The following is a 131,729-nucleotide window of genomic DNA, read 5'->3' as shown; positions in this document are numbered from 1 at the left end:
CTATGGAAGCTACTCTAATAAGGAGAACCCGATCGGTTTAGCGGTTAGCGAGATCCTTCGGAACAAACAGACATACAAACACACATCCTGTTACTTATTATAAGGACTAGCGGCTACTCTCCAAGTGGCCTCTGGGGTACTTGATAAGTTCAGTGGTTAGCAAGATCCTTTCCTAAAGATAAAAAATATTTCTACTTTATAAAATAGTTACCCTCTAAAAATAGTAATAGTAATACATATCAGTAGCTTCACTGTAAAGAAGACCAATATCTGTTCAGTGTTTAGCAAGATCCTTCGCAAAAGATAAAATGTATGTGATAGGATGATAGTATAAAGCCTTATTATGATAAAAATCTGTTTATTACAAATAAAACTATCAATTAGAAATTTTCCCTAAAACTTTTGTTGTGCACTGCGGTTAGCTGACGCAGAATAATTATATTTATTATAATATTTCTGGTAGCATAGCTACTTTACAAGTCATAGCTACCTTTCAAGTCTAATCTGTCGACAATATATGTTGATGATATGCAAATTAATCTTTTTTAGGGGGGGGGTGATCACTCCTTTACCCCCTCCCCTAATGTACGTCCATGCTAATATGAACCTCATTTATCGTTCATCCAGTAGGAGGGGAGTGGATGGGGTAAATAAGGAGGTTGGGGAATATTGTTATTTTAGCCAGCTGAAAATATCACTTTCCAAGCAAGTAATTATATATTAATAGGTGCTTTTATGGGTTTTAGCAGCTTTGCTCTTACCTAATATTTATTGATAATAATTATGCCCTAATATTTAATGTATTACAATTCATTGTAGTTTGGGTTTCTCTCAATCTTTGCAAAAGTCACGAATTCACTTGTTCTTGCTTTTATTATTATATTTGCGTCATTTGTTGTCATGTTTTAATTTTTTGTGACGCAAAGTATTCTTTTAACTTTGATAAAACTTTTTGTACGTTGATTATAATTATATGATTTATAAGAATAGTTATTTTTAGCATCGTTTTATAGACAGCTCTCCGCGGATATCGAAATAAAAAAATAAAGATTAAAATCAGTTTTGTTAGCTAAGAGGGCGGAATTTCCAGTCTAACAGACGTGGCTTTAATTTCATGATTTCTATTATAATCTTCGTGGAACATTGTCTATAATGCGATGCTATTCATGATTTTTCATTATGGCTCAGAACTGGTTCTATTCCAGCGAATATTAATCAGTTTCGAAGGCATACTGGAAACATCTTTCTATATGGATATAAAACCTAACCCTTTCAAGTTTAAGATAATTTTGTCACTTTCTGACATTGAAACTAAACTTAATGGTTTTATTTTAAACAATAGCTGAATGTTTACAAAAAAAACTTATAGTGTGTCTGTATTTTACATCACTATGTCGATAACTTTGTTACTTTGAAACTATTTAACCACTAAATTCAAAAGACCTAATCCTACAAAAGAATCCCAAAAATACCTAATCTTACAAAAGATCTAATCCTACAAAAGACCTTATCCTATAAAAGACCTAATCCTACGAAAGACCTAATCCTACACGAGATCTATCTACAAAATACCTAATTCTAAAAAAGACCTAAATGACATAAGACCTAATCCTACAAAAGGACGAACCCCAAACTGCCCCACTTTGAGAAAGACTATTCCAGTGACGTCATATACGTTTCGGGAAAGAAAAAGGGAAAGGGGGAAGAAAATTCCTTAAAAGAGATGGGAGAAAAGGGATTTTCTTCCCCCCTTCCCTAAACGTATATGACGTCACTGGAATCGTCTTTCCCAAAGTGGGACAGTTTGTGGTTCGTCCTACAAAAGACTTAATCCTATGAAGCCTTACCCTGAAAATTTTTAAAATAATTTAAATATACATGAATCCTAAACTAATTTAGGCAATTCTTAGAATTAGGTCTTTTCTGTTTTTAGATCTTTTGCAGGATAAGTCTTTTGTAGTTAGTTTTTTTTCTCTAACCGCTGAACTGTTATGTTTCTCTTTTAAAGGGCAGCCTCTCATAGGTCACGGGAAGCTAGTAATCTTAATAAAATACCTTGCAGAATTTATTCATAAAAAAGTATGAAGAAATGGAGGGGGGGGGGTGGACTAATAGGTCTACTTACAATATAAGGGGATATGTCCTAGCTGTCAAAATGCATCTGATTTCCAATAAACATGAGGCTTTATACTTTACCAACTTGCAATAGACAAGACAATTATTATAAAAAGTAGCGCAGTAATATTTACCATAAGATTCAAGATTTCTAACTTATCAAGTTATCTATAACATTATTTGGAATAAGAATCAGTCTGTATACCTTACAAAATTTGTAAAATAACAAGAACAATTAAGTTCCCATGAAGCGCAGTAGAATAAGAATTAAATTTTATACTAAACTTGCAAGCGATATAAATTACCAAATAATATGCACAAAAAATAAGTAAAAAAAGAGAGAAAAAGAGAGAGAAAGTAGCGGAGAAACAAAAGAAAAAGGGCAATAATAACTTTGATAGATCACTTTGGAGAGTTTGTAAGTATTATAGATCTAATGAACTAAAGAGAGGCTTCGTTTTCGCTAAACCAGAAATTGCAATGAGAAGCGGAATTCATTGTATTGCTAAATTCTTCTACATACATATAGATAAATGATTGAAAAAATAAAATAATAAATTTAGTTGGTGAGAAGGTAGTTGGTTCGACTCTTAACCCAAATTATTGGTATTTATTAAGATACCCAATGGGGGGGGGGGGGGGTAGATGGTTATTTTTAGGGGCGATTTCTCTTGGAATAGTTACCCTAACCCAAAATAGTTATAGACCTTCCAAGAACCGTTAAAAGATAAATTGTAAAGAACTGCTATATTGGTTCAGTGGTTAGGACTCACAGACTACCTGTTGCTTTTCGATAGATAGGTTTCGTGTTTTTTAAAAATACACCAAAATGAATAAAAATCAATAAATAATACAAGAATTTATTTACAATTTATAAATTAAATAGAGAAAAAGTATAAACAAATGAAACAACAAAATCAAATTGACTATTCACAAATTGTAATCATATCTTTTACAGTATTTATCAGAAACCAATTAATATCCGCTGGATTAGAATCGGCTCTTAACCATACTGAAAAATCTTGTTTCGTGTCGAATTGTAGGCAACTTACAATGCAATAAATGACTATTCTTATTCAAAATTGGCCAATGGTTTACCAACTGGAATCCCAATTATTGGTTTATTTATTGACCCCCAACCAAAATTATTTGAAGCCGACGGATATAGTCTAGTATCCTCAATACCCCAACCAAAATTAGGTATTTTACCATCTTCAGTTTGGTTCTCGCCCGTCACACTAGAACCTAAAATAATTTCATTAACATAAATAGAGTTATTATTTATATTTATTATTATAGTTAATCAGACCAGTGGTATGCACAGCGATTCATCAGTGGTGTGTGAAACACTTAAAGGGTGAAAAAAGGAGAAGGCAAACCTTACCAGTTTCAATTTGACACCTCTGTACAGCAAGCCCCTGGATCAGAAACAATAATCCATAAAGGGAACTTCTAGCAGACAAAGATATTTAGTAATAAATGATCCAATCCCATATTACGATCCGCGACATTTTAGGACAATATATTTTTTCGAAGCAAAGCCTTATCCCTATGAAATTAAATTATTTATAAATGACTCATAAAAAAGATAACTTTCTAACCAATATAGTTGTCAAATTGTTCTTATACTTTGTTTCTATTTGTCAAATATTATATAAAATGTTTGTTTTTCAACTTAAACCCTGTCAATAAGAAGAAGTACTAATGATAAAGAGGATGAATAAAGGTTATATCTAAATAGCTTAAGCCTATCTCTGGACAAAAGACGTACTGATAGATCACAGTTTATTAGTAGCTGCATAAGTAGAAATTAAACTAAAACGACAATGTTAATATTGCTTGATTTTCTGCTATAAAATGAATTGTAAATGATTGCTAAAATTTAAAAAAAATAATCTTCATGTCTGAGAATAGTGTATTTTTATTAAAAATAGCTAGAAAAAAACATTTTCATGTTAAATAAATTATACTTACCCCGCATTCCCGGTTCTTCAACTGCATGGTCAGGTGCGTTCACAGGAATTGAGAACACTAGATTTATCATGCAAAGTGTTAGGATGAGTTTTATAAACATCTTCATTGATTATTAATCGCATACTAGTTTCTTTGGCTGGAATTTTTTTTTATTTATACATATTTAACTTATATTGTATTATGTTTTAAAAAAGTGATGTTTGGATTAGAGCATTCTCCCCTTTCATATTTTTTAAAAGATTTCTTTTATCCATCCACCCCTCCTATATGTGACATTTCTAAAGGTTATTTAAATATTTTTAAAAAAGGGGCGTCTTAAAAAAGGAGATTTAATCTGAATTATATTTATCATGTATTTACTTTTATTAGAATAACAAGGATGCCAACATAAAAATAAGCTAAAGGGATCCGGACAAACTATACAGCAATCATATAGTGAATGAATTCAGAGATGTAACGCTGATCATCCTAGGAGCTGTTATTTTAAAATTTACTGTAACTGAAAATGTGATTCGTAAAAATATGTATTAAAATATCTAAAAGATGGACATACAGTCTTTTTAGGAAGTGTTAAAAAGTTGCTACGCTGCCTAAATTGTACTTAACTGATCATAAATCATTATGCCAAGTTTAAATTGATGGAACAGCTCTAAAATGCATTATTTTGTTCCGTTGCTAATGGACATAATTGTCAATGTTGTATAAAGTTTGTATTTATATTTTGTAAGTATTTTGCAATTCTAAATAGACTTGAGACTAGAGTATTAGGTATGGCATATTTTATATCCAGGGTTTATATCAGGAATATAGGAATAGATATAATTCTAAATAGACTTGAGACTAGAGTATTAGGTATGACAAATTTGTTATCCAGGGTTTATATCAGGAATATAGGAATAGATATAATTCTAAATAGACTTGAGACTAGAGTATTAGGTATGACAAATTTTTTATCCAGGGTTTATACTAGGGATATAATAATAGATATATATTCTATTTCCTATTAAATAAAGTAATATAAAGTTTCTGCGGCTTAAGATTTCAATAACTACTGAACCGCCCTTCCCTTTCACAACCCTTATCTTATAATAAAAAATGTAGATACTAAATAAATTTTAGAATATACAGTTAGATAGATTTTTATAATATTTGCTTTGTCGGATCATGGAAAGAAAACAAAGTCATTCCTTAATTAGGACAGAAGTCACCTTCCTAGGAAGGACATAAGTAGCTTTCCTTATGTGAGAATTTGTTAGATGAAGGGCATAACTTGCCTCCCTTAACAAAGATTTTGCAAGATGGAGGACATAAGTAGCCTCCCTTCACCACACAAAACCTAGCTTTTTGGTCCTTCACATAGCAAAATCTTGCATAAAATAGTTTATCTGTCCTTCACATAGCAAATTCTTGCAAAACATAGCATTTATGTCCTTCACATAGCAAATTCTTGCAAAACATAGCAAATTCTTGCAAAACATAGCATTTATGTCCTTCACATAGCAAATTCTTGCAAAACATAGCAAATTCTTGCAAAACATAGCAAATTCTTGCAAAACATAGCATTTCTGTCCTTCACATAGCAAATTCTTGCAAAACATAGCAAATTCTTGGAAAACTTAGCATTTCTGTCCTTAACATATCATTTTGGTCCTTCACATAGCAAAATCTCACGAAACATAGGTTTTTCTGACCTTTTTCTATCAGGAGATCAGATCTAAATCAGAACACACATAACAAGAGTTTTTACATAATACATTAAGATTATCAATTATGCATTTAACTCTGCATAAATTATGATAATTTTTTATTATTACCCCTCCCCCCCCCATTTAAAATTTACCCCTGCATAAATTATGATAATTTATGCTGAGTTAAATGTACTGTTTGAACTTCTATCTAACAGGATATGAGAACTTAATCAGAACATACAAAAGAGGCCAACTATGGTGCCATGTAGGAAAAGTGGCATTGCATTCTTGGGCCTAAAAGGCGTCATAGCTGGCCCCTTTTCAGTCCATCATATGACATGGGAAGGAGGTTGAGGAGCATTTTATGCAGCCTAAATTCCACTATGCTATGCCACTTTTCCTAAAAGGCGTCATAGCTGGCCTCTTTTGTGTCCATGTCATGACATGGGAGGTGGTGCCATGTAGGAAAAGTGGCATTGCATTCTTGGGAATTTAGACTGCATAAAATGCTCCTCAACCTCCTTCCCATGTCATATGATGGACTGAAAAGGGGCCAGCTATGACGCCTTTTAGGCCCAAGAATGCAATGCCACTTTTCCTACATGGCACCATAGTTGGCCTCTTTTGTATGTTCTGATTAAGTTCTCATATCCTGTTAGATAGAAGTTCAAACAGTACATTTAACTCAGCATAAATTATCATAATTTATGCAGGGGTAAATTTTAAATGGGGGGGAAGGGGTAATAATAAAAAATTATCATAATTTATGCAGAGTTAAATGCATAATTGATAATCTTAATGTATTATGTAAAAACTCTTGTTATGTGTGTTCTGATTTAGTTCTGATCTCCTGATAGAAAAAGGTCAGAAAAACCTATGTTTTGTGAGATTTTGCTATGTGAAGGACCAAAATGCTATGTTAAGGACAGAAATGCTAAGTTTTCCAAGAATGACTTTGTTTTCTTTCCATGATCCGCTTTGTCTTCTTTAAAAAGATAGGGAACTAAAGGGATAAAACAATCTTTGCTGAATTTGTATACACCCTTTACCACCTTCTATAGATTAAAATAGTTTTGATGGATAATTTGTGACATTGGCAGTTTGTACGAACCACTCAAGATTTGATTAAATGTCCCAATAGATTTTAAGCAAATTAACTAGAAAATATGTGTTATTTTTTATACCAATTTACTGACACCTCAACGCCTGAGAATTTGTTTGGTCTAAGCAAGACATCAAAACATGAATTTCTCCAAGAAAATATTTTCTCGTATTCATTCGAATCCGGTGGATAGGAACCGGTTCTTATCCACACGAAAAAACTATGTCTAGCATCGTATTATATCCAGCTTTCTACGAATACAAAATTATCTTAATATTAAAACCATTTTTTTTTAGCCCGTGCTTTCGGCACCTCGGGGCTAAAAAAAAACTGGTTTTAATCTTATAATTGTACATTCTATATCCGCGGAAAGCTGTTTATAATACGTTGCGAGAAATAACGTACTATTCTACACATAATTTAACAAACTTATCTTATTTTTGTAATATAAGAAACGCATCAATGAATATTTAAAATAGATGATTATATTGTTTAAACTGTTTTTAACCTATTTTTAAAACGTATATAAAAAATATGCTATGACACCAGTAGAATGAGACTGCAGAGCCTAAATTTAAATTAAGTCCCCAATAAACTTTTTTGGGGGGATTTAAATGTTAATTTTTACTGTTGCCGTGATCATTTTGATCCAAACAAAAGGTCTTTTTTTTTATTTGGGTAAAATTCGTAGCTTTTAGAGTGTTTTGCTTCATAAATATTGTATTCTGGTATAGAGTAAAATTAGGCCTTATGATTTTACTATAAGAATTCACTAAAAAGTTAATTCTTTATTATATATCAACGAATTAACATTAACATGTTTGTGTTCTCTCACTTATTTTAAAAACATAAAAAATGGCTGTAAAGGGTTAAATGACAACAAATGTTTATGCAATACAACAAATTTATTTTTGTCACATATACAAATGTGTTATTAAATAAGATTATTAAAACTTATCTTTTAAAATAATTTTAAAAAGTATGTATCTGTTATGTACGGTTTTCATTCTTTTCATTTTATTTAAATAAAAAATATTTAACTACATTGGAAATAAGTCACTTTGTGAAAACACTCTTTTTTTGAATTGTAAAGAATTATATAAAACAAGGCTTCTTATTGGTTAGATTTCAGAATTATTTGTTTTATTGTAAATGTTAGATTTTTCAATGAAATTAATTGTTTTGGGAAAAAAAATTATTTCCAATGAACAGAGTAATGTTTTTTTATTGTATCAATATAAAGTGAATTATATAAAAATGTTCTGTAAGCCACAATATTACCTGAAGTAAAAAAAAAGCTTTTGCTTCGGTCAAAATGATTACAGCAACGCTAAAAATTAATTTTTAAATTCCCCCACAAAAGTTTACTGGGGACTTAATTCAAATTTGGGCTCTGCAGTCTGATTCTATAGGTGCCCTAGTATATTTTTGACCCCCCATTCAAAAATAGGTTAAAAACAGTTTAATATGACCTTAATCATCTAGTGTTGAATTGTAGCTTGATGTTTTTCGTATTAATTCCTCACACTCTGAAAGAGTTATTGTTCGTTTGTCTTTCCTTTTGGTTGTAGAGCTTCACTTTTATGGATGTTATTATCCTTGTTTATTTTGATCATGCAAAGTTATACGGAAATAAATAAATAAAAAGTATTGTGTAAAAGTTTTGATTCCTAACGTGAAGGCTTTATTAAACGAAGCATAGCAACTATATAATTTGATAATCTAATAACCTGAAGAAAAAAAAAACAGTAACTTTAGTGGTCATTTACAGTTAATTCTTGTTGAGTTTTACCTTTTTTTCTGCACAATTTTTAACATTATTGACCTTGTTATTGTTACAACTCCCTGAATTCCTTTGGTTGCTTTTTATTGCTGCGCTTCCTATGGAAATTTCCAGCCTTTCAGTACATATTATTTCCTATAACTTTGTATATTGTAATGGATTTATAATTACTTGGATCTTACACCAAATTATTATTTCTCTAACAAAGTGTAACTTGTAGCTGGCTAGAATAACGATAATCTAACCCTGTACCACAACCTCTCCCCTTCTACTGGATGAACGAACTGACCAATAAGTGATGTCCATGTTAGCAACCTAAATTGACGAAAATTTTTCTCCTGTAATAATATCCACGTATATTCTATTTCCGTTTATATATTGTCCACAGTTGTTTGTGTACGACTCATTGGTTTTTATGAATTGTACATTGTATATGTAAGCAAATGTTTCTTACTTTTTGTAGAAAAAGGGGAAAACAAGTATTAATATCATGTCATAATTAGTTTTCTCGTATTCATTTGAATCCGGTGGATAGGAACCGGTTCTCATAAATACGAAAAACTATGTCTAGCATCGTATTATATCCAGTTTTCTACGAATATAGAAATATAGAATTATAGAAAATAGAAATATAGAATTTAGCCGGTGCCTTCGGCACCACGGGGCTAAAAAAACTAGTTTTAATCTTATAATTGTACATTCTATATCCGCGGAAAGCAGTTTATAATACGATACGAGAAATAACTATTCTCGTATTCATTAGAATCCGGTGGATAGGAACCGGTTCTCATCCATACGAAAAAACTATGTCTAGCACCGTATTATATCCAGCTTTCTACGAATATAAAAATGTACAATCATAAGATTTAAACCAGTTTTTTTAGCCGGTGCCTGGTTTTAATCTTATAATTGTACATTCTATATCCGCGGAAAGCCGTTTATAATACGATGCGAGAAATAACTATTCCAGTATGGCTTCGAAACCGATTAATATCCGCAATATTAGAACCGGTTAGCCCAGGACTTCGGCCTGTCCGGCTAACAAAAAACTATTTTAATCTTATAGTTTTTCATTTTGATATCCGCGGAATAAGAATAAGATCAACAGAATATTTAAATTCCTTTAAAATATCAGGATGTATGTCTGTGTGAAGCTTAAGATCTCGTTTACCACTTAAATGATACGGTTTTCCTTAAGAGTGAGCTTCTTCTAGGTTTAAAACTAGGGGCAGCTAGTAGAGAAAGAGAGAGAGAAAGAGAGAGAGAGAGAGAGAGAGAGAGAGAGAGAGAGAGAGAGAGAGAGAGAGAGAGAGAGAGAGAGAGAGAGAGAAAGAGAGAGAGAGAGAGAAATAGAGAGAAGGGAGAGTGAAAGAGAGAAAAGAAGAGAGAGAAATAGATAGATAGAGAAAGAGAGAGAAAGTGAGGCGTAGACCGGAAATTGAATGAAAATGATTTTAAGCAAAGAATAGATTTCCCTAAAGTCAACAACGAATTTTCAGTTTAGATCATTTTTTTTTTTTGGGGGGGGGGGGGGGGGTTGACAAATAAATACCCTACCCCCACACCTTACATGTAAAAAATATATGTGGAAAATGGGGGGGGGGGTGATTGGAGGGGTTAATTATAACGAGGCAATTTAAATGGAAATTGGAATTTACGATCCTATTTGCTCTGTATTATACTTTACTGTCATCCATTTTGCCTGATTTTGTTTTATATCCATTGTTATTTACTTGCGGTTTTGACCCTAAAGTTTTCTAGGGGATAATTTTAAGAGAATTGGAGGTTGACCTACCATAGATTAAAAAAAAAGATATTGTGATTGGTGGGGGGAACTTTTTTTGCTATGGAGAATAATCATGGGAGGGTGGTGGTATCCAATCCAAAAATATCTAAAAACCATCCTATGACCTTAGGGAAATTAACATAACTAGGATGACAACATCCATAAAAGCGAAGAACTGAAACGGTAGGACAAACGGACATTAACACTTGTATAGTGTCAGATCTGAACAATCAGAATATAAATGAATATGAGTCAAAGCAAACTTCTTGATACAGGATAGTGTTTATGAATATACTTGCATTTTTAGGACTTGATTATAGAGTTGCTTTGCTTATAATATTGTACTTTGTTGTCCCAAAAATGAGAACAATTGGATAATTAGTTCGCATAAAAAATAGTTGTTTAAAAAGTAAAAAATCCAACCTGGTTAAACTGGACGTACGGACATTCTGGTAGTGATAATAGAGTTGCTACGCTTTCTAAATCGTACCTAACTACTACAGGAATCACCATGCAAAGTTTGAAATCGATAGGAAAATTCTAACATGCCAAATTACCGACCGTAAATATAGAAAATCTTCGCTTTTAAAAACCATATATTTGGTACAGACAAGCATCCTTTCACTATGATTGAAAACAAAATATCTACATGTATGCTCTTTTCTAGGGATCTAAAGGGATAAGACAATGGCCGATAAATTGATGTACAATGATGATACAAAAGTTACCCCTTATGTAGATTAAAATTATTGGTCAAAACGTTGGAATATTTAGTTTAATGAATCAAACAATCAAAAGTCCCCAAAGTTGTTAGCTAACGAATAAGAAAACTTTGGGGACTAATGTAATGAACAGCTTATTGTCCCGTCCCTCCTCTCTCTTTTCTGTAAATCTATTATGTGTTTGGTAAGATTTATTGAAACCTATATTTTAATTCTCAATATTTCACATACATATAAAAACCCAAGAATGTTTTTATTTCTTTTTTTCCTCAGGAAACTGGGATGTAGCAACTTAAGGAAAATTATTATACCCCAGTGAAAAAGAGTAATTACCAGAGAGAGAGGGGACAATGGGCTGTATATTACATTAATCCCAAAAATCTTATAATAATGTTTTCCTATTCGTTGGCTTAACAACTTTGGGGAATTTTGATTAGTTGGTTTAATAATTTGAGTGTTCAAACGTTTCAACCACTAATTTTACGCTACAGAGGTAATTTTGTGGATCATCATTGTACATTAATTTATCGGCCGTTGTCTTATCCCTTTAGATCCCTGGCAATTACGTTCAAACTGATTTATTTCATTTGTTGATAAACTTTTCAGCATGCAATTAAAAAACGAGAACCAGATTTTTTTTTATTATAAACTAAGAATATAGAACCAACTTAAAAAGCAATTGGTCAACCAGCTTCTGAAAATTTGCTCCAGACAAAAAATCCTTACTAATTTATATTAAGAATACCATCATTTACTCCCATATTATCCAGAAATGAGAAGCTGCGAGGCAGTACAATAGCCTAAAATCATTCTGGAACTAATGTGAAGTTTCCTTAAAATGGAGACCTCAGATCTTAACTGTCAAACAAAAGCCTACAATTTTATGTAATACTACTATATAATACCTGAAACCATTCCAACTTAATAAGTTTTCTTGAAAATACAACCCATTCGGAACAGCGATTTCTGAGATCTTTAGCTTCAGACACAAAAAGCCATACTACTTCATACTATAGGATTTTTGAATAAGACATGTCTATACCCTTATATTCTTGAAGTCGATATCTGTAGAAAAATCAAATATATATTTTCAAATTTTCTACAGAGTCATATTCAATCAAGGAGGGAAAGGTCAATTGCAGTTAAATAAATTTCTTCTCTATGATATAAAACACTTATTATCAAAAATCAAGAAAATTAACTGGGAAGATTGATTTATCCTCCACAGTCCTATCCCTAAATCCTTGGAGATTCCAACAGTTTTTGAAGATTTCGAGATTACATTTTGTTTGGTTTGTAACTTTCAACAATTTTGAAATTTATATTTCATTTCCTGATTTATTTTTTAAAGCGGTGACTTCGTAGAAAAATCCGAAAATACGCAATGACGCAAATGAGTATAAAATTTACGCAAATTATGATCTCAATTTTCACGTTTTCTTTTAAAGATGCAACATATAATAATAGCTATTAAAACAATTTTCAAGCATAACTTTTATATTATTAGGATAACAATTAAATAAGAATTAAATATTTTTACCATATGCAGCAATTCGTGATCAAACACCTAATCGAAAAAAAATGCAAGACATAGCTTTTATTTTAAGATAGACTAGGGGCAACACCCTTTAGAAGCCTCTAGGTGTTCTTAAGGTGGGAGGGGGATAAGTCAACCACCCTTCTACTGTTTTAATTTTAGTTTTAATAAGAAATATTTAAAAAAAAAATTGGGAGGGTAGAGATACGCTGTCCTAAAATAGATTTTCAGAATTGTCTAGTTCATGGGGAAAGAAAAAAGAGAGTGGGTAGAACAGGTTTGAAGAATAATGAAATATTTAATATCTCCAACTTCTGTCACCTTTAAAGCATGGAATTGGACAGTCATGTGGCGTTGCTACAAAAGACCTACTCTACAAACGACCTACCCCTAATGCTTGTATTATCAATTACATAAATTAAATGTGCATTACTTGAATAAATTTGCTGTTTATATAACAATATAGTTGTATCAATAAATCTTTATAGGTGTAGGTCTTTTGTAGGTATAGATCTTTTTTAGGGGTAGGTCTTTTGTAGAGTAGACCTTTTGTAGGTCTAGGTCTTTTGTAGGGGTAGGTCTTTTGTAGGTGTAGATCTTTTGTAGGTGTAGGCCTTTTGTAGGGGTAGGACTTTTGTAGAGTATACCTTTTGTATGTGTGGGTCTTTTGTAGAGTAGGTCTTTTGTAGGGGTAGGTCTTTTGTAGAGTAGGTCTTTTGTAGGGGTAGGTCTTTTGTAGAGTAGGTCTTTTGTAGGGGTAGGTCTTTTGTAGGGGTAGGTCTTTTGTAGACTAGACCTTTTGTATGTGTGGGTCATTTGTAGAGTAAATCTTTTGTAGGTGTAGATCTTTTGTAGGGGTAGGTCTTTTGTAGAGTATACCTTCTGAATGTGTGGGTCATTTGTATGGGTTGGTCTTTTGTAGAGTATATCTTTTGTAGGAGTAGGTCTTTTGTTAAGTAGGTCTTTTGTAGGGTTAGGTCTTTAGTAGAGTATAACTTTTGTAGGGGTAGGTCTTTTGTAGAGTAGACCTTTTGTAGGGGTAGGTCTTTTGTATGGGTAGGTCTTTTGTAGAGTAGACCTTCTGAATGTGTGGGTCTTTTGTAGGGGTAGGTCTTTGATAGGGGTAGGTTTTTTGTAGGGGTAGGTTTTTTGTAGAGTAAGTCTTTTGTAGGGGTAGGTCTTTTGTAGAGTAGACCTTCTGAATGTGTGGGTATTTTGTAGGGGTAGGTCTTTTGTAGAGTAGACCTTCTGAATGTGTGGGTCTTTTGTAGGGGTAGGTCTTTTATAGGGGTAGGTCTTTTATAGGGGTAGGTTTTTGTAGGGGTAGGTTTTTTGTAGAGAAAGTCTTTTTTAGGGGTAGGTCTATTGTAGAGTAGATCTTTTGTAGGGGTAGGTCTTTTATAGGGGTAGGTTTTTTGTATGGGTTGGTTTTTTGTAGAGTGGGTCTTTTGTAGGGGTAGGTTTTTAGTAGAGTAAGTGTTTTGTATGGGTGATCTTTTGTAGAGTAGGTCTTTTGTAGGTTAGGTCTTTTGAAGAGTAAGTCTTTTGTATGGGTAGGTCTTTTGTAGAGTAGGTCTTTTGTAGGAATAGGTCTTTTGTAGAGTAGACCTTTTGTAGCAACGCCAATCATTATTAAGAAGCGCAGCAACAACAAGCTGACAAACTGACAATTAAACAGAGAAATGAGATTGTTGAGACACACTCTGAGGAAACGACATGATAATTATTAAATTTACCCCTTTAAGCCTTGACGTTGAATCCCCGACGAAAGATAAAACGGGGTAGGCCTAAAACAACCTAAAGGAGAATGCTTCTATATAAAAGTTGCAAAAGTAGAAAATCTAATCTCTCATGAGAAAGCAATTTGCTAGCTGACAAAAAGGGTTTCCAACCCTATGGGTCAGTTAGCTTTCTGGATTAAACATCTATACTTCAACTTTGTTTACCACATCATCAAAATTCAAATTAACATACGGACTTTCCAAAATCTTTTTAAAGTTCAAAATTATGAAACATTACAAAATCAATGTAACATATTTTTTTATGGGGTATTTTTTTTAATGATAACGTACAGCGAAGCCTCGAAAGTCGTGGCAATATTGGAGAACCATTGTGTGTGGCCTACGCTCTACAAAGATTAGTTAATTGGCAATGATCATCTATCATCTAAGTGACTCTGACGCTCCACAGACTTACAGACAAGCCATGCTATAAAATTACCTAACCTAGCTTTAATTATTGTTGCACTACTCGTAAACATAATTGTTCTTGTGTATACAGGGCAAAGTACTTTAGATATTGAGTAAGAATGAAAATAGTTTGGCCCAATTTTTCGCATTCTTACCCTTGTATGCTAAATTAGGGTGGGGATTTCAAACAACATTATACCGGCATTGATAAATAGGTATTCACCTATCCTATTATAGAAAGTAGTAAGGTTTTTGTGTGAAGCGTAAGATCTCAACAACTACTGATCAAATTGGGTAAGCTGTGAAGGTTTTAGGCTAATTTATTTTCATATTTAGTCTTGGTATGGTTTTATGCTTTATTACTAGCCCCTCTCTGACCCTTCGAATATGATACCCTATATGCTATGGGGGAAACTGCTAGTATTTTAGATAGAATCATACCTACTGATGCTAAATCAGACGCTTGACAGCATAGTGGGAGTAAAAGAAAGCCTTGGCCAATAAACAGGCGAGAACCATTAAGAGACAGTTTTTACATCAACAAAGTAAGTAATCTACTAGCGGCTCCATCTTCTAGGGGCTCTGATTTCGAAGAGAGGAGCTAAAAACAGATTAAAATTGTCATAAAAGTTAAATCTTTTAATAAAATGGCCTAAAACCATTACAGGATTTATTTTAAGCTTACCTAAAAAAGAGAACTCAATTGGTTCAGTAGTTGTTTGAGATCTTAAGCTTCAGACAAAAAAACCTTAACACTTTAATTAATAGGACAGATTTATCATTCGTCTTAATTAGAAATCTTAATTACCCCTAATTCTAAATTTCATATCAATTGCTTTGTTGACGTCAATGTGTTTGTGGATATGTATAAATATATGTTGTATAATGGCCACGCCGTATATTTAAGCGATAATTAACTAACTAGACGACCTTAAGTTAATTCTTCTTGCTGATAACAATTTTCAACGTTTATCTTATGTTTTTATTTCAATACTTGATTTCGCAGTAGTAGCAGTAGTATACGATACAAAATAAGCATAAGTATATTAATAATTGCATAATTTCAAATTTTGTTATGCCTTTGTAATTACATTGGATGCAAGACGTCGCGTGAGCTATCTAGCTATTGATCAAGGGTGGAGTATCAACCCCCCCCCCCCCCCGACCCTCAAATCCCATATTTTGTGGGATTCAAGAAAAATTGGAATGGCTAATTGGCTAAAGGGTTAAAGGAGGAAGTCGGCCCCCCCCCCACCCCGAGAAAAGAAAGAAATACATAAATATATTCCATTAAAAACACGAAACAAAAGGTTCTGCAAGAAAAATATACCTACAACTTATCTTTTCAAAATTCAAAATAACTTTTAAAATGTGAGACAAATGGTTTCTGTTAGAAAATACAACAAATTCAGTATATTTTATTTATAGCTTACTTGTTTGTGACTTGAATAGAAAAATAAAATGATTTAAAGAATAAAATATGTATATTATGTAACCAAAAGAAAATATATTCATAAATTTATAAATATTTCTGAAATAAAAATCACCCAACCTTTAGAAAATATAAATTTTAATTGGCAAGTAACTATACTAAACCTCTAAAACTCCGTAACTAAACGAATAAACTTTTGTTATTGATGTACTTATAAGACCTCCCCCCCCCCCCATATCTAGTGGCTACGCCCCTAGAGGCCTCTAGGTGTCCTTGAGGTGAGGAGGGAAAGTAGAAGTTGTCTCCTTCACTTTAAATTGAAGTTTTGAAAAGAAAAAAAATCGACATCGTTGTGCAAAGAGAAGTCCAGTAAGCCATACAGTGGCGTCGCCTAGCGGCACCATAAAATATTTATGGTTTTTGTTTTCTAGGATCGATTTCTCTTGGGAGAGTGGGGGTACCTTTCAAAAATGTATGAGAAGCCACTAGGAACAGAAAGACGCATATCACTATCCCTGAATACAACAGAAAGTGACATATTTAAAATTTATGAAATTCAGGCAGACATAATTTTACCTTAGGGAGTTGATTTAATAGTTTTATATGCACTCTGTTAGATTTTGTGCTCCTATTATATCAACATAATAAAAGAGTATACAGGTTTCATAGAAGAATTGAAGATACATGTTTAAAGAGTAATTCTTATTGTTGTACATAATGTCCATAAAGATTTCTATATACTATTGCACTTAAAGTCAATGTAAATATGAGCTATTTGTGCTTTTATCACACTAATGCAAGTCTTTTAGAATACCAGTAAATGGTATAGATAGAGATTTTGAAATCATGATTATGTTGGAAGTTTTGTAAACATCAATATCAGAAAAATTAGTGTTTCTTACAAGCTTTTTTAAACTTTATTGGCGTGCAAAGAGTTTTGCTAGACGAAGTGCACCAAAATGAAACTCCCCTTAAACCAAAATTAATGGATAGTTTCTTTATAAAACATATTTATTAAGCCATTTAAAAGCTTATTTTTGTACATATATTTTTCGATCTCTGACAAAAATTTAGTTTCTATCCTTCAAAACAATATTTTGTCCTTTTTTTACCTGACTATACTGCTGATTGATAATATGTAAGCCTTTTAGTCGATATTGTATGTCAACAATATGCTTCAAGGGTTAACTGAGATTATAATATTCATTCTAAACTAGTATTTGCATAGATATATTTAGAAATGTTTTCCATGAAAGTTATTTTAAATTTTTTTTTTTGACAACCACCTTAGATTTAAGGCAATTTGATACCACTATCAAAAATTCCATTTTTTTAAAAAACATGCTATTGTTTATTAAAATGATAGTTTGTTCGTTTGTTTTGTTTAGCTTCGCTTTTATGGATGTTATCATACTTTGTTTATAAAATCATCAATTTCATTAAGCAAGATTTTTATGTTTTCAAAAGCTTTTCTTCTTTCCACTCTCAGAATTTTTTCAAACAAAACATTTAAAATTTAATTAACTTAAGATTTAAACAAAATCGAGAATATAATCAATATTTAAAAATCAGAAACAGCATATGGTGTCCAATTAAAAATGACGTCATACAATACAAATGACCAATCATAGGATAGTATTAATTGCAATGGTGAATTGTATACTGGCCTCTCATTGGTCTATGTATTATATGACGTCATCTTTTATTGGACATAATACGCTGTTTCTACAAATCAGGATGTTTCAAATATATACAAAAAAATAGGTTCATGATTAACATTTACAACACTTCAAAATTATGCCAATTTTTACAGGAATCATCAGGCAATATTTGAAATCTATAAGACGATTCTATCATTCCAAATTAAACGATATTAGTAAACAAGCAAACGGACGTCTAAACCATCCCAAATAATAAGAATAAAATAAACTTTGCTTTTAATAATTTTCTATCGTTCATTAATTTTAAGTTCTTTCATTGAAAATTATTTGAGAGTAAAGAGAGCGAAAGAAAATTTTTATAATCAGGAATAAAGTTATTTATTTTCATTAAAACACCTGAGGTGGGTTCTTAAAAAAATTTTACCCCACTAAAATCAGTTTGGAACATTATAACCAGTGGGGAAAATACAAAATTTGGTAATATTGATTTTTAAAAAACTTTTACTCCACTTATTATAATGTTCCAAAATGATTTTTTGAGTGGGGATAAAATAACCTCATTGGAACATTATTTTGAAATTTGGAAGTGTTTTTAGATTTGACGTTTGTTTGAAATTGAGCGTGGCATTTGCTCTTATCAATTAAATAATTAAATTATTGCATTACATGAAATTACACATTAAATTTCGGGATTCACATTTTATGTGGAAATGAAAAAAAAAACGCACGGTTTCAAATGAATTATGTGCACATATTAACAATCTATCTATATTGTCTTAATAGTTCCGCAACGAATAACAACTTTTATCCCCTCCCCAAAAGAGAAAGGAACGGCAGGGCGGTCGAATTTGATCCACTGACAAGAGTTTTAGGATTTATTGTAACTGGTTTCTACCCCATCCCTTATCCTCTACCCCACTTTTGCTTTCATTACAAAATTCTTCCATCCAAACTTAACAATGCTACTCAATAATGTAGCTCACCAAATTTACACATAAACTGACATTAAAATGCGAAATACATATCATTCATTATGAAAATGATATATCCAAGTGCGTCTGTCGATAAAAAGAGAAAGACGCAATCACTCATTTAGCTCTTTATTTTTAATTTTTTTAGTTTAAAACTATTGTACTCAGCTAATCCTTGGCTGATTTAGGCTTTTAATTATATCCTTGCTGAGACAAATTTAGATCCGTTGACTAATCAAAAATCGGTTCAGTTAGAGGGATACCCAACGTCTCATTTTATTGCTACCCAAGTCTTATAACTACGTTGTAATAATATGTAACCCCCTAAATTAAGTTTAGATAAATGTGTACTATATATATTTAAAATCACGCCCCTACCGCGTGGGTTAGTTTGGCAATCCTTTGTCAACAACCGGCAGGGCGCGATTACTATCTATCTATTACGTGTCAAAAGTACCTTGCTATCTACCTATCGCTAATTTAGTTTCTCTCTCTCTCTCCACTGCTCTGTGGTTCTTAGCGCGCGCTGCATGTGTGTGTGTGTAATAATTGATAGGGGAGGGAGAGAGGGTGGAATTTGTTCCACTGGCAAGAAATTTTGGTTTTTTGATAACTTGTTTACCCCATCCCTTATCCTCCTTCCCCACTTTTGCTTTCATTACAAAATTCTTCCATCCAATCTTAACAACGCTACTTAATAATATAGCTCACCAAATTTAAACATGAGCTGACGTTAAAATCGGAAATACATATAATTCATTATGAAAATAATATATCCAAGTGCGTCTGTCGATAAAAAGAGAAAGACGCAGTCACTCATTTAGCTCTATATTTTAAATTTCAAGTATAAAAATATCGTTTTCGGCTATTCCTTGTCCGATTTAGGCTTTTAATTATATCCTGTCCGAGACAAATTTAGATCCGTTGACTAATCAAAAATCGTTTCAGTTAGAGGTGTACCCAACGTCTCATTTTATTACTACCCAAAGTCTTATAACTACGTTGCAATTATATAAGAAACCCTAAATTAAGTTTAACAAAAGGAGTATACTACACATTTAAATCACGCCCCCACCGCGTGGTTTAGTTTGGCACTAGTTTGTTAGCAACCGGGAGAGAGAGTGTATTAAAGGGGGAGGAGTATGGGTCAAAAAGAAGTAGTAAAATAATATAGAATGTATAAAGAGGAAAGGAAGTTATGGGGAGAAATTGGTTTAATTAAAGTACAATAATCACAATTTTGAATGCATTCACATACAGTACATTTTTTAGGGTTACAACAATAAATGTAAAGTGGGGAGAAAGATTCTAATAGACAATAGCCCAGGTTCTACGAAATACCACAAAATTTCACCCTTTTTACCGGAAAAGTGGTAAAGCTGGTCAAGCTGGTAAAATTTACCAGTTTCGTGGTAAATTTTACCAGCAAAAATTTTAGCCAAAAAATTAGTAAAATTTTACCATTTTTTTTGTAAAATTTGACGAAACAAAAAACCCCGTTTTTTGTGTTTTAAATTAAAAACAGCTCTTCATAATCAGTTGTAGTACTTTAAAATAATGACTTCTATACAATGAAGCCTAAATTTAAATTTTTTTTTTTTTTTTAAATTTTACCACATTTGGAAGTTTTACCAAAAATGTGGTCAATTTTACAACTCTATTTTTCAGGTTAAGTCCGAATTTTCGGACTTAGACAAAAAAACGCAATTTGGTCAATTTTTACCAAAAAGTTGGTCAAATTTGACAAGGTATTTTTTTAGGCTAAGTCCAGATTTTTGGACTCTGACAAAAAAAATGAACTTGGTAAAATTTGACCAACTTTTTGGTAAAAATTGACAAGGTAAATTTTTAGGCTAAGTCCAGATTTTTGGACTTCGACAAAAAAAAACACTTGGTAAAATTTGACCAACTTTTTGGTAAAAATTGACAAGGTAAATTTTTAGGCTAAGTCCAGATTTTTGGACTTTGACAAAAAAAAAACTTGGTAAAATTTGACCAACTTTTTGGTAAAAATTTTTACTTTTTATTGAATTTTTTCGCATAAAAGAAGCTAACTTTTTTTTAAAACCTTGAAAATTATTTCATAATTTCTTTTAAATCATCCTCCCGCATCGTCAAAAATATATCAAATTTAATATTTACTTATTAGAGCTAGCTTCATACGAATTAAAATTAAAAGAAAAAAAATCCAGGTGTGTGTGTACGCAGATGTGCCGTGTGCATTTGAATTTATCGATTTTTCATCTTTAATATAAATATAAGCTTTCGTATATTCCCCTGAATGTTTCTAAAAGAAAAACAGAGATTTCGAATTATAGAGTAATTTCGCTACAAAACTTATATTTTTAAGTTTTGAAATTTATGGCACCTCTGTGCGCGCATGCGCACTATTGATAAGCTTATGATTATTTGAATATAGAGTGCCAAAAATAATTATTAGTTTTGATTCAATTTAATCAAATATTTTGAATCAAGAAGTAAATTACTACTCAATTTTCTCTAAATATTTAAATTTGTAGAATTTACAATTTGTTTGGAAGATTTTTTTAAGCAAGATGTTTAAAAATGTGGCAAAATTGTGGAACAACAATGTTTCATGATTTCTATATTTATGTTGTCTTTGCCAACCGGAAATACCACCGAGATGGGTTTTTAAAAGATGAATGCCACATTTTTTCGGCGTTTTTTAGACATTGATTGATTGAACGTTGACGATAGAATTTCAAACAGAGTATATAACATAAAAATACTGAATTTTAAATTATTTTTTTAGCAATTTTTCTAATGTCTAACACAGCTCTAAAAAGATGCATTAATTAATATGCAGCAAAAATGGATTGAAGATAATCTTTTTTTTTCTATGAAGGCCGTACCATCAAAAGCGAAATAATTAAATAAATCATTGTATACTCTTTTAGATTTCGCGAATGTCGCGCTTGTTATTCATAGCGTAAAAAATGTCGAAAAAACGCGGCATTATCTTTTAAGAACCCGGCCGGAAATAGATTCATATATGGTTAACAACTATATATATTTAAATATTTTTTTTTAATATTGAATGCACTATATTTTTTTATATTCTATCGAATATATTTTATATGTCATTACAAAACTATATTACATTCAATATTAACATTAAAAAAAAAAAACATCAATTTAAACTTTCGTAACCCTGTAATTGGTTATTGGCTTCAGAAGTTCAGTTCTACATAAACCACGGTCCACGCTTGAGCTAGCATCACCAGCATGGCTCTGCCTAGGCTTATAATTAGAAAGGCCAGGGTATTATTATTGGTTGAAAAGTTTGTACATTATTATTACAGGTATTGTGTCTTTAAAGGGACTGTGAACGTAAATTTTTCTCATCTTAATATCAAATCTTAACATTATCTCATTCATAATATCTCACAGATAGAGCAAAACGCGCTTTTGTTTGCTTAAAAAACGGCTTTTTCCGACGATTTTTATAAGGTACAGGGAAAGGAAGAAATTTTCCGTATTATATAAAATGTCCATTAAATTGATTTTTTGGTATTATCCTCTTAGAAATTTTTTTTCAATATTGAAAATTTGAGTACCCCCCCCCCCCCCCCCCCCGACAGCGAACTATGAACTCTGGCCGCAGCGCTCGGCTCCCTAGCCTGCCTAGCCGCAGCGCTCAGCCCCCTTGCCTGCCTAGCCGCAGCGCTCGGCCCACTTGCCTGCCTAGCCGCAGCGCTCGGCTCCCTAGCCTAAAACCTAACCTAACCTAAAATAGTTGTTCGTCGGTAGTCGGGGGGGGGGGGGGGGGGGTACAAAATTGAAAAAAATTGAAAAAAAAATTTCTAAGAGGATAACGCCGATTTTTTCTCCCATTATAGCTAAAATTAAACTTTTTCACATAGTTCTAGATTTTTCCTAACAGTTAAGCTGACTTTTAACATAATCCTTGCTTTAAACCAATGTATAGTTACTTAGAAATTGATAAAATAAGCAATAAGTCTGATAAAAGTGTAAACTAATTCTCCAAAGTGGGTTATTTATTGTCCAACACAATAAAAAAGGATATTATTATTTTAATTAACCTATGAGATTCAACCCTTTGTAGACAGTGAGGTATTTTTTTTTGTCAATAATACGAATTTAAAATATGTCTTTATTACCTAACTACTACGTTATAAAAAAACTAATTGGCAATTTTATAGCATAAAATAAATCCTTAACAGTAAGTAAATTGTTTCAACTATATATGACAAGTTAAATATCCCTACAAACATTATAAGAATCAAAAACGTTCAGATTTTCCCTGTTTTTTCCTTTTTCCCTCTCAAAATACCATAAAATCAAGGCATTATTTCTGGATATTTTTGTTAATAGGACGTTTTTGGTTGATCAGTGTAGTGAAATGTGCTTAGTAAATGTTAAGATTTGATAATCAGATGAGAAATTTTTACGTTCACACTCCCTTTAATGGCTTTTCACATGTCTTATTTTATAAAGTAGGAAGGCTTTTTTTTGTCTGAAGCTTAAGATCTCGGAATTTCACCTTGCATAGAGCATTCGTAAAATGTACTGGGGTGCCCTTTCTTTACTGTTTAGTTTTAATAAGAATTAAAAAAAAACAATATTAGGGTTACTTTTCCTAGGAGTGAGAATATATATATATAGTTATAAACATTCCCTGATCTTATGAGAAGCTAATTGAATAGGAGAACCATACAGATCGATCCAGCGGTTTGTAAGCTCAGCATTGTTAATTTTTAAAACATGCATTTTTAAACTCTCTTTACAAACTAGAATGGAAGAAAATAAAACCAAACAAATCAAATACATATAAGACCGATCTTTATTTATCCATCTTTCTTTATTACTTTAAATATATAATATTTATTTCCATATTTTTATTCTGTTCTTTACTTAGGAATGATAACTTTTTAACCTAACCAAAATATTCAGGGTCTGCTGTATTCCGGGCTGTTCCTGTACCACCTGGCGTCGTATGAGAGCGGCGGCGAGGCGCTGGTGTCCTGCGGCATGTTGGAGTCACTCCTTAAGGTCATACAGTTGGCCAGCAGTGAATTGGAACACATTACTTTTGTTACTAGGTATGTTTTTCATGGTTTGATATACAAGTATTACACTGAAAGCTAGGTAAAAAAACAAGGTTGACATCATCCATAATGTATATCATAGAAATAAAGAAAAATATGCACAATTTATAAAAATAAGTTTCTTTGTCTTTTAAAGCATGACCGACGGACGTAGTAAATTATATACTGGTTTCTCGCCGTCTGTCTTGAAAAGGATCGCATGTTAAAGATTGCATCACATATTGATTTTAATCTTATATTGTATAACACAAACTTTGCTTAAATAAAAATAAAATCCTATAACGTAGCCCTATACTATTGAAAATAGTTAAATATAACAAAACATATTATTAATATCAATCTATCTGATTATTTAGGACGTACCCAAGCCTGGTTTGACCTGCCTACCCACGCGGGCTGCCTTGCTAAAATCTTCTAACAACCTATCTCTATTTAGGATGTACCCAAGCCTGGTTTGACCTGCCTACCCAAGCGGGCTGCCTTGCTAAAATCTATGCTCAACTTCTTAAAGAAGGCTATTCAGGAATGGGTTATTAAATGATTTAAGACGAAGTAAAATATTGTTTAAGTTTAAAAAAAGATTGTACTAAAATAATTTACGTTTCTGTAGACACAACGGGAAACATGGTTCTTATGGGATAGGACAAAAGACGAAGTATTGAAATTAAATCAAGATTTACCTAATAAAAATTAGGTACTCAAAGTTTTTGAGTTGACGAATAAGTAAACTTGTTTCTGAAACTTTGGATACCATTATGATATTTACACCATATTTTACCCTCCCTGCCTGGGGTTTAGGTCTAAATTTATCTAATATTAGTACTTGTTGTTTTAGAGAATTTGTGATGAATTGAATTCTATTTTTTTATTGCATACTAGTCTATATCTATTTTGTCTAATGTCTAATTTTTATTAAAAAAATCGTTTTTTTTACTAAAATAATCAGAAAAACGTGTATGTTACAATAAAAGTAAAAGTAAATTTTTAAGTATTTTAAAGCATTTTTGTACTCAAACCGGTTTTTTCGTCAATAAAGGGTTATAAAAGAGGTAAAAAACAAACAAGAAGTCAGTAAGATTCTGTACTCCTCCAGAGAAGGTTTGAAACGTGTTATTTTTTAGTCAAAAGAACATTTTTTAGTGCTTGAATAGCAGTAAAGTTATAGTTATTTTTTGTTGATCAATATTTTGTAGATATTTTCATGTTTTCTTTAATTACTAATTGACGGTCTGCTCAGTCTGTCTTGTAATTGAGGAAAATATGAGGTTGTTGAAGGAGTATTGACCAATAATTTGTAAATTTTATTTTACTGTTATTCTTTTTTGTTATGATCTTACTCAAATAGCAGTAAAAGTTGTGGTTATTTTTTATTTGTCAATGTTTTGTAAATATTTTCATGTTTTCTTTTATTACTGTTTTGTAATTGGAGATGTTATGAAATTGTTGAAGGAACATTGACCAATAGTTTGTAACTTTTATTTTACTGCTATTTTTTTGTTATAATTTTTGATAATCTAGGCCTATTGAGATAATTCTTAGTGATGGCATATAAATTTGGCAGTGATCCACAGTGGAGTAAATATTTAGATCAAAACCCTGATTTTTCAACAAATTGGTAAGTTTTTCTTATAAATTCTTATACATTTTCCTAAAGAGTTCTTTTTATTATTTCATTGATTTTTTTTTGAGTTTCTAGTTTGTTTAATATTTCTTAAGTGTTCTATAAACCTTATATAATACAAGTCTAAGAAAATATTAAAATCAAAATAGATAGTTATTAGTTAAAAGCTATCAGTAAAAAAATCAATCTAATATTATTGAATCTATGAAGGTATTTTAAAAAAGTGTATTTTTTTAGTTCAACACTGTTGACAGAGATAAATCAGAGAATTTTCTTATTACCTACCAATACCTACCTCAATCTACCTATATTTTGATATATTTCTTAAATATTTTGTTTAAATCTGTTTAACTAATGTTAATTGTCAATAAATTAATTCTTTAGAAGATATTGTTTTTATTTTGTTTAAATTCATGTATATGTTCAAAGGTGATAACATCGGCTAATTAGGGTTTTTATCCAAAACATTGAACAATTTGAAATTATAGAGCAGTAATTCTGTTTATACTATTTTTTTAAAGCTATGTTGTAAGTTCAAATAGATTTACTTAATTACTGCAAATGAATTAGCCAAGTTGAAAACCTTATGACATAAATAGATTGAATTTAAATAAAATTGACTAAAATGGCACAAGCCAGATTAGATATATCTTCAATTATTCTAAATCCAGCAGGATTGGATAATTCTAAAGAATTATTAAACTATACAGGTGTTTGTGAAATAGATTTTGAGTTTTTACAGAAGAAATATGATGAAAATAGTGAAAATTTTTATAAGTATTTGAATTTTTCTATCAAAAGATTTCAGGCCAAACGTGAAAGGTTGAACCTGAAAGAGAATGAAATTTTGGATAAGAAAACTTTGTTTGTAAGAAAAGGTGAGTTAATGATGTTGATTGATAATATTGCAACACAGCAAAGATTTGTAGGACTGCTAGAAGGATTAGCCAATGATGAAGAACAGAACAATATTCTTAGATTAGAAGAAGAGTACCATGCTTTGAAAGGTTTATATTTGATTACTTTGAATGGATATGATGAGTTGGTGAAAAAGATGGCTGAGGAAGCTCAGGAAGCTATAGATGAAGAAGATACCGACAATGGAACCAAGAAGGAAGAATACAACTTGGAGAATCTTCTTCCAATGGGCACTCCCAACTTTGCAAAGCAATCAGATAGAAATAACAGTGAAACCTACAGTCAAAGCTTTGTACCAAGATTAGAAGACCAAAAGGAATTGGATCTTAGTAATCAAGCATCAACGCCATTAAGGAATGGCAATACGGTAAGATTTTCAGATGTAGTAGCCAGTAAAGTGTTGTCTGATTATTCTACTACAATTGAAGATGAAGAAACTTGGCGATTTGTAGAACCTCAAACTAATATGATTGAGGAGATATCTCTTGTTGAAGATCTTCAAGCAATACATTTAATTGTATCTAAGAAGATTAGTGAGGATTTAGCTGACGTGGAGTTGACTGCTTTAGAAAAAAGAGATTGTGCTAGGCTGAAAGAGCTTAAAGCTGACTTAGAACGGAAGAGTGAAAAACTTCCAATCATCTGTAATGATAGTCTAAAGTTAGAAGCAGTAAAAGCTTTTCGTTCTGCTACAAAGTGGATTAAGAAAGTTGAAAATCTAGTGTGTGAACGAGGTTTGCATTTGCAAAGCGAACAAAAGTACAGCAAACCTCTTGAATTAAGCAGTTTCAAAGGACATACTGAGCAAAGCACCAACATTTATGAATTTTTTTCAAACTATGAAGTAATTTCTCGTGGTTTTAATACTGAAGATAAAGCACTTTATCTATTCTCCAATTACTTGGATGTTAGTATCAAAGCAGAAGTTCGCCATATTCGCACTAATTATGCACTTATGAAAGAAGCGCTCATAAGAAAGCATGGTAATGTTAATATCCTACATATGCACAAGCGTAACCAGATCAAGAAGCTTAAAAGTGTCAATATAAGATCTTCAAGGAATGATAAAATTAAGTATGTTAAATCTTATGTTGAAGTTCTTGAACAGCTGAAGAGCTTAGTTGAAATGAATGTGAAAGATTATCCTGAGATTAAGCTTGAAGCTTTTAGTTATTCCAATATAACTGATCTTGCAAAATTGCTGCCAGATTTTATGTTTCGTTCCTTTTCACAAAAATATGTGAAAGAAGCAGCTAGAAGAAATCAAGAAGCTCTGTCTGGACAAAATACATTCGAAATACTTATGGATATGATGAAAACAACTTTGAAGGATTTAGAATTTACCAATGAGTTATATCTAGAAGAGGATACTGAAAAGGAAATTAAACAACCATTGGTGAAAACTAAAGTTATGAATGTTGATGCAACCATCAATGAATCAAACAGAGAAAAGAGTAGAACTTTTGCAACAGAGAAGTATTTTGGGGCTCCGTGTATTGCTCATGATACTGTAAAGAGAAAAGTCAAAGACTGTTTAAGTGGCCGCTGTAAATCTTTCTTAGAAATGAAACCAATAGAAAGAGAAAAAATGGCATTAGCAAAGAAGGTTTGCAAAGTTTGTTTATTGTATATTTGTAAAGTAAAGCAAAACAATGAATCTTGCTTACTTTTGAATGCTTTGCCTTCAGGTATAATTTGTCCAACCTGTAAAAACAATCATGTGCTTAAAAATATCTTATTATGTTCAGAGCACAATAATGCTTCCAATACTAATATCAAAAGTGCTATATCTGAGTTCTTACCTGGATTTAGGAAAGATACTAATATTGATCTACTATTTGTTGGTAAAATTTTCAAACTGGGTTTTCCAGAAAATCCTAAACCAACAAGGAAGAATGAAAATGCTTTTGACATTAATACAGGTAAAACTGTCGCAAAATCAGATGTCTACTTCAAAACAAGACAAGATTCAGCTAGTCTCTCTGTTTATCCAACACAGGTAGTTAATCTGAATGGAACTCCTGTTCAGATATTATTTGATTCTGGTGCTCTTGGAGAGATGATAAAGAAAGACATAGCTGAGAGATTAAGTTTAACCATATTGGATGAACAAAGTCAAAGTTTTACTGTTGCAGGTGGTCAAACTGTTCATACTAATTGTCCATTGTATGAGTTGACCCTTGGTCCAAACGACAGAGGAGAATTCTTTTCATTTCCATTACTAGGTGTTGAGAGGATTTCAAGTGAATTACCTGAAGTAGATCTTGCAGATGTTATTGATCATGTCAAAAGAACATTAGTTTCTTTCAATGATTCTAAGAGTGATTTCCCTAAGAAGATTGGGGGACAAGAAATCCACATGATAATTGGAATAAAACAGTCTCATATCTTTCCTACCCGTGAGTATGTCTTTGAAGATGGTCTACAAGTATGGAGAAGTCCATTGCAGGATATATATGGTTCTAATATTATTTTTGCCGGACCTATTGAAGTTGTGAAGAAAGCATACAATTTCCTAGGTCAGTTGCCTGCTTTCTTTCAAGAAACATGCAGAATAGTAGAGCAATTTGAATCTAAATCATTAGGGTTTAAAGGTATATCTGTTCCTGAAGTTGAGTCTGAAGATGAAAGTGTTGACGATTGTGTTAACAAATTTTTCAATTCTTTATACAATGATCCCCATGTAACTGATATTACACAAACAGAAGCTGATTTGTTAAATGTTGACCCCAAAGTTAATGTTGATTGTATTAACTGTGTTATTTGTGATAACTGTAAAGAAAGAATTTTTAAATTCAAACCAGTTTCCAGAGTTTTAGAAAAGAAACATCAACAGCAAGAAGATGCAGGTTGTGTTGTAGATTACAGATGTCCTGAATGTGCAATATGCAAAAAATGTAAAGAGAGCGACAAGATGAGAGCCACATCAATCAAAGAAATTGCTGAAGATGTATTGATTTCTAACTCTGTTCAAGTTGATCCTGAGAATAAGATTACTACCTGCCAGTATCCTTTTACTGAGGAACCTATTAGTTATCTCAGCAAGCAATGGGGTGATAAGAACGACAACATAGATATGGCTATCTCTATTCTCAAAACACAAAGAAATAAACCTCCTGAAACTAGAGCTTCTGTTGTAAGGTTTAACCAAGAAGTCTATAACAAAGGATTTGTAGCTCCTTTGTCAGAACTACCTGAGCAAGTAAGAAATGAAATTCTGGATTCAGAGTTTCGACACTACTTTTGCTGGAGAAGTGTGGCTAAACCGGATTCGGTTTCTACGCCACATCGTTTAGTAGTTGATCCGACTTGTTCAGGATTCAACAACATAATTGCAAAAGGTTCAAATTGTTTGACTAATTTGTACAAGATTCTGATAAGTTGGAGATGTTACAAATACATCTTTGTCTCAGACATCACAAAGATGTTTAACACTCTAAAACTTACTCCAGATATGTACAAGTTTAGTCTCTATTTATTTAGTGAGTCTTTAGATCCTCAAGAAGATTTTCAAATATGGTGTCAACTAACTCTTATGTATGGAGTTAAGAGTGCTAGTGCTCAAGCAACATATGGATTGAGGAAAACTGCTGATCTAAAGAAATTAGTTTATCCACTTGCTCACAAAATAATTATGAAATGGACGTACATGGATGACTCCAAGGGTGGAGCTAATACTAAGGAGATGAGAGATGAAATGATCAGGCAGTTGCTTGAAATGGTTGATTATGGAGGATTCAAGATCAAAGTAGTGACTAAGAATCAAGAAAATCCTTCTGATAAATGTTCTGATGATGGCATTTGTACCTCCTATGGGGGGTATAGATGGTTGCCCATGTCTGATGTTATGGGTTACAAATGCCAAGAGATCAATTTTAATGTTAAACGTCGTGGTCAAAAGAAGCCAAATCCTTTTCAGTTATGTTGCGAAGAAGACATTGATTTACTTGTAAAGGATATCCAATTTACTAAGGGGAACTTGTTAGGACGAGTTCTCGAATGCTTTGATATTGTAGGTATATTGGAGCCTTTGAAAGTTAATTACAAGATTGCCCTTCACAAGTTACCCGTTACTGACCTAGATGATGAAGTTACTGGTGAATTCAGAAGAAAATGGATACAAAATCTGAAGCTGATGTTTAGATCAATGAGTTTATTGATTCCAAGAAGTGTGATTCCAGAAGATGCCATTGATCCGGAGAAAATAGAATTGATTGTTGCAGTTGATGCTGCTTCAACTATGGCTGGCTGTTGTATCTATGCAAGAACAAAGTCTCCAAATGGTAGCTACTATGTCAGACTTCTAACATCTAGGAGTAAGTCATCTTACTTCAATACTCCTAGAAATGAACTTATAAGTTGTTTGTTAGGAGCTGAAACTGCATTTACGGTGTGTAATGCATTAGAGGGTAGAGTATCCTCTGTTATATTCCTGACTGACTCCAGCATATCTCTCTGCTGGATAAGCAATACAAAAGCAAAGCTTAAGCAGTTTGTTCACTCCAGAGTGACACAGATTCATCGTCTTATTGGAGCAGATAGTTTTTTCTTGATAAGTTCTCATGATAACCCTGCTGACTTGCTGACTAGGGGTACAGCTACTTTTGATGATGTTAAAGAAGGATCTGAATGGCAAGAAGGTAGAGCCTGGATGAAACTACCTTTTGAAAGAATGCCAATAAGATCTTATCAAGAAGTATGTGCTTCAATGACTCCTGAACATATTGCTGATGTGGAGAAAGAAGTACATACTGAGTTTCCTGCTACAAAAGTAGATGAACATACAGAACCTATTGCTATGAATTGTTTCTGTGTAGATGATCTTGCTGATGTAGAATCTTGTGATTCATCTATTGAAGTTTCTTTGTCCAAAGATATCCCTGCAATTTTTGCTATGAACCCAAATATACAGATACAAACTAAAACTAAAGATGATGTTAACCCAAATATACAGTTGCATACTAAAGCTAAAGATGATGTGAACTCAGCTGTTGAAGGAGTTAATGAAATTTATGCAGTTGATTTTATTAAACATGGATTCAAGAAAGGATTCTTACAGTTAGCTTTTATTTTCAGGTTTGTATCAAGACTAAGACACAAAGTTCATATCAATCAGCACAAGATTGAATTTTGTTTAAACTGTCCAATCTGCAAGGTTCAGACTAAGCTTAAAGCATCAGGTTTCAACAAACTAACTTCAAAAAAATCTGATCAACAATCAAAATTTGTAGTTTCACCACTTGATTTTTTCTTAGCTTGGACAGCTATATGCAAGATTGGAACTAAGGAAGTAAAAACCATTACTCATCACACTAAATTGAAAGAATACACAGAGAAAGATGACATTTTGTATGGTGGTGGTCGATTGTCTCTTCCTGCTATCAGAGTTGAAACCTCAACCCCTATTCATGAAATTGATTTTAATCAACCAGTGTTCCTTGTATCAGATGTAGTTACATATGCTATTGTAATGTATGTTCATTGGGAGCTTTGTCCACACAGTGGAATAGACAGGACAGTTTCTTTTGTTTCAAAGATCATTCATGTTGAAAGGATTAGAAAATTGGTTAAATTCATTCGGAATACTTGTCCACGTTGCAGATATTTGATGAAGAAACATTATCTTCCTCTTACTGGAAATCAATCTGCATACTCTTTGATGAAAGCTATTCCTTTTTTCTCCACCATGATTGACATTGCAGGAGTGTATAAAGCTCATGATAGTATCAAGCAAAGAGTAACTAAGCCTGCTTACTTCTTGATACAGGTATGTCTTATTTCAGGATGTACGTCAATAGGTGCATTAGAAGACATGACTGTAAATTCAATCCTGCTAGCATTAACCAGATCAGCAAACAGATATGGATGGCCAAAGTATTTAGTGCTTGATTCACAATCTAGTTTCAAGTCACTGGAACATGCAAAGATATCTTTTACTGATCTAGCTGGGAATTTATGGTCTAAGCAGAACATTATCCTTGATTATAGCACTCCTCTAGGACATAATGAAAGGGGACGAGCAGAATCAAAGATTAAAATCTTGAAGGAATTTTTGGAGAAAGCAGCTGAACTTGGTGTGAAACATAGTTACCTACAATGGGAAACTATAGGATTGAATATTGCTACCATGATTAACAGTTTGCCTATTACTTCAAATCAGGATGATCAAGCTCACACAATGGGAGAGTTGGGTTTAATCACTCCTAACTTATTTATTTTAGGTAGAAACAATGCAAGAAGTCCTGAGAAGTTTGTTACTGTTGATTTCAATCCAGCCAAAGCTATCAAGGAAGTTGCTGCTACTAATGACAAGCTTATTGAACTTTTAGGTGACTTTATTCCTAGATTTATTCCTGGCAAACGTTTCACTGAAGCAAGACCTCCTGAGGTGAATGATGTTGTTCTTTTTGTCGTTCAAGAATCAAATAGAACAAGGAACATAAAATACAAATATGGTAAGATTGTTGAAACGAACGTTGATGGTCGTATTAACAAAGTTGTTGTTGAATATCGTAATTATGAAGAAGTTGTCAAGAGGAGAGTTGAGAGAAGTATCAAAGATCTGGTCCTGATACTAGCTTCTGATGAGATTGATTTCAATTCTAAGGAACATCAACTTGCTTCTTATATTCAACAGAAGTATCTTTAATTATATGAGCTTGAGCTTAATTAATATTATCAAAAAGCAATTTGGAAAATGTTATCCATTTAGTTAAGCTCAAAGTAGAATCTTGTATGTTTTTTTAGTATACCAGGTATATAGTACTGTACAGAAAATTGGATCAATGCTTGACTTATATCTCGTCAAAGCTTGTCTAATAGTAATGTTTATTTATTGTACAGAATAATTAGTTAATGCTGGACTTATAACTTGTCAAGGCTTATCTAATATTTATTCATTGTACAAAGTGATTATATCAATGCTGGACTTATATCTCGTCTAAGCTTGTCTAATATTTGTTTATTGTGTGAAGTAATTAGAACAATGCTGGACTTATATCTCGTCATAGCTTGTCTATTACTTGTTTATTGTACAAACTTAGATCAATGCTTGACTTATATTTCGTCAAAGCTTGTCTATTGTTTGATATCATCAAGAATATTAGATCTTAAACACTTTGATTTCAATATCCAATAGTTCAATCAAATGCTGTGCTTAAATCGCTATGGCTTTGATAATCTATAAGTGTTGATGTATATTTTCAAAATGTTCTTGATGAAATAAATGATGATATTGTATTAATGTTGATCTTATATTTTGATTACCTTGATACTATATGGTTTGCTTATTTTTTGAAATCTTAGCATATAATGTATTTATTATTATAAGATTGTATGAATATTTATATTTACAATATTGAGTCTTAAATAAATGAATAATTTTTATTTCCAAGTCTTATTTTGGTTAGAAGTTAAAAGAGTGCAATTTTTTTTTTTCGTTTTTTTGGCTTTCCTTTTTAAGCTCTTACTCATTTTTTTTTTCTTTTTAGTGAATTCAAAGCGTTGGAGAGAGGCCTTACCTTCAGAAGACAGAAGTCTAGATATGAAAAAGATATAAGCCATGAAAACTTTCATAAATATGAAAATATTCCACTAGACAATTTATTACTCAAGGATCCAGACACCATTGTATCAGCAGTAAAAGATCAGAAAATTGCTGTGTATGATCTAAAGAGACTAGCAACTCCTGAGAAATATCTAAATGAAGTTATAATTTTTTGTGTTATCAATACTTTTGCTAGTTTACCTGACCATAAGTTTGTTGTAAGTCAATATTTGTCTAATGATTTGAAAGAAGGTAAATCTGTATTACAGAGGTATAAAGCTGAATATAGGATGTATTTTGATGGGCATGACTTGATTATTGTACCTTTATGTTTAGGAGCCCATTGGACACTTGCAATAATATATCCAAAATCAAAAGAAATAGAGTTTTATGATTCATTTCATTACAAACAGAAACCTAATTCACTTTTTGAATCATGCAAGGATTATATGGAAGAAATTCTAGAAACTAAACTCTCTGTGAGTATCAGGAAAGATTTGCCACACCAACAGAATTACACTGATTGTGGCATGTATGTTTGTAAATTTGCAGAGCATGCCATTAGTGGAATCGGTCTCAATTTTAGTGATAATGATATGAATGGATTCAGACTTGACTATGCTAATAAAGTCAGAGAATTAAAGACTGATTTGCCAAAGTTCCTTGAGCCTAGGAAAATTGATGAGAGAAGTTATGATGATATTGATGAGAAGACTGATGATATTGATGAGAAGACTGATGATATTGATGAGAATGAGAAGACTGATAGTAATGAGGCTGTGTATAAAACCGAGATGAAAACTGAAGTACACCAAAGTCTGTGCAGATTTCTTTATAGATCAAGCTTAAACCATAGTAACAATTTTGGAATTTTACTTTTTGAAGAGAGCATTGTTTTAGCTGCAAACACTGATAGGCCTTTCCTAGGAAAAGATAAAAATGGTAAAATTATAACTTATAATACAAAAGGAGATTGGACAAAAATGTTATCTTTTGTTGAAATTTTGAACCATTTTGAACAAACAGATCATGATAAGGCATTTGTGTTAGTAACAAATGAGATACTCCAAAATCATAGCATTATTCATGATTGGTGTGCTAATTCAAGAAACCCAGGTGAAGAAATTTCACATTTTCAATTTCATTGGGGACTTACTAATAATTTCAACAAACTTAAAAAAATCATGAAATCTCAAGGTGTAATTTTACAAGACAAGATGAAAAGAGATAAGAACTTTTTGAAAAAGCAGAAAAAATTGAAGAAGAAAGGTTAGTACTTTAAGAATTCAATTCATCAAATTGGTCCTGGCCAGTGTTTTAGAGAATTTGTGATGAATTGAATTCTATTTTTTTATTGCATACTAGTCTATATCTATTTTGTCTAATGTCTAATTTTTATTAAAAAAATCGTTTTTTTTACTAAAATAATCAGAAAAACGTGTATGTTACAATAAAAGTAAAAGTAAATTTTTAAGTATTTTAAAGCATTTTTGTACTCAAACCGGTTTTTTCGTCAATAAAGGGTTATAAAAGAGGTAAAAAACAAACAAGAAGTCAGTAAGATTCTGTACTCCTCCAGAGAAGGTTTGAAACGTGTTATTTTTTAGTCAAAAGAACATTTTTTAGTGCTTGAATAGCAGTAAAGTTATAGTTATTTTTGTTGATCAATATTTTGTAGATATTTTCATGTTTTCTTTAATTACTAATTGACGGTCTGCTCAGTCTGTCTTGTAATTGAGGAAAATATGAGGTTGTTGAAGGAGTATTGACCAATAATTTGTAAATTTTATTTTACTGTTATTCTTTTTTGTTATGATCTTACTCAAATAGCAGTAAAAGTTGTGGTTATTTTTTATTTGTCAATGTTTTGTAAATATTTTCATGTTTTCTTTTATTACTGTTTTGTAATTGGAGATGTTATGAAATTGTTGAAGGAACATTGACCAATAGTTTGTAACTTTTATTTTACTGCTATTTTTTTGTTATAATTTTTGATAATCTAGGCCTATTGAGATAATTCTTAGTGATGGCATATAAATTTGGCAGTGATCCACAGTGGAGTAAATATTTAGATCAAAACCCTGATTTTTCAACAAATTGGTAAGTTTTTCTTATAAATTCTTATACATTTTCCTAAAGAGTTCTTTTTATTATTTCATTGATTTTTTTTTGAGTTTCTAGTTTGTTTAATATTTCTTAAGTGTTCTATAAACCTTATATAATACAAGTCTAAGAAAATATTAAAATCAAAATAGATAGTTATTAGTTAAAAGCTATCAGTAAAAAAATCAATCTAATATTATTGAATCTATGAAGGTATTTTAAAAAAGTGTATTTTTTTAGTTCAACACTGTTGACAGAGATAAATCAGAGAATTTTCTTATTACCTACCAATACCTACCTCAATCTACCTATATTTTGATATATTTCTTAAATATTTTGTTTAAATCTGTTTAACTAATGTTAATTGTCAATAAATTAATTCTTTAGAAGATATTGTTTTTATTTTGTTTAAATTCATGTATATGTTCAAAGGTGATAACATCGGCTAATTAGGGTTTTTATCCAAAACACTTGTTTGGGACAGGGATCTAAAGGGACAAGACAATGGCGGATAAATTGATGTACATCAGCAATGATGATACACAAAATTACCCCTTCTGTGGAGTATAATTAGTTGTTGAAAGCTTTAGACACTTAACTTGATTAATCAACCATTCAAAATTCAATAAAAGTCCCTAGAGTTGTTAAAGCAACGAAGAAGAAAATAAAGCTTTGGGGACTAGTGTAATAAACAGTCCACTTCCTTCCTTCATTTAATCCTCCATAACTTAGGACCCCGCGTTCAGCGACTGCATACGCCACGTGTTGGAGGGAAGTTTGCCCAACAGTTTGAAGCATATATTCAGTAAAGCCGAGTACTATGGCCCCAGCCTGTTCTTGTTAGCCACGGATGTTGTTACTGCTTATGTTTTCCAGGTAAGCTTTCCCTTTATTTTTTCTCGTTCTGCGTTTTCAAAGATGTTTAGTTAGATAAGTTTGCTGATTTTTTTGCCACGTGTCAAGATGCCTGTAGGAAATGAATGAGGGGGGAGAGGGGGAGTCGAACCTACACACTTTTATTTTTGCTTTCAAAAGAAAATTTTAGGTGTGAGAGTAAGGGGGGGGGGAAGTTCTGACACATTTGCGTAAAGAGCGAGTATAGGCTTTATCTTTGGGACGGACGGACAGACAGACAGACATCGTTCTACTTTGTATTATAGATTAGATATTTAGTAGGGAGGGATGGGACATTGGGCTGTAAATTACACTAGCCCCCAAAGTTTTAAAATAACATTTTCTTATTCTTTGGCCTAACAACCTTGGGTACTTTTATTGATTTTTTATTGGTTGGTTCATTAAGTTGAGTGTCCTAACATTTCAATCACTTATTGTAATCTACAGAATGGGTAACGATGTGTATCATCATTAGAGATGAACATCAATTTATCAGCCATTGTCTTATCCCTTTATATCCCTGTAATTATCTAATTAACTAATGAGCAATTTTATTCCAGGTTGAATATCATGGTTATACGAGGGAATGGGGCCGGTGCCCAGCAATTCCAGGAGGTTGCGCAACAGTTTTCGGCCAGAGCAGTAGAATCAAGAACACTTGTGTGTTTGGCGGCGCACCCAAGGGTCCTCAGCTGCGCGACATTGAGAACGGCTGCTGATTTATTAGAATTATTATTTTATGTTCAAGTTAAATAAATATAAAAATACAACAAAAAATTTTATAATTTTTTCTATTTTTAAAAACGAAGCTTCTCTATAATTAGGGTCAGTCGTTTTTTACTACTTTCTCACGATTTTTACCACCCGATTTTACCACAATTTTTGGTCAATTTTTACCAATTTGATTTGATTTCCGGTAAAATTTTACCAATTTAGGACAAAAATATTACCAGGTGTTGAACAGTTTTACCACTTTTTCGGTAAAATCTTACAGAAATTTGCGGTAAGATTTTACCAAAAAAGTGGTAAAAATTGGTCAAAATCTGGTATAAATTTGCGTCCTAAAATGGTAATATTTTACCGGAAATCTGGTAAAATTTTACCAATAATTGTGGTAAAAATCGCTGGTAAAAAGCGTGAGAAAATACCACAAAAAGTGTTTTTACCGTAAAAGTGGTAAAAACTAGGTTTTTTTATGGTATTAATTAAGTCCTGGGAGAATAAGGATACAGTAGATAAGATTGTAATGATAAAAAAGATTAATTAGTCTTTATACGTTTCTGATACGCGTAGAATAATATGATAATTTCTCGGTAAAAATAATAACAGGGGTGCAAATTTTATTTGAATTTTAATGCTTTTTTGTCTTTGTTGGTTATTTATTTAAATAATCAAATTCATTTTAATAAATTAATTTAAATATTTGAAAATTTGAAAAATCTCTGAATTAAAAAACAAAAATATTCTAAATTTAATTGTGACTACCCCACTCGGTCTTTTGGAACATTTTTTTGGTACACTATTTTATTCAATTAAATTTTTTTTAAGAATGACATTTGCATTTCCCCCATTTGATGTTCCAAAAAAATGGGAAAACAAGGGAGAAATTGAGTGTTCCAAACGAGTGTTCCAAAGTTCAGTGGGGTAAGGTTTTTTAAGAACCCACCTCTGTATAATAGCTTAAATGATTGTAGTACATCAGTTTCTATCTATAAAAACAACAACAGAAAAACTGAAGGTAATAGATACAGGGTTTAACATTAATAGGACAATTTTAATTGATTTTTTTTTTCAAAATATCAAAACAATATTACTAAATGGGACAACAGAAAGTGTCAGGAGTAACGTCATAAAAATACGTCTAAAAAAAGAAGGATGAGAGGAGAAGTAGAAAAGAAAACTCCTAAAAAATATTTGTATGACGTAACAGATCTGACACTTTCAGCTGTCCCTTATAAAATTATTCCGTCAAATGCTTTACTAATATCAAACTAACAATAATAGGTCAATATTCTAAGTAGCCAAAATTATTGCGAAATTGCTTAAATACAGGATACTGTTTAAGCACATACTTACAATTCTAGGACTTGACTATAGAGATGCTTCGCTTTTAATATTGTACTTTGTTGTCCTTGAAATTATTATTCAAAAAATCAAAAGAATAGCCAGGATAGATGTAAATCAGCATGTTTTGAATGGACGTACATAATTAAATTAATGAGTGGACGGACGGAACGACCTTAATTATAGAAAAGCTTCGCTTTAAAAAAGAATAAATCTTACATTGCACATTGGGGCAAATCAACCAAAAAGGGGATTTAATTATTTAGTAGCCTTAAAATTCATCTCTTTTATGTTTTTTTCTGTCATTTGAAAGGAACATGGAGATATAGGTCATTTAATGAAGGTAGAAAGAAAATTACCGGAATAACACCCCACGAAAATAGCCCCCCTTTACCCTATCCATCTATCTATCCGTCTATCTATTCATCTATCTATCCATCTATCAATCCATCTATCTATCCATCTATCTATCCATCTATCTATCCATCTATCTATCCATCTATCTATCCATCTGTCTATCCATCTATCTATCCATCTATCTATCCATCTATCTATCCATCTATCTATCCTTCTATCTATCCATCTTTCTATCCATCTGTCTATCTATCTATCTATCCATCTATCGATCCATCTTTCTATCCATCAACTATTTATCTATCTATCCATCAACTATCCATCTATCCATCCATCTATCTATCCATCTATCTATCCATCTATCTATCCATCTATCTATCCATCTGTCTATCCATCTATCTATCCATCTGTCTATCCATTTACTCATCCATCTATCTATCCATCTATCTATCCATCTATCTATTCATCTGTCTATCCATCTATCTATCCATCTATCTATCTATCTATCTATTCATCTATCTATCCATCTATCTATCCATCTATCTATCCATCTATCTATCCATCTATCTATCTATACATCTTTCTATCCATCTGTCTATATATCTATCTATCCATCTATTGATCCATCTATCTATCCATCAACTATTTATCTATCTATCCATCAACTATTCATCTATCCATCCATCTATCTATCCATCTATCTATCCATCTATCTATCCATCTATCTATACATCTTTCTATCCATCTGTCTATATATCTATCTATCCATCTATTGATCCATCTATCTATCCATCAACTATTTATCTATCTATCCATCAACTATTCATCTATCCATCCATCTATCTATCTATCTATCTATCTATCCATCTATCTATCCATCTGTCTATCCATCTATCTATCCATCTGTCTATCCATTTACTCATCCATCTATCTATCCATCTATCTATCCATCTATCTATCCATCTGTCTATCCATCTATCTATCCATCTATCTATCCATCTATCTATCCATCTGTCTATCCATCTATCTATCCATCTATCTATCCATCTATCTATCCATCTATCTATCCATCTATCTATCCATCTATCTATCCATCTATCTATCTATCCATCTTTCTATCCATCTGTCTATCTATCTATCTATCCATCTATCGATCCATCTATCTATCCATTAACTATTTATCTATCTATCCATCAACTATCCATCTATCCATCCATCTATCTATCCATCTATCTATCCATCTATCTATCCATCTGTCTATCCATTTACTCATCCATCTATCTATCAATATATCTATTCATCTACCTATCCATCTAACTATCCATCAAAGTGTTCAAAGTGTCAAATTTGGGGTCATAGAATTCATTTCAGTAGAAGGGGAGAGGATGGTGTAAAGGGGGTGGATGGGGATTCTTATTTTAACAAGCTACAAGTTTCACTTAATAATAAATCCATTATAAATGTGGGCATTATTGACATACATTTTTATTAGCTAATATCTATATTTATAATGATATTATGATTCTTGTTTACTGTTTATATGTATACTAGCGGCTTCGCCCCTAGCCTCTATGGGCTTTGCTCCAAGAGGTAATTAAACAAGGATGACAACATCCATAGGAGCGAATCTCTGAAATGGAAGGACAAAGAACATTAACACTTGTGAAGTGTAAGAACTGAATATTAATGCATGTCTATAAAAGATTGTAATTAAAACTGATTAAATACATGTTACTGTTTAAGGACATACTGACGTTTTTAGGGCTTGATTATAGAGATGCTTCGCTTATAACACTATACCTTAATGTACTAAGAATAAGTACTGAGTATTCAGATGAATATCAGATGAATAGGATATTTTTAACATTCAAAACCATTATTTGTTGTCATAAAAGTAAAAAATCAGCTAGTTATAAGGGACCAGTAGATATATTCCCTGAAGAGTAGAATCTAATCGGTTTTGTTGTTACCGAGATCTATTGGTACGGACGGACAGACAAACATACATCAAGCTACTTTGTATTATAGATTAACATCCAGGGATCTAAGGAACAAAACAATAACCGATTAATGTATGTACTTGTACATCCCCAATATAGATACATTAAATAATAAATTATTTTACAAAATTGATTGTCTGTAGATGACAATTAGTGGTTGAAAAGTTTTGATACTCATCTTAATGAACCAACCAATAAAAAATCAATCAAATTTCCTAAAGTTGTTATGCCAACGAATACAAAAACGTTATTATAAAACTTTGAAGTTTGGAGACTAGTGTAATGTCCCCTCCCTTTCTAAATAAAACTGAAGACGCTAAACATGAAGACCATGTAACTACAAAACTTAAAAACAAAGCATTACCAATAGACAGACAGATAGACTTCTTGCTAATTCATATTTAAAATGATTATAAGAACACTACGTTATTTGAATGTTAGCTTTACCTTTCCGCAGTGAGGGAGGGGACATTGGGCTGTTTATAACACTAGTCCCCAAAGTTGTACAGTTGTGTGTTCAAACATTTTAACTACTAACTTTGATCTACACAAGGGGTAATTTTGTGTATTATCATTGGGGATGTACATCAATTTATTGACCTTTGTCTTCTCCCTTTAGATCCCTGATATTTGTAATAATCCATAGAAACGCTTATTTAGTTACATTAAAACATCAAACATAAAGAGGTTTATATTTAGGTTTAGCACCCCCCCTTCCCTCCCCTCCCCATCATTTAGTCAATAGAACTTGAAAATATTCATTATCAACTTTAATTCAAAGTCTGATCAAATAAACATTTCTCATAACTATGTTTTTGCGTCTTTTATTTATATGTATTACATCTTACATTTGACTTTAAAAGCGCATTTAAAAGCTTTTTCTTACAATCTTTTCTTGCACCCACCTTTAGAAAACGGGCTAAAAACCCCTACGGGGGCGCGGGGGGGTAAATGAAACCAGTACAGGCGATTATAATATGTCTTTGGGCAATCAAATATCGTTTTTTTAGCCGGTGGCACCCAGTGAAAACATGTTTCCTGATACTGTCTACTTAAATGTTGATTTTAAAACAAACAAAAATAAACTAAAATCTTGACTTCAACTAGAATTATTTAGGACTAATTTCTTCAATTTGTGTTTTTTTCTTTTATACTGTCAAAATATATGTAATGCATGACTCATCAAAAGTTATTTTGTCTAATTACGTTAATTCTAAGAGATTTTATAATACTTTTAAAATTGTTGGTGAAACACAAAAAGTATGCCTTTTTCTGTAAGAAAATTTTTGCATTTCTTGACTTCCATGCATTAGAATGCTTGCTTGAAAAGCGTATTTTTACGATTCCTTTGAAATCTGATGTACATTGGGTATGATAATTCTCATATAATGTTTAAAACTTGATTTGGGGGTGGTGAATTGATGCCCCTTGTTGCCCCTATGTGCATTGAAATACTTTCTACTCCTCATTTCTTACGTTGGTAGCGGGACAAAGTATCTAAAAAATCAGCCATGTGACGTCAAAAAAAATGTGGGAGGTTAGAGGATAAGTGCGAAAGAAAACCCCTAAAAAAGAGATGGATAATCCCTCATTTTTATGACGTCACGTAGCTGATTTTTGAGACACTTTGTCCCGCTACTTACGTTGATATAATAAAGGCAAAATTAAAAATCCCTTTATTCCATATTTTTATTTATAATCCAATAATAGCAGCGTAGAGAGTCGAGTTTATATCAAGCAGAGGGAAAGGGAAATTTAAATTGGACAATTTTTAAAAATGAAACTTTCTACAGTTAGAGTTGGTCCGTCCGTATGTCTGTAATGGTGTGTCGTTATTGTTTAGGTATGAAATAATTGGCATGATGATTCCTATAACATTTAGGTACTGTTTAGAAAACGTAGGATCTCTATAATCGTTAACAGAAAGTCCGTATGTCCATTTGTACAAGATGAATTTTTGTAAGTTATAATATCCTACTTTTAAAATATTAATTCCTAAAAAGTAATTTACAAAGTTGTAAGCGATCCATCACTATAAACAAGTTTAAAGAATGTATGAACTTATTAAGCATTAAACTATTGAAATGAACTCAAATATTAATGGAGGGGCTGAATTGAGAATACAATAACCAAAAATGCCATAGTCCTTAGAATATAAATTTTCAGGATTAATAAAAAGTTACCATAAAAATTTATAGTTTTCTAGTAGTCTAGAAATATGAACCGACAGACAAACAAAAAAAACATTTTTTTATTGAATCATTTACTTATCCATTTCTTCATGGTATTGAGTGAGTCAATTAATCTTTTCAAAATTGATGGACAAAGAAATTCTTTTCATTAAACACCTCCCCCCCTCCCCAACTCTTCTCTAACAAGCTTTTTTCGCCTTAATTTGGGTGAGCAACTACTCTATAATTTGAACCCTTAGGACAAAGGCATAAAAAATTATTTTTTTTCCTAAAATGAACTAGCGGCTGTGCCTCTAGCATCTAGAGAAGGAAGACCAGTAAATTAGTTTCATCAACCTAAAGCACGAATATAAAAATAACACACCCTGAAATATTTACAGTTCCTACGAGAAATTTTCCTAAAATAGAAATCTCAATCGGTCCAGTGGTTTTTGACTCTAGGGGCGTGGTGACGCTTCGGGCACCAGTCCTCTCCACGTCACCTTTGAACATACTCTGAATTTTGAATTACAATGTAACGCGCTCAATCGCCTATTGTATCAACACCCATCAGACAAATAACCCTTTGAAAGCATGACCTTTGTCAGAGAAGTCCTAACTGTACATTGTAATGAGTTGCGCTTGTTTAGGGCCAATGCATTCCCCCTACTCTAACTATCTGCATAGCAGCAGTAGGAACCATTTTAACATCTTTAGTTACTACGCTGTGTCGGACCGAGATTCGAACTAAACATTATTACATATTATTTCTTAATAATAAAGTAATACATTATATCTATTAAAATATCAACTTAGCTGCACTACTTTGGATATTTTAATCTTAATTATTTTTCTATTGTTCTAGCATAAAAGAACCTTTTCAAATATTTTTAAAAAGGATCTTTTATGTAAAGTTTTCTTTTAAATCTTTTCAGTTTAATCAAAGTTTATTATATCTCCTTCTCTCTACCTCCCTATTATATTTTATAATCATAATTATATTTAATAGTTTATCAATTATATTATTTAAAGCAAAGCTTTTCTCAACTATGAGAAGTTCGTCTGTCTTAATAGGAGAGAAGGATAGCTCTTATTATTTCAATTATAACCTTTTATAAAGTTTTACAAAAAGGTATAATCTTGCTTTTAAAAGAACATTATTATTTTCTGCTAGAATGTCATTAAGTAAACGTAGTAGCCGTTTTAACAGATATAAAATCTTTCTGCTTTAGATTTTATATCTAAGATTGATTCATATGACAATAAGGTAGATGTTATTAGCTTATCATTGCTATTACTCAAAAGAAGTCTTTTATTTGAATATTCTTGCTATTAAAGCAATTTTACAACGATTTATGAGTTGATTCTAGGGCGATTTCTCTTGGGAGGGTGGAGGTAACCTTCAAAATAGCTAAAAGACCTCCCATTAATCTATGAGAACCTTCATTATAAAAAAGAACCATTTCAGTTTGGCAGTTGGAGAGATCCTTTGTAAACAAATACACTCAGACATCCTGTTAGTATTGTGTCGAGATATGTGGACCTATATTAGTAGATATTAGACATACCCTAGAGTTAGAGTAGCTTCGCTACTAAAATATCCTTGGGAGTAAACATTTTTCTTAATTGTGTAACAATTTTAAAAATTTCTCACTTGCCAATTAAGAATAGAAATTAAGGTAGGAAATATGTAAATTTATGTTCATTTATTTTCTTAAACGCAGTAGAGTAATGTTTAATAGATTTTTAGAATGAGTTTAAATGTGAGAATTTTTAAAGAAAAACATAAACTAATTTTTGTTATACTAAATTATGATTAAAAATAGTGGCTGCGCCGCTAGCTCTTGTATAATAAAGGTGGAGAAAAATAGCTTAAGAACATCCTACGACCCATATAAAGCTTTACTAAGATTGTTAACTCAATCGATTCAGCGGTCAGCAAGATCTTAAAGGACAAAAATCTTTCTAATTTTTATAGAGATTTAAAGACTGTTTAGTGATTGAGTTTCTAATATAATTGCAAAGCTATTGTTTGTTTAACTAGTATCTTTTTTCACCCTGGGAGCTTTGGAAAGCCTTCCTAAAATTCGTAAAAGCCTTCCTAATGCGGTATGATTATGGTTATGAAGTACTAGAGTTGGCTCGATATAATTATCTCCCTATTGGCTAGTTTTCTATATGCATATCTATTTCTCAATAAATCTATTTTCCTCACCCGGCATTACTATCTAAAAGAAAGTAAATATTTAATAATTTAAATGATTTTAAAAAGATTTTTTAAATTATATTTTTTCCTTTACATTACCATCACCAAAGGGTTAATGATGATGATTACAATTTTAGTTTAATATTTGAACACACAAAGTGTCGCCACAATCGAATTCTTTTAAAACAGAGTTTTCTTAAATTTATTATATTATAAATTTAAATTTTCTTTTTTATGATAAGAAATTAAATACATTAATATAAGGTAAATAGCAACATGAAATTAAAAAAAGGAATTTATTTTTAATAAAGTAAAATAATGGGTCTTATCGTTCTGGGCAATGAGAGTTTATTATGGATTATTGGAGCACTATAAGTTTTAAACAAATATTCCTTGGAAAACTTGAGCTCGTTTATAGACATTTATTTCCTATATAGATCTGACATGGATCTTGAAGCAATTAAGCAGGCCGTTTTGTACATGTTAAAAATTGGAAGATTTCATTAAATAAAAGTTATCGCTAATATACTTAGTAAATGAACCGCAATAAAAAAGGTATAGCCGACCAAATTTATTATTTATAATTTTATATTAATATCAGGGTTCGTCAGTCGCAGCAATAGTTTTGCAGCTGCCGATGTCTTCTACTTAGCCACGCGAATACGGCAGTAATTTAATTCAAAGGGGACTATTCTAAGCACCTTCTAGCATTAGTCCATAGTATTTTTTTTAGTGAATATAATATATTTTTGTTTAATATTTGGTTTATCGACTAAAAAGTTAGGTTTCACTTTAGTTTTATACGAAAAAAACTTTGAAATGTTAGGTAAGCATTTTTTGATGCAATATCATTAAATGTTTTGATGAGTTTAAACTGTTGTTAAAAGATTAATGCAAAAGTATATTATTTTGATACGCTGGAATTGTAAGGGATAAGACAATATACGATAAATTGATAGATATCCCTAGTAATGATAACAAAACAACTCTTTCTGTTTTTTTTTAATTATTGGTTGTAAAGTTTAGACACTGCTAAGATGGAACCAACTAATCTAAATTTGATAAAAGTACCAAAAGGTTTTGAGCAAACTTGTAAGTTATATATTGTTATGAAAGTTTTTGTACTAGTTTAATTTAAAGTTCAATGTCCCCTTTCTAATTTTTTTAGGCTTCAATCGGCTGAATATCGAAATTAAGAGCACTTTTGTATAAGCTTCTGTGAATACCTGCAAAATCCTCGCCGCTGAGAGCATAAACTACATTACCTAAGAACAGCTGCGGCTGCCGAGCACTGCCGAGCATATATATTTATTGTCTTACTTACGACCATATAAACAAATTATAGTGTCTGTACAATAATGTTAAAACAAATTATTTTTTCTCTCTATCTCATATTTTTCTCAAAAATCCAAAACCTAATTAAAACCTATGGAGATGGTTAATAATGGTCAAGTAGAACCAGTTTATAGTTCCAAAAGTACTAATTGTTTATTGCACGACCTTTGTCTGAACTATTAATTGTTGTTAATTGCGTCTATTTTTTTTTATCAATACACCTCCTCTCCCTACAATTATGCATCTGACATAGCAGTAGTAGTTCCAAAGGTTAGGACAGTAGAGAGATTTGTCTATTGTTGGGACGCAGCTTATACTAACAAATAAATTAATTCGGAAAAAATCACGAAAACTATACGTGATTGTGAGCTGTCATGTCGTTGGGGGTCAACACATAGCAGAATTGACGAACCTTACATCTGGATCTGCCCCCCAAATATTATTTTAGATTTATTTCGCTTGTTGATTCCTGGTTAGGACGTCGTTTTGTTGAGAATCGAACCCACTACAGTCGCGGATAGATTATTAGGTATTGGAAAAACACTGAATCATGTGTATTTCATGTTTTGAGATTTAATCATGCAAAGGTCAAAAACGCATCTTGATATCAAAATGAAGACATGAAGAAAATTCTATAAATAGCTCAGACAAATATTAGAATAGTTATTTATTGCACTGTATTATAAACAGCTTTCCGCAGAAATAAAAATGTACAATTATAAGTTGTTAAACCAGTTTTGGTAGCACCGAGTTGCCGAAGGCATGGGCTACGGGCTAAAGTAAAACATTAGGGTGGGGGGAGGTTAAATAACTTTAACTTAAATAACTCAACCCGTGGACACTGTGCTTACTTTGAATTTTTTAAAATCACCCAACAGCGTCAAAAGTCGCCACAAAAGAAAAAAAAACAATAATTCCTAGCAGACAAAAAAGGTCTCCAATACTGGGTACGGGTAGTTATCTAGATTTTATATCTATACTTATACATTTATTGTTAAAAGTATAAATTAAACTTAATTGGTTAGATGAGAATGAAAACAGACTTACTTCAGATTTTCATATGTTCTTTAATTACTACCAAAATATTAATCTTTATTTTTTTGAGGTAAAAGTTTATAAGTTGGATGAAATTTATTTTTAAGATTACCTTGACCAAAGAGCATCCAATCTAAAACTCTTTTTGTCCGTCCGTTTGTTTTGCTGTCCTTAATATTAACACAAATTGATATTTAGTTTTTGTTACTTGACACTAATTTATATTATTGTTTGAAAATATTTCATGAAAGACAAAACAACTTTCTTTATTATAAAAATTTCTAAGTATAACCTTACAAATACATGAGATAATTATTTATCGCATCGTATTATAGACAGCTCTCCGCTATATTAAAATAAAAGTAATAAGATTAAGACCAGTTTTGTTAGCCCAAGGGACCAAAGGCCCGTTCTTACAAAAAAACTGGTATTAATCTTATGAATTTTAGTATTATTGAAAACTGTTTTTAATACGATGCTATACATAATTTCTCAATGTGGCTGATAATCGGTTCTAATCCAGCGGATTTTGAAGCCATACTGATAAATAATTTCTAATTGTATGAATGTGAGATTATTTTTGTGCAGCTTCGCAGAAATACCTTATCTTCTTATACTTTCCTTGAATTGATTGTATGAGTAGATTTTAGGTATTTAATGAATTTCTGTGTAAAAATACTAGAATCCATTAGATTAGAATAATGTAGGGAGAAAGGGATTTGTTAATAGATTTCGTTAATTCCAGGTTAATTCTTACGTTTTAAAATTGTCCAATCTATTTCAAACTTTGTATAATGATTCCTATAACAGTTATATAAGATATAGAAATATATATAACCGTTACCTTGAAAGTCCTATTTTCAAGTCAATTTAAATCTATTATATCTACTTTTTTTGACAAGTTTTTGTATGATATAATAATCCTATTATTTGATTTTTGTAATAATGATTCCTAGGACAACAAGGTCCAACATTATAAGCGAAGCATAATTTAATCCTAAAAATGAAAGAATGTCCTTGTACTTAATCCTGTATTTGCCCAATTTTGCAACAAATTTATTTACAATTTTGTTTAGACTTACAAATTAATAATCTGCTTATTAGTTGTGAAGCTCTACAAGAATTATTGTTTGTTTGTCCTTCCTTATTGTTTTAGAGCTTCGCTTTTTTGGATATTGTCATACTTGTTATGTTCTATCCTTCAAAGCAATATAAACTACAGACACAATACAATCTGTCCCGATTTTGTATTACTTTTGCGGAACATTTTTCCAGTTACGTCATATTTTTCTTTCCCGAAAAAGGGAAGGGGGAAAGAAAAAAAGGGAAGGGGGGAAGAAAAAAGAGATGGGAGAAAAGGGGGTTTTCCCCATCCCTTTTGAAGAGATTTTCTTCCCCCCTTCCCTTTTTCGGGAAAGAAAAATATGACGTAAATGGAAAAATGTTCCGCAAAAGTAATACAAAATCGGGACAGATTGTATAGTGTCTAAACTACATCTTAAAATCTTTGCATAGTTTGACTATTTTCAGTTATTGATTTGAAAAGAAAAATAATTCTATTTACCTATAACTGTATTCATGATTTTGGCATAAGACAGATAAAATAGATAGAAGGGTAGGGTTACAGGGAGGGAGAGGACAATGAACTTTAAAATACACTGGTACCCAAAGTTTTATGAACCATCTCTATCATTTGTTAGTTCAAAATCTTTAGTTCTTCTTTTTTTTTTTTTATAAAATCTTGATTTGTTCTTTGAAATTTTCATTTGAAGACTTTTAAATTGATAAATTTAATGTAGAGAAGGATGTATTTTTGTTAATCATGATTGGGGATGTACATCAATTTACTTTCCATTGTCTTATCCCCGAAGATCCGTGGTAGAATTATAGTAGAATAGTTTCATAATGTTTCAAAGATTTCTACATAATTTTAAAAAGATAATTTCAACTTATTATTTTATTTAATGCAAATGTTAGAGCACATTTTTGCTTTTAAGATTGCTTTTAATTGCGTGGTAATTATGTCCATTAAATGCGATGTAACGCTAATCTGATAATGACATCAGTTTTATATTAAACGCATTTGAATTTGCATTGCAATTAAGATAATGTAAAATTAATGCTCTTGAATGTTAAAACTTAAAAGTGAATATTTTTAGAATATCTCAATCATTCACACACACACAAACTCACACATCTTCATTCACACAAACACACACTTTTAGGAATATGGATATTGAACAAGTATAAAAAATAAATCCATTTCAAAGTCTTGTTATTTCATAGACTCTTTATTTTAAAATTTTAAATAAATATTATAGAATGCAGGTTTTGCTACAAAAGACCTAAATACAATAGACCTAATCCTACAAAAGACTTAACTTAACTTTTGTCGGAGTAGATCTTCTATAGGATTAGCTAGGTCATACGTCGAATTGTGTCTTTTGCAATTAGGTCTTTTTAGCAACGCCTCGCAAATTACTTTTTATAATACATTTCCCCTACTGCTGAGAAGATAAATGTTTTTGTATGTAAAAGCATTTGTAAATAAAAATTCAAATCATCACATTGATTTACATAGAAAGATAGATTAAGATAGATAGATTATTCGGATCATAATTTCCTTCCTTCCTAAGAAGGACATGGTGAGTTGACAATTAAATACAAAAGCTAAGATTTTAACAATGTATTCAAAATACTTATAGAGTAGTTGCACTACTAAAAATATGGATCTAGTGCAGTTCATGGTAAAATGTTGCTGGTATCGATTAACTTCAAAAATCTATGAACTTTAAAGGCTGCTAGCTGCAAAACGGCTGTATGTACAAGTTTTGCCAGCAATCATTTTTAAGTGGCATAAATAATTAGGAAAAGCCAAGATCCCTTTGTATAGGGAAAGCTTTATTGTGAAGAAAAACGCGTAAAAAAGTATTTTTTCGCGTATTTATATGCACTGCGAGATAACTGTGCATTGTTGAGCAATGACTATTCCAGTTTATTTGAAGGCCTTCTTTTGTCGGTTTAAATTTTGTGCGAGCATAATCTATATGTTTGGCCGTTTTGACGTTAGTAGCCTTTACAGTCCAGAGATTCAATTGGGACATAATCCTTTACCGTGAACTGCATCGAATCCAAAAATATAAATGTTTATAAAAATATAGAGATAGTGTTAAGTTAATAACTTTATATGCTCAATTTACAAAGTAACTTGTAATCTTACTTTACCCGGGTTCAAAACACTAAAAAAGGTTTGAAATTACAGCATACTTTAGAACTTGTTTCAGAGTAATTTTTATGTGTCAACTTTACAGAATATGCGTGAATGTCATTCTTTTTAGTAATCCAATTTATGCTTTTTCAGGCGTTGGTTCATTCTACCTTAATTTTTATGAGATTTCACACAAAATACCATGTTGAGCAAAAATAGGGGCTATCCCCCTGCCCCATTAATTTTAGAATAGATTGAAAATAAGGGGGGTTGGGGTTAGAGTAGATTTGTTTGTTTATTTATATAGGTAAGGTTAGGTTAAGTTATATTGGGTACAGGGTATGCGCGCATGGTTTAGACAAATGGAAAAACAACTACCCATAACTCTTATTTTTATTTATTTTTTAAGAAGAGGGAGGGGGGGTATTCTTTTTATAACTATAAAATATTTTACATTGTATTTTGCACCATAATCAAAAGAGTAAAGTTATAAGCATAAGTGAGAAATAGTGTGCATGAAATAAAGAATATAAATATTTACAATAGCATTTTACATTTAATGAACAAGTTTTAGTAATTTTAGAAACAACAGTGTTTATATTAGTAAAAGTAAAAGGATCTTTGTTTGTGTGTCTGTCTGTACCTAAGGATCTCGCTAAACGCTCCTTTACAATGTAGCTTCTCATAGGACCAAGAAAAAAGACCTCCCCCCCCCTTTTTTTTTTCTTTTCAAAACTAAAATTGAAAGTAGGAAATTTCTACTTCCCCCCCCCTCCCTTTCAAACCTAGAGCCTTTAGAGGCTAATATGGATGAATCCACTAGTTGTATAAAAGTGGCTTTTCTTTAGGAGCTCTGTATTTGAAGGGGGAGAGAAAAGCAGAACAATAGCCAAAAACCATCCTAAATATAAAAAGCCTATACAATTCAAGCAACTATATTATAAAGTTCCTCAATTGGAGAACTCAATCGGTTCAGTGGACAGCATTAAGCAATATCTTGAATGTCAAGAACAAAAGAAAACCTCACAACTTTATATAATAGGATTAGCTAAATAAATCTATGAATGTCCCATAAAAGCTCGCAAATGACTGGAACTTTCCTTTAAATCCTTGATACCTTTTTATTTTGCTATTTTATCTGTAAATAATCCATGATGTTTGAATGCTACACAAGTATAATATTATGCTAATATAATCTTTACACACACTTTCCTTGCATATTTATATACACGTTAGAATTGCGATTTCTGCTCATAGCCTTATTATTTTTTTTTGTAAAATATTTATCATTCTGCCTGGTTACCAACCTTGTTAGAAATATTATTTTTCGCTCTAAGCCTGCTTTTTTAATCCTCCCTTTGTAAAAAGTATAAAAAAAGATTGAATCTGAGCTTCTGATAGAGCTAGAGGGCTACAAAAATTTTGTGCTTGATAAAAAAATTCCGGTAAGTTTAGTTTAAGTCATATTTTGCTTCCTTCGCTCCTTTCTTTAACAACATTTGTTTTTATGTCATTTTTTACTTTAGAATTTTAAATGATTCACTGTGTTCCAAAAAAGTAAAAAAAACATATTTCGTTAGATAGCAATATGTATGTAGCCATATTCTTTTTAAAACAAGGAGAAACAATTTGAAAATAATGGTTTTAGTGAAAGGGCGTCAAGGATGGGCGGATGAAGTAAATTTCAGAAACTCACATCATTTTAAAGCTACATTTGTTGTATACATAGCAAAATGCGTTGCACAGACCAATGAGCAATTTTAATTTATGGGTCAATTATTCACAAATAATAAAAAAATAGGAGGGGGGGGGGTGATATAAGTTGTATTTGGCAACTTTAAGGGCATTTTAGCTGAACACAAGACAATGAAATTAAATCGTATAACCATATTATGTTCCTAAACTATTAAAATCTTCAATATTGTACTACTTGCATATAAAAATCAAATTATATTACCCACTAATATACTGGAAATTTCAAACTTCCTTTAATCTTTATGAATGGAACGTTTATGCCATTTCTGTTTATTTTATCAGGAAACGAGAAATCTAGAAGCATCATATAGTGCCTGATAGAAAATGATGTCATACAATACAGATGACTAATGATAGGCCAGTATAAATTTTACCATTGGTTAATTACAATGTATACTGGCCTATCATTGGTCAATGTATTGTATGACATCATATTCTATTAGGCACTATAAGCTGCTTAAGAAATCTACTAAGAAGTATGATTATAACAAGGATGGCAACATCCATAAAAGCAAAGCTTTGAAACGGTGGTATAAACGATGCGAATATTAACACTTGTAGAGAAAAGAGAAATTATAGAAAAATATTGTGTTAAACAAATTTTAGAATGCCCTCGAGAGAAAGGGGGAAGACAACCCTACTCTATCTATTTTAATTTTGAAAATAAAAGTAAATTAAAACACCCGTGGAGGAGGGGGGGGAGGCGAGGCTGAAATTTTCTTGGGAAAATTTTTCTTGGTACAATACCCCAAAATAGTAGTAACATTCCTTGTACTTTTAGGATAACCAATAGCGAGATCCTAAACTTCAGACAGACAGACCTCCTCTTACTTTGATATAATCATTAACTTATAAGATATATTTACCATCGAAAACTAATAAATTTTTTAACAATTTATTGATAACAGTTTATAAAATTATCTTATTTAACATCCATTACTATTTATTATCTATAATCATGTTATTAAATTATTATTTCTATAAAAACAGTTACCACATTTTTATATTCTTTAAACTGAAATTAACATTTTTAATAAACAATACTTTTTTAATAAAAATCCTTAAAATAAAATTTTAAGTCTTATTACTATGCAGAATTTTTCTAATTTCTTCTTTTTAAATGTGAAAAGAATAATGATTAACGACTTAAGTTTTTTACTATTACAATGTTTCATTTTGATTTTTACCAATTTGAAAATTAGAAAAAAATATATCATTTTTATTAGGCTTTAGTTAATTTTCCTCTATCGCCTTGAAACCGATTAATGTCCCATAGATTAGAACCGGTTCTCAGCCATACTGAAATATTACGTCTAGCAGCTGATGTCTAGCATTGTATTATATCCAGTTTTCTACGAACATACAAATTTACAATCATAAGATTAAAAATTAGTTTTTTAGCCCCGAGATCCCGAAGCGGAAAGCTGTTTATAATACGATGCAAGAAGTAACTATTATGAGGCTTAAAAACTTTAATTAATTGAAATTATTTTCTGGTAGTGTACATTCAAAATCAAGTCTTAAATACGAAAAAAAGGTCATTTTAATAATGCTATAGAATGCTTATGACGGCAAAACGGCTGTCGGCACAAGAATAATCTCGCAGTAAACATAAACGCGCCACCTTTTCTATATTAGGCACTGATGATTTTTTCAGACCTCTTTGAAAATATTATGATAATGTGAATTAACTGTGAGTCCAGCCGTTTGGCAGCAAAAAAGAATATATTTTATCATATATGATAAACTTGATACATTATGATAATAAAATTTTACAAATAGTTTACATTATAATTTTATCACAAGCAGTTCAAATATACTAAATCAGTTAAAGGAATATGGCTTGAAAATACAAATTTTTTTTACTAAAAATTTTCCACAGGTAAGAATCATTTGGTCAACTATTTTTAAAACATCATTTAAAACTTAATAACAAAAGGGCAATTTTGTTTTTCATATTGAAGATGTCTTAAAACTGTCGCCTCTCTTTAGGTCCCTATTAGTTTTAGATTATAGCATTTTATATTAGTTTTGTAAATGGAAAAGGATTTAATATCTGAAATACGAATATATTTTCTCGTATTCATTCGAATCCGGCGGATAGGAACCGGTTCTCATCCATACGAAAAAACTATGTCTAGCATCGTATTATATTCAGCTTTCTACGAATATAAAAATGTACAATCATAAGATTCAAACCAGTTTCTTTAGCCGGTGCCTCCTATATCCGCGGAAAGCTGTTTATAATACGATGCGAGAAATAACCATTCCAATATGGCCTCGAAGCAGATTTATTTCCGGCTCTTCTCAACTATACTGAACAATCATGTATAGCATCGTATTACAGACAATTTTTCACGAATATTAAAATAAAATAAAACTAGTTTTGTTAGCCCAGGCCTTCGGGACCCTTGAGGCTGACACATCTGGTTTTAATGATGCAATTTTTTCACTTTAATATCCGAGGAGAGCTGTCTATAATACGATGCGATAAATAAAACTATTCTGAATGCCATATCTCTTTTCGCTGATTTTTTTTTACTAATTACAAATATTAGCATCTTTCTAAAACTTTTTATGTCTTTAATAACTTTTTATCACGTTTATCTAATATTTACTGTTTTAACTCAGGAAGTATTAACAAATTAGGGTTATTTTTTGGCATTTCTGTAATTTTTAGCTTTTTAAGCAACATAGCATACTCGTTTGTTCGTTCGTCTGTGAACAAGACGTTGGTTTAATTTGTTTGAGATTATCGTTTTAATTTTATGGTAGGTATACAATAATTAATTTAGTGACATATTTGCAAAGAATTAAGTAAAAATCTAATATTTTTTTTTCTCACTTTTTCATTGCTTTAATGTAAGCTTGTTATAATATTGATCTACTTAAAGACATTATTTTCCTTGTATAAGATTAAAAAATCACATGTTTCTAAAACATTTCTGTATGATTAAATTATGATAAAATTGTTTACATTTTGTTTACATATTGGAGGAATGTAAAAAATAAACAAGAGATCCGAGCAGTATTAATGATAGCCTTGATACTCGTAAACTGAAACAAAATAACATAAATTAAAAGGATGTTTAACTTTCTCAAAGTACCTTTAAATATAATACACAAAAAATTGTAACTAAAGCATTAAATAAATAATGACAGTACTTAATCAATAACTATGGAAACGGTTGATAACAACGTATGATTATATCCTAACTATTGCACACAACCAACTTATTGATTGCAACCCCTTTTTAAGGAAGTCCTAACTAAGTTACCAAGGCATTCACCCTACACTAACTCCAACTATTAATGTCACACATCTGACATAGCAGCAGTAGGTACAATTTTAAACGTCTTTGATTGTGTCGCATTTTATGCTGATATTCGAACTCATCACCTACGCAATGAAAGGTCGACGGACGAACATACATTGATGTACAAAATAGCTTCGCATTTGTAAATGTTACCTATCAGATTGGCCGCTGTGTGGTTCTGGCTTCAAAGAATCCAGGTATAATTTGTGCCAGATGGATGGTGCCAGGTCCTTCGTGGACCAGGGCATTACACTAAAATAGACATATAGATAGATAGAAAGTTAGATATATAGATAGATAGATAGAGAATAATCCAGGTATAGTTTATGCCAGATGGATGGTGCCAGGTCCTTCGTGGACCAGGGCATTACACTGAAATAGACATATAGATAGATAGTTAGATATACAGATAGATAGATAGTTAGATATACAGATAGATAGATAGAGAATAATCCAGGTGTAGTTTATGCCAGATGGATGGTGCCAGGTCCTTTGTGGACCAGGGCATTACACTGAAATAGACATATAGATAGATAGTTAGATATACAGATAGATAGATAGTTAGATATACAGATAGATAGATAGAGAATAATCCAGGTATAGTTTGTTCCTGATGGATGGTGCTAAGTCCTTCGTGGACCAGGGCATTACGCTGAAATAGACATATAGATAGATAGATAGTTAAATATATAGATAGATAAATAGAGAATAATCTAGGTATAGATAGATAGATGGATAGATAGTTAGATATACAGATAGATATATAATAATCCAGGTATTGTTTGTGCCTGATGAATGGTGCTAGGTCCTTTGTGGACTAGGGAATTATACTGAAATAGACATATAGATATGTAATTTATTGTGCCTTCCAATAAAGTGCCTACACCCTGTAGGGGTATATAGAACGCAATATAACAACCTAACCTAAACTGACACAAAGTAACATACGAAATTTTCTCCCCTCCAAGTTTTGCTAAACAAGATATTTGGAGAAAAACTTCGGTAATTTTAGTCAGTTTGACTTTATTAAAACGTTTGACTATTCAATTTATTATTATTGTTTTTAATCCTTATAATAAAGTAGCAGGATATATGTCTGTCCGTCTGTGTGTACCGAAGGATATTCACTTATCGCTGAACCAATATGGTACTCCTTTACATTGTAGCTTCTCACATGTTCTTGAAAGGTTTATACTCCAATCCCTTTTTTTAGAAACTAAAATTGAAAGGTTTATACCCCAATCCCTTTTTAAAAAAATTAAAATGAAATATTTGGGGTGATCGACAACCTCCCCCTTTCCCCCTAACTTATAGTTACCCTAGAGGCCGCTAGTTTTACGTAAAATTAAACAACGAAAAAACTTACCTAACATTAAGCATACTTTGATATCCTTCTTCCAAAGAAGAAACAACGAAAAAATTCTCATGTCTATATAAAATAATATTTTTTCTTTTCTAATTTTTAAAATACGCTAGTATAAATAGATATATAGCCCACCTATATCTTTGACAGAGCGACTTAATGACATACTCTAGAATAGATTCCCTAAGGAAAAGGGGTTAAATTTTAAAATAAGGGAATATAGGGAGAAATTTTTAATTTAAGATATGGGGATTAGTTTAAAAGATTGGTTTTAATGATTTTTATCTGGTTAGGAACTGCACAACGTTATATTCACATTGGTATATAACTGGACAAATTAGAAGAATTTCTAAAAAGTAAGCTTTCAAGAAAAAGATAGGTTGCAATGTTTTAGGGTAGGTTAAGTAAAGGCTAGAAAAGTCTCACAGTAAAAGTACCCTTTTTTGGATAGATCTTCCCCGCATGGGATAGAAATATATTTCCAAAGCTTTTTATATATATTTGGATGGGGGAGGGGGGGGGGGGGATTAAAAGTTGATTTATTTAGCCTACTAGTTGAGCATTTTAAAAATGAAATTAATAAGAAATGAAGTAGGAAGGGAGAATTGAGTTGGGGTGAACAAAGTTATCACAAAGTTTTAGATTCTATATCAGGAATTAAAGGAAATTTAATGATAGTTTTAAAACACTGATAATGTGTTCTCAAAAGTAAAAAGAATCCCCTGCGAATTATATTACACACATTCAAACAGTCATCCTACTTCATTTGTTATTTAAACATCTTTAAAATCATGATTACTATTGTTTATAACAAGGCTAAAACATCCATAAAAACGAAGCTCTTCCTATATAACACATAAACGAGCATTGACAAATGAATCCCATAAAAAGGATAATTCTTTATAATACAAAGTATCGTCCAAAAATGTAAATGTTTCTACGGGATTTAAACTAGTGGCTATCTGTTATGTACGTATTGAAGGACGGATGTAATTATCCTATTTATAGAAGAGCTTCGCTCTTAACAAGACTAAATTCTAATTAATTGATGAAAAGAAATATTTTTTTCCTGAATGTGATTTGTGTTCCGGCTCCGCCACGTTGGAACACTCTTCCCTAGATAGAAACATTCATCAAGCGCGGAAAGTGTCGTGTGTGACGTCATAAAAATACTTCTAAAAAGGAAGGATGAGACGTATTTTTATGACGTCACACATGACACTTTTCAGCACTTCTCTACATTATATATCCTTATAATATAGTAGAACGATGTCTGTCTGTTTGTTTGTCTGTCTGTTTGTTTGTAGCAAAAGATCTCGCTAACCGCTGAACCGATCGGGATCTCATTTACAGGGTAGCTTCTCATAGGTCCCGGAAAGGTTTATAACTATTTTCTTGGAGGGTGGGACACCCCCAACCCCCCAAAATTAATAATACCCCCCCCCCAAAAAAAAAAAAAAATTAGTTGGGTCGACTACCCCCCCCTAAAAAAAAAATTTTCCTTTAAATCTAAAATACGAAAAATTGGTTTGATCAAACCTCTTGTGGTAAAGCCCCTAGAGGCTACGGGCGAAGCTGCTAGTAGATCTATAAATAGAGATGGATTAGGCATGGATGTGCTCACCCCCCCCCCCACTAATTTCCAATTTTGTGCAAAGACAAGGTTGGGGAAAGGGTTTCAGTGTTCTATAGGCACCTTGAGAGAAAGCACCAAAACAAAGTTTACCTTTTCTTCATCATACATCTGCTTGTACCAATATGGAAGCATATCCTAAAATAAAAATTAATTTAAGAAAAATAATTTGTTAGATATATGGTCTCAAATTTCTACACCAATCAAAATTAGAAACTCTTTTGATCTTATAATAGTTATTTATTGCATCGTATTCTAGACAACTTTCCTCAGATTTTAAAATGAAAAATTATAATTATTAATCTTTTAATTTTGTTTTTAACATTCGCGGATATTTGTTTGTAATATGATGTCATACATGATTTTTCAGAATGGCTAAAAACGGATATCGAGTGGTTTCGAAGCCAAACTGGAATTTTTTTTTATTTCCAATTACAATTAATTGTCTCTACAATTCAAAGAAGAATAAAAAAAAATGTTTTCTTAATTATGTTAATCTTGTACAACCAAAGTTGTTTTGTTAAGTAGTCATTAAACTGGCACTAAAACTCCAAAACAGCTTGGATTAGCTTATTTAGCTAAAGCGTTTTGTTTTAAGCCACTAGTCATTTTAAAGAAAAGAACACTAACACTGCACTGTTAAAAAACTCAGTTACCAAAGAGGTTAATGTCATATTATAATAAAATTTTAAAAAAAATATATAATTAGCTCTGTAAAAGCTTTTTTGAGGCTCAGAGCGCAGCCACTAGTCAATTTAAAGAAAAGAACATAAACACCGTTAAAAAAACTCAGTTACCCAAGCGGTTCACATCATATCATTTTAAAATTTAGACAAAAATCGATAATTATCTCCGCAAAAGCTTTCTTTTAAGGCTAGGAGCGCAGCCACTAATTAATTTTACAAAGCAATAAAACACCGTTTAAATAAAAAACTCAGTTACCCAAGCGGTGCAGTGTATATCATATTAATTTAAAAATTAGACAAAAACGTCGTTAAATTTCTCCACAACAGTTTTAGACACTTATTCAGCCAAAGCATGTTGTTAAAAAACACGGTTAAAAAAGTCATTTTCCCAAGAGGTTCACATCATATCTTAAAATCAAGACAAATACAGTCATTAAATTTCTCCACATTAGCTTTGATACACTAATTTGATCAAAACATTTTGTTGGGAGTCTAGTAGCGCAGGCACTAATCAATTTAAAGAAAAAAAAACACTAACACTGATAAAGAAACTCAGTCACCCAATAGGTTTATATCGAATATAAAATTAAGACAAAAAAATAGTTAAATATCTCCGCAAAGGCTTTGATTCGATGATTTAGTCAAAACAATTTGTTTTGAGGCTAGTCAAGCTAGAAAAAGAACACTTAAAAAAACTCAAGAGGTTCATTCGAACATTAAATCAAATTACTAGTCAATTAAAAAAAACAAAAACAACACCGTTAAAAAACCTCAGTTATACAAAAGATTCGTATAATTTTATTATAAAATTTAGACAAAAAGTCTCAAAAGCAACACCACATTTGAAAAGCAAAAATAAAAACACCACCAAAAAAACCAAGGACGAAACCTCTAAAGATTGTCTGAAGTTTGGATAGGTTTTGTGAGGAAAAAAAGATCTCACTCTTACATCAGGCAACTCATAACCCTAAGAATTTAACATATTGAATTTTGGTGTCTTTTTGGTAGCGAAGCTACTCTATAATTCACATTGTTTGTCCATCAGTCAATCTGTAAGTCCGTTTGTCAGTTCAAAAAGGCTATTGAAGAAAATGTGATTTTCTCAGTGACAATTTAAGAATAGTTTGATTGTATTTCTTTATATTAGTAGAAAACTGGATATAATACGATGCTAGACATATTTTTTTCGTATGGATGAGAACCGGTTCTAATCCACCGGATATTAATCGGTTTCGTATGAATACGAGAAATAGCTATTATGCCACTAATTTTTTGGTCTGCCAATGTTAGCATATGATAATAATTCTTTAATGAAATCTTGTATAAAAAATGTGGCTTTCTGCATAAGTTTAAAATCAAATTTATGAGCATTTTATTTTTTGTTAGTTTCGACTTTGATACTATTTGTGAAAAATCCAAACTTAATCTAAACTTTTAAACCTTTTGAAGTTCAAACATTTGTTATGGTCTGATGGAGTAACAACAAGGACGTAAATATTCACAAGTAGCGGGCGTCTGGCGCCATACTGGCCTTCCCTTGGTCAATTAAATGTATACTGGCCTGTCATTGGTAATTTAGTCTGTGTATTTGCCTATCATTGGTCATTTGTATTGTATGACGTCATTTTTGTATAGGCACTATACAGAGCTTCGTAGAGAGGTAGTATGTATTCTTTTGAAGATTATTTGACCGTTTGTGAGTTGAACTAGTCGTCATAGTGGTAATATGAGAATTCTCACTTGGTTTCTGTGTGAGATAGACTTTTAAAGTTGATTTTAAAGATTCTTAATTATATAATTAAAAGTATTTTTAAAGACAAAAAAAGAACATTTTTAAAGAACATTTCATATAATTGAATACAAATTACCATTATCAATTTGTTATATCTTTTTAAATTGAAATTGAAAATAGGGAGTAGTCAACCCCGCCCCAACCCTCAACTTGTTATACTTAAGAAAACTAAAATACAAAAGGCTAACGTGCCCCTGAAGGCCTCTAGGGACGTAGCCGTTAGTAGTTGATAAACCATATGATAAAATATAACAACAAGTTTCAAGGCCTCACATTTAGAAAAGGATAATGATGTAAAAAAGCTTTTTAGTAAAAATATAATTTCATTACTTTTTAATATTGTTATAAATTGAGTAAACTACTATGATATAATTGTTTTGACTGATGCAAAAGTGGCTGACCAAGTATTTTTTCTTCTGTTGATTGGTCACTGTCCCTGAGTTTATAATGTTATGTACTAACCCACAGGGATCTAAAGGGATAAGAAAATGGCCAATATATTGATTTATATCCCCAATGATGATACACAAAATTACCACTACTTTAGATCATAATTATAAGTGGTTAAAACGCTCAACTTATTAAACCAAACAATAAAAATTTAATTAAAGTCCTCAAAGTCCAACAAAAAAGAAAACGTTATTATAAGATTTAAGAACTAGTGTAATAAACAGCCTAATGGCCCCTCCCACCCTGACTAACCCCTGTCTTTGTGTAGTGTAAGCTTTATGTAAACTTATATTTGGAGTGGGTCTCAATTTTACAATCAATTTAAGATCAGCTATTTATTTTTTTTTTTTTGCGGGGGGGGGGACAGAGGAAAGTGTCATGTGTACTGTCATAAAAATACGTCTATTATCCATCTCTTTTTAAGGGTTTCTCTTATCCTTCCTTTTAAGGCGTAATTTTATGACGTCACTCATTACACTTTCCCATGTACCAATTTTATCCTTTTTTGGGGGGGGGGGGAGGGGGGTTTCATTGTAATTGATTTGATCATTTATCTAAAAAGGTTTTTCTCTAAAATTTGAACCAAGCCGTTCAGCTATCCTACCGGAAAAGTGCAACAATTACTAAACACTGAACAATGTAGAAAAAAAACATTTTAAATATGTGTTGTTTTTCTATTTTAATGATATTTCTGTTTATTTTTGAGTTACCTTACTATTCTGTTTCCTTTTGATTCATCATATATTTATTTTCAAAACTTTTGTACAAACTTTTAACCCAACAAGAGTAAAACAGTGTTTTCACAAAGTTACACCAATAAATCTATGACCAGACAATTTCCTGGATCCCCTTATTGGGACCACCTATTTTGTAGCGACTTGGTTGTTTTAATATTCTCCCGACGCTATTGGTTCATTTTCCAAGGACCAATTGATGCATACCCCTATCTAACCCCTTTCTCCTAATATTTATAAATGACTTGAATTTACTTGAAATATCTATGTATGCAAAACTATAAGGCCTTTGCAGTCATCAAAATCTTAAGGAACATATGACATATACTGCTTTGAATCATGGATGCTAAAGTAATGGGATGTTTGTCTGTTTTTATCTCTAGTAATGATTATTCTTTTTTTTGCAAAATAGATATGACATATACAGGGTTTTGGCTATTTTTTGTTGTTGGAGATTTGCTGCTTTCTAAAGTATAAAAATCTTGCTTAAAAGGATCTTTCTAGAAATAGAGAAGCTCCATATTTAGGTACATACATTTTTTGCATCTCAAAATAGACATTTAAATAAAATCCACAGCGGAATTAGTTTTACGTATGAACGCACTCATTAGTTGTCGCGAATAGGCAGTCTAGTCAAAAACCTCTTTAAAAATAGTCCTTACTGCAATTTTACACTTATATATCACCAAGTAACGGTTGCGCCCCTAGCATCTAGAATATCTGTATTCGTAGGAGTAAGGAAAGTAGAAAAATATCCTAAAACCAAACTTAAATATAAAATCTAATAGCCTAAAACATACAGAAGAAGCTTCCATGAAATGGAGAACTCAATTGGTCCAGTAGTCATCGAAATCTTAAGCTATGGACAAAAAAACCTTACTACTTTATATACGATTAGCGGCTACGCCCCTAGCCTCTAGGGGCTTTGACCCAAGGGGTAATTAAAAAAAATTCTGGCGCTCCCAATTTATGTGAAGTAACTTTCTAAAAACAATGTTTATTTGGGGGGGGGGGGTTTGGGGTGTCCCATCCCTCAAGAAAATAGTTTAAAACCACCACAGGACCAGTAGGTATAATCCCTGAAGAGTAGAGCCTAATCGGTTCCGTGGTTACCGAGATCTTAAGCTTCAGACGGACAGACGGATAGACATCAAGCTACTTTGTACCATAGATAAAGAGGCGCAGCTCATCAAATACTTTATTTAAACCATCTAACAAAGGTCATGCAACCAAAGAGTTGGTTGCCTTTTGGGTGTTACTTTTCAAATAAATCTAAAAGGACACTGCTTCTTTTAGTTATTATTGGTAAGTCTTGACTTAACAATGCCATATCCTATAATATAAAGTAGTAGGTTTTTTTGTCTTAAGCTTAAGATTTCAATAAAAACTAAACTGATTAACTTCTTCAACTTTAGGAAAGCTTTACTCTGGTCCCAGGATGGTTTTAAGCTGTTTTTTTTTAGATTTCATATTTTGGATGGTTTAAGGCTATTTTCTGCCATTTATTTACCTCTTGGAATACATATACCCTAAATACTAGAATTGCAGCTGCTACTACATCTATAAAACATTTTACTAAGTCTTACAATTATTTACTGCGCTTTATTTGATAAAATTGTCCTGGTTAATTTTCTGTTATTAGCTAAAAACAAAAAGGTTTGTAAAAAAAAGTAATTCCCCCCCCCCCTCCCTCTAACCCCTTTGGTGGATTTGTGACAAACTTTTGACATTAGATATTTCTATATTTGATCTTTTTACAAAAACTTTTACTTTGTTTTCTTAGCTTTTTATATTTCTTCTATAATTTGCTAAAAATTGTTTACAAAATTAAGAAATTAATCTCAGTTCATCACAGAGAGAGAGAGAGGGGACAATGGTCTGTTTATTACACTAGTCCCCAAAGTTTAACGATTATGTTTTCTTATTCGTTGACTTAAAAACTTTAGGGACTTCTATTTAATTTTGAGCAGTTCAGCCACTAATCTTGATCTACAGAAGGGGTAATTTCATTTATCATCATTGGGGACGTACATCAATTTATCGGCCATGTTTTTATCCCTTTAGATCCCTGTCAGTTCAAGCAATGTCATGATTAGTTTAGACCCAATGATGCTTTTTTTTATAATTAGACAATATTAATATTAATAAGTAAGATTTATATAAAATATGATTAGCCGACTGTATATTAGAATATATATCAGAAATTAAACTATAATTTCCATAAAAATAGATGATTGATTTTAACCAATTGACGTTTTAAATATTTTTAATTAGGCAATAAGCAGCGTTTAAAGGGATAAACAATGGCCAAAGAATTTATGTACAACCCAATAATTTTAAACAAAATTACCCTTATTGTAGATTACAATTATTGGTTGAAACGTTTGGACACTGAACCCAAGGAATTATCCAATCAAAATTCAATAAAAGTCCCCAAAGTTGTTAAGCCAACGAATAAGAAAGCATTATCATAAAACTTTGGTGACTAGTGTAATAAATAGCCCATTGTCCCCTTCCTTCCTGGGCAATAAGTGAGGAATACATGAATTGTTTATTGTCCAATAGAATAGAATATGATCGATATATAATTAATTGGATGTTGCACCAGATTTTTATATATTTACTTATATAAGTGATCCTCCTAGCTTTAACTCATCTGGATGAACGAACTGACCAATTAATGATTTCCACATTGGCAACTTAAATTGACAACAATTTTCTACAGTCAATTTATCCACGTATTCTGTTACGTATTCTATTATATTTATTAATATGACCAAATATGTATTTCTACGTGACATCAAAATTATATTAACCCTTTGACCACAACAAACAACAAAAAGAAAATCCATCGATTGATTCTAATCTAATTGTCTCTCTTACATAACAGCAAAATGGGGTCTTTTAATGGAATATGATTGGTTTGTTTTTAAGTTGAGTGTCCAAACGTTTCAATCGCTAATTTTATTGTACAGAAGGGGTAATTTTGTGTATTAACATTGGGGATTTACATCAATTTATCGCCTATTTTCATATCCCTAAAGATCCCTGATAAATATACCTGTGTAAAAGTTGTTGTTAGTTTGACAACTCCTATGCCAAAATATGGATTAAATATTCCCGAGTAGGGAACTGTCCACATTACTATCAAATGAACGCCCTGCTGCTCTGAAAAATAGAAAAAAAGATAAATTTCTAGAAGCAGCTTATTGTGCCTAATAAAAATGACGTTATACAATACAAATAACAAATAATAGGCCCTTACACATTTTATAATTGGCAAATTACAATGTATATTGGACCATCATTGTTCATTTGTATGACGTAATTTTTATTAAGCACTATAAGCTGTTAATAGTTATTTCTCGCATCGTATTATAAACGGCTTTCCGCGAATATAGAATGTACAATTTTGGGATTAAAACCAGTTTTTTTAGCCCCGAAGTGCCGAAATCCCGGCTAAAAAACTGGTTTTAATCTTATGATTGTACATTTTTATATTCGTAGAAAGATGGATATAATTCGATGCTAGACATAGTTTTTTCGTATGGATGAGAACCGGTTCTTATCCACCGGATTCGAATGAATACGAGAAAACTTTTTATTTTAATATTTTATATTAAAACTTGCAGGGTCATGATACTCGCCCTCAGGAATCAGGCATAGGGAAAAAAACTCCCCCTCCCCATTATGTAAGAAAACAAGGGGGGAGGGGGTGAGGTTTTAGTGGTTGGCAGGTTCTTTGTGGGAAAGCACCAGGTTTTCTTGTCTATTAATTTAGCTTACCTAATTCCCATCCTATAACTCCACTTGTGCCAGTAAAACTGTGATCAACATGGTTTCCTAAAATTAAGAATTATTTTTAAAAAGTTGTACTATTATTTTTTTTTATTTCCTGGTGGCCGCCGATTTTTAATGGTTTTTCAGTCGGCTGCGTATGCGACGTCCTAAAAAATTGCGAGCCCCCCTTAGAGCTTTTATAGGTAGGGGGTAGTAAAACGTCTGCTTCTAATGAAACTCAGATTATAATCGAGCTAGAAAGTTTTTTGCGGTTCCTCTGAGTTTCCGACTACAGGACAGTCTGTTGAAATAGGGCAGTTCAAAGAGAAGAAAATGACACCATAGTCAATTTTTCACCAACTTTTTCACTAATTATATAATTAGATCTGGGAAAATATGAGGTGGAAAAACTTTTTCTTGAAGTTGCATATCCCTTGACCCTGATGTGGTCAGTATGGTTGGTGAACTGAAATTAGTTTCCGAATGTGAACACATTTTCCTAGGTGTTTCCCAATCCTATCTCAATATTTGCTACTAGCTAAAAAACCTTCAAACTTCAAAAAAAAAATCTAAATTTGAAAAATTAAAACTTTGAATGTATAATGTATAAATCTTTAATACATTCAAATTTTGATTTTTTTTTTGAAGTTTGAAGGTTTTTTAGCTAGTAGCAAATATTGAGATAGGATTGGGAAACACCTAGGAAAATGTGTTCACATTCGGAAACTAATTTCAGTTCATCGTATGGTTTTCTTAAAATAAATTCATATTCCTTGTCCATGTGGTCAGTATGGTTTTCTTAAAATAAATTCATTAGTTCACCTTGTCTACTCCAGAGGTAAAGGAATATGTAAGTCGCTTGGTTTTAGTACAAAATATTATAGATATCCAATATAAAAGTGAAAAATAGAGGAGGAAGGGTTAAATAACAGTATGTCCCCAACCCGTAGACCCTTTGCCGACTTTTATTTGGATCTTGAATATCAGCCAATAGCGTCGCAAATATTAACACAGCCAAGTCCATTCAAAAGAGCAGAAAGCAATTTGCTAGCAGACGAAAAAGTTTCCCAACACAGGATCCAGGTAGTTATCTGGATTATATATATCTCATATACTACAGTAATTTATATATGTCCATTGTGATCTTTAAACGGCTAGAACCATTTACAATTTTAGGACGAGCTTAATATTGGTCTTGGGAAGGTCAAATATTTTTGTTCCCAACATATGGTTATAAACCTCTGGAACACTGTAAAAGAGAACCATATCGGTCCAGTGAGATCCTTCAGTACAAACACACAGACACCCTGTTACTTTTATGTTCTTTGCCTATAACTTTATACCTGATATTCAAAGAAAGTTAACAAACTTTATATTTGTAATGCCTTCTCTAATCTTTTTATCTATTTAGTTTACCAGTGGATATAGAATGTACGTGGATATATTGACAGGGGGGAATTTGTCTACAATATTGGTTACTAACATGGGTTTCATTTATTGGTCAATTCGTCCATCCAGTAAAAGTGAAAAAATATATATTTATATAAATAGCAGTTGGCAATAAAGCTATTACTCTATATAGCTAATTAGACAAGTAATCCGTTTAACTTGCATAAGAATTTCTTGCAAAGCGTCTTCTATAAAGCTTTGGATCCCTCACACAGTTAATCTGTAATCCGTTACATCTCTTTTTTGGGGTTTTCTTTCCCACTTCTCCTCTCCTAAGCCCTCATTTTTATGATGTCAGAATTTTTTTAAGGGACTTTCTTCGCCTTTATTTTTCCCCCCAGGCAATTGATTTTAATTTTGAAAACTTAAACAATGTCTATCTTTAGAGTATAAAATTTCCTAATTAACCGCTGTGGCTTAGGACCCAGTGTCAATCAATCAATCAATATGCATGTGTGTGTGTGTGTGTGTGTGTGTGGGTATGTGTATGTGTGGGTGTGTGGGTGTATGTGTGTGTGTGTGTGTGTTAGTAAGCAGGAGAAACAGACCGCCCTTGTTCTCGTTATAATTGACATTGTGTCTAAATGAATGTCAATAGATAGATAGATAGATAGATAGATAGATAGATAGATAGATAGATAGATAGATAGATAGATAGATAGATATATAGATAGATATATTTATGTCTAAATGAATGTCAATACAGAGGGAATGGATATAAAATACGTGGATATTAGGATATATAAGTTGGAAGGAATTTTAATGTTAGGGGGAGATTTGAAAACTGCATCAAATTTTAAGGATTTTTAAAAATAGAATTCGTTTTTTGTATAATTCTTTATCTAAAAGCGGAAATACAATTTAAGTTAATTAATTTTAACATCTGTGATTGGTGGATTAAAAACTATCTGCGCTCTGATTGGAGAAGCTTAAGTGTCGTACATCATTCACCCAATTAGAGCGCAGGTAGTTTATAATCCACCTATCCTATTGGTCAAATTGTATTTTCGCATTTAGATAAAGAATTATACAAAAAACGAATTTTATAAAAAAAATTCTTAAAATTTGATGCAGATTTCAAATCTCCCCCTAACATTAAAATTCCTTCCAACCTATATATCCTAGTGGATATATTGACAGAGGAATGTCTGTTGTCAAATTAGATTACTAATATGGACCTCATTTATTGGTCAGTTTGTTCATCCAGTAGGAAGGGAGGGGATGAGGTAAAGGAGGTGGATAGTTGGTGTCGTTATTTTAGTCAGCTGTGAGTATCACTTTATATATCGATTTCAGAGGGACATTTTACAGTTTTAGGACATGCAGTGTAAATAGTTTAGTAAAAAATGACAAAATATTAATTGCATAAAAATCTGTAATATAAGTTATATGTAAGCTCTTTTATATCTTAATAGATAATATATGTTAAGTTCAATGGGAGTAACTATCTTAGACGTTTAAAGTTTGTCTATCAATTGATTTAAACAAGAATGACAACATCCATAAGTAGTGAAGCACAAAAAATCATGGATGTAATAACACACTGGATGTTCATTCGTATAGGGATTCTTCACAAAAAAAATCAGACATCTTGAATAAAAGCTTAAAGCATCACATTTCCATCTCAGTGTTCCGAACTGACTGACAGACAAAGTGAATTATAGAGTAGCTTCACTACTAAAAATAGTTGAATTGTCCCCAATCCAATAATGTATTCTAAACGTATTATTTAAAACGGAGCTTTTGTACATTAAGAATATGGTATATTAAATCTATTAAAATTAAAATCAAGATTTACTAAAAGTCCGCAAAGTATAAAAGTATTATGTATATAAACAACGAGGTAGTATTTTTTAACATTTCATTTATGGAAAACAATTATTTCACTATTAAATAGATCATCAGTTCCAATTAAGATGTATAAAATAAGAGTTAAAAAAATATATATGTCTTTGCATTTTAAATCCTTTAAATAGACGTCGATTTTAGGACCAGAATTAAGTCCAACGTCCCTTTCCCATTACTGGACAAGACCCAACTATTATTATAAGTGAACTTTTATAGGAAAAAATGTAAAAATAAAAAATGTATTCATACCTGTTATAACAATTTCTCTATGAGAGGGAAATACCTCACGTTCATGAAAGCCTAAATAAGAAAATATTTTCTATATTTAATGAAATAAAAACAATGTGTGTTACTATTATCATAAATATACAAGGGTGATTATGTTAATAGTAGCGCAATAACAAAAAAATAATAAACTCTATGGGTGTAGGGAACATTGGACTGTAAATTCTTAGAATCGGCAAATAGTGCCTAATAGAATATGACGTCATACAATACAAATGACCAATGATACATTTATATTTGGTAAAATACATGCTGGCCCATTATTGGTCATTTGTATTGTATGACGTCATTTTTTAAAAGGCACCATTTGCTGTTTCAAATTACTACTGTACTAAAGTTTTGGAATCACCGACTCTCATGTGCTGGCTTAAAACTTCATATGTATAATTAAAGCTTGATTCCTTAGTTTAAAATTCAGGGGTAATTTTGTTTAACATCATTAGTGATGTACATTAATTTATCGTCCATACTTCAAGATCCTTGTTTAGGGACAGGCAATCCTTAATTACATAGAAGATTCGCTAATAATAACATAAATAAATATAGATATTGTGAGGTTAGAATATTAATTAGATTTATTTGTAGTAGCGCAGCTAATATATAATTCACTAGCGGCTACGCCCCTAGAGGCCTCTAGGGGCACTTGAGGAGGGGGGAGTCGAATTTAATAACCCAATTTCTTATTTTAAATTTTAAAAGAAAAAGTAAAAAAAATTTTTGGAGGGTGCAATTTTTTTTTTTTTTTTTGGGGGGTGGGTGGGTGCATCATTTGAAATTTTAGTTAAAAAATGTAAAAAAAAAAAAATTTTGGGGGGGGATATTTTTCATTTTTGGGGGGGTTGGGGGTGTCCCACCCCCCAAGAAAATAGTTATAAACCTTTCCGGGACTTATGAGAAGCTACCCTGTTAAGGAGAACCCGATCGGTTCAGCGGTTAGCGAGATCCTTCGGTACAGACACACACACAGACAAACAAACAGACAAACATCCTGTTACTTTAGTATAAGGATATCATCACTTTAGTTACTTAGTATGACATAAATTTATCTACTCCCCCCCCCTCAATATACAAAAATTACCTAGAAGATTTTTTTAAAGGGGGGGGGGGATAAGAATTGAAGCAGCACATAGTACCTAATAAAAAATGACGTCATCCAATACAAATAACCAATGATAGGCAAGTATACAATTTGATTGACCAACGGTAAATTATCTAATGGCCTATTATTGATCAATTGTATTGCATGACGTTATCTATTGTTAGGCATAAGCTACTTCAGTAGGGATGTCCCAAAAAGCGCCAGGGTTCAAATCAATTCATTGTTGCTAATAGTAGGACAACTAAAACCCAATATGCTTAGTTATAAGAAGAAGACAAAAACAATTAATATCCTTTCTTCTAATTTTAAATTTCCGGGGTCATGGAAAGAAAACGTAGTTGCGGGTTTCGTCGCATTTTCACAGTAGCTTTTGAAAAGTTATTTTTGGATAGGTTAGGTTAGGTACCTTCAATTACCTCATACGGGCGGGATTGCAGTCAAGGAACTTATCGACTTGATGTACTGTCCAGGTCCTGGTCCAGCAATCCAGGAGAACTAAGGGTGACTGGTACGCACCCTTTTCTGTCCAAACACCCAAGGATATTAGGTTAAGTAACATCCAACAGACAACCAACTCTCTGTGATGCACGACCTTTGTCTGAGAAGTCCCAACTGTGCATGGTAACGAGTTGCGCCTGTTTCGGGCCAAGGCATTCCCCCTACTCTAACTATTTATGTCGCGCATCTGACATAGCAGCAGTAGGAACCATTTTTAACGTCTTTAGTTATGACGCGGTGTTGGTCCGAGATTCGAACCTATCACTTTCCCGACGACGAGCGGATGCGCTACTTGTTGAGCCACGGTCGCGGGTTTAGGTTAGGTAAGTGTTAATGATTACCCAACAGCGTTAGAGCCTCCCGCAGGGGCAAGAAATAGGAGAAAAGCTACTGTGAAAATGCGACGAAACCCGAAACTTCGTTTTTTTTCCATGATCCGCTTTCCGATATATTTGAAAAAGCTTTTTGTTGTTATTTGATTAAATATTTTATTTGAAAAATATTAAAATTATTTTCAAAATATTTGGTTTAAAAATCTTGTAATAATTAATGATTAAGAAATTTGTTGTAATTTCTGACGTAATTTTTTATTTTTTTATTTTAAGAGAATTTTCAAGTACTTTTCACTACACATTGTCAAAAAAAGAAAAAAATAATTATAAAAGTGCGCTAAACTTATACAATATTGTTTTTCTGTCTCTTTGGCAAATGCTATAAAACTTGTGTTTGAAATAGCCCTAATACAATTAAAATAAAGGTATTAAATATCCTGCATTAAACTTAAGAATAAATATAAACAGAATATACCATCTAAATATTGAATGAGTTGTTACTTTATATTCTTAAATTTTCGTCTTAAGAAGAAATACTCTTACCCTTCTGGAACATTCCATGTTTTAGATAAAATACCGGATACCCTAAAATAAATTAAATATAATATTTTATTAGTTGTTTTGTTCAAAGGTGTATTTAAATTTTGTGTATGTTTGTCTATTCATAAAATTAAGCTAATAATTATTAATCGCAATTTATTATGTACAGTTTTCCGCGGATAATGAAAAATAATAAGATTAAAACAAGTTTTGTTATGATTTTTATTTGAATATTCTTGGGAAATTGTCTGCAATACGATGCTATACATGATTTTTCTATATGGCTGCGAACCGTTTCTAACCATGCGGATATCAATCGGTTTGGAGGCCATACTGGGATGAATTAATTAACCATTCCCTTGATCCACAGATAGTTATCTAATCCTATGGTGATTAGAGAGAAAATAAAAAAGGAGAAATGTGCTTAAGTTGCAATGCAGTTTGTCTATGAGAAAAAGAGAGGCATAATCCCATAATATAAATGTGAACCAAACAATAAATCCCCCGCTTCTTATCCTATTATATAAAGTAGAAAGCGTTTTTTGTCTGTCCCGAAAGATCTCGCTAACCGCTGAACCTATATTGTTCTCCTTTACAGTGAAGCTTCTTATAGGTCCTGGGAAGGTTTTAAACTATTTTTGGGGAGGGTGTATTCACCCCCCTCCCCCCAAAAAAATATTTTTTACTCTTTTGAACAAACACAAATGGGATGAGGTCGACTTTTCCCCATCCTACCTTAAGTGCCCCGAGTGGCTTCTATGGGGCGTGGCCGCTAGTTTTCAATAAAGAAGTACACATTAAAAGAAGCTTTATCTTGTAAAGGGCTGGTTTCATCAAAATTTTGTGAACTTGAAGGTAGGAGTTAAAACCAACTTTCAAGAATATGTGCACTATTATAAATATAAATGATTTTTAAAGGCCATCATACTATAAATGTACAGTAAGTATTTATGTCTGTGTGTAATTTAATTATTTCGCTCTGAAGCGAGAAATCTCGCTAACCGCTGGATTGATATGTTTCTCCTTTACTTTGTAGCTTCTAAAGTAACCCCATAAATATGCTCCCCAACTATCAAATTTTCTATTTTTTTCTTTTTCTTTTTAAAACTGAAATTGAAAGAGTTGAATGCCCCTTAAGCACCCCAAAAGGAATTTAGTGATGTACCCGCTAGTTGCAAAAAAAAATAACTTCTTTTTCTTTAAACACCGAGTTTCAATCTATAATGGATTATCTTGTTATTAAACGGGGAAGTTTGTTTGGTCCACTAATAATAAATGGGAATTCTCTAACGAAGGTTTTAGTATTGTAAGCAATTTTAAATAACACACTTTTAATGATGTTATTTATATAGATTGTGACGTTAAAATTACAAAAAACAGCTTCTATTTTCAACATTTTCCCTGTTATTTAACATTAGAGTAAAACAATAGAGGGTGAAAGGGTTAAATAGCTGTATGTCCCCATCTCGAGGAACCTGTGCCGACTTTCAATTAGGTCCTTGAAAATCAACCAATAGTGTCGGGAATATTAATACAGCCAAGTCGATAGAAAAGAGGAGAAGCAATTTGCTAGCAGACGAAAACGGTCCACAACAGAGGGATCCAGGTAGATGTATGGTTATGCAATGCATCTATATTCATACATTTATTTTACAATCCCCGGATATCATAGCGTAGCCATTAGTTTACTATCAAATGCTATTGTCAAGTCAAGCTAACACTAATTTGCATATAAGATTTAATAATAAGTGAATATGAAGTCAATAATTATGAATAACAGCATTTAAAAAAGTGTTGGGAAAAATTTAAAAAAATTATTGGGAAAAAGAAAGGTTGATAGTCATAGATAATGAGATAATTATAATTAAATTTTACCATTTTTAATTGTTAAAATAGATTCTCAAATTCTAAATTAAAATTAAGCGAATTTATTCCGGGAGGGAGGGGACATTGGGACGTTTTCTTATTTGGCTCAACAACTTTAGGGACCTGATTGATTGTTTCATTAAGTTTAGTTTCCAAATGTTTCAACCACTAATTGTAACCTACAAAAGGGTCAATTTTCTATATCATCATTGGAGATGCACATCAATTTATCGGTTATTGTATTTTCCTTACTTTTCACGTTAAATGGGTTTAGAAGCGTTGCACTGAGATTTTCTAGCCTTAGGGGGATGGGTAGATATTCATACCTCCTTCCTGCACACTCAAAAAATATATATTTCCAGTATCGCTTCGAAACTGTTTTATATCCGATGGATTAGAACAGGTTCTCAGCCATACTGAAAAATTATGTTTATCATAGTACTATATCAAGTTTTCTACGAATATGAAAATGTACAATCAAAAGTTTTTTCATCTTACATTTGTACATTTTTATATCTGCGGAAAGCTGTTTATAATACGATGCGAGAAATAACTCTTACCTAGCGTCCATTTAGTCCAATTTTCAATATTGATGATACACCTGACCTTGTGGCCACGTGTTAAATTTCTTACATCTTCAAGTCTAAATATTAATAGTTTATTATTTTGTCAATAGGTGTCGCTAGTATAATTTTCAATGATTATGTTACATCAGGTGTAATATTAAATTTTTAAAATATTGATCGTGTTATAGACAGTTTTATGCAAAAAAGAAAATCCCAAATTAGGGGATTAATTACTGAAGTGTATTAATTCTGTGATTTTTAATATTTTTCATAAAAAGTTGTCTATAATACCGATTCGATACATTAATTTCTGCTAAGCTTAGAGCCATACTGGAATCGTACATTACTTTAATTCTTAATATTTTAAAGAAACAAAAACAATTATTCTAGTAATGACTCGCTAGACTATTTAGCTATTTTTGAACATAACTGTCCTTGCACTATGATAAAGCCAAAATATCATGAACGAAAGCGATGCCTTTAAAATTGAATATGCTGCTTATCCACTTTCAGAAATATGTTAGTTAAAAGCCTAATGCAAAAAAGCAGAGTTTAAGATTTTTAAAACTATTTCACAAATTTTTGTGCATTAAATTTATTTCCTTGTGAAGGAAAAGACAGGGAAAATTATTTTTAACAAAAAGTTGTAGAATATGACAGACAAGTCATTTAAAAGTTATCTTTAAGTTGAAAAGCCCAGTCTAATAATTTGCTATTACTCAGGCGTAGTTCAGATTTCCAGACAAAGGTCTTGTGATCAAAAGGTAGGTAAGCAAAGCTACTCTACAATTTTCCCCAGACAATGAAAACATAAGATGTCTATTTGTCTGACTGTAATGAAATATATAAGTATATTTTGATATCCTATTATATAAAGTAATAAGCTTTTTTGTCTGTAGTGAAGGATCTCGCTAACCGCTGAACGGATGTGATTCTCCTTTACAGTTAAGCTTTATCTAGGTCTTGAGATGGTTTTAGGCTTTTTTATTTTAATAAATAGATTGTTTTATGCTATTTTTTTGCCCTTCCATATCCCTTTTAATATAGAGACCATAGATGCTAGGGGCGCAGCCGCTAGTCTATAATACAAAGTAGCTTGATGTCCGTCCGCCCGTCTGAAGCTCAAGATCTCGGTAACCACTGAACCGATCGGATTCTACTCTTCAGTGAATATACCTACTGGTTCTGTGGTGGTTTTAGACTATTTTCTTGGGGGGTGGGACACCCCCAACCCCCCCAAAAACAAAAAAATCTCCCCCCAATTTTTGTTATCCTTGGTCCCTTTTTTTGTAGGAGATATCCTTGGTCCTTTTTTTGTAGGAGATATCCTTGGTCCTTTTTAGTAGGAGATATCCTTGGTCCTTTTTTTGTAGAAGATTTCGTTGGTCCTACTAATTTTTTTTTTTACGAATTTCACCTTATTTTTTTTTATCAGCTCTTGGGGCAAAGCCCCTAGAGGCTAGGGGCGAAGCCGCTAGTAGTTCTTAAAAGTAAAATGGCCAACGTATAAATAGATAGTCGGGGCGTGGAGATTATGTGGGTGGAGGGGACAGTCACCCTCCCTTAATGTATTTAAATCAAGAAACTGCCAAAAGTGACAAATTTTAAAAATTTATGGTTTGGTTTGTAGTATTTTCAAAAAAAAATCTTAGGATACTTATCTCTTATGTTATGTTATGTATCTGGATACTGTCTTTCATTTATTTAGAACAGTTTTTTTGTTTCAACAAAATATTTGAAAATACTTTATTTTATGTTTAACATACTTTTAAAGCCTGTAGTATAAAAAAGTATAGAATAAAAATTTATTTATGAGATGGATTTATTGATAAAAAGCTTTTATTTAAAACGGTCTGAAATATAGTAAAAGGAATATATAAGAAAGATTAAAAAACAACATTTTTAGACTCATTGATATCATCAATGACTGGTGGAAAGTTTGGTGCAAAATTAAGTTTTATTATTTGTTAACCCGTATGGGCGTGGCCGCTGTCCTTGAAACTGTAACTTTATTTCAAAAACTAGCTTATTTTCTGTTCCAATATCAAACCTACAACCAACTCTTTGATTGCACAACCTTTGTCTGGAAGTCTTAACTGCACATATAAATGAGTAGCGCCTGTTTTTAAGCTAATGCTTTTCCCCCTACTATTACTATTTATGTCGTGTACCTGACATATCAGAATTGAAACTATTTTAACGTGTTCAGTATTAAGATTTAGTTTCATATAAGTTTTATTTTACTGACCTTATGTTATGAGCTTCTCTGGGGTTGGTGGCAGAGAAATTTGTGTACGACAATCCATCTTGTATCAACGTCTCCCGTTGGGACATTAATCTGTTCACTAAGCCACCTAAATATTACAAACAGTCCTTTTGGCTATTTCTTTTATTCAAATCTAAAATCTTAATTAAGTAGTAAAAGTAAGCAGCTTAATAGTGCCTGATAAAAAAGACGTTATACAATACAAACTACTAATGATAGGCCAGTATACATTTGCCATTGATAAATATGTATACTGGCCTATAAATGGTCATTCCCAAACAACCCCTTAAATAGTGGATGTAAATATTAATTTATTTCCCGGAGGTAGTCATTTTTTTCCTGGAGGTAGTCATTTTTAGAAGATTTTAAATTTTTTTTTTTGAAGATTTTAGAATTTTTATTAATTACTAAAAGAAACTTGATATCAGGGATATAAATGATCATAGCCGGGAAATAAATGAAAATTAAAAACCAAAATTAAACCACATTTTAGCATAAAAAAATGAGTTTTTTGTTTAAATGAGAATGATATTCCTGTCCAGTTTTTTGTTTAGGAATGAGTTATTTAAGCAAACAAAATTTAGCATAAATGGATATTTAAATCCCAAGGTATTAAATGATCGAGCGTTAGCTCATCATTTAATAAATGGATATTTAATACCGAGGGATTTAAATATCCATTTATGCTAAATTTTGTTTGCTTAAATAACATTCTATTGCAACAAAAAGGTGATGTTAGCAAATAATTTCTTGAATAAAATCATAAAACGTTTTTTCATTTAATTTTCATTTTTTTCACAGTTGTGTTTTTATTTGACATTAAAAATAAAAATCATAAAAAATCTTCCAAATCAAAGAGAAAAAATCTTTGAATTATTGGTCAATTTAAGTTCAAAGATTTTTTTATTGTAAAAAGTTAATTTTTAAAAAATATCTTAGAAAAAAAATCTTCTAACAAAAAAAATTATCATAATCCAAGATGGCGTCAATACATGTAAAATAATATTTTCAAAACAAAAATTTAAAACTTGAATATCTTTTTTCACAGATTGAATTTCAAAAATCGGTCTGACAGTTTTTACAAAGTCAGTATGATCTATCGAATGAAAAAGATTTGAAACTGATAGAACATTTCTTTATACTAAAGCATATTTTTTCTCCCGTTTTTTCCCACACTTCCAAAAAATGAAATACAATGAAAATTAAATGGTTCTCACATTAAAAAAATTTTCTCACGGGTCCAAAAAATGAAATTAAATGAAAAACATATGTACCATTTAAATGAAAATTAAATGGTTCCCACATTCTAAAAATTTTCCCTCGCTTGACATTCTTGAAAAAACCTAATCAATTGAATATTTAAACAAACCCAATATCGCGTTTTTTGCAATGGAATGAATATTTCTTACCCGAGCGAATAAATGATGGACTCGTGAATAAATGATGACCTATTGGTCCATCATTTATTCCCTCGGGTAAGAAATATTCATTCCTAAACAAAAAACTGGACAGGAATACCCCATTCATATTGTATAACGTCATTTTTTATTAGGCACTATAGCCTGCTTCTAGTAAAAGAGTATAATCTAACATTTAATTAACACGAAATTTAACTTTTAATTTGAATCAATTCCAAAGCAAACATTATAGAATAGGTACGCTCCCAAAAAAACATTATCATTTTAACCGTCTAATGCAAAAAAATGAAAGACAGACAAAATTAATGTTTTTGACACAAATATTATTTTTAACATATTGTACTTATCACAGCAATAGCAATATTATTAATTTATTTATAATTGCAATTATTATTAAATAGCATATAGAAGAAGGAAACTAAATTAAAAAATAACTTTTATGTACTTTTATAAACTTATCAGGAACTTATTTGGCTTATATAAAAGTAACAGAAGCTGTGTCTATGTCAGTGTCTGCCTGTCTATACCGAAGGATTTCGCCAACCGTTGAACCGATATGGTACTCCTTTACAATATAGCTTCTAATTGGTCCTGGGAAGGTTTAAAGTTATTTTTAGGGAGGGTATCACCACCCTCACAATAGAAATTGCCAATTAAAAGAAATACTAAAGGTTTTACTGTTCTGCGCCAATGTTGAAAACATGAATAAAAACAGCTAGTGTTATAATAAACAGACAGATGGAATTAGTTGTAGAATAGCCAAGCTTGTAGAAATATATTTACCATCACCTGACGGATTAACAGAGTTGACTTCACACAGCAGACTAAATGTTATGATGGCTATATACACAATGTTCTCCATTATTTATCACAATCTAAAAAGAAAATAAATTGAAACAGCGTATAGTGTCCAATTAAAATTGACGTCATACAATAAAAATGACCAATTGCAGGCCAGTATACAATATACCATTGTTCAATTACAATGTATAATGGTCATTTGTAATTTATGACGTCATTTTTTATTGGAGACTATGATTTGTTTAAAATAATTATCAAATGCTATCGTTAAGTCAAATTGACGTAAATAATCATTAAATACTAAAAACATGAAATAGTAAATTTTTTGGCAGGTAGGGTTGTTTATTACACTTGTATAATAAAATTTTCTTATTTGTTGACATAGCCACTCTGGGGAATTTTATTGAATTATGATTGGTTGGTTCATAAGTTGTGCGTCCAAACGTTTCAACCATTAATTGTAATCTACAGAAGTGGTAAATTTTTATTTTATTTATTATTTAGCTTAATCATCATTATACAATTTTCTTTGTTTCTGTATCAAAAAATTAATCAACGAGATTATATAAATTTTGACAAAAATGTGAAACTTTTCTCCCTTTGAATGAAATATCAATCAAACCAATGTGGATAGTATTCAATAGTAGCGAAATTTTAGAGAATCTTTGCTCAATACACACAAACTACTACTTTGATAGAATTGATTAATTGTAGGAATATATATTTTTGGATCAAATTGATTTACACGACTTTAAGAGTAGCTTCGCTACTAAAATTTCTGTTGAGTATAAATCCTAAAATTTTCCAATCAAAGTCTTGGTCCACTTAAAAGTTTAAAGGCAAATTCAAAAATGTCCATTCAAAACCACATACTTTTTCAAAATCCTTATTATAAAGTAACGGGATGTTTGTTTGATTGTTTGTCTGTGTGTCTGTTTGTTCGTCTGTACCGAAGGATCTCGCTAACCGCTGAACCGTTCGGGTTCTCCTTAATAGGGTAGCTTCCCATAGGTCCCGAGAAGGTTCATAACTATTTTGGAGGAGGGTATCACCACCCTCCCCAGGGAAATCGAAAAAAAAATATAAAAAGACACCGCTCTGCGGACAATTTTGCAATTAGCTAAAAACATAACTAACTCCATCTATCGGCGAAAAAACATTTTTGCACAATAGCTGATTTTAAAATAGATTAAAAAGAAACAAGAGGCCTCTAGGGGCGTAGCCGCTAGCCTATAATAAGGCAGGATAATAAAAAACAGAAAAAGATAAATAATATTAAAGTTTCAATATTAATGAAACAAAACTATGAAATCTTAGGGAGAGAGAGGGGATATTGGACTAATTTTTACATTAGTCCTTAAAGTATTATATAATGTTTTCTTATTTGATGGCTTAACAACTTTGGGGACTTCCATATTATTTTGATTGGTTTGCTCATTAAGTTTAGTGTCCAAACATTTCAACAATTACTTATAATCTACAAATGGATAATTTTGTGCCTCATCATTGGGGATAAACATCAATTTATCGGCTATTGTCTTATCCCTTTAGATCCTTAGTCAGTCAAGTAATACTTTTGCAAATATAAAGATATTATGAAAACACCCTTAGAAATATATTGTATTTGACAGCTAGAAACCAAACTTTTTAATCAAACATTATCCAAATGAATATAAATGTTTTTGACGATTTTTCGTGACATCTCGTGCATTTCCATGATTTATATAATCCCCAATAACAAGGATAATTATGTCAATAAGTAGCACAGCAACTATGAGCCGACAAAATTTTAAAAAAGAACAGTAAACAGTAATACAAATAGCCCCATGATATCTTCATAAAATAAAAGTTTTTTTAAAGAAAAATAACCACTCTGTCTTTGTTAGTGTATTTTTGTGAGTACTAGTATAATTTACATGCAAGGAGGATGGGGACCATGGGCTGTATAGTACACTAGTCCCCAAAGTTTTTTATAATGCTTACTTATTCGTTGTCTCAACAGCTTTGGGGACTTGTATTAGATTTTGATTGTTTGGTTCATTAAGTTGAGTTTATGACCATAACGTCCTTGTAATTTAAAATACAATGCTCAGTACATGATGAACAGCTATGGGAAACTAAAATTTTGTACATTTTATTTTCAAATAAACTACATATTAGAGTAGTTGCATGATTGTGTGTGGACAGGGATCTAAAGGGATAAGACAATGACCAATAAATTGATGTATATCCCCAATGATGATTCACAAAATTACCCCTTCTGTAGATTAAAATTTTGTCGTTGAAACGTTTGAACACCCAACTCATAAATCAACCAATCAAAATTCTCTAAAGTTCCCAAAGTCAACGAATAAGAAAATAATATTATAGAACTTTGGGGACCAGTGTAATAAACAGCCAATTGTCCTCTCTCTCGCTCTCTCTTTCTCTCTCTCTCTCTCTCTCTCTCTCTCTCTCTCTCTCTCTCTCTCTCTCTCTCTCTCTCTCTCTCTCTCTCTCTCTCTCTCTCTCTCTCTCTCTGGTGTTTGGGTATTTCTGACCGTATGTATATTACGCCTTTAAAAAAAAAAACTGACAAATAATTTTTTGCTATTTGTTATCTAAATGTATGAAATTTAATTAAGCAATTTAATCAAAATGATAAAAATGCGCAAAATATTAAATCCCAATGTTGTTGGTCCCAAAGTGCATGCATAAATGTTTGTGTTTATGTTTGTTTTTCTTGATTAAGTGTTGAGCTAAAATTTGCACACAGATTACAATTTAATGAACTGCCCAGTTAAAATATTTGACTGTATTATGTCAACGAACGACCCTGTTATATGTTTTGACTGAATTATGTCGTCTCTGCGTCAGTAGCAAAAGGTATATTCATAAAAAGGACGCGCACCAACTATCCCTTTCCCCAACAAGGACGGCAAAAATCAAAACATGTCACCAATACATTTCGTTTCAATTTATGTCGACTATATGGCATTAAACAAAAGTAATCATGTTTTTGTTAAATATTCTAATTTGTCTAAAACTTACGTTGATGTTATACCCAAAATTAGGCTTTACTACTAAAACATAATCTACAGTATAACGTAATTTTGAAGCTGATATAATGAATCGCCCTTTGATAAAATAACAGCAACCTTGACAAGCAGTAGAGGTTTGGGTTAACCTTTTAAGGAATTTTTATTCCTTCTTAAAATTATATCCTGATCAATACAAATCTTGACTGAAAAATTTGGTACAGTCGACAGTTGTTAGAAGTGTTTTTAGAGCTAATTAATGTACATCACCCAACAAAGCGGAGCAGAATGAGGGATGGTGGGTGCATCCACCCACGTGATAAATATTACACACTCCTTGATGACTACATTACACTCCCCTTAATTTTGGTTTACGAAATGGTGTCAGAAATCGTAATAGTGGTATCAAAATTTTTGGGTGCCCTTCACTGACAAAACCCTATGCACGCCACTTACTTACTTTAAAAGCAGGGTTAGTTATTTCCTCGGAAATAAGATTTTTATGCACATGTATATTCATAATTTGCATCTTTTAATTAACTTTTAATCTAGGTTTTTAAATATATACTTTTTAAATTAAATTGCGAGATATTTTTACCGGTAGCATTTAAAGATAGTGTAAAATATTTTTGTCATTTAGTATGGTTGTTTTCCACATAAATAAATGAATAATATATAACATGTGCTCTTTAACTAGCAGACAAAAGTGAATTACATTAATCTTTGCTTTCTCAATAAGGCTGTTAGATGCTTTTGAGTGTAAATTTTATTTTTTCGTTCACATATTTTGTTCTCTTGAATGAACATGGCAATGTTATGATTCCATAAACTTGAAATATTACTTTTCCTGCTATCAGCTGATTTCTAAATCGAGTTAGAGACTTTGCCTTGTAGGAAGTTTTACTTTAATCATAAATATCAGTAGAAAAAAATGTTAAACTTAAACAATGTTAATAAATCTTTTATATTAGATTAGAGTAAAACAATAGAGGGAAAAGGGGTTAAATAAATGTATGTCCCCACCTTGTGGACCCTGTTCCGACTTTCAATTGGGTTTTCAATATCAACCAATAGCGTCGGATATATTAACACAGCCAATTCGCTACAAAACAGCAGAAAGCATTTTTCAAGTAGACGAAAAATCCAGCAAGTTATCTATATTATATGTCTATACTTATATATTCATTGTATTACTAATCCCTTTACCCCTTATTGAAAACCTCATCTTGTCGCAAACCAAGAAATTGTAAAATGTTTGAGTCAAATAAAAAAGTTATACAATATAGAGGAGTAGTTTTATAATATATATCGAATTTTTTTATTATTTTTTTCTATGTTACTAATTTTCGTGTTTTAAAACTTATATTATCCTTTAAAAAGTCATAAAGGCAACCAACTAGAATCCCCAATCTCCCAAAAATATTTATTAATATTGTTTAGTTTACAATAGATGAGAAAATGGTGAAAATAACCTATCCATCTAATTATCTATCTATCTATCAATCACTTAATTGTCAGGGAGGAAGGGGACATTGGTCTGTTTATTTCACTGGTCCCCAAAGTTTTATAATAACCTTTTATTTTATTATTGAATAATAAAACGTATAATAATAAATATTGCTTAATCCCTTCTGGGGCATAATTTAATTTTGATTGGTTGATTTATCCAGTTAAGTATCCAAACTTCTCAACCACTAATTTAATCTACATAAATGATAATTTTATTTATCATCATTGGGGATGTACACCAATTTATTGGCCATTGTCTTATACCTTTAGAACCCTGCTCAATTGTAACTGTTAGATGTGATATTTATGGTGCTCTCAATTTCCCATATTTTACCATTTTCTGACATACAATCAGGGATTAAGGTATAAATAATTTCCCATATATTAACATTTTCTGACATACAATCAGAGATTAAGGTATAAATAATTTCCCATATATCAACATTCTCTGACATACACTCAGGGATTAAGGTATAAATAATTTCCCATATATCAACATTCTCTGACATACACTCAGGGATTAAGGTATAAATAATTTCCCATATATTAACATTCTCTGACATACACTCAGGGATTAAGGTATAAATAATTTCCCATATATCAACATTCTCTGACATACACTCAGGGATTAAGGTATAAATAATTTCCCATATATCAACATTCTCTGACATACACTCAGGGATTAAGGTATAAATAATTTCCCATATATCAACATTCTCTGACATACACTCAGGGATTAAGGTATAAATAATTTCCCATATATCAACATTCTCTGACATACACTCAGGGATTAAGGTATAAATAATTTCCCATATATCAACATTCTCTGACATACACTCAAGGATTAAGGTATAAATAATTTCCCATATATCAACATTCTCTGACATACACTCAGGGATTAAGGTATAAATAATTTCCCATATATCAACATTCTCTGACATACACTCAGGGATTAAGGTATAAATAATTTCCCATATATCAACATTCTCTGACATACACTCAGGGATTAAGGTATAAATAATTTCCCATATATCAACATTCTCTGACATACACTCAGGGATTAAGGTATAAATAATTTCCCATATATCAACATTCTCTGACATACACTCAGGGATTAAGGTATAAATAATTTCCCATATATCAACATTCTCTGACATACACTCAAGGATTAAGGTATAAATAATTTCCCATATATCAACATTCTCTGACATACACTCAGGGATTAAGGTATAAATAATTTCCCATATATCAACATTCTCTGACATACACTCAGGGATTAAGGTATAAATAATTTCCCATATACCAACATTCTCTGACATACACTCAGGGATTAAGGTATAAATAATTTCCCATATACCAACATTCTCTGACATACACTCAGGGATTAAGGTATAAATAATTTCCCATATATCAACATTCTCTGACATACACTCAGGGATTAAGGTATAAATAATTTCCCATATATCAACATTCTCTGACATACACTCAGGGATTAAGGTATAAATAATTTCCCATATATCAACATTCTCTGACATACACTCAAGGATTAAGGTATAAATAATTTCCCATATATCAACATTCTCTGACATACACTCAGGGATTAAGGTATAAATAATTTCCCATATATCAACATTCTCTGACATACACTCAGGGATTAAGGTATAAATAATTTCCCATATACCAACATTCTCTGACATACACTCAGGGATTAAGGTATAAATAATTTCCCATATATCAACATTCTCTGACATACACTCAGGGATTAGGGTATAAATAATTTTCCATATATTAACATTTTCTGACATACACTCAGGGATTAAGGTATAAATAATTTCCCATATATCAACATTCTCTGACATACACTCAGGGATTAAGGTATAAATAATTTCCCATATATCAACATTCTCTGACATACACTCAGGGATTAAGGTATAAATAATTTCCCATATACCAACATTCTCTGACATACACTCAGGGATTAAGGTATAAATAATTTCCCATATATCAACATTCTCTGACATACACTCAGGGATTAGGGTATAAATAATTTTCCATATATTAACATTTTTTGACATACAATCAGGAATAAAGGTATAAATAATAAATGCATAAATATAGATGTATAATCATGACAACTACTTGGCCCAAGTGGCGGTGACCTTTTTCCTCTGCTAACAAATTTCTGTTTCTACTTTTGAAGCGACTGGTTGCGTATATATTTCCGACGATATCAGCTGATTTTAAAGATCCAATTCAAAATCGGAACAGGGTCCCAACCCCGTTGGTAGAGTTATATATAGCTCATGCCCAGGGGCGTCCAAGCTTTTTTATTTGGGAGAAGGTAAAATTTTGAAGAAAAAAAATTTTGGCACCCCCAAGCTCATTTTTTTTTTGGGGGGGGGGAATCTTTATTTCATAGAGGCATTTTTTTATTTGGAGGGGGGGGGGGTAAAAATTGAAAACCCAAAATTTTGGGGAGGGGGGGGGGGGTAATCACCCTTTTACCCCCCCCCCTTGGACGTCTATGCTCATGCCCCCTCTATTCTTTTACTTAAATTTAAAATTAAAACATAAAACTTCAAACTTTAAAATAAAAAATAAACTGTTTTCAAGAATCTTTTTAACAAAGTAAGTTATAAAGCATATGTTCAGTGGTCATAAAATGGAGAGGAAGAAAGAATTCTATGAAAAGTATAGAATTACAGAAAACTTTTATGGTATTTATTTACATACATATGACTTATGTAGCAGCCTTGGTAACTCTAAACTTAAGTTCTCTCTTTTCTTTATTTTAGATTCAGAATGAAAAAATTAGAGGTAAAACATTGTATAACTAAGATTTTTGTAAAATAGCCTAAAACCGACCAAGAGGAACTATGCATCTTACTTTCTCTCATTGCATTGTGCATGTGTAAATGTCCTATTGAATTGAAACTAAACAAGTAAGTAAGTACATATAAATTACATTAAATGATGTATACTTAATAGTACTCATGCAAAAACGTAAAATTTCTTCAAATAGCAAAATAATACTTTCATTTCAGAAGCAAAGGTATAAAAAACTTAAATATGTACATCCGTCTGTCTATCAACCATAACGGTTAGCAAAACTGAAATTGTTTGGCATTTTGCAAAAGACTTCATGAGCTTTACAACAAAATTGTCCTTTATAGTGATTTACTGACAAGGTTTGCTTAATCTTTAATGTTTTTTTTATCAAAAAGTGAATTTACTCTACAACTTATTCCAAGTAAACTTGCAATAACAAATAAACGTCGATCATTTATTGAAATGCAAGTATAAATTGCAACATCAATGTTCAATAGTAAATGCTTTCAGCGTAAACTAGTGCAAGTAATTTATATGGGATTTAGGCAATGGTAAGTTTCAGTTTTTATTATTATTTAAATCGTCATTTACACCTTCCTTTATAAATATTTTGAATAGCGCAGCAACTTAAAAAAATAGGTCTGATCTTTGCACGTAGGTCACTTTTTAGCTGCCAATTGAGACCAGGTGGAATGCTTAAATAAATGGCCTAAAGGAGAAATTGAAGTATTAGAATCTGCTAATTTTTTAAATATAAAACACCATCAAGACTAATTGGTGGCTTATAGGGGCCTGCCAAAGGATGTAGGTTAATTTTGAAAATCATTTTCTTTATATCATAATCTTTATTCTTGTGTTTGAGACTGATGTAATGCATAAAAGCAATAATACAAAATATATTTAACTATAGACAATCATATAACAATTTATGAATATTTTACGTATATACATTTATTTATTGTATACTTGTTTATGAGTTGTTATCTAATCATTTCCCCCAGAGCATTACAGACTGACAGACAGACAATGAGAATTATAGATTTGCTTATTGAAAATATTTATAACATAAATTACAAGAAACAAAGTAACAATTCTTATATAAAAGTAACAGGATGTCTGTGTGTCCCGAAACGCTGTATCGATATGGTTCTCCTTTAAATGTAGCTCCTCATACGTCCTGAAAAGGCTTCTAAATCGTCCATAGAAAAGAGTCAAATGCTTCAATTAGATCAATAATCTATAAAACAAAGTAGAACGATGTCTGTCTGTTTGTAACGAAGGATCTCCCTAACCGCTTAACCGATCGGGTTCTTCTTAACAAGGTAGCTTCTCATAGGACCCGGGAAAGTTTATAACTATTTTTGGGGTCGGTACCACCAAACCCTAAGAGAAATCGCCTCTAAAAAAAATTACCCCCCCACAAAATTTTTTTTCTAATCTAATTTTTTTTTAACTAAAATTAAAAATGGAGGGGGCTCAACTCACCAAACAAAACAAAAAAATTCCAATCCCCCCCCCCAAAATTTTTTACTTTTTCTTTTAAAATCTAAATTAAGAAATTGCGTTATCCAATTCAATTCCCCCCTCCTCAAGTGCCCCTAGAGGATTCTGGGGGAGAAGCCGCTAGTACATTAAATATTGTTAATACTGTTAATACCTGCTTATTTTAAAAATAAAACTATTTTGTTCAGTTTGAATTTATTTTTTTACGTTCAAAGAATGATTTATTTTACTTTATAGACATTTGTTAATTATTTAAATATTTGGTATTAATTAATAAGTCATTTGACTCATTTAAGGACAATTTTTATAAAATTGTTATTAATTATTAACTTAAATGACATCAATTTTGGGTAAAAGAACAAAATATATCAAAAAATGATATCTATATTATTGATTCTATTTATCAAAGAAATTAAAATGTATACAGGCCTATCATCGATCATTTGTATTATATGACGTCAATGTTGATAGGCACTTTAAACAGCTTGTTTTTGTTTTAATTGTGTGAATTTTTACAAACGTTCACACAATGCAATGTATAAAATATAGCTCCATTATTTTAAAATAAACTTCTATAGAAAGCTTACTTTCTATTTATAATTTTTTGTGTAATTGTTTTTTTAATAAAGCATTTTAATTTTGAGTACAGGCTTGTCAGATACTAAGCTACTGTAAAAAGTGTAGTTTTATTATTCGTTGGCTTATCATCATTGGGGAGTTATATAAAGATAATAGCCGTTGTCTTATCCCTTTAGAACCCTGTATGTATACCTACATACTTAATGTACTGCAAATGAATATTTGGTATTATCCTCTTAGAAATATTTTTTTTCAAGAACTATGAACTCTGGCGCGCGGCGCTCGGCATCCTTGCCTGCATGGCCGCAGCGCTCTGTCCCCTGGCCTGCCTAGCCGCAGCGCACGACACCAAAATAGTGGTTCTCTGCCAGAGTATGGATATAAGATTAGCTTTAAAATAAAATGACAGTCATTTTATGAAAATATCAGATCATTATTAATTCATTGTTTTCAAACTGGGCAAGTTTAATGAGTGACTTATATTCTGAAATTAACAAACAGTGAAACCTTTTCCAGTATGGCTTCGAAATTAATTAATATCCAGTTGATTAGAACTGGTTCCCAGCTATACCGAAAAATCATGTATAGCACCGAATTACAGACAATTTTCTACAAATATAAAAATTGAATTATACTACGTTTGTTAGCCTAGGCCTTCGGCCCCTCATGCTAACAAAACTAGTTATAATCTTTTAATTTTTCATTTCAATATCGATAAGGGTCAATAAATAACTATTCTATCAACTGCATAGATTATTTATTATCAAGGCACATAAATTTATGTATCCTAGATTTTAATTTGAAATTTTTTTGACAAACTCACTAAATTTCTATCGAATCGCAACAAACTGCACATATCTATAAAAATCTGTATTATCAACTGTTTTGTTTTGTTATATTAGATAATAAGCAAACTTTATCACTATTTAATATTTTTTCTTCTTGCTTGATAATTTATTTTTAAGAATAATGTTCCACGTCTCTCATCAAACTGGCCGAAGGTATTGATTTTTATTAGTTCGTTGTGTACTTTTATAGTATGTAAAGATAGCATTGAATGTACCATTTACAATTAAAACTAAACACTAACTATTGTGCCAATTAGTATCATAAAAAAATAATCATGAAAATAGAACAGTTAATTGTGATGCAGTAAGTTCAAGATAAAAATCTGCTTCTTTTAATTTGTTTTCTTAGAAAGAGATGAAAATTACAATTTTCTTGCTGTATTTATGTCAAGCAGTTAAATGATTAAACCCGGGATAAAAAGGATATTGTTCTTTAAAGATACAATTTTATATCAAGATCTCATTCCATGAAAATGGGATCTTGGACAAAGTAGCTTCGGACAAAGTAGCTTCAGACAAAGTAGCTTCGGACAAAGTAGCTTCAGGACAAAGCAGTCTCCACTGCACTGTTAATTAAGGTCATGGCTGCAACGCCCGGCCCCTTGGCCTGCCTAGCCGCGGGCGCTCGGCCCCCTTACCTAACCTAACAAAAAAATTGTAAAAACATTATTAAAAATTGTAAAAACAATATTAAAAGTTGTAAAAATCTATCAACCACTTTTTGAAAAATCCACTAAATTCTATATTATTAGTTGATGATATTTTTCTTAAATAAATGTTCTAAGGTTAGGTTAGGTTAGGTTATAGGCCAGGGGGCCGAGCGCCCGCGGCTAGGCAGGCCAGGGTCCGAGCACTGCAGCCATATTGGAGACTATTTTTTTAGGAAGCTACTTTTCTTAAGTAAATGTCCTGAAGCTACTTTGTCTGAAGCTACATTGTCCAAGATCCATGAAAATGTCCTTACAAAGAGAAATATCCCTTATTTTTTCCTATAATATGTTGAAACACATCATATTAGTATCACAATTACACAACTTTTTTTAAAAAATTAATGGCAATTCTAAGATTATTTTTTCCTGTAGTTTATTTAGAATATCTGTTTTAGAAGTAAAGTAGCACAATTTTTTTCTTTTTATAGATATTATAATGTTCAAACCAATATTGTATATATTATTATACTTTTTTCTCTGTACTCTAGTGGAGGTAAAAGGTAAAACCAGGGGCTGCTATTCAGCCAATTAACTCCAAATTAATTACAGAAAATCAAATATTTTGTTTGAGTAAAGTTGGAGTAAAACTTGTTTTTTGGTGTAAATGAATTTGAAATGGGTAAGGAGGGGGAAAGAAAGAAAGGCGTTGAGGGGAAATTTTCACTTATAATTGTTTGACAGAATCACATTCCCTTTTCCTGGCTAAAACCTAAATATAAATATTTTTTAATTATAGCTTTTTTATAACAAGAGGCTAAGTGTACATGTAAATTTTTACAATAGTGTTTACTTTGCATGTTGATTTTGATAGTTATAATAAAAATGAAGTCTTTCAAATTTTTGATAAACAATTTTAAAGTAAAATGTACTTTATTGCCCTTTATACTTAAATTATTTTTGCTAGGATTTGGTAGTTCATCTAAAGGTAGCTCTTCTGGAAGCAAAAATTCAGGTTATACATATAATGATTATTTAATACCTATATTTGCGACAAGTTTTGTTTAATATAATCTTCCAATTTTTAGCATTTACAAAACAGCCTGCTTAATTTTGAAGTAAAATGGACTTTATTGCCCTTTATACGTATACTTTTAAAATATTTTTCTTGAACATTTAGCTTACTTTGGAAGAAAATATGTTTAAATTATTTTTGCTAGGATGGTCATTTGGTAGTTCATCTAAGGGTTCATCTAAGGGTTCATCTAAAGGTGGCTCTTCTGGAGGCGAAGGCGAAAGTTCAGGTTATACATATAATGATTATTTAATACCTATATTTGCGACAACTTTTATTAGATATCATCTTCCAATTTTTTAGCATTTACAAAACGGCCTGCTTTATTGCTTCAAGATCCGTGTCAGATCTTTATATGAAATAAATGTCTATAATTGAGCTCAAGTTTTCAAAGCAATATGGGTTTAAAACTCATTCATTAGCAATTATTCTTTCCAGCTGATGTCCCCTGATGTAGTTCATGGTTTTAAAAGAAGATACTTTGACAACCAGTTGGCAAAAGGTCAACTAAACAAAACCATTATAAACATTTTTGTATTACTTTAATCATTAAAATACTAGAGGCTTCGCCCCTAGCCTCTAGGAGTTTTGCCCCAAGAGGTTTGATCAAACCAATTTTTTGTATTTTAGATTTAAAAGAAAAATTTTTAAAAAATATCTTTGGGGGGGGGGAATTTTTTTTTTTTGGGGGGGAAGTCGACCCCACTATTTTAATTTTAGTTTTAAAAAGAAGACTTTTCTTTTTTTTTTGGGGGGGGTTATTTTTGATTTTTGGATGGGGGTTGGGGGTGTCCCACCCGCCAAGAAAATAGTTATAAACCTTCCTGGGACTTATGAGAAGCTACCTGGTAAAGGAGAACCCGATCGGGTTCAGCGATTAACGCAATCCTTCACTACAAACAGACAAACAGACAGACATTGTTCTACTTTGTATTATAGATATCATGGGGCTCTTTGTTCAAGGATTAAAAAATAGCATAAACAATCCTAAATCTTTAAATAAAATACCCTAAAGTCACTCACTGACTTATGTGAAGCTTTGTTAAATTGGAGAACTCAATCGGTTCAGTATTTTTCTAAATATTAACCCTCGAAAAAGTATTTTTTTAGCATCTGCAGCCCATATTTCTCAATGAATTATTAAAAAATTTACATGTCCTTTTCTCTATAATTTTCCACATAAGTAGATATAAAAATATTTTTTTTCACATCAATTAACAGCCAAGATTTTTAAAGCCAAAGTTTGAAAAAAAGTACTGGAGAAACTGGATATTGCTTAATATTTCTTAGTTTTTTATTAGTATATTACTTTTTCTCAACCGGTTAAAAAACAAATAAGAAAGAAGAGCAAGTTTACAATTGACGTATTTTTTATTGCATTAAAAAACATTACTTTTACATATGAAAAACTACTCTTCAAATTTTACTGAATGCATTTTTCTTATAACCATTTTCCCTCAAATCTTATAATATCTCCTACTTATTAATATGACCTTAGATAAACCCCTCCCAAATTTATGCTCATAACCGTAAGGATTAGCGCCACCTTTACCAATAAATTTATGCCCAAATATCAAATTAATCTAAGGCACATAAAAATCATTTAAATTGTTAAATGTTTAATAAAAGTTTGTAGCTGTAACTTTTTGTTTTTTAACTTATTTTAATAAAATAAAAAGTGTTTGATTTCTGTTTATGTAAACTTTTGATCTACTACTATGTTTTATAGGATTTCTTTGTGTAAGGGTGTTTTTGCATATACACTATTCTAAAAATGCCTTTTAGAACAAGTGAAAAAAGTGCTTTCAGCATGAAATAAATTTCTTGGAAACATCTTTATATAAGTTTTATAAAAAGTATTGAAATTAAGAAGAAAACACGTAATTTCACTTTAAAAAAGCATTTTTCTTGAAAAGTTACTTTTTCCTCAGCCTCTTTTTCAAAACTTTAGCTCTAAAAATCTCAGCTGTTAACTGATGTAAAAAATATTCTTTTATCTACTTATGTGGAAATCTATAGAGAAAATAACATGTAAATTTTTTAATAATTCATTGAGAAATATTGGCTGTTGATGCTAAAACATACTTTTTCGAGGTTCAAACTGTATATCTTTAAATTATTACTTTCTTTAACAATCAAAATTCAACATTGGATTTTAAAGATTGTCCAGAAAATGCACCTTTTTAAAAATTCAAGTTACCAGGCTTGTTTAAAAAGTAGAAAAGTACCATTCATATCTTTAGAACCACCACATAGTCAACTTTTTAATAATATAAAAAACATATTTCTGTTGTTAGTAGCTATGTTGTAAAGTGTGAGGATGGTTGGAAAATACAATTTGCATATTTTATCAATTTAGATTGTTCCAACTGTAGTGGCGATGATGAAGATTGTGTTTGTGAATCCAAAGAGTCTTCTTGGCTAGGTGTTCTTGTTCTTGGAGTTCTTTTTCTAGCCGGAATAGCATTTCTAGTAAGCTCTTTGGATCCTTAAAATACAGTAACCGGGCCTATGTGTGTGAATGTTTGTAACAATGAATGGGACACCCCCAACCCCCTCAAAATCAAAAATCCCCCGACCAAAAAAAAAAAATTTTCCACCCCCAAATTCTTTTTTTACTTTTTCTTATAAAATCTAAAATAAGAAATTGGGTTATCAAATTTGACTTCCCCCTCCTCAAGTGCCCCTAGAGGCCTCTAGGGGCGTAGCCGCTAGTATTGTATAAAGAATATACAAAAAGGTTTGCTGTAAATTATATCAAAATGTCTGCACAATTGAAAAACCTTTGAAGGTAAACTATGGGGATCATGCAAATTTAACAAAATAGCTTTGAAATGGGTTAGGTTATTAAGGTTAATTATAGTTAATTTAGACTACTCTACAAATTGGTTAGACTAATGCAATCTTAATACCCCCACAGCAGGAGCAGAGGCTTGGGTGCAATCATTAGGTACAGCCTCATATGACTTTTCAAGGGTTATATTTGATTTGATGATATTTCAGGTTATAAAATGCAAGAAGAAATGTTGTAAGAAAGTAAAAGTTGAGGAAAATAAAAATAATATTGTTCAAGTTAAACCTGCTAATTAGGAATAGATTAGAATGACTAATTTGGGTGTTTTGCTAAAATTTTACAAAAGCTAAATTTCCTGAATTTCTACAGAAAAGAATAATATTTTTGTCATATTGACAAAACATATTTAACCCTTAACGCCCCCCCATCCGGTTTTTTCTATCTCATTTTCTGTGTGTGAAAGATAAAGAGCCCAAACTGCTTGACTTTTTAGGTATGGGTATGACACATAACTGAGAGTTGGAATTTTTTGAATATCTCCATCCTGGCGGGCACAGGATGCCAGTAAACCTGGCAGGGTCATCCAGGTAAAGAGCAAAAATATTTTTTTGACTAAAACAAAGCATTTTATCATACCAAAATTCTAAAAAATCCTCTAGTAGTACATCCTTATATGAAATACAGGTGTTCAAGTCACTTTCAGGTTCCAGGTATGATCCTGCAGGTCCTGATCCTCCAGGTCTCCAGAAATCTTTAAAAGGCTCCTGTGGCCGCAATTTTTGACTTAGAGACTTCAAATTTTAAACTTAAGCTTTTCTTACATGTCTACATATCGTATTAAAAATTCATGAAGATCCGCCACCGTTTTCCCGCCGACCGCCGACTGCGGCGGCTGGCAGCTGCCAAGTACAGCTGCGGCCGCTGAAATTTATATTTTGATATTTCTAATGTAAAGTTTACATAAAGATAAACATTTTCTGGAAAAAAAATTTTCTTCTAGCTTCAAAAATAAGAAAATTACAGCCGTTTGAAACTTTTAAATAAAAAAAGACCTAAAATCAAAGGTTGTTAAATAAAAGGGTGAAGGAAGCGAAAATTGACTTAGACTTATAAAAGGTCGGAAATTCATTATCAAACAGGGGACTTGCACAAAAAATTTAGCTCTCTAGCTTTAATAGGAACTGAGATAATTAGGGGGGGCGTTGAACGCCCCCCCCCCCCCCCCCCGACCGATTAAGGTGCGGCAAGGGGCCCGACTGTAAAGGGTTAATAATAATTCTATATCAATTTATGTATCCATTTCTCAATGAAAATTTTAATAACAAAATGTCTTTCATCTAAATCAAAACAGTACATGTTTTAAGTAAAAAAGCCAAATGTTTTCAAAAATTCATAATCATCTTAATATATTTGACATTTGAATTTTAAAGTTATTTTACATTATGAAAATATATAATATGTTTTAACTTTGTTTATTGATAGTTATAAAAGCTTGTACTATACATATAACTAAGGTTTGTCTGTCCATTGAACTATTTTTTACATAAATTTCATTTTATTTCTAGTTTCTGGTCTAAATTCACTCTACCTCATATATCTATCTGTCATATGCAAAAACTAAGTATTAGTTATCCTTTATAATCCTGGCATTGAGTGGTAGTGGGACATACATCACAGCATTGAAGAATAAAGTTCAGGTTATTTGTGTAGTACTAAACAATCACATGGCAGGATAAAAAAAATACTCCAGTCATTTATTTCATTTTTGGTTTGTAAATCAAAGTATGTAATTCAGTGACTGTTTTGGAATTTAAAAAAATTTCGATCCTGATTAGCAAGGGATGCCAGCACATCTTTTCGTCATCAAGGTAAAAAGCAAAAACTTTTTTACTTCAACATTTTATAGTAATTTGAAAAACAATTATATTAAAAACAGAAAATATTTTAAAAATAACATTAGATAATGTGGTTCAATCTTCTTACAAAAATAATTATCATAATCCAAGATGGCGTCAATACATGTAAGTAATATTTTCAAAACAAAAAATTAAAACTTGAATATCTTTTTTCACAGATTGAATTTCAAAAATCAGTCTGATAGTTTTTACAAAGTCAGGAAGATCTATTGAATGGAAAAGGTTTGAAACCGATAGAACAATTCTTTATACTAAAACATATTTTTTCTCACGTTTTTTGATAAAAATGATACCGGGGAAATAATTTAAATGTTCCCTCAGGGAAAAAACTGACTACCTTGGGGAAATAAATGACTACTTCAGAGAGAAAAAAAGAATATTTACATCCACTATTTAAGGGGTCATTTATGTGAGAATGAATTATTTAAATTCAAAGACATTTGTTAATTACTGAAATATTTGGTATTAATTGATAAGTCATTTGACTCGGATTTAGAGATAATTTGTATAAAATTGAAATTAATTATTAACCTAAATGACAATTTTTGGGGGTAAAAGAACAATATGTGTTATAAATATTTATAGCTCTTTTAATGATTTTATTTATGAAAAAAATTGTTTGCGATAGTTAATGTAGATTAGAATTGGTGGTTAAAACGATTGAACACTCAACTTAATAAACAAACCAATTGAATTTAAGTAGAAGTCTCTAAAGTTGTTAAGCCAACGAATGAGAAACCGTTATTGTAAAACTTAGGGGACTATTGTAATAAACAGCTCATTGTCCCCTCTATCTCTGACTTTAGGACTTTGGTTACATTGTTAATATCAATAACAGCATATTGATGATATATCAGCCATGATCACTGTTTGTATCCATTACCTCAGGCTCAAGTTGACTAAAAGCTAAACAAAACATCATAAATTCATTCCTTTTTCTATATAAACCAAATGTTTACGTTATAGAAAAAAGGAACTAAACTTTTAAAAAGATTTACAAACTGATCTTTTTTATGATTTTACATTTAAGGGTGTTCACACAATCTATACAATGTAGCTCCATTGTTTTAAAATGATACAGTTAGTAAATTTAAGGTTGACTTACTTCTTATATTTAAGTTTTTGTGAAATAGGGCTTTTTTATTTTAATAAAAGTATAGGCCTGTTGGATACTAAGCTTCTGTAAAAGAGTAGTTTTCCTAAATGTGGGCTTATCATCATTGGGGACTTTTAACAATTTAACAGATCTTGTCTTATCTCTTTAGAGTTTAGATCATTATATATACCTATACTTCAAATGAATATTTTTTATAAATCCTAAGAAACTATCAGAAGAATGTGAAAATAAGGTTAGTTTTTTAAAAATATGGATGCAATTTAAAAAAAACACCTGCAAATCATTATTAATTCATTGTTTTGATACTAAGCAAGTTCAATGAGTGACATATGTTCTAAAAAACAAAAAAAATATGACGGAAAGCTGACTAGAGGCCTCTAGGGGCGTAGCCGCTAGTAAATAACTATTGTATCAAGTTCATAAATTATATACTACCGAGGCACCTGATTTGATGAAGCATTCAAAGACTCATAGATTTTACGTGGAATAAACCATAGCCAAACTTACTAAATTTTCAAATCGCAACAAACTGAACATATATTAGAAAATTTTTTAGTTTAGTCATATTAGATAGTCAGCAAACTTTAGCATTATTTAATATTTTAGTTTCTTGCCTGATTATTTATCTTTTAAGAATAATGTTCCACGTCAATGTTAAACTGACCAAAAATATTGATTTTTAATAGTTCCTTGTATACTTTTGCAGAATAAGTATGTAAAAAAAATGATTTTAATGTATCATTTAAACTGAAGTGAAAATTTACAACAAGGACTACTGTGTCAAATAAATCGTGAAAATAGAACAAATAATTGTAATACAGAAAAATATAAAACATTTTTTTGATTCTAATTAAATTTCTTTATTTCTTTATATTGATGATTTGCTACTAAATGATTGTAAGGCAAATATGTTTCTTGCTTTACTTTATACTTATTTCAAGCTGTGAAATGATTAAACACGGGATAACAAGGATATTGCTCTTAAAGATACAATTTCATGACAAGATTTTCTTCTATGAAAATGGCCTTACAAAGACAAATATTCCTCATTTTTTCAATAGTAAATTTATAAACATCATTTTAGAATGTTATTGAAAAACTTTTTTTATGTAAATGAATCAAATAGGCCATTCTTATTCAAGTTTATAGTAAAATGGGAATTTTTTGATCTAGGTTTTTTAGAAGAACTTCTTTAAAAAGTATTTTTTTTCTTTTTAGAGATATTACTATGTTTAAGCTAAGTAGTATATTATTATGTTTTTATCTCTATTCTCTAGTGGAGGCAAAAATAAAAGGTAAAACCAAAATTTGAATTTTTTTTGTTTATTGATAAAATTCCATAATTTATAGTTATATTAAATAGTTTTGATAAAAAAATTTTCTAGTATAATGAACTATATTGCCCTAAATACTTTTAATACTTACTTTAAATACTTTTTTTTTTATACATTTAAAAATATTTTTCTGGAACATTTTGCTTTCTCTTGAAGAAAATATATTTAGAATAATTTTTTCTAGGATCTGGTAGTTCATCTAAAGGTTCATCTAGTGGTAGCTCTTCTGGAGGTGGAGGCAGTAGTTCAGGTTTAACATATAATAATTATTTACTAATGTTTGTAATTATTCTTAACAGCTGATATACCTCGGTATAGTAGATGGTTTAAAAGCTAGCTACTCTGACAAACAGTTAGCAAAAGGTTAACTAAACGAAAGTAAAGGATTAAAAATAGCATAAAACAATCCTAATTTTTAAAAATAAAATAGCTGAAAATCACCCACTAACTTATGTGAAGCTTCCTTAAATTGGAGGACTCAATCGGTTCAGTATTCTTCTAAATCTTAATCTTGAGACACAAAAACTGTTTTATATTATAGGATATATGTATATCTTTAAATTATTACTTTCTTTCACAATTAAAACTCAACATTGGAGCTTAAAGGGTGTTCAGAAAATGCACCTTTATTAAAAAAATTAAGTTGCCAGTAAGTAAGGAAGGTTGGAAAATGCAATTTGCATATTTCATCAATTTAGATTGTTCCAACTGTAGTGCTGAAGATGAAGATTGTATTTGTGAATACAATGAGTTTACTTGGAAAAATGGTCTTGTTCTTGGATTGGTTGGTCTATCTGTAATAATATTTCTAGTGAGCACTTTGTATACATGAAAAATAGGCTTAAATCTATCTGTCCCTCTGAAACTAAGATTTTTAAAATTATGACTCCAATATTTATTGATTAGAACCATGTTACCACCCCCTTTTTAATGCTATAAAATTTTGTTGTCAATGTTAATGAGATGTAGAGATTTGGTTACTGCATTTGTATGCCCACTGAAGAGGCTAGTTGCACGGTGCAATCAGTATGTTATATTTGAATAAAATACTAATGGTCCCATTTTGAGACATTTATAAACTTTATTTTTGAATTAATAATACACAAATTATTTCAGGTTATAAAATTTTGTTTCTGCAAGAAGAGATGTTCTAAGAAAGTAGAAGATGAAGAAAATACGGATGGTATTGTTCAAGTTAAACCTGCTAATGATGAAGAAAATAAAGACTAATTTGGGAATTCTTCTAAAAGTTAGCAAAATAAAATTTCATAAAATTTAGCAGAAAAAAAAACAATATTTTTTTCATATTAAGAAACCATAATTAATAATTATTCTAAATCAATTCACGTCTCTATTTCCCAAAGAAAATTTTAATAACAAAAGGTCTTTCATTTAACTCAAAAGATTACATGTATTTATGTAAAATTGCCAAATATTTTTTAAAATTTAACATCATCTTAGTGTATTTGACTTATTGAATTATAAAGTTATTTTTACATTATAAAAATATATAATATATTTTAACTATGTGTATTTATATTTAAGAAAGCTTGTAGTATTCATAATACATATGAATAAGGTTTGTTTGTCCAAGAAACTAATAATTTTTTTAAAAATTTTATTTTTAGTTCTTAGTCCAAATTCACTCTACCAATGAGTATATCTCATATGCAAAAATATAGACTATAAACTAAATAGTGTATTCTTTATTCCTGGCATTTAGTTCTATTGGGACAAAAGGAACAGCTTGTAAGAGGAAATTTTAGGCTATTTATTCTGTTAGGACATTTTTGGTGTGTAAAAAGGATGTAATTCAGTGACTTTTTTAGAATTAAAAAAAAATTACAATCTTGGTGGGAGCAGTATATCGCCAGAGTTTGCTAACTTATCCAGGTTCAGTGCAAAAATATATTTTTGACTTTTACAATCCATATTAATTCAAAAAAAACGTTAAGATGGTAAACATTTTTTTAGAAAAAAAACCTAAGAGTTAATGTTTTGTTTATACAAAATATACATTCAGGCTGTAAAGGTGGTAGGGGTAAAAAAGAAATAAATTTCTCCACAAATAAATTTTTCTGATGGGTGTTGATCCCTTACATCCATTGTCATTTTAAATGAATACAATTTAAATTACTTATTATCAAACAAATATATAAAAAATTCTTTATTCTTTTCATACTTTATAAAAAAAATAAGATAATTTAATATAAGTTAAGTCTTTATGGTAAAAACAATGAAACCTTGAAAAAAACCTAAACTTTGTTTGGGTGAGGTGTGATATAGAAAATAGATAGAGAAATGCAACAATTTAAAACTTGAATGTGCATCTTGTCAATATATTATTTTTAACAAACATTTTTAGGTCACCTAAAGAATTTGTGTGTATGTGTCTATTTCAAGTTACTGAAATTACATTTTGTTTCTATTTATGATTTAGAACAACTACTATGTTCAATGTGTATTATGTTTTTGAAAGTATAACATGTATTTTTTTAATCTTTGCGCAAATATTATCTATAATACAAAGTAGAATGATGTCTGCCTGTCCGTCGGTCTGTCTATCTGTCCGTCTGTCTGTCTATCTGTCCGTCTATCTGCCCGTCTGTCCCTTAAGATCTCGGTAACCACTGAACCAATCGGATTTTACTCTTCAGGGAATATACCTACTTGTCCTGTGGTGGCTTTAGGCTATTTTCTTGGGGGGGGGGGGGGTTGGGAAACTCCCAACCCCCCAAAAAACCAAAAAATCCCACTGAATTTAGCGAATTTCGCGAATTCGTTATTTAATCGCGAAAATTTGTTTTTCCTGCTGGGTAGGTGCGAAAATTTTCGATCCATTTGCATTATTTTCTGCTGGGTAGGTAATAGAAGATGTAATTATACATCTTGGGGCAAAGCCCCTAGAGGCTAGGGGCGAAGCCGCTAGTATCTTAAAAAAGACGAGATTAGTAATTAAATTGCTGGATCAATAAAGTAGTGGGCTAACCTAGGGAGGAGGGGGACAAAGTTTTATAATAAGGTTTTCTTCTTCATAGGCTTAACAACTTCAGGATCTTTTATTGAATTTTTATAATTATCATTTTTTTTTATTTTTTTTTTATTGATCATAATAAAACATTCACCTCCAAAGAAATTTTTAATTCCATTATTTCAAAAAAAAGCATTCTGAAATTATAATCTATCTATAATATAAAGTAGTACGATGTCTGTCTGTCTGTCTGAAGCTTAAGATCTCAGTAACCACTGAACCGATTGGGCTCTACTCTTCAGGAAATATAACTACTGGTCCTGTGATGGTTTAAGCTATTTTCTAGAGGCTAGGGGCGAAGCCGCTAGTAATGTAAATATTGTTTGGAATTTTTCATAGATTAACAAGGAAAAAAAGAAAGATTATGAGGAAATGCACATAAACGGGATATGATTCAAATGAATTAAAATCCCTGAATATATATATTCATAATCCTGTCCTGTACCGTGGGGAATAGAACAAAATTATTTCCTGATTTCTACACATATAATGTTATTGCATGGTGTCTTACAAAAATATTGGTTATCTTCAGAATAGTAGCTTGTATATAGCTAGGTTCTTTGCCCGTATGTCCGTCAGTTCGTCTGCCTTTTATTGATATTTAATTTGTTAAAGATGTCTTCAGACATAGACGTCCAAGGTTTGGAGCAAAGCTTTTTTAATCCCCTTAAACTTTGGAAACCCTTATTTACCAACCTAAAAATATTTTACAAATTACATTATAATACCCCCTTAAACCTTTCAAACCAACCTTTTTACCCTGTGAGAAGCTATCATGTAAAGGAAAACCATATCGTTTAAGTCGTTACACACACACATTCCAACTAAATTTAAAGACTGGCTGTTCATATTAACAATACCTTTTTGATTTGGTTAAGACATTTTAAAATTTTTTTTTGTGACATCCCATAAACATTGTTCTTAGATTACACCACAATAAAGATACATATTTATATAGATGTATATATATTTATATGAATGTATATATATTAGATGTAATTAATATTGTACCTATCACACACCAATAGGGGGAGGGATATTACATCATAACAAAAACAAACCTACTCTTTTTAGAATGGTCCTCTTTCGTAATAAAAAAAGGCTAAAATACACACAATTATAACATAATTTGCAATGGTAAATATAATGAAAAAATGCAATTATTTTCATAAGAAGCGCAGAAACAATAAAAGGACAATTGTTTAATATTCATTAATTTTTATGTTTAAAGAAGAGGTACAGCATTGTCTCTGAAACTAATAATTGACTGTAATTTAATTTAAATATTAATTATAATGTTTCATTCAAGTAACATTTATGGTTTATATCGACTAGCATGTCGACATATTATTTTTTTATATGGCACCATTGATTATCATTCATGTCATAGGAGGATTACAGCTATAATACAAAGTAGAATGATGTCTGTCTGTCTGTCTGACCGTCTGTCTGTCCGTCTATCCGTCCGTCTGTCTGTCTGTCCGTCCGACCCTTAAGTTCTCGGTAACCACTGAACCGATCGGATTCTACTCTTCAGGGTATATACCTATTGGTCCTGTGGTAGTTTTAAGCTATTTTCTTAGGGGGTAAGACACTCCCCCCCCAAAGAATGAAAATTCCCCCCCCCCCCCAAAAAAAAAAAAAAAAAAAAATTCTTGGGAACACATTTAACCAAGCACCATGCAGTAGTACTTTATTTTTTTTAATTATCCTTTAGGGCAAAGCCCCTAGAGGCTAGGGGCGAAGCCGCTAGTAGGCTATATAGTATCTGCATTTTACCTTTGTTAATGTGACACATAAATTTTTTTTACAGTGTAATAAAAGTAACAAGACGTCTATGTGTCTGTCTGTTATAACCACTGAACCTATATGGTTCTCCTTTACAGTATAGGTTCTTATTGTTCTAGGAAAAGTTTAAAACTGTTTTGGTAATGATATCTCCACACTTAAATGACCCCCTTTTGAAAAGGTTTTAAGAGGAGCAAAATATGATTTTAAAGACTGGCAGTTGGTCAGTTATAGTTTCATAGTTATAGAGTAGCAGCACTAATTGTATGTGATCTAAATAACTCATGTTTAATGTAACATTATCAAGGATTTATTGGTATACCATACAATCAATTACATTGCATTCTCTTTTATATACTGGGATAGAACAATGCAATATAAAAGTCAATTGTTAGATAGATTCAAAAAAGAAATGGGTATAGTCCCTTTCGTGGCGTGCGTCGTATTTTTAAAATGGCCTTTGTTATGTTATTTTGGGTTAGGTTAGTTACATTGGGTTAGGTGATTGCCCCGCAGGGTTAGGGAATTGGCCCCGAAGAGTTAGAGCCCACCGCAGTGGCTAGAAATAGGAGAAAAGCTACTGTGAAAATACGAAGAAACGCTCATCAAGGGGCGTTTCCACGAAAGGGACTATACAATTAATATGCAAAAATGCAAAAGGTATTCAAAGAATTAATTTTAAACTGAAAATAAAATAGCCTGAAACTGTCCTGGTGTCTATCTGAAGATTTCCTCAAATGTAGAATCCAACTGGTTAGCGAGATCTTAAAGGACGAACAAAAAAAAATAAGTATAGGATATAGAAGTAATTCTATTATTATTAGTAGTAAGTTTTTTTGTCTGTAACCTAATATATCAATAACTACTGAACTGATTTTAAGCTTGATTCAAATCGGTCTTTGGATGGTTTAAAGCTATTTTTCTGCCATTTCTTACCACTCTAAATACCAAGCTACTAGATGCAAGGGGGCATCCTCTATTACTTATATAAGGTATTAAGGCTAACTTGTTTGTTCTTTGGGATTTTGATAAACACTAATTAGATCGAGTTATCAATATTAAAGCCGCATCGCATATTCCAATTTTCAAATTAAAGTTTTGGGATTGTTTATTTTAGGTCTTAGCCGCTAGATGCTAGCGTCTGAGCCAATTTTCAGAGAGGAATGGGACATTGAGCTGTTTATTACACTAGACCCGAAAGTTTTCATATTCGTTTGCATAACAACTTTGGGGACTTTTATTGAATTTTGATTGGGGCAATTTTGTTTATCATCATTGGGGATGTACATCAATTTAACGGCCATCGTCTAAACCCTTAAGATCAAAGGCAAATATAACGTATATGAAGGATGTATATTGTTTTTTTTTGTTCCTATACAGTTAGCTAGTAATATTTACTTGTGTTACTGTATAGTAATATTTTACAGATCAGTGGACAACCAAGTCAACCAAAAGTTTCAGAATTCATACATTGTAACCAATATTTTTATATACTTTAATAGCATAACTATCTTTACGTTATTGTGGAAGGTCTAATGTTCCCCTTACCCCCCAAACAAATTGCCAAAAAAAAATAGTTTATATAAATCATAGAAAACAAAGCCCAATCGGTTCAAGACATTAGGGCAAACATCTTTTGGGTAAGGTCCCTTCGTGGCAATGCCTCTTAATGGGCGATTCGTCGAATTTTTACAGTAGCTTTTGAGAGGTTATTTTAGGTTAGGTTATTATTATTAGGGTGATTTCCCTGCAAGGTTAGACAATTGGCCACGCATGGTTAGAGCCACCTGCAGGCGCTAGAAATATAAGAAAAGCTCCTGTTAAAAAACGACGAATCGCCCCTTAAGAGGCGTTGCCACGAAGGGGACTATACCCCATCTTTTTATTAAAGATAATTTACTTTTTACAAATTTAAACTGAAATAGCAATCATTCAATAAAATTATAGAGTAGCTTATTTAGATTGATATTAACTTTTCTTTGAAGCAGCAAGTTGTGCCTTATAAAAAATGACGTCATAAAATACAAATGACCAATGATAGTCCAGTATTAATTTATATTATCCAATAGTAAAATACAATGATGTCCTATCATTTATATTTTGAATTGTATGACGTCATTTTTTATTTGATGCTTCCTTTTTTGTTGTTGTTTTATATTCTCACAAAGAATTGGGGGGGACTCAATCAAACAGAATTTATTACCCTTTCTACCAAACCAAGGATATATTATTTACTATCAGGGATGAGGGAATACGGATATTATTCCATTATAAATATAACTCTTATAATAAAGTAAGAGGATCTGCTTCTGTGTGTCTGTCTGTCTGTGTGTACCAAAGGATCGCACTAACCGCTGAACCGATATGATTCTTCTTTACAGGGTAGCAGCTTTTATAATTAATATAAATATGTGACTCAACCTCTTAAATGATAAGACAATGGATGATAAACATCCCCGATGATAATAGTTATTTCTCGCATCGTATTATAAACAGCTTTCCCAAGGCACGGGCTAAAAAAACTGGTTTTAATCTTGTGATTGTACCTTTTTATATTCGTAGAAAGCTGGATATAATACAATGCTAGACATAGTTTTTTTCGTATGGATGAGAATCGGTTCCCATCCACCGGATTCGAATGAATACGAGAAATAAAATTACCTCTTTTGTGGATTATTGGTTTAAAAGTTTGAACACAAAATTTTTGAGTCAACGATTTAGGAAACATCTTAAGTAAGGTATTACCAATTATTCTTATAAATTGACCTTTCCCTAAATCCTTGCGAAAAATTCCCTGTAGTTGGCTAATCTTTACAGTTGCAAATATCTGTAATTTTTACACAGGATAAAATCATTGGAAGGAGGGGTTTGCTTGGATAATAAATATTATCAGGCCTAATTAAATTGTAAACTTATAACAAAAAGACAGTGATATTAAGGGATAAGATAGTGTACGATAATTAGATGTATATCAATGATGATAAACAAAATTAACCCCTTTGGGATTCATAATAATTGGATGAAAAGTTTGAACAATATTTTATGTTTGAACCAACCAATCATAAACTGAAAAAGAGGAAATAAAAATGTTTATAAAACTTTGGGTATCAGTTTAATTTACAGTTCATGTATCCGATCTATGACATTTTGTATTTCTGGGCAGGTTTTAAGCAAGTTTTTGGGATACAATAACCATTGAATAAGAAACATTTTAGTCCCTATTCACAGTAAAAGAATATAAAAACAATTAGATACCTGTTTGAAGCTTGTTTGTTATCCTTTACTCTGTTATGACAAAATCATTATATCTCAATTTAAGTCCTGAAAATATACATAAGAATAAAATTAGAATTTAGAAAAAAAATAACACATAGTAAAAATATGTAAAATTAAATCAATATGAAATTATTTTTTTTTAACAAATTACATATCACCTATTTTATTTGTTTATAAAAACGTCAAACTGCTTCTAATTTACATATTTATTAATATTTATTTATTTTATTTACTCAGTTGCTATTTATCAACATGTGTTAATTTTTGTTTGTTTTTTTCGTTTCTGAGCTTCGCTTTTATGGATGTTGTCATCCATATTTTTTAAATTTAGAGTAAATAGTGCTACAGCTTGTTCAATAAAATTACAATTCTAATTGTAAAACAATAACTTTTTAAATATGCTTTTGGACTATTTCAAAGCTATTTATAGTGCAAGTTAAAAATGGATATAATATATATGTGGATATTATGACACACATTATATCCTTTTAGTTTGCTATTATGAACTTCATTTATTGTTCAGTTCGTTCATCCAGTAATAGGGGAGGGGACTTGGTAAAGGGGGTGCGGGTATCGATATTTTAGCCAGCTGTGAGCATTCTTTTATCCGAGTAAATGAAAATATGGTGCAACATCCAAGTAATAATAAATCGATTTAGTTTAAATATAAGTTGTAAAAGTGAAGTTTAGTAGTAATGTATTAATGTAACAGATGGAGTATTCACTCAATTTATCTTATAAAGTTATGTTATGGTGTTCATGCGATTTAGTAAAGAGAGAGAGAGGGGACAATGGGCTGTTCATTACACTAGTCCACAAAGTTCTATAACAATGTTTTTTTAATTCGTTGGCTTAACAACTTAGGAGACTTTAGTCAGTTTTGATTGGTTTATTCATTACCTTGAGTGTTTAAACGTTTCAACCACTAATTTTAATCTAAAGATGGAGCAATTTTGTGTATCATCATAGGGGATGTACATCAATTTGTCGGCCAATGTCTTATCCCTTTAGATTAGTGGTTTTAGTAAGATATTTTTAAAAAGATGTATAATGCAAAATTGTTTTTTTATCCTTACTTAGAGATCTTAAGGCGATAACTTTTTGTAAATTTATTTGACCTATCACAAAAAAAAATAATCCAAATCTTTAAGCCAACACATCAGAGAACGTGTTATAAAATTAAATCCAATAACTACTTTACCTTTCGAATTTTTACTATTTACCATTTTTCTTATTAAAAGTTATAATTGCTGTTTAATTATAAAAACTGGTAAGTTTAAATGCTTACCTCTCAGTGCTAAAGTAATTATTAGTTCACTTTCAACTTGATTTGCTCTCAGCAATGTAAATCAACAACAACTTTTATTTCTTCATCTACATAATATCTACAACTGTAGTGAGGTATTTGAGTTGATCAGTGTGTTTTAGTAAAGCTTTTTAATCTTGCATTATTGGAGACTAGCGGCTACGCCCCCCTAGAGGCCTCTATTGGCATTTAAATATTTTTTTTTGTAAATTTTAAATATCTAATTTAAGAAATAATTTGTCTATGGTACGATCAGCTGTTAAATTCATGTCTCTACGCAGCGCCACTACGCTAGCGACACTATGCAGCGGGAATTTTTCAATTTTTTTCGATTTTATTGTGATTTCTCTTGGGAGGGTGGTGGTACCCTCCTCCAAAATAGCTATAAACCTTCCCGGGACCTATGAGAAAGTAACTCTGTTAAGGAGGACCCAATCAGTTCAGCGGTTAGCGAGATCCTTCGGTACAAACACACAGACACACAAACAGACAGACATCCTGTTACTTTAGTATAAGGATGTTGGTTTGGTCTACTACTAGGTAAAGCTGTTTCTTTTTATCTAGGGTCTTAACACTCAGACAACCTTCTTCTTTATTTTGCTCTTAAAAAAATTATTTCTAGCCACTAAGGGGACAGAGTACTATCCCTTCAATGCCTTTACTGAACCTAACCTAACCTACAATAAGCACAAACAAATACATTTTTCAGAAGTTTATTTATAGTCCAAATGCGATATAAATAAACAACCGAAAAATGCTGCTTTATCACACACTAATCAACTCACGAACCTCACTGGTAAAGTTAAGTTGCTCACTTCAAGTTCATATATATCACTTTATATACATCTATTTTTGCTTTTCACTAGGCTTTAATTTACAATTTTCATGCTACTAATGTTCATTTTAAATTAAATTATTTCACTTATGATAATTCAATTTTTCTTTCTTCATCTCTTTATGAGAACATTTTATGATTCTGAAAAAAATATAAATTATGAAATACATGTAGTAATAAGAATCCATAAAAACGAAGCTCAAAAATCAGAAGGAAGGACAAACGATCAATAACTCTTGTAGAGTGTCAGAACTTAATATGCAGAACATTAAAGTGTAAGTATAAATAAAATTGTACATACATATGTTGCAAAATTTTGTAAATACATGATGGAGTAAACGGACAGCTTTCTTTTTCAGGATTTGAATATAGAGATGCCTTGCTTATGATATTGTACCTTGTTGTCCTGAGAACCACTATTCCAAAAATCAAATGAATATAATAATTATATATTAAACAATATTTAGCCGTCTTGTAGATTTTAAGTAACAAATGGATAACACTTTAAATTCTGAAGGATAGATTAGAAATAAACTGAAAACATTTTGATTAAAAAACAGTAAAGTATTATACGGTAATCCAATTAATATTAGATTTTACCATTGTCAATTCGAATATTATACGATTTTCATGATTTTTCCTTTTTAAATTTGATTTAGATGATTTTGATGAAAAGCTATAAACCTTTCCAGGACTTATGAGAAGCTACACTGTAAAAGAGAACCATATCGGTTCAGCGGTTTGCGAGATACTTTGATAAACACTGACAAATAGAGATCCTGTTACTTTATTATAAGGATAATAAAGTAGATGTGCTTCTAAAAATCAAGCAAAAAAGTAAAAAAGTTAGTTTGTGTTGAAGGGTAGAAAATGATTAATTTGTTGGCGATCTTTTTATACTCAGATTTATTTTATGGTTGCCTCATAATTAATACACTTCTACACTCTTCTCCTAACAGGGATAATGCAAAGAAAGATAAATTAATCTTGTATTTTAAGATTGGCATATAATAAGCTGTCCTGTTTTTGGTAAACCTATTATATCATATACAATAGTAGTTAAATATCCACGTGGATATTCAACTACTATTGAGAAATTCAACAAGATCTCGCCAACCACTGAATTGATTTTGTTCTCCATGTTATAAAAGCTTTGAATGGTTCCTGAGATGTTCTTAGGCCATATCATTTATTAAATAAAGCGTTATGGCGGTTTTAAGCTATTTTACTGCCCAGTCACTAGTTTTAAATAAGTAATTTTAGCTCGTATTTTGCCTACTGTTTGAAAATGTTATAATTGCCTAATTTCCTGCTATCAGCTGATTTTCGAAGACCCAATACAAAATCGGGACAGGGCCCTCCGCCTTGTAGGGAAACTTACATATTGCCCTTTCACCCTCCATAATTTTACTTTTATTCTAATTCTTAAATGTTTCTTGTCAGTTTTATATTCTATTTTTTTTCTGTTAAAATTTACAATTTTAAATGTTAATTCTTTTTAATCTGTTTTAATTCTTGAAAAACTTTTCTTGCTTTACAAGAAAAAAGAAAATACTAGAAAATTTACAAAGACAATTAAGTTCAATGTCAGCACAAAGCGCAGCTTAATACAGATCCTGTTCTTTTATCAACATACTAGCGGCTACGCCCTTAGCATCTAGGGGCTCTGAATTATAAAAGGGCAAAAAATAGTCCAAAACCACAACCCCAAGGCTTAGATATAAAAATAAAATAGCTTAAAACCATCACGGGTTCTATAATAAAAGGTTCCTTAAAAAGAAGTACTCAATCAGTTCAGTAATTATTGAAATCTTAATCTTCAGATAAAAAATTTAGGTGTTCTCGCTAAGATCTCGCTAACTGTGCTGGACTGACATGGTTCTCCTTTCCAATGAAGATTCTGAAATATCCAGGGAAGTTCCACGATTTTAGAGGGAGTACCTCCACTCTCCCAAGAGAAATCGCTCGAGAAAAAAATACCCCCATGAAATTTTTTTCTCTCTAAAACTAAAATGGAAAGGGGAGGTTTGACCTACCAACTTCCCTTTCTTTCAGTGTCTTTCTAAGATAGATAAAAAGGCTTGTTTTAAATCCAGGGAAGTTTTATCACTATTTAGAAATCACCCCAGCTAAAAAATTTCTTCCCAAAAAAATGAATGAAATGGAGAGGGGGGAGTCGACTTAACAACCCTTCCTATCCCCTCTAAGACAGATAAAAAAGCTAGTTTTAAATTCCATGATGAATGGATGTTTTGTTTTTATAAAATATGAATAATTTTATGCTTATGTATAAATTAAAGCTGTATAATTAAAACAAACACTCACACACACACACAGACACGCCAGGGAGAGAGAGGACATTGGACTGTAAATCTTACTAGAACCCAAAGTTTTATAAATACGCTCTCTGATTTGGCTCAATATACTTATGTGTCCTAACTTTTCAACCTATACTGTTCAAATAAGGTTATTTTGTTTTTCATCATTGGGGATCTATTATCCATTGTCTTATTCCCTAAGAACTCTGCAAAACACACACATACACACACACACACACACACTCAAATACTGTATCTCAGACTATTAAAAAGATTAGCTAGAATGATATTAATTACTTGGATAGGACAAAAACTATCCAACAAATCTTTTCTGTACCAACTTTTCTCTCTCTCTCTTCTCTCTCTCTTTCTCTATCTTTCTTTCCTCTCTCTCTCTTTCTCTTTCCCCCTCTATCTTTCTCTCTCTCTCTCTCTCTCTCTCTCTCTCTCTCTCTCTCTCTCTCTCTCTCTCTCTCTCTCTCTCTCTCTCTCTCTCTCTCTCTCTCTCTCTCTCTCTCTCTCTCTCTCTCTCTTTCTCTGTCCCTCTCTATCTTTCTTTCTTCTCTCTCTTCTTCTATATCTGCCTCTTTTTTTCTTTATCTATATATCTATCTTTAAAACAGGCTTAAATGTTTGTTTTTTTCTTTTCTCTCTCTCTCTCTCTCTCTCTCTCTCTCTCTCTCTCTCTCTCTCTCTCTCATTCTCACTCTCACTCTCTCTCACTCTCTCTCTCTCTCTCTCTCTCTCTCTCCCTCTTTCTCTCTCATTCTCTCTTTCTCTATCTATCTATCTATCTCTCTCTTCTCTAATAAATATTTTTTAAAAATCTATTAGAACTAATATTTATTTATTATAAATAAATATATGATTCGTAGGCAAAATAATTCAAATGTCCATTTTAAATTAACTTTTTCTTGAATATTTAATATTTAATAATAATTTAGAAAAAAAAAATCTTCAAAATTTTTTGTGAAAAATCTTTGAAATATTTTTGGTATCATTCTCAGAATAATAAACATTAGCGGCTTCGCCCCTAGCCTCTAGGTACCCCCACTACTTTCTATCTATAAAAAAAATGGGGATTTTTTTTGTTTTTTTGGGGGGTTGGGGGTGTCCCACCACCTAAGAAAATAGCCTAAAACCACCACAGGACCAGTAGGTATATACCCTGAAGAGTAGAATCCGATCGGTTCAGTGGTTACCAAGATCTTAAGGGACGGACGGACAGACAGACAGACAGACATCGTTCTACTTTGTTTTATAGATTATGAACAGCTTTCCGCAGATATTAAAATGAAAAATTGAAAGATTAAAACCAGTTTTGTTAGCCCTGAAATACAAAGCTGGTATAAATTTCATGATTTGTATTTTTCTCTCTCTCTCTCTCTCTCTCTCTCTCTCTCTCTTTCTCTTTCCCCCTCTATCTTTCTTTCTTCTCTCTCTTCTTCTATCTCCTGTCTCTCTGTCTCTTTTTCTTTATCTATCTATCTATCTTTAAAACAGGATTAAATGCTTGTTTTTTCTTTTCCTATCAGTTCTCCTCTTTTGCTCTTTCTTCTAACCCTCTCGCTTTCTATTAAAAAGTAGTCTCTCTCTCTCTCTCTATCTATCTATCTATCTGTTAATCTATCTCTTTGATATAGTCTTTCTATCTCAAATGTTTGTCTTTTTTCTATTTTGTTTTAATTTTTTTTTATTCCAAAAAAGTTCGCTCCCTCTTCTCCTTTATGCTCTTTCTTACTAACCCTCTCACAATATATTTATCTTTCTCTCTGTATCTCTCTCTCTATCTCTTTCTCTCTCTCTCGCTCTCTCTCCCAATCTTATCCCGTTTTCTTTTGGCTTGTATCTGTCAAAATAAATTGTATAAACCACTAGAGAGTATATAGAAGTACTAGAAGTAGACGGACAATCCATATCTAGAGAATAACAGTGTCACAAATAAGTAAAACTACAAATAAGAAATTATATAAATGTAACCAGATCACTATCTGTTTGTACCGAAGGAATCAATATGGTTCTCCTTTACGTTGTACCTTCTAATAGGTCTTGGAAAGTTTAACAACTATTTTAGGGGAGGAAACTCCCATAAAAATATTTTAAAGTACAACTATAGGCCTCTATATGATCTTCAACTTTTAAATTTTCTGTATTTAATTTAATAATAGAAAACAGTAGGGAAAAATAGATCCTTATCAATATCTATACAAATTTCAATTGTTAGAATGTATGTAAGTTTCTCATTAAAATCTTCCTTACTATTTAACTAGGTTCCATTGAAGTTCCCTATTTCATTTTCATATATAACATACAGCATGACCCTCGAAAAAGTATTTTTAAGCATCTGCAGCCTATATTTCTCAATAAAATATTAAAAGATTCATATGTACTTGTTCTCTATAATTTTCTACATCAAAGGATATCAAAATATTTTTTTTACATCAATTAACAGCCGAGATTTTTAAAGCCAAAGTTTGGAAAAAGTGCTTGAGAAACTGGATATTGCTAAATATTTCTTAGTTTTTTATTAGTATACTAGCGGCTACGCCCCTAGAGGCCTCTAGTGGCACTTTAAATGTTTTTGTTTGTTAAATTTAATTTTTTATGTACGATACCACCTTATTTGACGTTGAAGTCTCCCCTAAGGGGGAGATTTTTTTGTTTTTGGGGGGGTTAGGGGTGTCCCACCCCTCAAGAAAATATCTTAAAACCACCACAGGACCAGGAGGTATATTCCCTGAAGAGTAGAGCCCATTCGGTTCAGTGGTTACCGAGATCTTAAGCTTCAGACGGACAGACAGACGGACAGACAGACATCGTTCTACTTTGTATTATAGATTACTTTTTATCAACCAGTTAAAAAACAAATAAGAAAGAAGAGCAAGTTTACAATTGATACATTTTTTATTGCATTAAAAAACGTTACTTTTACATATAAAAAACTACTTTTCAAATTTTACTGAATACATTTTTCTTATAACCATTTTCCCTCAAATCTTATAATATCTCCCACTTATTAATATGACCTTAAATAAACCCCTCCCCAATTTATGCTCATTACCAGAAGGATTAGCACAACCTTTACCAATAAATTCACGCCCACTCATCAAATTAATCTAAGACACATAAAAATCATTTAAATTGTTAAATGTTTAATAAAAGTTTGTAGCTGTAACTTTTTGGTTTTTTAACTTATTTTGATAAAATAAAAAGTGTTTGATTTCTGTTTATGTAAACTTTCAATTTGCTACTAATTTTTATAGAATTTCTTTCTGTAAGGGTGTTTTTGCAATTTACACTAATCTAAAAATGCCTTTTAGAGCAAGTGAAAAAAGTGCTTTCAGCATAAAATAAATTTCTTGGAAACATCTTTATATAAGTTTTATAAAAAGTATTGAAATTGTGAGGAAAACACGTCATTTCATTTTAAAAAAACATTTTTCTTGAAAAGTTACTTTTTCCTTAGCCACTTTTTCAAAACTTTGGCTCTAAAAATCTCAGCTGTTAATTGATGTAAAAAAAAATATTTTTATATCTACTTATGTGGAAATCTACAGAGAACAAGGACATATACATTTTTTGATAATTCATTGAGAAATATGGGCTGCAGATGCTTAAAAATACTTTTTCGAGGGTCATGCTGTATATTATATTACCTATTTCATAATGTGTATCTATTTATTAAATGTTTATTGTTATATTTCAGTAGCGAATGTCTTGAAGTGTTTCATAGATACTCAAATATTATACAGGGGAAATATATTTTCTTTCTAATATTATTTATTTATAATAATATAATATTTATATATTAAGGCCTAAATTGAGCATTTTATTGTAATTTAATAAATAAGTAGCGCAACTATTCTGTAGGTATAAATAAGAAAGAACAAGTAAGTATACCAACGTTTAAAATTGTTTTTTTTCTTCAGAAAAGGTTATTTTTTTAAGAATTTTTAGTTTATTCACACAAAGTGCCGATTGAGAACTGAAACCTCTCCCCCCCCCCACCACAAAATAAATTGAAAGATATAAAAGAAGGGGGGGGGGAGTATGGCTATTTTTTAAAATGTAAATTATATTGGCCACTAAAGTTTTATATACATGTTCTCTTAATCGTTGGATTAAATACTTTTGTCACTTTCAAAAATATCTATTGGGTTGTACAATATAGCAGTGTCCAAACTTTAGTACTAACAAAATTTAATCCTGAAAGGGTAATTTTGTTTAACATGATTGAGTGTATATATGAATGGATCGTTCATTGTTTTATCCCTTAAGATCCCTGAATAAAACTAAACTAAACTAACACGAGACAAATAAATTACTGGTTCAATAAAATTAAACATGAATATATAAATTAGGTAAAGTTTTAAATCTAGACATTTAGATAACAAAGATGACAACATCCATAAAAGCGAAGCACTGAAACGGTAAGACAAACGGCCATTATCACTTGCATTTTGTCAGAACTTTATAGGTGAATATAAATGTATAAAAGTCAAAGCAAAATTATAAGTAAATTTGTTGAAAAACTGCTTGATACAGGTTAATGTTTATGGGCGTACTTACATTTTTAGGACCTGATTATAGTAAAAAAAATCAACATGTTTAAAATGGACGTACGGACATTCTGGTAATGATTATAGAGTTGCTACGCTATCTAAATCGTACCTAACTACTATAGGAATCACCATGCAAAGTTTGAAATCGATAGGACAATTTTAACATGCCTAAGTTAATGAAAAAAGCTATCCGGTACAGACGTACGGACGGACCGACCCTAATTATAAAAAGCTACGCTTTTAACAATGATGCCATTTTACAATTTTACTTCCAAACAAAGGTTTTAGGCCAAATTACAAAGGTATTTGAATCCCGCTTTTTGTCACTTTTCTAACTGTACATAATTTTAATCTGTTTGTCATTAATGGATAGTTCTTATCATTAATTTAGACATAAGGATTCTTGTAAAAGTTGGGTACAATTTTAAAAACGTAGCAAATCATTACAAGATAGTCGACAGTAAATCAATTTCTTACATGTTATTTCTTTTCTTCTTCCAAAATACTTGATTTAAAATTTTTAAACTAGTGATTCATAGGATGATTAGGTATTATGTTAAAAGCGAAGCATTTACAAAAATGTAAGTATGACCTAAAAAAGCCTTCTGTATTTTGGATAAATTTCTACGGAGAAATAACTCAGAGTTGTAAATAATTTTTATAAGTAATACAAATTTTAAATGATCGTTTGTCTCTCTGTCTGATGTATTGATTTTAGCTTTTATAGATGTTGTCATCCTTGTTCTACCTTCATACTGAATGAAGGGTAGAACCGGAACATCATTAACAATCAGTGAAGATCTCTTAAAACAGAGTAAAAATTGGTCGTACAGACATAAAGTTTTATAAAGTATCTGTACTCCTAACACCCTTCTCAAGTAATTAAAAAAAAGTATTTCAAAGTGATTAAAACTAAAATAAAAGTAATAAAGAAAATTTTCTATGAATAAATTTCCACTTTGCTTTATTTGAATAGAAAGAAGCCTATTTAAAATAATTTTGTATTGGCGCAACTCTATAACTAAGAGATGTCAGCAAAAATGGGGATAGATGTCACCGTGTTTGGCTTACGTGTTCTATTGACGTCACCTAAAGGGAAAGAGAAAGGGAAGGGGGATAGAAACCCTCTAGAAAGAAGATGGGGCATAGTGTATTTTATGACGTCAATAGAATAGGCACGTCAAAAGTGGTGACATATATCCATTTTTTGCTAGGGCACTATAGACAGCTATATTTTCGCTACATTAGCCCTTTGAAGCTTTTTAACTCATTTAATCTAACTTAACCTTAAATAAGATTTTTCAGAGCAAATATCTACATAATTTCTGTATTAGAGTTTGCTGTATTATTTTATATACAAATTGCTTGTTGTTACTGAACAACTTATGGACAAAAAGTCCTTGTTTTAATGAAAATTTATGATAAAAAGTTGTTGGGAAAAATTGTTTTGTTTATATTCTCAAATCATTTCATTTCCACTCATAGAGATAGATGTGGGGGGGGGGGTGTTCTAAAAAAATACCGACCATGTTTATAGGGATCTAAAGGTATAAGACAATGGCTGATAAATTGATGCACATCCCCAGTGATAATACACAAAACTACCCTTACTTTAAATAAAAAAAATAGTGGATACCGTTTAAAACTCAACTTAAGAATCAACCAATCGAAATTCACGAAAGTCTCTGAAGCTGTTAACCAAACCAATAAGAAAACGTTGTTATAAAACTGTGAAATATGGATCATAGCAACGTAGGGTTCCAGGACCTTCATTTCTATGCAGACAACCAACCTTTTGGCTGCAAAATAACGTGAAAACTATGAAAGTTATGAGTTGTGCCTGTTTTAAGCCATGGCATTTCTTCTATAAAAGACAGTGTCTCGCCTTCAAAGAAATTTAACTAAAAGTAGCTTGATGTCTGTCCGTCTGTCGTCTGAAGCTTAAGATCTCGGTAACCACTGAACCGTTAGGATTATACTCTTCAGGGAATATACCTAAGCCACTTTCAAATATAGTTTAAAATTAGGGGGGGGGGGGAGATGATAATTTTATTTTATATGTGCGATTTCTCTTGGGAGGGTGTTGGTACACTTTCTCAAAATAGTTATAAACCTTCCTAATACGCAAAGAGAAGCTACATTGTAAAGGAGAACCATATCTGTTTAGGGGTTAGTGAGATCCTTCAGTACACATTTTCTTTTTTATTTTCTTTAAAATAAGGATAATGTTTTTAGAATAGCACCCCTGTTAATATTCAAGCCTCTGAATAAACAAAACAAGAATAGAAAGAGATGTGTATTTGCGTATTCAGAAAAATATTTAGTTTTAATGGCACAACTAATTCATAACTAAAAATGGGCTGGGATCTAAAATGATAAGACAACTGCCGATAAATAGATGTGTATCATCATTGTATAGGCCATTGTCTTATCCCTTCAGATCCCTGATACCCTTTCCTATGAAAAATCAGCATGATAATGTTTATTTAGGCAATGTAAGTTTAAAATGTAACAAATGGGTAAAATTTTAAATTTTAAATGTTTTCTTAATTTAAAATTACATATTTCTTATGTAAACAAAAATATTAATTTTGTTAATTTTAAATAAATATTATTTAAGATGAAGAATTTTTTATGTAAACTTTTCATGTTTTTAGTTGTGTCCATTAATATTTCCTATATAGACCGACTAGTCATTATTCAACTTATTATTAAATTCTACTATTGGTAGTGTGCAGGATTAAGGCTATTTTGCTGTAAAAGGTAACACTTTTCTTCCCTCTGTCTATAATATAAGACTAAAGATGAACCTTAAAAAAAAGTATAGGTTGGACGAAGGGAAAAAGCTTCTGGCTGCTTACATAATAATTATATTAACTTATAATTTCATATGGTGTATTATTTGTTGAAAATCCTTTATTTATTATCGAGGCCAAAATTCCTTAAATATCTCCCATATTATCCTCTATATAAATAATCTAGAAAAAGAAAATATAATCATTGCTTTTTAAACAATTAACTTTAAAACAAAGTATAAAAATGTCTTTTTGTATGTCCTTCTGTACAGTTCAGGATATTTACATAGTGATCATACAATGGTTTTAGGCTATAATTCTGGGAGGAGGGACAACCCCTCCCCCAAAAGAGAAAATAGAAAGTTTCTCTATAAAAAATGTCTTACACTCTTATATTCAATACTATTGGCACGAAAAATGTTTTCTTTTCAAGATCTGTTTAGCAAAAGAATCCGCTTTATATTTTTTATTCTTGTAATTTCTCTTGGAAGCGTGGCGGTACCCTTCCCGCAAATAGCTATAAACCTTCTTAGGACCAATTAGAATCTACACTGTAAAGGAGAATCATTTCGGTTAATCAGCTTGTTGAATGAAGACCCAAGAAAAAGGAAACATTTTAAAAGGAAGATTTTATGCTTAAGGAACACAGTAATAGTGTCTGACTGATTATGACGTAAAAAAAAATTAGCCAATGAGAGGCCACTATACATTTTACCATTGATCAATAACGGCCTCTCATTGGCTAATTTTTTTTGTTACTTCATAATTAGTCAGACACTATTACTGTGTTTATGCTTAGGTTATGCTACCTTAAAAAAGTAGAATATGTCTTTTTAAACTTTAAAATCTTAATACTTAGAATGATGAATCTAAAATCTAACTTTCTTCATTTATTTCTAAGAAAGAGTTTTCATGAAAAAGCTAATCTAATGTTTAATAAGTAATTAATGTACATCCCCAATAATGATACACAAAATTATCTCCTATAAAGATTAAAGTTAGTGGTTGAAACGTTAGAACACTCAACTAAACGAATCAACCAATCAAAATTCATTAAATTCCCCAAAGAAAACGTTATCATAAAACTTTGGGGACTAGTGTAATAAACAGTCCATTGTCTCCTCTCTCTCTGTCTAATATGTCAATTTGTTTGTCTGTATATCTGATATATCATAGACATTCCGACAATATTTAGATGAAATTATTTATGTGAATTTTATGGGATTTAAAAATACTAAACAGTCGAATCCAATAACATCTTGATACAGTCCTTTGTTGATTTGATAACATCACAAAACTTTTCACCTATTAGCTTAAAAGTAAAAACACTCTTTTGGTAAGTCTAGAAATTAAAACTGCTTTATCATATCTATGAGAAAATTTCTTAAAATATGAAGACTTACGATAAAAGTTTTAAAACAATTAAAATAGTTTTACTTTAATTTATTTCACCTAAAAACAATAAAAGAATTTTTAAAAAAAATTAAGGAGGAAAAAAGATAAAAAAAATAGGCCTCAGCCGACACTGGACAGAAATACAGACAGACAGCCGACACTGGACAGATATACAGACAGACAGTCGACACTGGACAGATATACAGAAAGACAGCCGACACTGGACAGATATACAGACAGACAGCCGACACTGGACAGATATACAGACATACAGCCGACACTGGACAGATATAGAGACAGATAGATAGACATAAAGCCAGACCGACTGAATGAAAGACATATAGACGAACACACAGAAGATGGACAAACTGACAGACAAACTGACACACAAACTGACAGACAATCTGACAGACAAACTGACAGACAAACTGACAGACAAACTTACAGACAGACAAACAGAAAGACGAACTCACAGACAAACTCACAGACAAACTCACAGACAAACTCACAGACAAACTCACAGACAAACTCACAGACAAACTCACAGACAAACTCACAGACAAACTCACAGACAAACTCACAGACAAACTGACAGACAAGCTGACAGACAAACTAACAGACAAACTCACAGACAAACTGACAGACAAACTGACAGACAAACTGACAGACAAACTAACAGACAAACTGACATACAATCAGACGGACAAGCTGACAGACGACCTGACAGACTAGCTGACAGACAAACTCACAGACAAACTCACAGATAAACTGCCAGACAAACTGACATACAAACAGACGGACAAACTTACAGACAGACGGACAAACTGACAGACAGACGGACAAACTGACATAAAGACGGACAAACTGACAGACAGACGGACGGGCAGAAAATTTGTGTTAAACATTATGTTGAATTATAGAAAATAATCAAATAGGACTAATATGAGAGAGGTCGGGAGGTCTATTTAATCAAACCCTAGAAATATTGTTAAAGGAATATTTTTATAAAAAAGAAATTGAAGAGAATAAAAAAAAACATACTATGAAAAGAAAAAATGCGACGAATGTTACCTTTAATTCATACGCAGGGACTAAGATATGAAACTTACATAAAAAGATTTCCCAAATATTCCAAAAAATTTCTTTATTCTTACTTATTTGTACAGATTAGATACATTTTGTGTTATCAATGATTATTTAATATATTATTTTATCTGTATATATCAACATTTACAATCCTATTACTTAAAGTAGTAAAGTCTGTCGCGAAGGATCTTGCTATTGGCAGAACCGATAAGACTCTTCTTTACAATGAAGCTTCTTATGGGTCCTGAAATGGTTTTAGGCTTTTAAAAATTTTATTAATAAGTCATATGTATGATCAGGCTAATGTGCCTTCGAAAATGGAGCTCCTAGTAAGTTATAAATAGAATTAGAATATTGTTTTCTGGAGTGCCTTATCCCTTATCAAATTTGATTGTAGACGTTTTTCTAGATTTGTTGTCCTACATAAATGTATTTTTAGATAATTCTTTCTATTCATGCATTTGTTTTTATAACAAGTCTCAGGGATCTTAAAGGATAAGACAATGGCGGATAAATTTATGTACATACCCATTGATGATTCATAAAATTACCTCGTCTGTAGATTGTAATTAGTGGTTGAAACGTGTGGACACTTAACTTAATAAACTAACCAATCAAAATTCACCCAGTCCCCAGAGTTGTGAAGCCAATGAATAAGAAAACGTTATAATAAAAACTTTGGAGACTAGTGTAATAAACAGCTCATTGTCCCCTCTCTCTCTGGTATTACTTTGTACAAAACTACTCTAAAACACTAATTTGTCAGTCTGTAGTTGTCAAAAACCGTTTGAAATATTTTAATATTTAATTGTTTGAACTACAAAAATAGTTTCTACTCTGAGACAACCAACGTTCGCTTGGCAATGTAAAAATTTATTTTTGTTGCACTTATTTAAATTCAAATATATGCATTTTATCAAGCGTCTAACATAGTAGGTACGTCTGATCTGACCTTAGTGGCTATAAAAAGTGTCGCGTCATACTTAGGACCAATCAATCAAGCAAAACTATTGATTTATGTATATTAATCTTCAATAGGTTAATGCCTTTTAAATACAACTAATGTACCTAAAATACGGATATAAAAACTTGTAAAGAAGCCTAATATGTGCAAATGACGATTTTGTATTTCGGTAGTTTCAAGAAACCTTTAAAAAAATTCTTAAAAGATTATTTTTGTAAGTAAAATTGGATCAATACATTTTTACAGAATATTTTGTTTAGAGGGGTTTTATAGACAGTTGACTGCGGATACAGAGCGCTATTTAGTCTAGAATTTTAGAATATCTAGGGGCACTAGAGATGTTTGGGTATGAATTCTATTTTTTTTGTTTCAAAAAGAAAAATTTGAGCGAGAACCTTGGTATATACAGACAGAGATCCTATTACTTTTATATAAGGATAAAGAAAATGGTCTCAAAAATATCTCGACCTTAAATAAATAATTATTCCTGAGGGGGCATGTAATGATGGAGAGAGAGGGGGGGGGGGGGGGTTGAATCAACAGAATACTACAAATTTAAGCGATTATACCAGCTACGCTTTTTATATTGATCTAAACATTTTTTAGCACTGTTGCCAATTTTTAAAAGTGCAACTAATCCTATGTGTGCTGATACTTTACAGTTTTAATTAATATTTTTTGTAGCGAAGCTACACTAAAGGTTGCGCCCCTAATATCTAAATGCTTTGATTTTGAAGGGTTAAGAATGCGCAAAAAAATAGTCTGAAGCCATACCATTCCAAGAATTCGATCTTTAAATAAAATACCCTTAAACCATCCAAGGACCAATGAAGCTTGTTTATAAAATAGAATAAATGTAAAGATGGTAAAAAGATCAACTTGAAAAAGTAATCTATTTACATAACCCAAAGTTAAAAAGCTAGTAAGTTCTATCAGGACATGGATAGGCTATCACAACAAAATATATTTCATATTTTGCAGAATTTTTACATTTATATTATTAAAATAATGACAATAGAACAGTTTAAAATAACAGCACAAATTTTATATAATGTAGGGTTGGGCCGGATACTTTTTGGCCGGTTACCAGATACCGGATATCCGGCAGATTTCTAATGCCGGATATTTGGTTCCGGCCGGATATATGGCCAACGTTCGATATCCGGCAATTTACCGGATAACCGGATATCCGGCGTCAAAAATCAGCCGGATAACATGTAACCAAATAGTTTTAATATCCGGTATCCGGCCGGATATTGAAAATGACCGGATATCCGGCCCGACCCTAATATAATGTAACATAATTGTTCAAATCTGATGTTAATTGACTTATAATAGCTTTAAATTGATAAATATAAGTATAATAGTATTAGCATTTTAAGATATAATTATAGATATGCTATGCTTATTTTGGCTTGACTAATCTTTCTAGGAATCAATCAATAAATAAAAGTTGTTCAAATTCTATGCCAAAATAGTTTCAATATGTGTTAAAGAAGGTACTGACCGCTAATAACCCTCAAAAAAAGATTGAATGGACAGGCAAACAGATGTGCATAGCCTAAATGTAGAAAACCTTTCCATAATAAAATAAAAAATATTCAAAAGCAACTTAATAAATATGGCGAATAGTTTTTCTTCAGGTGATAAATCCCTGTCCCATTTTTGTATACATTCATCTCTTTGAAACATTTTTTCCTTCTAGTTCTCTACAGTAGAGTTTCATTAGCATAGAATGGCTGATGCATTCAAAATTTAAATATCCACTCCCCTTGATACTAAAGACCCGGAAATCATCCAATTTTAATGTGTTTTTTTATCAATTATCATATAAAATTAGAAAAGAAGTAATAGCTTCTATATTATCGAAGTTGCAGGGAGGGAGGGAACATTGGTATTCCAAGTTTTATTATCCGTTGGTCGTAAAACTTTGGGTACTATTATTGAATTTTGATTGGTTGGTTCAAATCTAGAAATTAGAAGTGTCCAAACTTTTCAATCAATCTTTTTATTTTAATTTTGTAATTTTGTTTATGGTAATTTGGAATGTATATCAATCTATTGTTCTTTGTCTTATCCCTCTTCCCGTATCGAAATAAGAGTGAAATATTTAGATAGAAACATGTCAAGAGACATTAATTAAATCATCCCCCAAACATTGTAATCAAATGTTTGCCATTATAATCTTAAAATAATGAGGAAAAGTAATAATTTATCGTTCATTGTCATCTACCTGTATCACTATATTTTTTTGAGTGTTCAAATGTAGGGAGGGAGGGGACAATGGGATGTTTATTACACTAGTCCCCATTATTTTATTATGCCGTTTTCTTATTTGCTGGCTTAACAACTTTGGGGACTTCAGTGAATTTTGATTGGTTAGTTTATTAAGTTAATTGTTTCAACAACTAACTTTAATCTACAGAAAGGTTGATATTTGGGATTACATCAATTTATCGACCATTGTCTTATCCTTTTGGATTATTAAGATTTTGAACTTTCTTGTCTGCGTTTGTCATCGTTCTAAAAAATAAAACTTATGTACAATTTTCCAGATGTTTGGAAAAATAATCAAACTTTTACAAAACTAAATAAACTAAAACGGAAAAAGAAAAGTGGCACCGAAATGAATTTGGCATTTTTAAATAACATATCTACTCTAATTTCGAGAATGTACGTTAGCTTGTCCGTTTAACATATTTACGTCTTTTGGTGGAAAAAAAGTTAGATAATATTTTTGTCACATCGTATTATAGACAACTTTTCGAGGTAAAAATGAAAAAAATTTTAAGATTAATTAAATTTTTTTTGTAACCGAGGGGTCGAGGGCCGGGACCAACAAAACCTATGAATCAATTCTGAGCCTTATAAACAAATTACATTCCTTTATTCGTGGAAAATTGTCCATAGTACGATATTTTCAGAAAGTCTCAGAACCAGTCATCCAGCAGAAATAAACTGGATTAGAAGCCATACAGAAAATTTATCAATTCTATAAGGATTTTTAAAAATTATTATTATTTCTTTTTAAAAAATCAATTAAAAACTCCTAAAAATCTATTAAAATAATTTCCATCAAGAAGTATTACATCATATCATACTAATTATTTTTTTTTTTTACAAAATTCTGTAATAATTAATACCATTAAAAGTTTCTGAAGCTAATTAAATATTTATCTAGAGAAATAATCAGAAACAAAGGGAATCATTATTAAGACCAAATGTTAGCTTTTCCTTATAACAATTTTAGGGTTTGATTGTATGGGTTAAAAATATTATTGAGTGATGGTTTTTTTATTTTGAATTATTACAAATCATATTTCTCTCCGCTTAAAGTCATTTAACTCTTATAATTTTAAAAGCGAAGCTTTTCTTTAAATAGGGTAGGTCCGTCCGTCCGTACATCCGTGACGAATGGCTTTTTTCGTTGATATAGGCATGTTAGAATTGTCCTATCGGTTTCAAACTTTGCTTGGTGATTCCTGTAGTAATCTATAATCATTACCAGAATGTCCATACGTCCATTTTAAACGGATTGATCTGATTTTTGGTATATTGATTCCTCAAACAACAGAGTACAATATTATAAGCGAAGCAACTCTATAATCAATTCCTAAAAATGTAAGTATGTCCATAAACATCATACTGTATCAAACAGTTTTTTTAAAACAAATTTACTTACAATTTTGTTTTGAATTTTATACATTTATATTTAGATTTTTCAGTTCTGACACTATACAAGTGTCAATGTCCGTTTGTCCTAACGTTTCAGTGCTTCACTTTTGTGAATGTTGTCATCCTTATTTTTAACAAGAGCAAGTAGTAAAGCTAGAGATCTTAAGGAATGTATGGACAAAAAATTATATATATCCAAGATGAGGATATACAAAATTACCCTCACTGTAGAATTTTATTATCAGTTGAAAATCTTGGACACTAGTGGTTTTAAGCCAACAAATAAAAAGAAAATAATTACGCTACCCTAGCTTCAAAGAACGACTTAAAGAATGATAGACTTATACAACCAGACATATACAAACAGTTATAATGTAGCTTCGCTACATAAAATTATCGTTAGTATCGTGTCCTTGTTATATTTTCATTGTACCCTTATAATTCCTAAATTTCAAAAAGCGTTAAAAATGTGTTTTAAGATATTAAAGTCTACGTAAAAATTTACATTTGTTCAGGTTAAGCATAAAATATTTTGTTTATATACAATTAATATTTTATATTTAATTTTTATACAAGATTAACAGGATCTCTGTCTGTCTGTAGCGAAGGATCTCGCTAACCGCTGAACCGATATGGATCTTCTTTACAGCCCTGGGAAGGTTTTAACTATTTTTGTGAAGGGTACTACCAACCTACGAAGAACAATCGCCCCCAGGAAAAATTACTCTCATGAAAAAAATACCCAATTATCATAGGAATCTTTAAATATAAAAAAAACTAAAAAAATATCAAAGTTTAGCATTAAAATACAGCAGGTTAAATAGACGTACCTTTAATTTATATATTTATACTATATTATTACAGATATCTTTATGCAAAGTTAACGATTAACGATTACACGATCATAACTATTCAGCACGTCGTACGTAAGGACGCAACTTAAATATAGAAAAGCTTTGCTTTCCAGGAAAAAAAATAAATAAAAATAAATATATTCTTTTTGCCCCCACTTTTTCCTCTGCCACATTCCATGAAAGTCAAAATTGAACATTTTTTGGCTGGAATTTCTACAACTCAAAGTTGTACTTCTAAATTTTAATCTATTTTTAAAGGCGCAGCTTTTCTTTATTTCACAATGTCTGTCCACTTGTCCAACTGACCAATGCTACAAATTACCAGGGTAAAGCCAATGGACGATAAATTGATTTACATCCCCAAAATGATAATATTCAAAATTATCCTTCATGTAGATTAAAAACTTTAGTCACTGCTTTTTCAAACCAACAAATTGAAATGAAGATGAAGAAAGTCCCCCAATGACGTCATACAAATGAGGGAGGAGTGGGAAAGAAAACCCCTAAAAAAGAGATGGATAATCCCTCGTTTTTATGACGTAACATGCTGATCTTTTGAGGGACTTTCTTCGTCTTCATTAAAATTTTAAAAAGTACCCAAATATTTTGAGGAAAGTAACTGGGTTATTAAACTTTGGGTACCAGTGTAATTGTAAAAAAATAAGTAGAATATAAGTAAGTTCATATTTCTGTTTGTCTATCATTTAAGATCTCGCTAACCTTTTGTAACAAATAAATATCCTTTACAGGAAATTTTCATATTGGTCTTAAGATTTATATTATCTAAAAAAGATATCTATAGAAAATGTATTAAATATGTACAACAATACATTAGGTTGACTTCCTTTAATTAAGTTAGTCTAAAAACTTTGATTTTAAACTAAAACTGTCTATCTAACTATCTATCTATCTATCAATCTACCTACCTATCTATCTATCTTTCTATCTATCTATCTATCTATCTATATATCTATCTATCTATCTATTTATCTATCTATCTATCTATCTATCTATCTATCTATCTATCTATCTATCTATCTATCTATCTATCTATCTATCTATCTATCTATCTATCTATCTATCTATCTATCTATATATCTATATTTTTATCTATCTATCTATCTATCTATTTAACTACCTATCTATCTATCTATCTATCTATCTATCTATCAATCTACCTACCTATCTATCTATCTATCTATCTATCTATCTATCTATCTATCTATCTATCTATCTATCTATCTATCTATCTATCTATCTATCTATCTATCTATCTATCTATCTATCTATCTATCTATCTATCTATCTATCTATCTATTTATATATCTATCTATCTATCTATCTATCTATCTATCTATCTATCTATCTATCTATCTATCTATCTATCTATCTATCTATCTATCTATCTATCTATCTATCTATCTATCTATCTATCTATCTATCTATTTATTTATCTATCTATCTATCTATCTATCTATCTATCTATTTATATATCTATCTATCTATCTATCTATCTATCTATCTATCTATCTATCTATCTATCTATCTATCTATCTATCTATCTATTTAATTTTGCAAACAGTATTGAAATTTGAATATAACAAAACTGATCCTAAACAAGTCTCCTATTTCCTTTCTATTTTTTAAATTGAATCAAAAGATAAATATATGAAAATAAAATGAAGTTGAAAAAAGTACTATAAACTAACCCCTAGTAAAAAGTAACATTTTCTTCTAATTGATTTACTTTGTTTATGATGTTTGTGTGTCTCTTCGTCCGTTTGTTTTTAAATATCTCGCTAACTTCTAAAGTGAAGATTCTTTTACACACAAGAAAGGTTTTGGGTGTCTATTTTGAGCTACACACTCCAAATATAAATCTACCATATAAAAATCATCCTTGATAAAAAAAATACATTTTGACTCAATAATTATAATTCTTGATTATTAAAAGAATACGAGGAAAAATAATGGGGAAAAAAACATTTAATACCTAAGATTAAGTATCTAAAAACTTATATTCCCTTTAACCCTGGTATTTAAGGATAAATAGGTTTTGAAATGCGCCTATATTCCGCTATCCATCCACTCAAAACATATTCTTTCACGGCTCACTTATTTTATGTCGGGAACGTTTTGTCCAAAAGATCGCCCAGTGTAATATACACGTATATTTCATTTGTACACATAACCTTACCCCACTGTTATAAAATATTTTTTAAGCAAAACTTTTCTACATTTAAAATAGCTAGAATAGTAAAATTATGCATTAAAAGATTGACATTATTTCAATATTTTCATTAACTTGTATAAAGATTCCTGTAATGCTTTAGCTTTTTAAAAGATACTAGTGGGTCCTCCCCTAAAAGAAGGGCAAAATATATATGGAGGGGGATATCTTATTTATTCCACCTCGAAAATGACTTTAAAACAACCCAGGACCATTAGGTATATTCACTAATAAGCACTACCTCGTCGCATCAGCGGTTACCGAGATATTTAGCTTCAGAGAGACATCCTTCTTTTTTGAATTATAGATAAAATGAAGTCTATTGATTTGTTTATTTTGATGTAGCTTAGACTAAAGCAAAGCATTTGATACACAATATATTTGAAATTCATTCTGTTTATTTTAAGAGTTTCAACTTTAGTGATCTGTACGTTGGACATCATTAAATTTTAAATGTAGTTGTAGGCGCAGCAACTTATTTAATCAAAACCTTTTATCAGAAACGAGGGGTCTTAAAATGAACCCACTGTCTTTGAAATACAGAGAAATTTCCATCTTATATCTATCTATCTATAAGGATTTAAAAGAAATATTCTATTCAAAAATTGGCCAAACATACACACATACACATCCCACACATACATATATAAGAGTTCTTTTACATAAAATATTTAAACTGTTATAGTCTATTTAGATCAATTTATAACAAAATTTTAGTCTGTTCTATCCCAGGAAAAAGATATAACCAACAAGTGAAATAAATCTTAAATAATATTTGGGGGGCAGATGGAGAGGTTGTCAATGTTACTAAATGTTGCCCCCCCCCCCCCACGACAGATAAAAGCCACGTATAGGTTTCCCAATTTTGTTCGAATTAATTTCGTTGTTGGTAAAAGCTGGTTCTATCATCTATAATACAAATTAGAACGATGTCTGTCTGTCTGACTGTCTGTTTGTATGTCCGTCCGTCCGTCTGTCCCTTAAGATCTCGGTAACCACTGAACCGATTGGATTCTACTCTTCAGGGAATATACTGGTTCTGTGGTGGTTTTAGTCTATTTTATAGTGTCCCCCCATTATTTTGTGAAGTTTTTTTTTGCGAATTTTGCGATTTATTCGCGAAAATTTGCGTTCCATTCGCATTTTTTTACCTAAAAAGATGTAATTTAGCTAGTATAATTTAAAGAAACAAAACTAGAACAATTTTATCAATAAGAAGTGCAGATACAAACATTAAAAGCAAGTTTATTTTTATTTTATTTCAATTTACCAACCAATTTATTGACAATTTTGTCAGATTGTTAGACTGACACACAATAATTGTGTAATTAATCAACGGTACTATTAAGGGAAAATTTTAAGTAAATTATTGAACCTAGTAATAGTGTCTAACTTTTTATCTTTGTGACGTAACAAAAATCGAAGGATGAGTGGGGAGGTGGGAAAGGAAACCCCTAAAAAAGAGATAGATTTTTGTTACGTCACAAAGATAAAAAGTTAGACACTATTACTAGGTTCTAAATTATTTTTAATTGGAGTTTTCTAAAAATTAGTAATTGGTATAATAAGGTTATTTTTTTATATCTTTGATTATATCTTAAATCCATTTTTCCTGGCAGACTCTGTATCAGCCAATGAAAACAATCATTTCGAACATTTTCTGACTGACAATAAAGTTAGAGGCAAAAAATGTCCCTCCTATTCCATATGCAAGATTACTAAAGTTATTATCAACTTGCTATTAACCTTAACCTCGTAGTAAAACGTAGGTTATTTCATCGTAAAATGAAACATTTTCTATAGCATTCACAAACTATACCTACTTTTTAAAGTTGGAAATAAGAGTTAATTATTATTAATGTATGGTGCCTTTTTAGGGGCAATTGCATTCCCAAAGTCTTACTATTACTACCAGATATTGCAGCAAAAATTAATATTTCTACGCGGCGTGCTCCAGACTCAAACCCGACACCTCCGGGACGGCCAGTTGGCATGTTGACATAAACTATTGCCATGTTACAACGACATAAAACTATCAGAATATTGAAGCACTGGAAAGTATCATGTGTGACGTCATAAAAATACGCTTATTATCCATATCATTTTGGGGGGTTTCTTTCCCACTTCTCCCCTCATTCCTCCTTTTTAGACGTATTTTTATGACGTCACACATGACACTTTCCAGTGCTTCAGAATATCAATCTTTGTCCTCGGATAAGCATTGAAATTCCCGACATAGTTTGAAAACAGTTAGGAAAAATTATCTAAACTTTTAAACATTTGTCAGACCTCTGCTTTTCTATGTATGTATATTAAGATATATAAGTTGGAAATAATTTTAATGTTAGAGTGAGATTTGAAATCTGCATCAAATTTTAAGGATTTTTTTTTATAAAATTCGTTTTTTGTATAATTCTTTATCTAAAAGCGGAAATACAATTTAAGTTAATTAATTTTGACATC

At 31.2% G+C, this 131,729-nt stretch overlaps 4 protein-coding genes and 3 long non-coding RNA genes across 13 annotated transcripts; 4 read left to right on the top strand and 3 right to left on the bottom strand.

Moving 5' to 3' along the window:
* Positions 1-2,959: 2,959 nt before the first annotated feature.
* Positions 2,960-4,225, bottom strand: LOC145334280 (uncharacterized). The gene is made up of 2 exons (XR_013884793.1): positions 4,090-4,225; positions 2,960-3,360 (listed from the first exon to the last, which is right to left on the bottom strand). It is a non-coding gene; the product is annotated as an uncharacterized LOC145334280 (long non-coding RNA).
* A 17,936-nt stretch (positions 4,226-22,161) lies between these two features.
* Positions 22,162-37,977, top strand: LOC145333041 (E3 ubiquitin-protein ligase HUWE1-like). Of its 2 annotated transcripts, XM_080178189.1 has the most exons (5): positions 22,162-22,283; positions 23,896-24,044; positions 24,487-24,575; positions 36,973-37,114; positions 37,693-37,977. In XM_080178189.1, the coding sequence occupies exons 3-5, from the start codon at positions 24,544-24,546 to the stop codon at positions 37,849-37,851; spliced, it is 333 nt and encodes a 110-aa protein (XP_080034315.1). In that variant the 5' UTR covers positions 22,162-22,283; positions 23,896-24,044; positions 24,487-24,543; the 3' UTR covers positions 37,852-37,977. The 2 variants fall into 2 exon arrangements, with proteins under 2 accessions (XP_080034315.1, XP_080034316.1); XM_080178190.1 differs by lacking the exon at positions 22,162-22,283 and having other exon boundaries at positions 23,066-24,044.
* LOC145333040 (uncharacterized) lies at positions 24,882-36,675 on the top strand. Of its 2 annotated transcripts, XM_080178188.1 has the most exons (3): positions 24,882-25,665; positions 34,080-36,235; positions 36,479-36,675. In XM_080178188.1, the coding sequence occupies exons 1-2, from the start codon at positions 25,592-25,594 to the stop codon at positions 35,407-35,409; spliced, it is 1,404 nt and encodes a 467-aa protein (XP_080034314.1). In that variant the 5' UTR covers positions 24,882-25,591; the 3' UTR covers positions 35,410-36,235; positions 36,479-36,675. The 2 variants fall into 2 exon arrangements, 1 of the variants encoding a protein (XP_080034314.1); XR_013884423.1 differs by lacking the exons at positions 34,080-36,235; positions 36,479-36,675 and adding an exon at positions 25,909-26,100.
* Positions 37,978-56,080: 18,103 nt separating the features above from the next.
* LOC145334494 (tereporin-Ca1-like) lies at positions 56,081-80,062 on the bottom strand. 4 transcript variants are annotated; one of them, XM_080179958.1, is made up of 13 exons: positions 79,972-80,062; positions 77,747-77,852; positions 75,493-75,575; positions 73,070-73,111; positions 70,562-70,612; positions 67,022-67,078; positions 66,297-66,403; positions 61,149-61,226; positions 59,667-59,711; positions 59,012-59,056; positions 57,944-58,008; positions 56,731-56,829; positions 56,081-56,317 (listed from the first exon to the last, which is right to left on the bottom strand). In XM_080179958.1, the coding sequence occupies exons 1-13, from the start codon at positions 80,042-80,044 to the stop codon at positions 56,245-56,247; spliced, it is 924 nt and encodes a 307-aa protein (XP_080036084.1). In that variant the 5' UTR covers positions 80,045-80,062; the 3' UTR covers positions 56,081-56,244. The 4 variants fall into 4 exon arrangements, with proteins under 4 accessions (XP_080036084.1, XP_080036083.1, XP_080036085.1 ...); XM_080179957.1 differs by having other exon boundaries at positions 79,966-80,059; XM_080179959.1 differs by having other exon boundaries at positions 77,747-77,843; positions 79,972-80,059.
* An 11,348-nt stretch (positions 80,063-91,410) lies between these two features.
* Positions 91,411-92,442, top strand: LOC145333301 (uncharacterized). Its single transcript, XR_013884482.1, has 4 exons — positions 91,411-91,478; positions 91,883-91,930; positions 92,136-92,219; positions 92,429-92,442. It is a non-coding gene; the product is annotated as an uncharacterized LOC145333301 (long non-coding RNA).
* A 6,565-nt stretch (positions 92,443-99,007) lies between these two features.
* On the top strand, positions 99,008-100,677 carry LOC145333045 (uncharacterized). The gene is made up of 4 exons (XM_080178192.1): positions 99,008-99,112; positions 99,336-99,401; positions 99,850-99,962; positions 100,268-100,677. The coding sequence occupies exons 1-4, from the start codon at positions 99,046-99,048 to the stop codon at positions 100,379-100,381; spliced, it is 360 nt and encodes a 119-aa protein (XP_080034318.1). The 5' UTR covers positions 99,008-99,045; the 3' UTR covers positions 100,382-100,677.
* A 6,548-nt stretch (positions 100,678-107,225) lies between these two features.
* LOC145334781 (uncharacterized) lies at positions 107,226-109,524 on the bottom strand. 2 transcript variants are annotated; one of them, XR_013884980.1, is made up of 3 exons: positions 109,342-109,524; positions 108,535-108,637; positions 107,226-107,291 (listed from the first exon to the last, which is right to left on the bottom strand). It is a non-coding gene; the product is annotated as an uncharacterized LOC145334781 (long non-coding RNA). The 2 variants fall into 2 exon arrangements; XR_013884979.1 differs by having other exon boundaries at positions 109,347-109,524.
* Positions 109,525-131,729: the final 22,205 nt, after the last annotated feature.

The sequence above is a fragment of the Acartia tonsa genome, chromosome 12, assembly GCF_053477335.1.
Source record: "Acartia tonsa isolate MP-2025a chromosome 12, ASM5347733v1, whole genome shotgun sequence".
In the NCBI taxonomy this organism is placed as follows: domain Eukaryota; kingdom Metazoa; phylum Arthropoda; class Copepoda; order Calanoida; family Acartiidae; genus Acartia; species Acartia tonsa.
Note: the sequence above shows the minus strand (reverse complement) of the source record. Positions and strands in the feature narration are given on the sequence as shown.

What these genes read in the sequence shown, in the direction of transcription:
- LOC145334494 (XM_080179957.1), bottom strand. Translation starts at nt 80,044, where the DNA reads ATGGAGAACATTGTGTATATAGCCATCATAACATTTAGTCTGCTGTGT. An exon ending in TGTTAATCCGTCAGGTGATG is followed by an intron (nt 77,853 to 79,965) that starts GTAAATATATTT and finishes TGTAATATTTAG; the next exon opens with GTGGCTTAGTGAACAGATTA. An exon ending in CCGGAACACAAATCACATTC is followed by an intron (nt 58,009 to 59,011) that starts AGGAAAAAAATA and finishes ATTATTTTATAT; the next exon opens with AGACATGAGAATTTTTTCGT.
- LOC145333040 (XM_080178188.1), top strand. Translation starts at nt 25,592, where the DNA reads ATGGCATATAAATTTGGCAGTGATCCACAGTGGAGTAAATATTTAGAT. An exon ending in CCTGATTTTTCAACAAATTG is followed by an intron (nt 25,666 to 34,079) that starts GTAAGTTTTTCT and finishes TTTTCTTTTTAG; the next exon opens with TGAATTCAAAGCGTTGGAGA.
- LOC145333041 (XM_080178189.1), top strand. Translation starts at nt 24,544, where the DNA reads ATGCTCAACTTCTTAAAGAAGGCTATTCAGGA. An exon ending in TTAAAGAAGGCTATTCAGGA is followed by an intron (nt 24,576 to 36,972) that starts ATGGGTTATTAA and finishes CATAACTTAGGA; the next exon opens with CCCCGCGTTCAGCGACTGCA. An exon ending in TTACTGCTTATGTTTTCCAG is followed by an intron (nt 37,115 to 37,692) that starts GTAAGCTTTCCC and finishes ATTTTATTCCAG; the next exon opens with GTTGAATATCATGGTTATAC.
- LOC145333045 (XM_080178192.1), top strand. Translation starts at nt 99,046, where the DNA reads ATGTTTAAGCTAAGTAGTATATTATTATGTTTTTATCTCTATTCTCTA. An exon ending in AGGTGGAGGCAGTAGTTCAG is followed by an intron (nt 99,402 to 99,849) that starts GTTTAACATATA and finishes TCATCAATTTAG; the next exon opens with ATTGTTCCAACTGTAGTGCT. An exon ending in TATCTGTAATAATATTTCTA is followed by an intron (nt 99,963 to 100,267) that starts GTGAGCACTTTG and finishes AAATTATTTCAG; the next exon opens with GTTATAAAATTTTGTTTCTG.